At 44.0% G+C, this 128,728-nt stretch overlaps 2 protein-coding genes, 1 long non-coding RNA gene and 1 pseudogene across 11 annotated transcripts; 3 read left to right on the forward strand and 1 right to left on the reverse strand.

Annotated features, from left to right (window-relative positions):
* Positions 1-282: 282 nt before the first annotated feature.
* On the reverse strand, positions 283-73,082 carry LOC133104728 (uncharacterized). 9 transcript variants are annotated; one of them, XR_009703709.1, is made up of 9 exons: positions 72,612-73,082; positions 71,662-71,749; positions 65,912-66,043; positions 53,308-53,331; positions 51,069-51,133; positions 47,692-47,873; positions 4,016-4,139; positions 3,379-3,435; positions 283-2,079 (listed from the first exon to the last, which is right to left on the reverse strand). It is a non-coding gene; the product is annotated as an uncharacterized LOC133104728 (long non-coding RNA). The 9 variants fall into 9 exon arrangements; XR_009703704.1 differs by having other exon boundaries at positions 71,662-71,752; XR_009703708.1 differs by lacking the exon at positions 72,612-73,082 and adding an exon at positions 72,178-72,600 and having other exon boundaries at positions 71,662-71,752.
* On the forward strand, positions 4,609-5,482 carry LOC133074637 (histone deacetylase complex subunit SAP25-like). Its single transcript, XM_061168564.1, is given in 3 exon segments — positions 4,609-4,717; positions 4,720-4,767; positions 4,770-5,482. Coding segments are annotated over 3 exon segments (870 nt in total).
* LOC133074724 (histone H3.3-like) lies at positions 53,984-54,395 on the forward strand (annotated as a pseudogene).
* A 607-nt stretch (positions 73,083-73,689) lies between the features above and the next one.
* Positions 73,690-75,319, forward strand: PCBP1 (poly(rC) binding protein 1). Its single transcript, XM_061210501.1, has one exon. It carries the CDS (start codon positions 73,901-73,903, stop codon positions 74,969-74,971), a length of 1,071 nt encoding a protein of 356 aa, XP_061066484.1. The 5' UTR covers positions 73,690-73,900; the 3' UTR covers positions 74,972-75,319.
* The last annotated feature ends 53,409 nt before the right edge of the window (positions 75,320-128,728 follow it).

Here is a 128,728-nt window from a genome sequence, read left to right on the forward strand (position 1 = left end):
CTTGGCTGTGTTCAGAGTTGTGCTGAGCAGCAATGATCTCACTCTGCATTTTTCACCCTGTGGGTTGTGACCCATTACTGGGTTGTGAAATCAGTTCAATGGGTTATAACCAGCATTTTCCTTTAAAAAATAAATAGAACAGAAAATATCCAAATGCATCACACATAGTGAGTGTTATTTTTACAAAATTTTTGTTTCAGTTTTATATATCTGTATGTAGGTGTGTGCGGTAGTTGGGAAATAAGATATATTTTTCACTGGAAGTTTGAAATGCAGTGACCTAATGCACATCCATCCTGCAGCTACATCTTCCTGAGATCCATCCCTGCCACCTCCACCCTCAACTGGGAAGCCAAATGGAATCTGTTCAGAGCCCTAAAACTGGCCTCATCTGGAAGGGACAGGAGTCGGGGAAGTCTTCTTGGAGGAAGTAGGGTTTACCGTGGCACGAGCAGGAATAGAGAGAGGGGGCGGCAGGGCAGAAGGAAAGGCATGGGCAGTGTCCTATGGCAACGAGTGAGAAAAACTAGGGCTAGGAGAGGCCTGTGGGGGACAGCCGCAGATGTCTGCTTTCTTGGGGAGACACACTGAGGGGTCAAGGCTAGAGGGGTGGGAAAAGAAAGCCCATCTGATTTCAAAGACCCATTTTCTTTCCTTTTTTTAAGATCACGCACATATATATTTTTTTAAGATTTTTTTGATCTGGACCATTTTTTTTTAAGTCTTTATTGAATTTATTACAATATTACTTCTGTTTTATGTTTTGGTTTTTTGTCTGCGAAGCATGTGGGATCTTAGCTCCCTGACCAGGGATCGAAACTGCACCCCCTGCACTGGACTGCCGGGAAGTCCCAAGATCACACACATATTTAATCAAGAAACTAATACTGGAATATTACCCAAATACAAACGTAAGCACATGCTCGATTATCACGTTCCATATTTCAGAGAAGCACTAAGGATTTATATCATGAGTTTATTTACAAAAATAGTTAGTATGTTAAGGTCATAAGTTTGATCCACTTTTCAAAGAAATTGCACCTCTTAAAATGCTGCTCTTGGGACTTCCCTGGCGGTCCAGTGGTTAAGACTCTGTGCTCCCAATGCAGGGGGCATGTGTTCGATCCCTGGTTGGGGAACTAAGATCCCGCATGCTGCCTGACACAGCCAAAAAAAGCTGCTCTTCATACCTGTTTCGTGGATTAACTAAAACATCCTTATTTCTTAAGTAACTGCTTATTATAAACAAAGGTGCAGCAAACCAAGATCCAAAGTACAAAGTCATCATAATTAGTAACTGCCACTTGTTTTCCATTGAAAATGGCAAATTCTTCCCTGGGCCCGCCTCACAGTGCTTCCTCCGAACCACAGAGGTCATGAGCCTCCAGACACTGTCCCAACGCATCGCTGTTGGAAGCTCTGCGGAAGGCACAGAGACCAAAGGCAGAAGTGGTGGCGGCACACCAAGTCCTTTTTCCACGACCTTGGAAAGACCCGTTTTTAAAGTTACCTTTGGGGGGGCGCTTGGATAGTAGGGCAGGCAAGTGGGTTGTCAGGGGTCTCTCACCAATCCAGTGGATGCAACCTAATAATGCCTGCTTTTCTCTTGTCAATTTAAATTTAACTTTAATTAAAATGAAAAACACAGCTCCTCAGTTACACTAGCCACACATGGCTAGCAGCTATCGTATTGCAGAGCACAGAAGAACATTTCCATCGGTGCAGAAAGATCTACTGGACAGGGATGTTCTAGAATGAGCAAATGAATAATTCATTCCAGGATCGCCTTCCCTCAGGAATGCAACGTCTTCCATTATTTCTATTATACCTGTAGTTCTAAATGCAAATGCCTCTGGGAGAGTATTGGAATGGCTTAATCTCTTACCAAAGGGTAACTGGTGGATATCAAGGGCCTGACGAAAGCCAGAGTCTAAGAAACCATCAGTGGCAGAGTATGTGTGAAGCATGAGGGTGAACGGACGTTGGAAGATAAGACACTGCCCTCAACTGAATGCGCTGTCGGAGGATACTGATGGAGGATTAAGCTCTTCCGTCTGCGGATGTGGAAACCCTTGAGACCTGTGAGGAAAGGAAGTGACCCACAGTTATTATTCATCCTCAAGTGAGAAGACTGATTTTATTCCCCAACAGTCCTCAGCAAGGGGGCTATTAATACACGAGAAATAAGTGCTTCTCTGTCTCTAAGGAGGGAGGAAGTAGTGGACGCAGGCCTTCCCAGAGGTGGATGCTTGTGAACTTGGCTCTCTCCTGACTTCTACGCTCACTCTATGACTAGACCCTAGGTAGGTAGGTGGCTTTACCTACCTCCTTCACAGTGATGACTCCCTGAAAAACACCAAAGGCTCAGGCCTAGAGATCCAAACACTAACTTGGTGTTTCCACCAGAAGCCTCCACTCAATAATCCCGAGGAGAATTATAACAATCTCTGGCCCACTCCCCACCCCACCTTCCTGTATTCTCAATTCTGGCTCATCTTCCACCTACTCAAGCCGCCATTCAGGTTAGCACCCTGTGAGTCACCCTAGACTCCTCCCCCTCCCTCCTTGCTCCCCACCCAAGGTCATCATCTTGGCTACCTCTCCACTCTGCCCTGAATCTGCACAGCTCAATCCTCTCCAGCCCTCACTATCGCAGGGGCCACCCACTGATCTTCCTGCAGCCTGCCATGGCCACCTCCAGCCCAGTGGTTCTTAACCAACATAAGCAACAGAATGACTTGGGGAGGTGTTTAAAATCTAGATTCTGACTCAGTACATCTGGCCAGGTTGAGAATGTATATTTTGCAAAAGTGCCCCAGGTGACTCTGATGTGTGCCCTTCATTAAGAACTACTGCCTCCTCCTCCTCATTGATAAAAACAACAATTAACATTTTTTGTGCACTTACATGTACTTCCTTGTGTAATCTTCATGACAACCTTGTGAGGTAAGAGCTATCATCTACTCCCATTTTACAGTTGTTGAACTGAGGCACAAAAGTCCCATGGCTAGGAAGGGGGAGGACCAAAACATGACCCATCACTCCTAACCATTCTGCTCTCCACATACCGTATAGACTTGATATGTGGCTCCCTCCTTAACACTCTTTAAAGGCAGTTCTAGAAAAAGATGGCAACTTGGGGACACACTCATGACTTCCCTCTCTACCCAACCTCCCACCAACAGCTTCTTAACTCTAAAATACCTATCTTGATCAGGGTGGTAGTTCCACAGTGTACACATATATAAAAACTCACTGAGATGTACGCTTAGGATTTGTGACTTTATGGTATGTTCATGACTCCTCAGTAAAAAAGACCCTGAAAAAGTCACTTAAATAAGAAAAAGCCTAGCAAATGTGAAATAGGGGAAAACTTACATGCACAGAAGAAACTAGGAAGAAGCCATCACAATGCTGCCAATTATGAAGAATTCTCTAGAAGAAACACATTTAAGAACAGATTAAGAAAAGATCCCCAGGGACTTCCCCGGTGGTCCAGCGGTTAAGACTCCACGCTCCCGATACAGGGGGCCCGTGTTCGATCCCTGGTCAGGAAACTAGATCCCGCATGCATGCTGCAACTAAGAGCCTGCAGGCTGCAACTAAAGATCCTGTACGCCACAATGAAGATCCTGCATGCCACAACTAAGACCCTGGGCAGCCAAATAAATAAATATTGAAAAAAAAGAAAAGAAAAGAAAAGATCCTCAGAGCTAACCTACAGAAAATCATTAGAGGAGAGCAGGCTTGGAGAGGGCACTGAGGGCACTGGCTAGAGACAAGATTCCCTGCAAGATGGAGAATAAAACCCCAGTCTAGGCTGGCTTGGCTACAGTGGGGAGCATATGGCTGGGCGCTGTAGCAGCCACAGCAGCAAGGACATAGGGGCTCTGAGGGTCCACAGGACTGTCTTCGGGCCAGAGACTGGGCGATGCCCCAAGTCAATGGCAGTGAGGGGCTTCTTCCTAAAGAGGCCCCATGTGATTTCTGTATCAAGAAGAAAGTCCAGGCTCACCAAACCCAGCTCCTGGTATATTTGGTGCTTATGAATACAAAGGGTCCCAATGGGGTCACTCGTGTTTCCAGCTCCCACTGTGCAGTCCAAGGGAGCAGGGCTTACAATGATTTTGCAGTCCATCCTAAAAGAACAAAGAAAATTCTGAGGAAAAAAAGTGTGAAGTACACCTTACCCTAGCACCTATTAGATATATTTAAAGAAAATGTGATCAGAACAGTGCTGGTGCAGGAGCAGACAATTCAGTGGAACACACCAGAGAATCCTAGAGCAGACTCAGGTATATACATGGAAATATACTACTGTAAGACACAGGTGGTATTTCACATCACAAGAGCAAGGATAGATGTTTTAATTATTAGTGACTTAGGGGAAAAAAAGTTAAATCTTTAATTCACAATTCACCAAAATATGACAAATTCCATCCAGATTTAAATGTAAAGCCTGCGAGGTGGGCCGCAACCTGGGCTCGCAGGGGCGCGCAGGGCAGCACGGGCCGCTGACGGAAGCTGGGCCCGAGTGGGAGCCGGGAGGGGCCAGGCAGGCGGGGTGGGCGGCGCAGCGCCCCGCCCTGCCCTCCCCCTGGATGTGGCATGTTGCCCTGGACCCCCCGGCGGTGGGGCGCGGGTGAAGAGCAGGTGCCCGAGGCACAAGGCCCCTTGGCGGGCAGCGACCCTGGAGAGGAAGCCCTGGGGGAGCCAAGAACACCCCACAGGACAGTCTTCAGCACTGGTCCCGAAGGCTTTCCTGGACCGGAAAGAGCAGCTGCTGCCTTGGCCGCCCCCAGGCCTGGCTGCCGAGCAGTCCCCGGGAACCCCAGTTCCCCTCTCCCCACAGACGACCTGGGAGGTGGCCCCGTCAAAGATGACCCTGCTGGCATCCTGGGACCCAAACTATGAGGCTCAAGCGGGACCTCGGCTGGTGTGGGGACCCAGCTGTGGGTCAGGCACCTCCTTCTCAGGCCGGACCGCATGCCATCCCTCCTTCTGGCCTCTGTACAAGGCAGCCTCAGGCAGAGGCCTCAGGCCCAGTCTAACAGGACATCAGAGTGGAGAGCAGGCACCCAGGGATGCAGGGTTCCCAGTGATATGCTGTGAAGACGTCTTTCTTTCTGACCCTCTGCTGCCCTGTGGGTAGCATGTTCCCCTGTACCTGTCTCAGGGCCCTCAGCAGGTGATGGGCTCTCTGAAACTGCTGCTCCCACCCCCAATAATGTCCCCCTGGGTCCTCCCCATCCCATCCTCTGGCTGCTCCACCGCCTGGCTCAGTTGGCCTGAGCCGATCGCCCTCACTGGCCTCCTGCAGATGAGCCAGGGGGAGCCAAGACCCAGCTCCCCGGGGGCTCCCATGCCCCCTGCTGGCCCCCCAGACCCTGCCTCTGACCACCCAGGTGCCAGTGGTGGCCAGAGCTGTTCTCCCTGCACAGACCCATCTCTCCCACGGGCCCCAGACAACCAAGGTCCGTAGCCCCTCCGGGGGCACAATGGGCCTCCTACTTCCCCAGGCAGGTTCTGATGACAATAAAACAGTGTTGGTTTGCAAAAAAAAGTAAAAAAAAAAATCTAAAAAAACAGATGAAACAAAGTATTAAGAGAGAATTTATTTAAATCTATAATTCTGTAGCAGAGAAAGCCTCTCCGAGCTTGACACAAAGACAGAAGCCAGGCCAGGCCTAGAGATTCAAATACCAAAGAGTTCTCTCTACCAGGAGACTCCAACAACAATCCCTAGAGGAATTATAACAGTCTCTGCCCCTGACCCCCAACCCCTTTCTTCCTGTATGCCCGATTCTGGTTCACCCTCCACCTGCTTGCTCTGCTGTACATGTCAGCACCCAGTGAGTCACCCCAGACTCCTCTCCCTCCTTCTTCACTCCCCCACTCAAGATCACCACATCTTGGTCACCTCTACTCTGTCTTGAACTGCACAGCTCCATCCTCTCCAGCCTGGTCCTGACTGTGGGCCTCGTCTTGCCACCCTGGTACCAGTGCAGGGGCCACCAATGGGCCTCCCTGCTCCCAGTCATGGCCATTCCAGCCCAGTGGTTCGGAAAGCCTAGAAAGACTACCTCGATTGCATGGACATTTCAGTTTTACAAATGCTTAAATACTGAACAAAACTAAATGGCAAATGACAATCTAGGATAAAATATTTGTAATATAAAAAAGACAAAGAGTTAATAGACTGAATATTCATCAAGTACCCTTATCAATCAGTAAGACAAAAAGAATAAACCACACTAAATAATAATAATAGAATACTGCACAAATAAAATGAAAAAAAAAGACTATTCCAATTGAAAACTAAGTACATAATCAAACAATTTGTCAAGGGAATTACCAATGACTAATTGGCCTATAAAAAAGTAAAAGTCCAAGTGATAAAATAATAATAATAAAGAAAAATAAAGCAGTAACAACGAAACACTATTTTGCTTATCAAATTTGCAATTAAAAATAATAATAATAATACCTAGTGTTGGGAAGGATGTAGTGAAAGAGACACTTTCATAGGACTGGAGAGCCTAAGTTGATATATCCTTTCTGAAAGGCAATTGGGCAATACGTACCAAAACCGCTGAAAGTGCGCATATTCTTTGATCTAACAATTCTACTTAAAGACTATAACCTAAGCATAAAAATAGGATGTGCACAGAGTCGGTATTATATATCGGCCACCACTGTCAGTAACCTAAAGGGGCAATAACAAGGGATTAGTTAAATCATGGTAGGTACACAGTGAAATACAAGAGATCTTTAGTTTACTGACAAGGAAAACTGTCCACAACTTATCGCTAAGTATAAAAAGCAAGACAAAGAACAGTATGTACCACATGAGCATATGAACCCATTTATGTAATGAAATGTGTGTTTATACCCATATATGTGCACAGAAAAAAGATCTTAAAGGATGTAACCAAAATAGTAACAATGTATATCTCTGACAAGTGTTAATTAATATGATTCATTGTCTTCTTTATTCTTCTTTGTGTTTCCTACTTCTTTTACAAGAAACATGCCAGTGTGATACAGACCTCTCTCCCTTCCATCACCTGGTCCAGAATTCCCATTTGGCTCTGAGGATCCACATCCCTTATATGTAATATACAGTTGGCCCTCCTTACCTGTGAATTCAACAAGCCAAGGACTGAAAATATTCGAGAAAAAAAAATTCCATAAAGTTCCAAAAAGCAAAACTTGAAATTGCCCCCTTGCTAGCAACTACTTACATAGCATTTACACTGTATTTACAACTATTTAAATAGCATTTACATTGTATTAGTTATTATAAGTACTCTAGAGATGATTTAAAGTATACTGGAATTCCCTGGCGGTCCAGTGGTTAGGACTCGGCGCTTTCACTGCCATGGCCCGGGTTCAGTCCCTGGTTGGAGAACTAAGATCCTGCAAGCCTCGTAGCGTGGCCAAAAAATAAAACCGGTATATGGGAGGATGTGCATAACTTATATGCAAATACTACACCATTCTATACGGGAGACTTGAACATCCACGAATTTTGGTATCTCCAGGGGCGAAGGGGGGAAGATCCTGGAACCAATCCCCAGATATGGGGGGACAGTTATATTTCTGTGCTACTGTAACTTTTCAAACTTAACCTTGTCTCCTCAATTCTCTTGACTGTGGGTATGGTCTGTGTCTTACATTTCTTTTGTGTTCCTCTCAGTGCCTAGTACATAGCAAGTTTCCAGCAAATGGCCCAAGAATGAGTATGTCACTTCTGTGCCAGTGCCTCTTGGGCTGCCCAAGCATGGGCCGACTGGCTCCACAGGCGTAGCATCCAAGCCTGGTTCCAGGCCAGGCTTGAGGCTGTGTGTTGTGAGCCACCTGTCAGTCTGGTCCTGTGAAGATGCCTATTGTTGCTGCTAATTACTGCTGAGTGATGGGGCTGTTTGTTTAAAGCACAGCTTACTACTCCCACACTCAGAGGCAAAGCCAATCCTACGGCATCCTATAATTAATAAGTATTTCCTCTGGTGGAAAGTTGGCTTTGATCCAACAGATCCCTTCCCACTTCTTCTGCCATCCTCACCCCATTTACAGCTTCCCATCTGTTGGAGGCCTCCTATGGAGAAGTATCCACTTCATCCAAACTATGGGCCTGGTCAGAACAGCCCTGTGTCCCTGGTGTCCCAAAACTGACTCACCAGCTCCTTCTTGTCCTCCTGGATGAGAAAGTTTGCTCTCATGTCTAAGCAAATCTACTATCCAAGCAGCCCAGACTGCAGGCCCAGAGGCTGAAAGAGTCCTAAGAGACCACTGCAGGAGTGACAGGAGGATTTTTTCGTGTAAACTCAACAAGTAAATTTTCATGGTTGTCCATAATCTCTGCCCTCAGTACTCATTTCAGTTAAACCTTCTGAAGAAAAAAATACAAAAGCCACTGGAAATGTCAGAATCAAAGAGAAGGACCAGTTGACTGCTTTTTTTTTTTTTCTCTTTGTACAGATATAAACAACCCCTGGTGCTTCCAAGGTTCTGGAAGAAGCAGAGAGGGGAGAGAAGTCCTGGAGTACTTGCCATGAGCACTTGTGAGAGGCCAAGCTTAGACTGCTACCATGGGAACCTTGAACTAGTACTTTACAGCCCTGTGCCTCAGCTCCTCATTTGTAAATGGGATGATCATAGTGGAACTTGCCTCATAGACTTGTTGTGAGGATTAAATGAGTTAATGGGTGTAAATCACTTAAAACAGTGGCAAGCTACAGGTGAATAAATCATAAGTGTTTGCCCCTGTTAACAAAAACAGAGAGTGTCATGGTGACAGCCACATGCTGGGCACTGCCTGCCCTCCTGTAGCCCAGGATTTCTCACCTCAACACTACTGACATTTTGGGCTGGATAACTCTTTGTTGTGAGCAGCTGTCCTGTGCATTCATTGTAGGATGTTTAGCAGCATCCTTGGCCTCTCTCTATCCACTAGATGCCAGCAGCACACCCCACCGAACCCCCTCACCAAGCTGTGATGACCAAAAACATCCCCAAACATTGCTAAATATCCCATGCTGGTGCGGATGGGGGCAAAATCACCCGTTTGAGAACCACTGACATAGTGATAAGTTGCGGACGGTTTTGTCTGTAAACTAATGGATCTCTTGTATTTCACTGTGCACCTACCATGATTTAACTAATCCCTTGTTATTGCCTCTTTAGGTTACTGACAGTGCTGGCCAATATATAATTCCGACTCTGCACATCCTTATTTTTATCCTTAGGTTATAGTCTTTAAGTAGAATTGTTAGATCAGGTTGATTCCATTTTCTCCACTGCCATGGAGAAGCCATGCCACATACTCTGACCTCCCACTTCTGTGCAGGTCCAGGGTAGATCCAGGCCTAGAAGCCCCACATTGATGTCCCTTGCAGTTAGGTGTAGGAGCTTCAGGTGGGGAAGTAAAGAGTAGCCAACTGTTTCTCTAGGTGGCTGCCATTTTCTCTTCTTGCAGATAGAATAGGAAACTGGAATCTGGGCAGTCTCCTAGCTGTTAAGTACCCTCGCCCTTGAGAGACCAACAGGGTACAGAGAGAAAAGGAGTCCAGGGGCTGAATTCTCTGGCAGCTTGTGGCTGTGGCCTTAGTAATAGGGCATAAGCATGGTTACCAAGACTCCTGGGAGCGCAGTCCAGCCCAGAGAGGAGAAGGCTAGATAGGATTCAGAGCTGAAGCCCCGGCCACCGCAAAGAAAACATCCTTACCTAGTGAGGTCTCTGGGCACAAGAGGTGTGGCCCTTCCCTTCTCAGGAAACAAGTGGGCTTTGTACTTGATTATGAAAAGAAGCACACTGCTCTCTTCATAAAATAAACTCCTAATCATTTAGCACTATTGAAGTTTAACATGCATTTATTTTGACCCAGCAGCTGCACTGGTACAAACGTATTCTATGGATATCTCAGCACAGGTACACAGCATATACACAGGGACTGTGGTGTACTAATTTAAAGTTTAGGCTTGGGACCTGATGCCTGATTCAAATTCCAGACCTAGTACTACCACATATGTGACCATGGGAAAGTTACTGACCTCTTTGTGGCTTAGTCCCTTTATTTGTGAAGCAGGGGCAATAACAGGGCCTATATCTCATTGGGGTGTTACAAGGGTTATGTGACTTACCATATACTAAGAACTATGTCTGTGATCAATAAATGCTAGCTATTATTATGTTCATTGTTCCCTTAATAAAAATCTGGAAATTCAGGCCAATCAACTGGTTAAACACATGTGGTACATCCATTCTATGGAATACTGGGCATCACTGAAAGAAATAAAGTTAAACTATATCTACTTAAATAATAGAATTTATTTAACAATAAAGGTCAAATTGTTAAATAAAGAATCAAAAGAGTTGCAGATAAGTACCTGTAGTTTGAGATTATTTGTACAGAAAAAGAGCTACACAGAAATAGATACATGTCTTTATCTGCATAGGAAATTTCTAGAACACTCAAGAAGCTGTTAGCAGTAATTATGCCTAGGGAAAGGGAATGGATGACTGGAGAACTTTTGCTTTCTCCTTCAGTATTGTTAGAATTACCTACTATGAGCCTGTATTTTAAAAAAAATAATATTGTTTTTTAAAAAGAATAAATCTATATCTACTTCTATGGAAACATTTTCAAGATATATTGTGAAATCTTTTTCACAAGTGGCAAAATATGAATGGTACAAGCAACAGGAAGAAATCTCAGTTCACAAATTCAGGTGAGCAAGAAACCAAACTTTAGTTTCTATAACTCAACTCAATGTTTATGGTGAGTTTCTATCCTGCCAACAGGCAACTTAATTCTAGGTGTGTCTGAACCCTGAGAAGTGCCAGACATGGGACACAGGAAGGGGCTGTGAAGGTGGCTGAGGCCAGGTCTAGCAGCCTCTGCTGCTCTGTGCCACTGTGGGCGCAAGGAATCTAGGACCAGGCTGCCTGCATCCCTACAGCTTGGTCCCACCATGTGGCCACCGCTCTCTGGGATCTTACTCCTGCCTGCCCAGGTGAGCTGCTTGAAGGCAGGGTGGGACTCCAGAGACCACAGATCTTTCTCCCCTGTGGGCAGGAGTGCCCCCAACCAGTCTGGGCGAGGGGAAGGCTGCAAAGAGTTGGGGGTCTTGCCACTTCAGGTGAAATCCTTCTTCCATCTTGTTTCTAGTCAAAGTATTCAGACTGTGCAAGAGGATCCTTCTCCTTCGATGAGCTATTCTGCAAATCCTGAAGTTTCCCTAAGTGTGTAAGCTTTTGATACACAAAAGCCAGAGACACCTGAAGGTTGATTCCATTTTCTAATCTGGAGAGCTGGTTCAAGACAAAATAAGCTCCATGAATGTGAGAGTGGAAAAGGGGAAAATCCAGGGAGGGAAAAAGAGATAATTTTTCAAACATTATGCAAGCCATACACATGTGTAAAAGCAGAGCAAAAAGTCTGAACATTTCCACCAAATAGTTAACCAACCAGTACCTACCGGTAGTGTAAGCTTTAAGACAGGGGAAGGGGTGGAAGAGGAGCTTTACCTTTTTATTCTATGTATTTCTGAACTGCTTGGATTTTTTAATGATGAAGCTATATTCAGTACTGCTTATATAATCTATTATTTTAAATAGATAAATACCCATACATTGTTTGCCTCCAGGCTGGAGACAGAAGGTGATGAAGGTCACACCAGTCTGGCCCGCTGGTGGGCAGAACCTTGGGAAGCTATCTGCATAAGCGGTTGGGAGACCTGTTGGGAAATAACTCTTTCTAAAGAAAGAAGGAAATAGGTACAATGAGCTGACCCAGAGACAAAAGCTTTGCTCTGTGGAAAGGACGAGGTAATTCTGAGCCAGGGTGGTAACTGTGATTTAGACATACCTGTGGAGCCAAAGCCAATGGCTCTATAAGGCAATGGGGGCACCAGAAGCCCCATAGCCCTGCTCTGATAGTGGAGCTGGCTGACCTCATGCCAAAATGTCAGTGACTCCTAGCAGGGGCGGGGTGCCTGATGGGTGTGGTAATGTCCAGCAGAACTGATAGCTCCATGGGGTGTGGCAGGGGCAAAGTGAGGTTGCAGAGCTGGAGGAGGGGAAAAGATACCTAGGGGTGGGGGTAGGAGGTAGGGGGTTAAACTGCCTAACCTTATCCACCAGCACATGGGAGACACACACCCTGGGGATGCCCAAAATGCTCATGGGGTGAGCGAGTGGGAACTAGGCAGGACCTGGGATCCTGCACTGGCAGGTAGGAGCAAGAGTCAGAGACACACTGGGATGGGCTCTAATGATGTGATAAATGCACACGAGTCCAGCTGTGTGCACAGGTGGGCAGCACAGGAGACGGAGCCACAAAGTCTATGTGGGAGAGGTCAGGGAAGGTCTCCTGAGTCAGCTGACACTGGTAACCCAGAGAGGGTGGGAAGGGTGGAAGACGTGAGGAACTGTGTATGCAAAGGCCAGGAACTGTGAGGGAGTGAGCCGGGATTTGGGGGAACTGAAAGCAACTCGGGCTGAATACAGGGGAATAGCAGATGAAGCCACAAAGGTTGTGTTCCATGGTAAGGAATTTGGACTTTATACTACAGGCAGTGGTGAAGCTCAAAAGGGCGTTTTAAACAGGGAAATGAGATGATCAAATTACCAGGAAAGCTTTCTCACCACCACACTCCCGCCACTTCTAGCTAACTCCCACCCAGTTGTGCAGTCTGAGTGTTGCTTCCTTTAGGAAGTGTTCCCTGGCCACCCCTTGGACTTAGCTAACCCTCAGTTAAGGCTTCTAGGGGTTCCCAAGCACCCCCCCGTTTCTCTCTATCACACTGTGTCATGATTCCCTGTGTCCTGTATTTTTTTTTCTCTCTCATACACTGTGAGTGCTGGAGGCCAGGGACTGTTGTCTGTTGTGTTCTGTGTTGTATCCCCAGCACCCTGCACAGTGCCTGGCATAGTAAGCACACTATATGTATTCACTTAATGCAAAAAAAACCAAAAACCTGTGAGAAGGTATCTTGAGATTTCCAGCCTGAGCTGTAAAGCATAGGTTGGAAAGGGAGGACAGGGGACCAGGGAGAGGGTTCTTGCAATAGTTTGAGTGAGAAATGATGAGGGCCTGGTCCTAGGCAGTGGTGGCGGAACTGGAGAGCAGGGAGTGACTGGGAAAATATTTAGGGGGCAGAACTGATAGGCCTGGGTGATTAGATGATGGAAGTAAGGGGGCCAGATAAGGGGAGTTCCTGGGCTTCTGGCTTAACTAGTTAGGTGGATGAAGGATGAACCAAGACTGGCTATGTGTGGGGGAAGATGACACAATCAGTTTAGACATATTGACTGTGACATGCCTATAGGGCATACAGGTGGAGAGGTACCAGGGGCAGCTTAAATCATAGAACTTGAGCCCAGGACAGATACCTGGACTAAAGATAGAGATTTGGAAGCTGTCAGCCTGCGGGTGATGGTTAAAGACCAGGGAGGGGATAAGATCACCCAAGGAGTGAAGGAGCAGGTGAAACAAGGAGGACATCCACCTATAAGAAGTGGGCTGAGGAGGAGCTTTGGAGAGAAAAGGAGACATGAGAAAGGAAGAGAGAAAAGAGAGCAGTAGCACAGTTGCTGGGGGAAAAGGGGCTTCAAGAACTAGCGAACAGGGTCCAACAGTGTGGAGAAACTGAGAACGCACCCAGGCCCCTCCTTACAGTTGAGAAAACTGAGGCACAGGTAGGCTGACTGAGGTGTTTGAGCCCACAAGCTATCATTGCCCATGATCACATAGATCAGTTATGATCTCTGGACTCCTGGGGGGGTCCCGAAGACCCTTCCAGGGTGGTCAGAGAAGTAAAGACTATTTTTATAATAATACCAAGACTTTCTGTAGTATTCACTTTGTTAACATTTGCACTAATACAAAAGCAACAGTAGATAAAACTGCTGGGGCCTTAACACAAATCAACGAAGTCATATTCTTCACCCCCAAGCACTTATGTTTTAACAAAAAGGCCAACTTCACATAAGAATGTCCATAATGGAGCAATAATCATTAATTTTATTAAAACATGACCCTTGAGTGCATATCTTGTTATTAGCCTTGCACAAAGCACTTCTCCTGCATACTGAAGTACTGGATGCATTTATGTTATTGTTTGCATTGAGACCTAAACTACCTGCTTTTTTTTGTGGAACACCATTTTTATTAGAAAGAACAACTGACAAACTATGATAATTCAGACTCGGGTATTTAGCAGACATGTTCTTGAAAATGAATGAAGTGAACTTGTCAAATCAAGAAAAACTGATAGTATTTTTTGCCAACGATAAAATTTGAGCTGTCAAGTGAAAATCAGGATGAGCTTGACAGCTTCCCAATACCTAGACTTGGTAATGAAATCAGTGATAATATTAACAAACGTGGTATTATGAACTGAACTGTGTCTACATTTGGAAGATCTGCATAAATCACTGAGCCATTATTTTCCAATGACCAATGCATGATGTTACAAAATCAGTCATGAATAAAAGACCCATTCAAAGTGCAAGACAAACCAATGGAATTTAACACAGCTGAGTATGAGAAATTCATTGATATGGTTTCAGATCTCACATTGCAACTAACCTTTCAGAAACTGCCATCTGTCCAGTTTTGGTGACATATCAAAGAAGATATCCACAATTATCTGAAAAGGCTATTAAAGTGCTCCTACTGATCTGGCAAGCCACAACTAAAGGAGCCCTGGAGCCGGAACTAAGGAACCCTGGAGCCGCAACTAAGGAGCCCACGTGCTGCAACTAAGGAGCTGGCGAGCCGCAACTAAGGAGCCCACGAGCCACAACTAAGGAGCCCGCCTGTCGCAACTAAGACCTGGTGCAACCAAATAAATAATAAAATAAAATAAATTTTTAAAAATAAATAAATTACTCTTACTTTTTCCAACTACAAATCTGTATGAAGCCGAATTTTATTTATCTACTCCAACCAAAGCAAGATATCACAACAGACTGAACACAGAAGCAGGTATGAGGAACTTCCCTGGCGGCGCAGTGGTTAAGAATCCACCTGCCAATGCAGGGGACACGGGATTGAGCCCTGGTCCGGGAAGATTCCACTTGCCGCGGAGCAACTAAGCCCATGCGCCACAACTACTGAGCCTGCGCTCTAGAGCCCACGAGCTACAACTACTGAGTCCATGTGCCACAATTACTGAAGCTTGTACGCCTAGAGCCCATGCTCTGCAACAAGAGAAGCCACCGCAATAAGAAGCCCATGCACCACAACAAAGGGCAGCCCCTGTTTGCCACAACTAGAGAATGCCCGAGTGCAGCAACGAAGACTCAACGTAGCCAAAAATAAATAAATAAATAAATTTATTAAAAAAAAAAAAAAAAAAAGAATCTGCCCGCCAATGCAGGGGACACGGGTTCGAGCCCTGGTCTGGGACGATCCCACATGTCGCGGAGCAACTAAGCCCATGTGCCATGACTACTGAGCCTGCACTCTAGAGCCTGCGAGCCACAACTACTGAGCCTGCATGCCACAACTACTGAAGCCCACATGCCTAGAGCCTGTGCTCCGCAACAAGAGAAGCCACCGCAATGAGAAGCCCACGCACTGCAACAACGAGTAGCCCCCGCTCGTTCCAACTAGAGAAAGCCCACGCGCAGCAACAAAGAGCCAACATGCCAAAAAATTTTAAAAATTAAAAAAAAAAAAAAAAGAAGCAGGTATGAGGATCCAACTGTCTTCTATTAAGCCAGTCATAAAAGAGAGTTGCAAAACTATAAAACAATACAGCTATGCTAATTTTTTTCTTTTAGAAAATATATTTTTTATAAAAAGTATGTAAAAGATTTATTACTATTATTTTAAAATAGTTAACAACTACTTTTAAAGCCTCAGTTTCTAATACTTTTTTCCATATTTGTACTATGGTAAATATCTATAGCTACAATCCACATAAATAGAAGTTTCTGAAGTCCTCAATAATTTTTAAGAGCATAAAATGGGTCCCAAAACCAAAACGCTTAAGAACTGCTGATATAGACCACCCATTCCTGACTCCCAGTTCTTGGGGCTTGTTTCCAGCACACCTACCCCTCCCATTCACTTCTCCACAGAATAAGAATTATAAAACCTAAAACTAAAATCAAAAACAAAACTTAGCTGAAGAAGAGACAAGAGAGCAGGCACAGTGAGCTAAAGAGAGAATAAGATCCTTTCCTTCCCTTCAACATAATATTCCTTTAAGGGCCACAGCCTGGTACGCAGCCCTGCCAGGCTAGGCTGAGTTCATCCACAACCCCTCCCTACTGCCACCTGCGGGAGAAGAAAGACTGGGGGCAGAGGGCTGAGTGGGAATTCAGGTGTCTTATCTCCTTCACATTCAGTACCTGATTTGATACAACCAATGAAGTAAGACAGGTGGGGCCATTTTTTTCTTAGTCACGATTTACAGGGGAGGAAACAGAGGTTTGTACCTTGACTAATACCAGCAAATAAAACACAGGCTGGGAGCTGCAGCCTCAGCGTCGGAACCCAGGTTTCCTTCCACGGGGCATTCACTCTAAGATGCCTCTCTTCCCCGCTCAAGCCCAGAGGTCCACCATTAAAGATGCATTATTTTACTTGTAAGTAAGATCTTATGTTTATAAGTCACATAAAATTATTTTTTTAATCCTTTGTCCATTCTTTTGGGTAACTGGTCTTTTTATAAGAGAAAATGACCCTTTGTATTACTTTTCAATTACAAAACTAGTTTAAAACTGATTAAAAAGTAAAACAATGAAATAGAAGACAAAGAAACAATAGAGATGATAACATAAAACCTGGTTATTAGAAAAAGAAAATAGACCTCTAACAAAACTAAAAGGCATGAGGGACTTCCCTGGCAGTCCAGTGGTTAGGACTGCACGCTTCCACTTCAGGGGGCGCGGGTTTGATCCCTGGTTGGGGAACTAAGATCTCACCTGCCGCACGGTGCAGCCAAAAACAAAAAGGCATAAAGCATTAAATAAATGATACTGGGAATGAAGAAGGGAAGATTAAATACAGTGGAGATATGAAAACAAGAGAAGACTGAAAATTTTATGCTAATAGTTTTAAACTTCGACTTTTTAAAAAATTTTTTGAGAAAAAATTTTAAATTACCAAAACTGACTGGAGGAGAAGTAAGTTCTAGTAATACATATAGTAAGAGTAATAGAAGTAATATTCTGAAGGCATCCTTTTAAAATGCAAACCCCTCAGGGCAGGAAGTACTAGTGAGTTGTTCCTCATCTGCCTTTTGTGACAAAAGAGATGGGTTTTTGGAGCCTAGGCCTGTCTGTCTGGTTGGAAGGAAAGAAGGTACTAGAGTACAGAGGACGGGCTGGCACTGCTCCTTGTTTAGCAACCCTGGAGTCAGATTACCCCAAGGCTGAACCAGGCTGCCAAGACATCCCCTGCTAACTTCCCCAAGACTCAGCACCTCAAACATGAGAGTCTGCTTGGCCTGTCAGTCCCAGGTGGAAACAGAGATGTCCCTGTCAATCTGGCTCTGCCCAGCCCCAAGGCTCAGCCTACAGTCCCCTCATCCCTTTCTCCTTCCCTCCTCTCCTTACTTCTTCTCCCTCTCTCCTTCCTCCTCCTCTTCTTCCCTCTCTCTGCCTCCCCTCCCCCATCTTCTGTAAGGTGACAAAGAGTAGCTCCATGTGTGGCTGGAGTCATATCAGGTACTACTTCTTGGTACTTCCAGCCAGAGGAGTTGTAGCAAATAGGTGGAGTCCTGAGGCCTAACCCTCAGCCTGTCTTGGCTCATTTCCCAAACTCATTTCTTTTCGTTTTTTGGGTTTTGTTTTGTTTCGTTTTTTTAATATTTTTTTGGCCATGCCACACAGCATGTGGGATCTTAGTTCCCTGACCAGGGATTGAACCTGCTCCCCCTGCATTGGAAGCTTGGAGTCTTAATCACTGGACTGCCAGGGAAGTCCCCCAAACTCATTTCTGAATCTGATGTCAGAATGGGACAGAGAAGGGGTCTGAGGGACGTGGTAGTGTGTGCAGTAAAGGGAGATAGTTGTCTAGCTCTCTCCCCTGGTAGTGGAGTTAACACAAGAGTTCTACCCGTTTACACCTTGCACTGTCTGTGGCCCAAATGAATATCCCATATACATAAGCACTACTGCGTCTCAAATTTGTCAATGCAGTTGGATGAGTAAAAATTAAATCTATTTAAATGTTACCCTGTCCATACCAGCTTGTGACTACTAGTATTATCTCAAGCAACAGACACTAGAAGCACCACCTCTACGTGTGCACATGTGTGTGTGTGTGTGTGCGTGTGTGTTGAGGGGTGAAAATCCCTTAAATATCTTAATGACAGAAAGGGTGATCTCTTTCAGGAAAAGGATGGGGACGACCAGTGTACCCAACATTGCTGTGGTCAAGTTATGATGTCTCCTTATGGTCTTATCCATGGGGATGGGAATGGGAAGGAGGCCACAGCAGAGAGAGAGCTGAGTTTAGGTAGAAAGGGTTCCTTTGTAGACCTTGCTAATGATTTAGTCCTGGATTGACTCTAGCCCCTGGCAGCCCCTAAGGCAGGTACTGCGGTGGACTCCTTGCCTTGCTAAAGCCTCAGGAGTGGGATGGGATGTGGGAAGGCAGATACTCACTGTGACCTCCAACTTCTGCTGACTACCTGGAGTGGCCAGCCTGTCCAGATAACAGACAACTGATGCTGCAATGACACTGACCACACCTGAGGCCAGGAACTTATCAGGCGTGTTCAAGTGCATTAATGAACATAGTGGGTTGGAAGAGTTAAAATCTGGACCATATCAGATGTTAGACAGTCCTTACCAAAGTCAGCCTCTGGTGAGAATGTAGATAGGAATCCAGTATCAGAGAAAAACCTACAAGAGCGGTGCCACCCCATGGGCATTTCCCGGTCCAGGTTGATATTATGATTTGAAAAGCCCTAAGGAAGGTCCCCAGATTCTCCCTCCTATCTAGTGAAATAATGCCTAAAATTCCTAAATTAGACCTCTCTTCCTTTCACTGCACTTCCACTAGCTTGGGCAGTGCTGGGTGGTGTTGGATGGAGCCGGGACCAGTATTATTCTGAGCTGTTGGCACTCTTTTCCACCCCCAGTACAGATGAAGGCTCTGAGAATGAAGTGTGATTGGGATAGGTACAAGAGTGGACGGAAGTAATGATGAGGAAGTAGCTTTCTAATACTGCCTGCAACTAATTCTATTGATGATCTAGACTTTCAGATCTCTCTCCCTAACCCCACCAAAACTATCTGGGTTCAATCTTTGGAAACAGTGAGCTGCTTCTTCAAAGTGCCCATCACTCCTTGCCACCTGAGACCTACGATGTAGGGTACTTTCAGCACGGGCTCTATGTAGGCTCAAAGGCTGTAAGTGATTAACTCAAAACCTCCCTCTGGGGGTTCCTATGTATAGGTGGTAACACAGTAGAAAACCTGGTGTATTTTGAAGTGATCTGTCAGGCCCTTAGAAATCCTCCTTCCAAAAATATCCTCCCTGGGCTTCCCTGATGGAGCAGTGGTTAAGAATCCACCTGCCAATGCAGGGGACACGGGTTCGAGCACTGGTCTGGGATGATCCCGCATGCCGCCGAGCAACTAAGCCCGTGCGCCACAACTACTGAGCTCACGTGCCGCAATTACTGAAGCCCACGCGCCTAGAGCCCGTGCTCCGCAACGAGACGCCACCGCAATTAGAAGCCTGCGCACCGCAACGAAGAGTAGCCCCCGCTCGCCGCAACTAGAGAAAGCTCGCGCGCAGCAACAAAGACCCAACGCAGCCAAATAAATAAATTAATTAATTAAATAAATTGCAAAAAAACAAAAATATCCTTCCTACTCCAGACACACCTGGCACCTAAAATTTCACCATTAGAGGTCCTTAAAGTAACTCAATAGGTCTCTAGGAAAACAAAAAGGTCTCTTGATTCAGGGTAGGGGTGGGGGATTAGTGAGAAGTCACAAAAGAACAAACCAGTGGTAGGCCTTGAATTCCTAGATGAAAGGCTTAGAGGTAGCAATCCAGTGGGAAGAGGAGTAGGGGTGGGGAAGTGGGAGGGTTGAGAGTATCTAAAGCCATTTTTCATAGTGAATACAGGGTTTTTAATTGCACTGAATATTTATTTGGGGTGGCTTTGGCAAGGGATTGATAGAGATCTGGGATGCTAAAGACTCCCCCGTAAACCACCCCTTGATGGTAACACTGCAACAAGAGAAACAATCAGAGCGCTAAGACCTTAGAAACCAAGACACAAGAGTCCTGGACTTAGGGGGTTGGGGGAGACTACCAAATTCAATTCCTTCCCCTCTTAGTGACTCTGCTTGTCAGAGGCAGGCAAACACCCCAAGGCTGAGCTGAGGAATATCCAAGAGGGTCTTGAGTCCTCAGAATTCTCGGCAGGGTCCCCTCCCTTGTGGAGGCCTTGGATGGAACTGCAGGAGCTGGGGCCAAGAAAGGCAGGAAAAGGGCAGAATAAATTGTGGGCTGATTGTCCAGTCACTTGATGAGATCTCACTGCTTCTTGTCACGTAATTTCTTTTTCCCTCCTCCTCTGGTCTCTCCCTCTCCTCCTTTCCCCTCCCTTTGCTCTTGATTTGGTTAAAATAGATGCAAACTCTGGTCTTTGCTATTTTTAGTACCTAGCCATTACATAATCTACGCTGTAATTGCTGACTTGAAAAACTATTGGCAACAGTAGAAAATCCCCAGAGTTTTAAACAGGAAAAGGATTATTACAGCACAAAAGCCTTTGGCAGTTTTACCGACCGGTAAACCGTCTGTAGTCGTCACTTGCCAGTGGAAGTCACGTGGGCCTTGGGAAACACTCTCCCCATCTCAGGGAAAGCAGGCTGGGGGAAGGGATGAACCACAGCTTCATCTGGGAGGAGGATGCTTTGTGTGGCGAGTCAGGGGGTGGGATGGTGTTCTGGAGCTCCTGCTGGGCCCAGCCCAGAGCGGGAGGGAGGAAGGAGTGAGCTTCAGGATATCCACCCCCTCTCCTCCCAGGGGCCACTTTTTACTGCGTTTGTTTCTTGCTAGAGAGTCAAGTCTCCAGCATCCCCAACCTCTCCTTCATCGACTTCCTGGGCCTTCCTACAGCCTCTGACACATTTCTGGGCAAGCCTGAGTGAGGGTGGATTATCTCAGTTAAATAGATCATTTTATAAAGACAAAGGAGCAAGGAAGACTGCTTGTTAATCACACAGATCTGACCCACTCCTCTGCAAGGCTTTCCACATATTAAGTCAACCACCACACTATTTAATTCCTCAATAAAATGACCTTATAACAATATAGCACTAGAGGTTTGATTTAACTATCTCATTAAGACAAGAATTCTGTTATATGTGTTGGGGGTGTGGGTAGTATAGGAGATACAAAGGGGACAGGGACAGCTTTCCCTGATTTTGCCAATTCTGCCACAATCTTAACCCCAATAATCAAGGAGGGTCAGTCCAATCTCGGTAACTATATGTGACAATTCATTCAATAAATGTTTGCTGAATGCCACACGTTGAACTAGTTGCTGGGGATATAACATTGAGTAAAATCACTGCCCTAGTGGAATTGCCAGGTCAGTGAGGAAGACAGACATTAATCAAAATATTACATAAACATATCATTACTAACTATGATGAAGGGTTAGGGAAAAGTATAGGGCGCTAGGGGCATTTAGAACAGGAAGACCTGATAGGGTCTGAGGGTTCCTAGATACCTACGGACTTCAGGGTTCTTTTAATTCAGCACCCTATCTTCCTTCCCGTTCCCCTTCCTCCCTCCCTCCTTACTTCCTGTAGTTAGTATCTACTTCCAAAAAAAAATTACTTTTTTTCTATGTAGAGAGGATGATACTAGGTTCTTTATGGTCTCATTTGCTTCATAGAGCAAACTTACAATTTAGCGCTTTAGGACAAAACTGTCTGTTAAGAAAAGCCAAACCACACTTTACAGTGAGAACTATATATAATTCATGATGACCTGAATTAGCACTCAACTGGCTGCAGGTGACAAAAATGCAAATCACACTTTCAAAAGGAAAAAAAAAAAGGGAAAGCCTAGACCCATGTGAAAGAGATATCCAGAGCTAGACTAGCTTAAGGTATGGTTAGGTCCTGGTGCTCGAAAGATGTCATTTAGTCTCCATCTCTCTCGACCTTGCAGCTCAGCTTTCATCTGTGTTGGCTTCAGAACTCCCCCTGGGGCAGCAAGGTGGTCACCAGCAGCCTCAGGATTATGTACCTTCTACAGGTTTGGCAATCCAGTTGGAAAAGAAATGAGAATTCACTTCTTAACAGTTCCAGTGAAAGTCCAGAGTCTTGATTGGCCTGAATTTCAGACCATGCCCATGCTAACTGCCATTCTCTGACTGGCACAGTCATGTGTCCTCCATCTAGAACCAAAGGATGGACTTTACTACACCAGAACCTGATCTCAGAGTAGGAAGGAGGTAGTCCCTCAGAGTAAATCAAGGTGCTCTTATCTAAGACGGGAGAATGATGCTGGGCAGTCAAAGCCCACTCATCTCTACTGTCCTCAAAGTTTGGAATTACAGTGGATGTTAAGACTAAACAATAGGTTCTTCCATCAACTGAGTTTTCCTCCCTAAGGAATGAGCAAGAGTGCTTATTTAGTGGCACTGGCTGGATTTGCCCTGTTCCCAATCCAGCTACATGGAGACCTTGGCGTCTTTAGGGCCCTCACTGGAGCCTTAATATTTGTTTAGGTACTTGCTCAGAGCAGTCTTCAAGTCCCAGTACCTAGTGGAAAACTTTCCCAACCTCCCTTCACTCCCTACACAGTGCTGGCGTGGCTGGGGAGGCCACAGCTCTCTGGCTGTGACAAGCGTCCTCAGGGTCTGTGTAAATTACAGGAAAGGAAGAGAATGACAAGCCCTTTGTTGGCAAGTTTTGCTTCCCTTTTGGAGTCTAAACTGAAAATGGCTTCCGTTGGGCAGAAAGGGGAGTATCAGGACAGTTCCTGGAGCATCCAACAAACAGACCATCAGAAAGCTCTTGGGGCGGGGGTGGGGGTGGATCACTGTTAAACGGTCTGTGAGTTACACAGCACTACAGCAATCATATGTTAGCTGCAACCACCCTCACCTTGGGCACGTTACAGAAGTGCCTGGATCCCCCTATCCAATGGCCTCTCGCAATTTCTGCAAATTCCCAGCAGCTAATTCTCTTAGCAGTCCCTTCTGGCTCTGGCTCCAGCTCCTGCTGGACTTTTGATCTCACTCACATCTCACCTCCCAAAGCTGGTCTCTTCCCTCTGCTCTGAGTTGTCCCAGATGTGGGACTTGGTTCCCTTTCTCCATGCTTTACCAAAAAGAAAAATATACACATATACAAACTCCATCAAAACACTATGTGTTCATCAGCCTTTCCTCAAGTTATGAAAAGACAGATGGGTTTTATATTACCATGTTGCTTGGCTCCTTCACCCTCTCCATACACTTCTCTCATTTGGGAGGGGTCTCCCCTTCCCTCAGGAAACTAAATTCCCCTCATATTATTCAGGGCAACTTAGCTCTCCATCCCCCTACCTCTGATATCCAACAACCCACAGCCAGAGTCAGCCCCACTATGAACCACCTACTCCAGGTTCCACTCCGAGCAGCACTATGGAACATAAAGAAGTTTAAGTTTTGAACTTTCACTCTCTCACCACTACCATTCTGTGGTGGAATGCTTTTTTCCCTAAGAATATGAATTGTACTACCCTTTTTAGGACAGAACTGGCTGCAGTCAGTTTTGGTTTTAAATAAGTTTCTATTACATCACTCTATGTGAACTCTCCAGCTCAGAGAAAAGTCTACATTACAAGTCTAAACCAATTCCCATACACCCATATTGGGGTCTACTGACACTGAGAATGTGATTAAGGAACACAGTGCTTCTGTCCCAAAGAAGGACAAAGGGGTTATATGTAGCTTCAAATGCCAGGGAACTAGGCAAAACTAAGGTGTCAGTTTCAAGGATTCCTTTCACCTCGGTTGGTGGGTGCCTAAAACCAGCTGAGAGGCTTCTCCAAAGGAGAGGTTAAGGACAAATGCAAGGAGCAGGTTTCCTCCCAAGACCCAGGGCAGCTCTAATAAGCCTTGCCTTCCTAGGCCACTCAGGTAATTACCTTCCCTTTCTAAGGGGAAGAAGCAAGAAAGGCCTCCCTAAGGAGGCCCCTGTCCCTTCCACTGCATCTGAGGCAGGAGGCTGAGAGGCTCTGCAAGGCTGTGAATACCAAAAAGGAGCAAATCCTAGGCAAGAAGAATTCTGAGCTTTGAATTCCTTTGTTCATCACACCAGAAACTGCAACTGTAGGCACCATGGCCCAGTAGCCTTCCTCAGGAATCCTTTTCGTTCCAGGAAGGGAGGGGTAGTGAGAGGTCCCTAAATTCTTCACAGAAGCTAAAATTTATAATACCAGATTAAACAAAGAGAGGAAGAGGTGAGGATGGGAAATAAATCTTCTATCTTACATGAAGACAAAACTTGATGTTTCATTTGTTAATGTCATAATTATAATAATACAGCCTTAAATATTGTTTAACCTAAAGGAACCCTCTAATAAAATTTAAAACAGGATGAATACATTCCAAATCAAATAAATAAGAATATTTTTTAAAAAAATTAATAGGGGCCTTTCTCACCTTCTGAGATGGCCCACACTCTGTCTGTGGAGTGTGTTTCTCTCTAAATAAATCCACTTCTCACCTATCACTTTGTCTCTCACTGAATTCTTTCTGCGAGGCGACATCAAGACCCTGAGCTTCATTAAGTCCTGAGACCAGCTAGACCAACTCCCGCTCATCGTCAACACCACTGGGGACGTCTCCTATGCTGTTTCTTTGTGACTTTTTGGGCACTAACACCTGGTTGGGAGACTACCTTGGAAGGGACAGCATCTAAAATCATATCAGTACTCTGATGCTGTTACAAAAAGTGCTTCATCATCAAGGAGATTCATAGAAAAGCCATGGAAACAATTACAACCGTTCCACACCAAGATGATGGCTATGTGAGGATTCCAGCCCATACTGACTTAAAACAAGGAGCTGTCCTGCCCCTGGGACCCCTAGATCAGGCATCCAGAGATTTTTACTTCCTGACAGGCAGGGTTGATGCCCCTACTCAGCCTGGAAGCAGTTACATAAGACAGACCATCGCCCTTCTGCTTCCCATAAGAATATGGGAATAAAATCTCTGAGGGGGAGAATGAAACAGGAGGGAAGGAGGCAGGGCACAACCTTTGAAAGAATGACATAGCCCGAGGACATGACTTAAACTGATTAAAACCAAATGGGTCCAAGAAGGCAGACAAGTCAACTTCCACTAGACCTTGAGCCTCAGTATATGCTCACATCAGCAAGCTAAATGACACACCCACAGGCGCCATGACAGTTCCAAGACCAACCATAAGGATCAAAAAGTGGGTGGTGGCCCAATTCCTGGAAATCCCCGCCCCTTCCTAACATAGCTGGAATACTCCTCCCACTCATTAGCCTATGAAATTACCTACTCTATACCTACTTTATACTGACAACCCCATACCCTGCTGCCTTTCTCACCTTCTGAGATGGCCCACACACTGGTCTGTGGAGTGTGTTTCTCTCTAAATAAATCCACTTCTTAACTAAAAAAAAAAAAAAAAAAAAAATTAATAGGAACATTCTATTCATATTGCTCTGTACTTGCTTCTTTTTTTGGGGGGGGTGGATGTGAATTTATTTACATTAAGGCCTTATGAAGGCATAAAAAGGTTACATTTTGTGGCATATCTAACAAAATGTACTGACTGAAAATAAAGCTGGAATTGTCCCCAGAAAACTCAGGACCCCTAGTCTCACTAGGCTCTTTATAGCAGTCCTGTAGGGTATACTTGCTCTTTTCACTGATACAGAACCTACTTCAATGTTTTCATGGCCACATAGCATTTCACAGTCCCTACTCGTGGATATTTACCAATGCAATAAACATTCTTGTCCAGAGAACTCTGTGCTCAAGGATAAGCACTTCTTTAGACAAAATTCTAGTTTGCCCTGCTGTGACTTGCCTATTTGTATCTTTTGCCCATTTTCTATAGGATTTTTTGTCTTTTCCTTATTGATTTTTAGAAACCTTTTATAGATTACAGATAATAATCCATTGGGTTTTTTTTTGTTTTTTTTTTAGGCTACATTGGGTCTTTGTTGCTGCGTGCGGGCTTTCTCTAGTTATGGCGAGTGGGGGCTACTCTTCATTGTGGTGCGCGGGCTTCTCATTGCAGTGGCTTCTCTTGTTGCGGAGCACGGGCTCTAGGTGCGTGGGCTTCAGTAGTTGCAGCACACAGGCTCAGTAGTCGTGGCATGCGGGCTTCAGTAGTTGTGGCACGTGGGCCCTAGATTGCACGGGCTTCAGTAGTTGTGGCATGCGGGCTTCAGTAGTTGTGGCGCATGGGCTTAGTTGCTCCACAGCATGCGGGATCCTCCCGGACCAGGGCTCGAACCCGCATCCCCTGCATTGGCGGATTCTTAACCACTGTACCACCAGGAAAGTCCCTTAATCCATTGTTTATCACATACATTGCAAAAATTTTCTCCCAGCCTGTTGGTTGTCTTCTAACTTTGTTTATGATGACTTTGCCATACAGAAGTTTCTCATTTTTATGTGACAAAACCAATTACAAACAATTTAGAAAGTACTGCCATGGGAGCAATGCATTCCAAGCTCTGAGCCACACAGCCTCTTCTGCTAGGGGCCACATAGCTGTGCTTAGTAGGTTCCTGTGGTGAAATGGCTGGTTAGGCAATCATTTTCTGAGCTGTTCACGTCTGGTTTTACAGCCAAGGTGGTGGTGTAAATTAATCAAGTTAAGAAGGAGCAAAAGAATTGTGAAGATTTTACTTGCTTGCTCGTTTTCATCTATTTGGAGGCTTCTTTCTTAAATGTTTGGAGTCATGTACTAACAATGTCAAAGAAATCCTGAGCCACTGAAAATCCAAAAACATCTTTATAAACAATAATCTGAGTATTTCCAGACCCTTTCAAATGTGGGCTTTAGGGCATTATTTGCTGTCACTGTGGAGGGAAAAATACATTCCAGACCCCACAGGAATAGAAAGGCTCAAGAGTCAAATGACTCCTAAAGTTTCAAGCAAGATACCTTTAAAGTTTCCCTTCAGCCTCTCACAGATGATTAGCACTGGCCCCAATCTGATCCTGAACAGTTCAAAAAACCTTAGTGGCCAAATGGGATTTTGCCTGCAAGAGTACTTAGTCCCTGTTGCTGCAAACTGTGCCTACAGGCCCAATACTTTGTGGAGGCCATCCCACTTGGCCAGAACTACCTGCCGCCCCACTACTGAAACTCCATAGTATTTAGGCCAGCTGTGCAGAAGGCAGGCCTAAAAGATGGTTCTGGCCTCCTTTCCCCTAGCTGAAACCTGACAGTCCTTAAGGAACTTGGTTTCTGAACAATGAAGGTTCTGCCATAAAATCATCCTTCAGTATCCAGTGGTATCAAAAGGAGAAACAGATGGTCTGTCTCAATGCTGCTTTAACGCCATTATTCCTATAACCTTAAAAAAAAAATCCTTCCTTTGCTGAGGCCTATACCAAACAACAACGCTCCTCCTCATTTCTGTAAGCTATTGACCTCCTGGTCATCAAGGACTTGGCCCCTTGATCAGAGTCTGCCTTTCCACTCCAAGTCACACCTTTTGCCTGCTCATGTTCTCCTATATCCTCCTATATTTCTACCTCTCCTTGTCTTGTCTTCTACAGTTTTTCTTCAACTTCATTGAGATTTCCAGCCTCTCGATACCCACCCCCCTCACCGTTCTGCTGCCTATCAGTCCTCTCCTAGATTCACTTCTTTCTCTAGTCAAGTAGACAACCACTCTACTACCAATATCCGAGACTCCCCTTACTCCAAGTCTTCCATTTGCCCCACAAAACACAGCTCCTGTTTGAATACAAATGTCCTCTGCTTTAACCCCCAAGTTGCTGAGCACTGCTAAAGCAATCATGCATCATGAGGGCTACTTCCTCTATAAAATCACTGTCTCCAATATGAGCTGGGTCTTTAGCACGGCTCAGCTATCCTCCTCCCTGTCTCCAGATTACAGCCATTGGCACAACAGATTTTAAAAACCATGCTACTGTCCCCACTATCCCACCTGCTCCCGGCAGATGACCTCAATTTCTTCTGCCCAGAGAAAACAAAGCCCAACAGAAAGAAACTGTCTCCTCAAAATCTTACCAAATCCCTCTGCCCCATCACATCCCTCATCCCTATCAAATGAGAGTTAAAAGTGCTCAAGAGAGTACTAGCAAAAGGTAGGAAAGCAATAAACGGTGTTGTGGTGGTGATGCAGTTAAAATCAGCAATGGCTTTGTCCTTTGTTCAGTTCAAGTTTAATCTCTCTACCGATTCTTAGGATACAGTAGACCCTTCTCCCCTGGAGCCTTGCTCAACAATTTTTATTTCTCTTTTCTGTCTTCAACTTCTCCCTCTCTCCTAGCTCTTTCCCCACAGCACAAGGTCATGCTTGGGTCTCAAAAAACAAATAACCCTCCCTAGATCCTGTGTCCCCCCTTCACCAACTCTCCTCTCTTCACAGACAAGCTTCTTGAAAGAGTGGCCTCCCTGATGGGGTCCACACCCTTGCCTCCATCTGCTAGCTGCAGAGACACTATCTAATAAAAGAGAGTGGACTGCTCTTATTTACCAAAGGTCTGCTCTTCGGAAAACTGCTCTAGAGATTAGCAAAGAAACACGGTGAAAATAAATACACTGTGTTGCGATTAATTCAGAACTTTAATAATATAAATGAGGAGAATAGATTTTCCTTTGTATCAACACTACCTCTGACTAGGGTATAAGCAAGATAGTTTAAAGTGTTAAGACAAAGAAACTTGTTTTCACAAAACCCGGATTCTCTAGATCCAAAGGTAAAAATCATCTCTCCTCTCTGAGCTCCACAGCATTAGTCTTATACCTATCAGTTTATATCAAATTATCATAAAACTCTCTGCAGTTAATAAATAATTGATAAATGAATGATTATTATTATAGATTGGATAATTCTAATAATAGATCTACTCAACCAATTAAATCAGGCCCCCTGAAGATCCTCCACTGACATTTTGCTAACTTAGTATTAGGCTTTTTTTTACACATTGAATTTCACAAAGTTGCATTCAGTCATTCACATCCTGTAATTTAGCTTTTCACTTATTTAAATGTGCCTTAAAAATATCAAATACTAAGGCATTACCATGTCATTTGGTGTTCAGTCTGAAAAGACTAAGGTAGAAGTCAATGAAGCAGGAATTACCCAATCTGAGGGATGTGAGCAGGGCATTCCGGGGGAAGGAGTGCATCTTCCCTGCCTCACCTGAAAAACAGCCCAAGAGACGCTCCTCCAGGAGGGAATGAGACGCCCTCTCACACCGTCTGCCCCTTCTGCCTCAGCCCCTTCACACGATCTGAGTGTTCAGCTCCCTGGCACAGGCACGGCTTTGCCATTCCTGGACCTCCCGAAGTGTGTTCATTTCTGAAACAAGGAAGTCTGCCTAGAAAATCTCAAACGCTTTTTTCTGATACAAATAACTGCACATTATTTAAAGCATGAAAATCAAATTTGATTTTGAAAAGCAGGTTCAGTGCTTAAAGAAACCCAGTGGTAAATCCTTTTGTGGATATGAAGAATCTCCATGTCCTCGTCCCCCAACCAGCCTCAATGTAACTGTTAGATCATCTGTATGAAATCAATAATTCTCCTAAAGCAGAACACGGAGATTGGTGTCAGAAGCTTCTTCCAAAGCACTGATTCCTGCCCCCACAGTCCCGCTGAAGAAGCCAGTCTTTAATCCTCACCCAGGCAGAAATACGGGCTTGGAGGACTGTGTAAGGGTAAAAAGGTGGCCAGGAAAGCATGCCAGGAAACGCAGGGCAGGGCCAGGTGACAGGACCCAGTCCCTCTAGAGCCAGAACCAGAACCTCCCAATTTGCTTTACCCTTGTAGAGGGTGTAATTTCCAGCAGGCCTAAAATAAAATCACCAATGGCACACAGCCAAAGCGCAGGGCCAGGCTGGGTAAGCAAAAGCCAGGGATGGGCCCGAGAGGCTCCTGATTTAGAATCCAAGCAGTGAGGAGGAAAGGTAGTGGAGAGCCTCTACAGAGGACTTATAAAGTAGTTGCCTTCTTTGAGTAAGATCCAGGTTGCCAACAGGAAATCACCTTCCTCCGTGGGCCTCCTTACTTGCTCCAGAGACTTTCTCAGCAGCCTGATCTTTTTAGGAGGAAAGATCATGAGACTGGGACTCAAGTGACACCAGCATACTGGTTTTGGAAATGTCCCCTCTCTATGGAGTCACCAGCTCACAGAGCAGAAACTTCCCATGGTGCCCCCATTTCCTCCCCCCGCCAATACAGAATCTAAGACTTGTCCCCAAACCACCCAGCCAAGCTATAGTGTGAGGCTGTGGAAAGAATGCTTCACACAGTTCAACATGCCTGGGGAGAAAGATTCCTTCAGTCCTTCACTCGTTCACTCACTCATTCATTCACCCACAGTTTCCAAGCACTATTACTGCCCACTGTGCTCCAAGCACTCGGCTGCAAGGATGCCTTGCAAGATTCTTAGCAGACACCAGTCTGGCAATTGCCTAAGAACCTCTTTAAAGTGGACCCTGTTGATTCGAACTTCTGACAGGAAATAACCGCTTTTTGTGTCTATGCTATCAGGATGGGTTAGGTAAATAATTTAATCCCATTAATATGACTGTCAGTTGGAAAACTGCAGTGAGCCTACGTGCCACAACTACTGATTCTGGTTTTCTGGTTTTCTACCCATTAAAGCGGGTCTTCTTAGGATCTCTACAAGCTAATGCATACACAAGTGAGTTAACCATGTGATTCCAAAAGTAAACAAACCTAATGACTTCACACAAAAAATATTTTTTTCATGTAATTAATTCAGACAAGCCCTTCCTTCATGGGTCTAAGTCAATATGCTTTTATTGTACTGCTCTCAAAAGAATGAAGCCAGAATTCAATAAAACACTAAGTTACCACCCTAACTCTGCTGTAACCAAACTAGACAACCTTACTTAAAACACCTCAAGCTATTTATGAATAGATTAGGACTTTTTTTTTCTTTTTGAATTCAATGGAACATCCAACATTCTCTGGTTAGAGGAATGTCAGGGCCTACAAGGGACAGGGGACAGGGCGGTGACTGTGAGTGACTTGATGTCTTCCCTGGCTCTCTTCTTTTTTCCACCTCTTAACTGTGGGTACTGCTAGCTCCAGGCTACAGCTTTTGCTCTAGTCTTTCCCTCCTTGGAAAATTCATCTCTAAGAGATGGAGAGTAGAGAAATGAGAAATGGAATTTGAGCCCTGAATACCTTAGTTTGAGTCCTAATTCTCTAACTGAACTTCAGTTCTAGTAAGGAGTAAAGTAATAAAGCATCGTATACAGGATTGTGTTAAATAAGCTGCTGTATATAATGGCCTTTGTAAATGGCAGATTGACTTTAAAATAATACTGTGGCTGTTGTTTTATTATGATTACTGCCCAATCCTACCTCTCCTCAAGCTCTACTCTCAGGTTCCAACTGAGACCAATGCCACACTCCTCTCCAGAGTCTGCCAAGACTGCCAACAGGAAAGGGAGAACCAAGATATGACCCACCCCTCCTTCAAGAATCTCAAGGGTGTCAAATCTAGAGAGTTCCCACTCCTACCTATTACCTCTATTTTTACAGGTAACTTTTTCTCTAAAAATGGGAATCCCCACCCTAAAGAACATTTCTTTTCAGATATATCTCTAGCCCTTCAAATTCAACTCCAAGAAACAAATTTGTCTCCCCTTCTAGAAGAGTGGTTCTCCTTTCCAGTTACCCCATACCTGTCATGACGAGTAATTTTCCAACTTCACAGGGCAGACAAACACTTTGGCATTATCAGTGACTTGTTATTCTTTCTTCTTTATCCTCTTCCTGCCTGACAGACTACCAGATCGGTGGGTTCTTCTATGAAATGTCCTTCAGATTGGTTCTTTTCCTTATAATCCCATTGCCTACTCCAGCTGACACCTTATTTTCATATTTCAGGCCTGGACTGCCACTATAGATTCCTAACTGGTTTCCCTAACCTCATTTTTCACTTCATTCATTTCATGCATTCACACCATAAAACCTTCCTACTTTTATCACCACTGTTCATTACCTAGCCCATCAAGGTTTTTAAAAAAAATTGTCTGGTTTCAGCCCATCTACCACCCTCAAGTCAGAATCTATTTCCTATTTTTTTTTAAATAAATTTATTTATTTATTTATTTTGGCTGCGTTAGGTCCTCGTTGCTGCGCATGGGCTTTCTCTAGTTGTGGTGAGCGGGGACTATTCTTCATTGTGGTACACGGGCTTCTCACTGAGGTGGCTTCTCTTGTTGGCGGAGCATGGGCTCTAGGTGCACGGGCTTCAGTAGTTGTGGCACGTAGGCTCAGTAGTTGTGGCTCGCAGGCTCTAGAGCACAGGCTTAGTAGTTGTGGTGCACGGGCTTAGTCGCTCTGCGGCATGTGGGATCTTCCCGAACCAGGGCTCGAACCCTTGTGCCCTACATTGGCAGGCGGATTCTTAACCACTGCACCACCAGGGAAGTCCCCTATTTTTTTAAAGTGGCTTTTCTTTTTCTGAATTAGAAAAGATAATTTCTGTTAACAATGTGTTGCATGATTTTTAAAATATATACACATAGCTATGACTATATTTATCTCAACTGAAATAGGTTCATATGCTATATATTTTTTCATGTATATATTGTAGCCATCTTTCTCTGACAATAATTATACATTTATTTCGTGTATCGCTGTATGGACATACCACTATTTATTTGACCAATCCCCTATCAATGGCTATTTTGATTGCTTTATAAACTCTGTAATAAGTATTGTCACACATACATCTCTGTACACTTGCCCTTGGGATAAATACCTAGAAGTTGAATTGCTGGTTTAAGAGCATGTGTACTTTAAATCTGATACATATTGCCAAACTGAACTTCAGAGAGAATGTATTAATATTTATTCCCAGCAACAGAGTATGAGATCCTGTTTCCTCCAGCCCTCAACAGTAATAAGTATTTTCTTCTTTTTAATATTTGTCAGTATAACAGTTGAAAAATGATATCTCATTTCTGTTTGTGTTTTCTGGATTATAAATAACAGCTTTTTTCTATATGCTTTATTGGTCATTTATATTTATTTTTCTATGGCTTTTCCCATTTTCTTTTTGTGTTTTTTTCCTATTGATTTGTAAGAGCTTTGTACACATTAGAGATATGTTGAAAACTCTTTTTAACCAGTTGACACCTACTTTTTATTTTGTTTATGGTACTTGTTGTGATTTTTTTAAAGCTAATCCACCACACTTTTTCCTTTATGGTTTCTGCCTTTGGTACCACACTAAAAAAACTATTTTCTAGTACACTTATCACTTTAGTTTTTATGTAAAAATCTTTAACACAACATTGTAAATCAACTATACTCCAATAAAAAATAATTTTAAAAAGTAAAATAAAATGAAAATAATAATAATTTTAAAAATAAAAATATTTATCTAGAATTTATTTTACTAGAAGGTGACAGAGATTTTCTTTTAAATGGTTAGACATTTGTCCTAAACACTATCCTTTGCCACTGAAACCTAAGTCTGTTTCTGGACTTTCGAATTTATTCTGAGCTCTACTCCCCAACAAGCATTCTTCTTCCCAGTTAGATGAGTTTTTGCATTGCCCACCATAGGTTTTATGTAGGTTGCTGCTTATATTCACATTGCCTCTTACCTTCCCTCCACAGACCCTTCAAAGCAAAACCATTTCTGGGGTAAGAAGAAGTAAATGCTATTTAAAACAAGAAATACTTCCAAAAGACAGAAGATAATATAGAAGAACACATAAGAGGTTCTACAAGTCCTTTGTGTGGCTAAGAAGTAGATGAGCTTTTTATTCAGCAGAGCCCTTCAGTGGACCTTGGATATACAGAGGTGAATCTGGGAGGGGGAGTTGGAGTTCAACTGCTTCGCATAATAGAGTAAGAAGTATTTGGAGTGCTTAGTGGCAATAGAGTAAGGAAGGTTTGCAAAGGAAAGAAAGATAAGATTGTAAGAAACACCAAGGCCACATGTATGGGTGATATTAATGAATCGCTAATGGAAAGGTGGGCAAATTACTTTAAGGGAAAGGGATAGCCAGTATGAGAATTCAAGTTGCTTACTTTGCTGCAATGTAAAATACTCTCCATTACCTCAAACTTTAATAAAGTCCGCTACACACAAAAAGGCTTTGAGCTGGGAGATATTTGAGTTCTACCATCTGGTTCAATGTGGATGGAAACAGGAACAGCATGCTTGAGACAATAAGACTGTCTATAATCTGAACTAATTTAATGGAAGCAAGAGATCAAAATCAGAGTGACCATAAATACATGAGCTCCCAAGAAACTGGTGAATTCCGGGTGAAGGAATCAGAGTTTCCACAAGTTGCAGAATGACACCTTGAGCCAAAAGTTTAAGGGAAAAGATGGTTCCAGCTAACTAATGGGTTACACTACGATACTCAATTCTCAGAACCTTTTAAACAGAATCAAACTGCATGAGGTACAACAGTGATGAACAGAAGTAGCTGGTGGGGGAGGTGCTGATCACTCTGCCTGCACAAGAAACAAGCTGAGGATTGTCCCTTCACCATTGCACATGCTTCCAAAGGGGTCTTGCGGTCCCTACCCCACCTAAGGTGTCCTCAGTCGACTCTCACCTCTTCCACGAAGCTTTCTCCCAAGGTTTTAGCCCTCAGATGTTTCCTTTCCAGAATTTCCAGTTTACTTAAAATCTAAACCTCAGATTAACCTTTATTTTTTCTACCTGTTAATTTCTCTGTGGAATTCAACTATACATGCCATGCAGACAAGAATTACATGAAAGAAAAGGAAAAGGAAAAGAAAAAGAAAAGAAAAGAAACAAACAACCTACACACATCCTAAACATCTTATATTACACTCAGAGCCTATAAATTCTTGGTGGTGGAACAGTGCAAGACAGTGATGCAGAAGCAAGTTTACTAATCAACCTAGATGGTGATGCTCCTAAATCAAGGAACAAAGTAAGAGGAATAAAAATAGGAAGGGATGCAGGAATAGGGAGAAGAGGATGGGTTGATGAAGAACGTAATCTGGCTTAAGACACGTAGAGTTTAAAATGCCTAAGAGCCATCCAGGTTATAATATCAATAGTGTGTGGTCATCATGAGTCAGGAACTAAGAAGAGAGATTTAGGTTGGAGATAGAGATCTGAGAGTTTTTGATAAGCACAGATGATATCACCCAGAGACAGTTTATAGAGGGAGGAGAGAACAGGTCTAAGGAAAGAATCTTAGGAAATGTCTTCATGTAGGGAGCCTGTTAGGAAAGACTAGTTGGGGAAAGTAAGCCTTCTGCAGTTATAGACAAACTAATAATTATAAACACCTATAGAATGACCAAGTAACTGACTGGCTCTATTTAAGATCTCTAAATGCCCATTTCAAGCCCTCTTTCCACCTTCCTGCAAGTGAACTCACTCACTGATCTTCACAGTTAAAACCATGGTCTTTCAGAGGAAGTGGCAGAAATGGACAAGTGTCACAGGCCAGGGCCCCTAAGGTGGGGCTTTGTGGGTGCAGGATGCTATCTGTTGATGTTCAGAGAACACCATACCTAAGGGAACGTTCAACGCTGAGCCTTTCCATCTAGTTTGTTCTAGGATTAGCTCAAGCCAGCTGAGTTAAGATCAGCCAACCAAAGATCTCACTCATGACAGTAAAGATCCATATACCAGGGTCTCAAAAGGTCTTAGTCAAGAGTCTTAGTGACTTCTATCTGCTTCACGTGATCTTTTCCTGTCCTGGTTGAGAATGACATTCAGAGGAAGTGACTGGCTTCCACTTTGGTTACCAGCTATGCCCTTGGCACTTAGTCACCCACCCTGACAGATTTAAATGGCTGCAAGACTGCGCCTCCCAGACATGCGTTTATCTTCACTGAAGGATTGAAAAAAATTATTATAGTCTGGACCGCCCATGAGCTATAAAAGAAGAGGGATTTCATAGGCAAAGTAGAAAATTTATAATGTCACACCCATTCCATAAAAATGACCTCCATACCACTTGGCACTGATGCCCATATGTAAAGTCAAAATCCTGAACCAGCAGTGAGAACTGAGACTAATGCGGAGATGAATAGTCCCAGAGTGGGAGAGATGGGGTGCCCAAAAGTGCTAGAGAAATCCTGGAAGAGGTCAAACCTAGGGAAAGAAGCCTCACAGAAGCCCTCCTTCCTTGGATCCAGAAGCTGATGTATCTGTGGCCATGATGGCATCACCCCATTCACCATTTCCTGTTTCCACTGGAGGAAAGGGGAAGAGGACCTAAACATGGGAGAAAGAAGGTAGCATCCCTACCTCCTTCCCCACCTTGGGCTCCACTCCAGATCAGAGCCGGCCTTATGCAGACACACAGTAAGTACTCAAACACATGGTGTGATTCCAGCAGAGAGACATAAATAGCAGATGCTCAGTGGGCACTTGTTGAATGAGGAGCCCCAGGAGAGATTTCCTATCCCCAAAGAATTTTTTTCACTGACTGTCACATTACCTTTACCTGGAATTCCTCCATTTGATGTCCATTCCTTTAGGATAAAGCCTTGTACTTCCCAAAACTGTGCTCCACCAAACACCATACTCTGTCAGATTTTAACAATTTTCTTCAGCCAGAAAAAAAAAAGGTTCTCTAGTTAAATAAGTCTAGGAAATGTTATATTCTCTATCTCCCTTTTGGAGCTTTATAAATGCATATTAAAAGCTCTTTTTGAGGCAGAGGCAGTTGGAGAGCTAACATGAAATTCAGGACAGGGGCTCAACTAAGCCTAAGAGCCTTGTTCCAGAAGCATAGCTGTACAGACCAGCAAGACATCCAATTAGCCCAAAGAGCAGTAGACAGAGTTCAAGGTGGTCAACACTGGGATATCAGTGCATGTGCAGAACTCTACTTACCAAAGCGTAGCTGTAGGAAAAGTCTCTAGTATCGGAGAAGGGACCTGGCGCAGAAGAGACTGGAAAGCAAAGGCCACAGCCCCTGATAAGGGGCTGACAGCGGGGTTACAGTCCTGGACAGGGCTAGGGGGTCCTCTCAGGGAAAAGCCAAAGAAAAGGTGAGATGGAGGAGAGGCAGAGACTGGTGGGCAGAACTGTCACTCAGGGCACATGCCCAGGAGTTCCTCCCTGCTGGGGGCACTGGCTCCAAAATCCTGGTGATCAGCAGATCCAGCTACATCACTAGATCTTGTGTATGAGGCTAAGGTGGTTGGGAAGAGAGGTAGGGTGTGGTATATCCAGAAATTTCCAAAGAATTGTGCTGATTCCAGTAAGGAAGGAGGTCCATATTATGTCAAACTTTAGGAGGTGAGGGGTAGAGACCATTCTTCAGGTAGTTTTCTAGGGAAATGTGCTGAAAGAAGTGAGAACCTTAGAGGCCTGAATGAAGCCAAAAGTCTGACCCAAAGAAAATGCTCCAGACTTAGGGTAGAAATGTGGACAAAGTAGAAGCTGAAGCCTGAGGGTAAAGGGCATCCATGAACCCAACTGTGAGGAGCTGGGAAAGGCACTGAGATTTGAGCTGTCTCTGTCAAAGACTCCCTGAGGGAGGAAAGATGTGAGAATTCAGATCACAAAGGCAGTTTGAGAGCACTGGTAAATGAAAGATCAACAGTCAACCAGTAGCGAATTCAATCCAAAAAAGTTGAAAATTGAATCACAGGTGCTATGCTGGCACCTCTGGCTTAGTTATTTTGGCTCCACAAAGTTAGTGAACAAGAGGGAACTGCACCTTTGTATGGATACCCCAAGTGCTTTGTCACTGCTTTGGACAAGGCTTATTTTACTTTCTGGTAAAGCCCTATCTCAGCACAGCTCATTGGGAAATCAAGACCAAAAGTTGTCTGTGACCAGCGGCCACTGAGGAAGTACCCTGCCCATGTTGTCATCGGTGGCCTCTTTTGCGCCACCATTTTACATCATTTATGGGAAGCTGCCTCCTGCTTCCTAAGATCCGTGATGGTCTTGTCTGAGGACATCAGAGCAAACCACAGACTCAAAGGTCCTACATTCCTTATTACATTCTGCCTGTCAGCTGTTCTCCAGAAAACACCATGACTGCATATCCAGCACACTGGTGGGGAAATCTCTCTACCCAGCACCCCCGCTGGAGTTCAAGAGCCTCCATTCCCCCCACTCTCAGCTCCTTATCTTTCCTGAGGCAAAACTGTGAAGAAAACTCCTTATCTTTCCTGAGGCAACACTGTGAAGGTGTTTCTTTAGGAACCCAACTTCTCTTTTCAGGGCCATTATCTCAACCTCAGTGGTGTCTCCTTCCCGTCACTATGACTGGGGGCACAATGTTTTCTCCTCTCTGTCCCTGCCTTAGTCTAGTTCTCAAAAATCAGTCTCATAAACTCATTCATACTTCTACTTACATGACCAAGATGCTTCATAATCAAACCCTTTCCTGGAGTTTCTTCATTTTTAATAGGGTCTCAATAGACTTAAGGGAAAGAAATTTCACTTGTGGAATTCCAAGCAACAGCAAGTAGCTGAGGCAAGTCTTTGAGGGGCAAGACGTACTCTTGGTGCCCCCTGAAATTATACCACTTAACAGACCAGCCCTGTCTCTTCTTATTCCATCACCTGACACCCTTAAGCTGTCTCCTCTGCCAGCCAGAGGCCAGGCTCCCCTGGATCTGGGCCAACACTCACCGCCATCTGGTCTCCCTTGAAAAAGCAAAAGGGAGACATCTCTTGTTTACTCAGTAATAATTCACTGTAATAGTCACATAACAGGTGCCACCAGCTCCCAGTTCATGCAGTAAGGCCACACCACACCCTCACCTCTGCCGCCATCATGGCTTATTCCTTGGAACACATCAACAGGTTTTATTTGGATGATAGGACAGGGCCTTAAACAGTACACCAGAGTTACCAGTGGTGTTTTGACAGTGTGAGTTACACTACAGTGAAGACCTAGAGGTAAAGAACAAAGACTTTTTTCAATCCTCCCCTACAGTCAATTGGTTATCTTTCCCACATATGTTGTTGTACCATATCTATATATAGAACCTAGTACTAGTCTATAAACAGGATGCTCTGGCTAAACACGTCTAAACAAGCAAAGCTGTGAGATAAAGAAAGATGGTATCTCCCCATCTTCTCTTCTTTCCCCACCCTCCTTTCTTACATCTTGTCAGAGACAGAAGAGCTCTATGAAAACAGCATGGGCTTTGGAATTGGACAGACCTGAGGAGAAATAAATCATAGCTCAGTCTTTTATTAGCTGTCTGACCTTGGGCAAGTTACATAACTTCTTTTTCAGCTTGCCCATGTGCAAAAATGGAGATGATAACTTATTGATTTGTATTATGATATTAAATAAGAAAATATGCAAAGACATCTAATATATGCCTGGCTCTCCAGGGATGTAAGTTTGTTCTTCCCAATCTAGTTTATCATGTACCTGGTCCCCTCATGTTACGCTCTGGTTGTCCAAGGTGTGTGCCCCACACAAACTTTCCCTTCCTTTTCCTAAACCCTATCAAAGTTCCCATCCCTTACAAAAGCTAATCTAATCACACAGCTAAAAGGAAAGCAATTCTGATAAAATGAAGTCAAGTAAAACGTGGACGATATTGCTGGGTTCCTATATTAACTCTGTGGGAGATATTTCTTCATTTAAAAAAAAAGGGTGGGGGGCGTGGAAATTCAAATGAAAGAAAAGACTTCTAATGATGAGACTCTCCTACAGGACAGGGGATCAGTGTGTTCGCTTCTCTCCCTGCAAGCACAGTCTCTGTGGTAAAGATGAGAAACCATCAGAGATACAGGACACCATCTCAGATTGCTGAATGTCACACCTCAAATCAACAGGTCCAGAATAGAACCTGGGAGCCTTGGCTACCTCTTCTGCTCTGGCCAGCACACACTACTTCCTTAGCCAAGAAGTTACCGTGGTGCTTTTTTCCTAGGAGGTTTCCAACACTATTTTAAACTCTATGGAATCAAGCAGTAATAGGATTTAATTATGGGTCATAGCCTTGGAACAGCCTATTTGAGGCCTGGGCTCACTTCCAGAATCATACCTTACCTCACTGAATGGTCTCAACAAGGCCCATGTTAATACAGGAAGCAAAGTGGGCCTGCATCTTGACTTCTCTCTCAGTGATCTAGGAAGGAGGAACACAAGAAAATTTCTGGACTTTCCACATCCAGGATCACTGAAGCAGATTACTACAACTAAAAACGGCTTAAGTGTAATCACGTGGCACAAAATGCTATGCTGACTATAAATCACAATTCAGCATGGGAGTTCTCATTGTGAGGGACTCTTTAGCAGTGTGCATGTTCTACTTGACTTTCTTGGCAAGGCCCCAGGGAGCCCGGAGCATAGCCCAGGCTGGGCTCTCAGTGGTCTGGACACCACTGGGGGGTGAAAGGGGCTGGCTGGCAGCTTCAGCAGATGGAGTTAAGAGGAAATGAAGGTGAAGTCCAAGGTAAGGAAGGGGCTGGTCCAGGCAGGATTATCTGACAGCACATGCTCAGGGAACTGGCAAAGCAGAAACAATAATAACAAATGTTTTAAATTATTTTATATTTATCCAGGTAGCCACCATGGTAAATATCAAAATTTTGCTGGGTTTTCCTTATACTTTGCTAGATTTCCTTACACTTATTTTGTGTTTAATATTGTTTTTGAAATATATACTGAGGGCTAAAATTATGAGGAACATCATAATCTTCCTATTGCTTAGGCCTCTAAAGTTCTTTTCTGTTTTTTTAATAAATTTATTTATTTATTATTTATTTTTGGCTGCGTTGGGTTTTCGTTGCTGCACGTAGGCTTTCTCTAGTTGTGGCGAGCAGGGGCTACTCTTGGTTGTGGTGCGTGGGCTTCTCATTCCGGTGGCTTCTCTTGTTGTGGAGCACGGGCTCTAGGCGCGCGGGCTTCAGTAGTTGTGGCACACGGGCTCAGTAGCCGTGGCTCGCAGGCTCTAGAGCGCAGGCTCAGTAGTTGTGGCGCACGGGCTTAGGTGCTCCGCGGCATGTGGGATCTTCCCGGATCGAGGTGCGAACCTGTGTCCCCCGCACTGGCAGGTGGACTCTTAACCACTGTGCCACCAGGGAAGTCCCGAGGCCTCTAAAGTTCTTAATCTGGTCCTTGACTTCAGCATGAAGCAAGAAAAACCAGGATTCCAAAGCTTCATGATCAATATTCATTTTTTCATTCAATAAACATTTCTTTAGGGGCCAATAAAGTAAAGTGCCAAGTCTTTACTCAGTCCTGGGATACAGCAGCAAACAAAACAGATATGGGGGCTTCCCTGGTGGTGCAGTGGTTGAGAATCTGCCTGCCAATGCAGGGGACACGGGTTCGAGCCCTGGTCTGGGAAAATCCCACATGCCGCGGAGCAACTAGGCCCGTGAGCCACAATTACTGAGCCTGCGCGTCTGGAGCCTGTGCTCCGCAACAAGAGAGGCCGCGATAGTGAGAGGCCCGCGCACCGCGATGAAGAGCGGCCCCCACTTGCCGCAACTAGAAAAAGCCCTGGCACAGAAACGAAGACCCAACACAGCCATAAATAAATAAATAAAATAAAATTAAAAAAACCACCTCTTTCACCCAGTGTCTCTGGGTCTGCTATTTGGTTTCTTTTAGAGAAAGCACAGTGAAATAGAATGAGTGAGGGCTCTAGACCCTCTGCATCAGGGTTTGAATCCCGTTTCTGCCATTTCCAAGTTAATCCATCTCCCAGAGCCTCTGGCTTGTCATCTGTAAACCAAGGGCAATACCATCTATCTCTTGCATAGGGAAGATCGCCACACAGGGTGAAAAGTCCATTCAAGAGGACCAAAGTGCTATCTCTATTGAACTAGCACTGCCTGGGGAAGTCAAAGAATTGCTTAGAGAAGTGGTAAAGGACAAGAAGGAATCTGACCAGTCAATGAGAGAAAGGGTGCTCTGGCAGAGGAAACACATGCACAAAGGGTGAGAGTTCTGCAGAGCCACAAAGCACCAACACACTTACTGACAAGAAGGTGAAAGGCAATTTAGTCAACAAATCCTTATCGAGTACCTCTATGCACTAGGCACTGAAGACAAAACCATGAGCAAGAAGGTCCCCGCCCTCATGGAGCTTATAATCTAGTAAGAGGGAAAGATAAACCAGTAAAAAGCATTAAGTCGTCTAACGGAAACAAACAGGTGCTAAGATAATAACATGGTGTTGCTTTGTATGGAGAGGCCAGAAAAGACCTCCAAAACAAGATAATGCTCAACTGAAACTTAAAGGCAAGTGATAATTAATGAAGTGAAGAGCAGGGTAGAGAGTATTCTAGGCCAAGTCCCTGAAGCCAGAGAACTGAAAGAACTGCAAGCAGGTGAGGGTGCATGCCGGAGATAAGGAGGAGAGGGGCTTGAAATGAGACTTAAAATACAGGCAGGGGCCAGATCTTGCTAGGCCTTGTAGGCCACAATTTGGGTCAAATTGTGCAAAACTGTTTATTCCAACCTGAGACATTTGGACTTGATTGTATAGGTAACAGGAATACAAGAGAGGATGTGAAAAGGAGAGAGACAAGGCTGGGTTGTTTTATAGAAGGATAGTGGAAGTTGTTTAGAGGACAGCTGCAATAGGGAGTGACGACAGCTTGGAGACCAAAAGACAGCCTACTTTAGGGCAGGGTCACTGTGTACAGAAAAAGAGGCATCCCAGAGGCAAATCTGAAGTGCAATTGGCAGCCTTCAAAGTCTATGTTCTAGCCTGCTTTCTGAGTCCAAAGTCAAAGTCCACAGTATACTCCAGAAGTACTGACCTGCCAGGGGGAATCATTAAGGCCCTCTACCTCATCTGGGATCTTTGCCTACTATGGCAACGAGAAGATGAGGTGTCAGTACATAGGGACAGTTATCCACTGTCCCCACTGGAAGACAGGTGACAGATTAAGGTTCCTGGGACCTTAGGATCCAAGTAAAGGGTTCAAAACCCTTTCCTTGGGGCTTCCCTGGTGGCGCAGTGGTTAAGAATCTGCCTGCCGGGACACGGGTTCGTGCCCCGGTCTGGGAAGATCCCACATGCCAGGGAGTGGCTAGCCCCGTGAGCCACAACTACTGAGCCTGCGCGTCTGCAGCCTGTGCTCCGCAACGGGAGAGGCCGCGACAGTGAGAGGCCCGCGCACCGCGATGAAGAGTGGCCCCCGCTCGCCGCAACTGGAGAAAGCCCTTGCACGGAAACGAAGACCCAACACAGCCAAAAATAATAAATAATAAAAATAAATAAATAAATAAAAATAAATAACAGTGTGTGTAAAAAGAAAAAAGAATCTGCCTGCCAATGCAGGAGACATGGGTTCAAGCCCTGGTCTGGGAAGATCCCACATGCCGCGGAGCAACTAAGCCCCTGTGCCACGACTACTGAGCCCGCGTGCCACAACTACTGAAGCCCGTGAGCCTAGAGCCCGTGCTCCGCAACAGGAGAAGCCACCACAATAAGCATGCGCACCACAACGAAGAGTAGCCCCCGCTCGCCGCAACTAGAGAAAGCCGTGCACAGCAACGAAGACCCAACGCAGCCAACAATAAATAAATTATTAAAAAACAAAAAAAAGGGCTTCCCTGGTGGCGCAGTGGTTGAGAATCTGCCTGCCAATGCAGGGGACACGGGTTCGAGCCCTGGTCTGGGAAGATTCCACATGCCGCGGAGCGGCCGGGCCCGTGAGCCACAATTACTGAGCCTGCGCGTCTGGAGCCTGTGCTCCGCAACAAGAGAGGCCGCGATGGTGAAAGGCCCGCGCAGCGCGATGAGGAGTGGTCCCCGCTTGCCACAACTGGAGAAAGCCCTCGCACAGAAACGAAGACCCAACACAGCAATCAATCAATCAATAAATCAATCAATAAATAAGAACGTGAATTTCTAAAAAAAAAAAAAAAAAGTAACACAGTAAAATACAATAAAAAAGTTTAAAAAAAAAAAAAAAAATCTTTCCTTCCCCTCTAGGGGAGAAGGGGTCAACACAGTCCTCTAAGTCAGAGTTTCTTCAAATATGGTCTGCAGATGATGACTGGTGTGAGAGTCACCTGGAGGCCAATCAAAATGCAGATTCCTGGTTACCAGCCATACCTACTCAGTCAGGAGAGCAGGAGTAAAGACCAGGAATCTGCATTTTAAATAAGCAGCCAGCCCCTCAATACTTGCCCCCATGGATAATTCTGATGTATTAAAGCTTCAAAACCGTAGCTCCAGGAATAGGGCTAATGGAGGAAGGCCCTCACTTGAGGGTGAATGGCAATGTCAAAATTAGGGGACTACATAGAACCAAGAGTCAAGCTGGGCATGAAATAAACTAGAAAAATAAGTCAGAAGGTATTATGAAATTTGAAGGCCCCCAAAGCAGAAAATAGAAGGCAGGACATCAGAGCATGAGGATTAGAGAGCAGAGGAATCAAAGACAGAGAGCACTCCTGGGGAAATCACTAACAATGGCCATGATCTCTGGCTGCCTTAGGTTGGTTTCCCCAGTGGAGCACTAGGAAGGGAGTGCAGATGCTTCACCTCACACATTAGACTGCCTTAGACTGCCCAGTATGTGCACACAATCACTCCGTCCAACAATCAAAAAGAGAATGACACTCCTCCTCAGTAAGTACTGTTTCTATCCCAATGATTCCCCTTCAGCATCCACCGTGCTGCCAGCTACTGGTCAGTCTGTAGAAGAGCGCCAGGCTAAGTAGAAAAACATACAGAACACCTCTAAGGGGTAATGACCGGCCCTACTCACCAAGATTCTCTGCTTGGCACATCAGAGCCCCCTAATGCTGCCATAAACTCTAGGACAATTCCAGGTCAGAAACTTTGAAGCCCACTGCCTTCAACCTTCAGATCCTACCATCCATGCATACCCAGCCAGTCTTCCACTACTCCTTACTACGCCTCACCAAGAGAGTCCCAACCTCTATTCTACACTCCCATGTCCCTCCCCAAAATTCAGAGAGAAATTCCACAAATTCAGGTTAGGCAGGGAGTCCTGAACTTCTGAGGCTAGCTCCTATGCCTAGTTTGGTAGGAGGAGGTAACCTGAAGGAGTGCCTACCCTACCTGAAGGGAATATCCTCAGCCTACCTGAAGGGAGCACCAAGACTGCTACAGGCCTCTGTACAGGAGACTTTTTAAAAATATGAGCAAGCTGAACCTAGTATATTTAAAAGGAGGGAAGGGAGGCTCTTCGGAGCAGAAATTAAATTGGGGTATTGGGGGAGGTAAGGTAGGATTTCTGGGGATTTGACTTTAAATAGCACATAAAATACAAAGCAATACAAAATTTAGCTCAAACCCTTATATGTCAAATACCTGATTGTTCCTATAATCCAAAAGCTGGTTCTACACTAAAGAAATAAGACAGCTAAAAGATGATTTTAGTAATCCCAAAGATTATTTATGGCCTCAATCCTGAACTGCTTGCTCTGTCCCTTCTTACACTCCACCCACTATCCTGGTTCTCTAGGTTTTTGACCTAATGATTTAGCTTCCTGTTTCATCTTTCCCTCACCTTATCCCTAAGGTCTTTTGCTTCCTTCCTTGCTTAGGACTGCACTCCACTCAGTTATTCTGCCATCAGCCACTCGGAATATATAATCTGCCTATCCAGATCCTCAACCTTGATCCTAGGCACTCAGGCCCCCTTCATGGCCAAGTCCCCTGCCAGGCTTACCCTTATTTTATGAAGATGTCCTGGAGAGAGACAAGCATGTTAGATGGTTCATCCCAAGTATGTTAGTTGGTTCATCCAGGCAAACACTGGAATCACCAAAGGTGGAATAAGGAGAATAACAATGAGCCAGGTCAAATGTCTAGACCTCCCCCTGACATTCTAAGGCACACCTTCTTAGCCCTCAGGTGATATCCCTAGTACTCCATCCCTCCTGCCCACCACCTCCACCTCAAGGGATCCTTCTATCCCACAGCAGCTAGGACTAAGAATACATGGTGAGCAAGACATAGGCCTTTGTCTGATAGAACTTACAGTTTAATGAAGGAGAAAGACAATTAAATAATCCCAACATGTATGATAGTTAAAGGCAATGCACGCGGAGCTGTAAGGTTAAGAAGGCTAGTCAGGTGAAGTTACACCTAAGATGAAACTTGAAGGATCAATAGGAGATACCCAAGCAGTGGCAGAGCATTTAAGGAAGCATGTTCTAGGCAGAAGAAACAGCGTATGTAAAGGCCCTGCAGCAAGAAAGCATATCTGAAGAGATGAGATGAGCTGGGGAGGTCAAGGTAGAGAGAATATTGGGGCAGATGATGCTGGAGAGACCAAGAAGGGTCTCATAAGATATGAAACTGTTTTACCATTCACTTAACAAGTATTCACTGAGTGCTTACAATATGCTAGGCATTGTCCTATGTTTTATTTATAACAGTAAATGAAACAGACAATATCCCTGTTCTCAGAGAATTTCCGTTCTAATTGGAGGAGACTATAAACAAGTATGTGACTAAACTAGAAAAATATCACTTATTGATAAGTGCTATGCAAAGAACTAAAATAGGTGATGTGCTAGAAAGTATGTATATGGGTGGCTACTTTATAATCATTAGGTGGTCAGGGGAAAGCCTCTCTGAGGAGATGACATTTAAAAGTAGGTATCTAAATAAAAAGGAACCAGCCATTCAAAGACCAAGGGAAAAAGCATTCTAAGCGGGGTTAACAATACACACATGCAAAAGCCCAATATTAAGATCACTGAAGCTTTTTTAAGCAGAGGAGTTAGATCATGATCATTCTTACATTTTATAAAGATCACTCTGGCTACAATGTAGAGAACAGAATGGAGGTAGGGGAGAATAAGATTAAGACTGGAGACAGAGATGAGAGTGGATTATGTAGACTAAGGGAAAGAAGAGGAAGAAGGGGACAGGAACAAGGATGATGATAATAGCTAATACTCACATAGCACATACTAGCTGCCGATCCACTGTTCTAAGCATTTCTTATATATTAATTCATTTAAACCTCACAAATACTGTATCTTATAAATTAGGAAACTAAGGTAGAGGATAGTGGCAATGAAGAAGAAAGCAACTGGGGACTTCCCTGGTGGCATGGAATCTGCCTACCAATGCAGGGGACATGGTTCGAGCCCTAGTCCGGGAAGATCACACATGCTGCGGGGCAACTAAGCCCGTGCACCACAACTACTGAGCCTGTGCTCTAGAGCCCGAGAGCCATAACTACTGAGCCCACGTGCCACAACTACTGAAGCCCGCGCTCCGCAACAAGAGAAGCCACCGCAATGAGAAGCCCGCGCACCGCAAGAAAGAGTAGCCCCCAGTCGCCGCAACTAGAGAAAGCCCGTGCACAGCAACGAAGACCCAACACAGCCAAAAATAAATAAATAAATTTATAAAAAGAAGAAGAAGAAGAAAAAGGCAACTGGATCCAAGAAATATTGGGGAGGACAAATCCTATGATAGGCTGGTTGTCAGCTGTGGGAAGGGAAGGGGTAGGCCTTAGAATGACTACTAGGCCTTGGGCCCAGCAACTGCGTGGGTGGTGATGCTATTTACCACGTGACAGGACACTGGAGGAGGAGCAAGAGGGGAAGAGCAGAAGGCTGCATTTTGCTGAGTCTTCAAAACATCCCAGTGGAGCTGTCCATGTGAACAGCTGGATATTCTGGTCTGGAGAGAGATTTGGTCATCATCCATGTGTAGATGGTAACTGAAGCTGTCACAGAAGTTGAGATCACCTACGGGGAGTAGGAAGAAAAGAAAAAAAAAAAAAGCCTAGGAACAGATTGCTGACATTTAAAACACAATAAGTTGAATAAACAAATAAATTTTTTAAAAATACATAAGGAAAATTTAAAAAAAAATTTTTAAACACAAAAAGAATCATTAACAACAAAAAACTGGAAATACCTTCATGTCCCTCAATAGGAAAACAGATAAATAAAATACAGTATATCTAGTCTATGAAATATTATACAGCAGCCAAAAAGAATGAGAAGTATCTTTATGTACCAACATGGAATACTGTCAAGGCACATTACTGAATCAAAGAAAGAAATATAAAAATGATACATAAAATGTGACCCCATTTGTGTAAATAAATAAAACACGGCAATAGCATTTTAAATATTTTCTGGGACTTCCCTGGTGGTCCAGTGGTAAGACTCCACGCTTTCACTGCAGGGGGCACAGGTTCAACCCCTCGTCGGGGAAGTTCCACATGCCGCATGGTGTGGCCAAAAAAAAAAAAGAAAATTTCTGGGTTCATACATATGTACGCAAACACACACAGAGTGTGGGAGGTACATTCTAAACCACTAACAGGTTGCCTCTGGAAATACAGAAATAATTGAAACAGGGGAGCGGGGAGCAGGAATATTCAAAATATCTACAATGTTCTGAAATTAACAGTTTTCAGTATGTTCGTATTTTAATTCACAACAGAAAAATGTGTTCCAAAACTGGAAATTCGTAATACTTGTGTAAACCGTGGAAGATTAAATGTGATGTTATTTTGACAAAGTTTTAAATTTTAGAGTCACATTTTATTTTGATCTGAATTTTTATCAAGATGCTGAAACTGGGTTGTTTGAAACTAGTTTGTCATACATACTGCACATAATCATAGTATTTATTTTCTGGGACTATTGTGAATGTGTAGACTTATGTTTATTGCTAAGGGAACAATTATTTATAAAATAATATTAAATCCAGTATTAGCTGCCTATTTCAGACACTTAATACTTGCAGAGACCCATGTTACACTTACTACACTGAAGTTTTGGTTGTTTGCTTTTTTTTTTTTTTTTTTTTTACATTTATTTGGCTGCGTTGGGTCTTTGCTGCTGCGCGCGGGCTTTCTCTAGTTGTGGCAAGCGTGGGCTACTCTTCGTTGCAGTGCGCAGGCTTCTCATTGCGGTGGCTTCTCTTGTTGCGGAGCACAGGCTCTAGGTGCACGGGCTCTAGGTGCACGGGCTCAGTAGTTGTGGCTCGCGGGCTCTAGAGCAAAGGTTCCGTAGCTGTGGCGCACGGGCTTAGTTGCTCCACGGCATGTGGGATCTTCCCGGACGAGGGATCAAACCTGTGTCCCCTGTATTGGCAGGCGGATTCTTAACCACTGCGCCACCAGGGAAGTCCCAAGGGCGAGTCTTTAAAAAAAACAAAAAAAACAAAAATACTTCGGGACTTCCCTGGTGGCGCAGTGGTTAAGACTCCACCTGCCAATGCAGGGGACACGGGTCGAGCCCTGGTCCGGGAAGATCCCACATGCCGCGGAGCAACTAAGCCCGTGCGCCACAGCTACTGACTCTGTGCTCTAAAGCCCGTAAGCCACAACTACTGAGCCCCTGTGCCACAATTACTGAAGCTCGCACGCCTAGAGCCCGTGCTCCACAAGAGAAGCCACCACAACGAGAAGCCCGCGCACCGCAACGAAGAGTAGCCCCCGCTTGCCACAACTAGAGAAAGCCCCCACACAGCAAAGAAGACCCAACGCAGCCAAAAATAAATAAATAAATAAATAAATTTATTTTTTAAAAAAAGAATCACCCTCACTGTTGAAAGTAAATGTACTCTTAGGGTGCAGATACTAGTGTTCCAATAAGCATGTGATTATATTAAGGTAGTGGTAGCAGGAAGATAATCTTGATTCCGTTGGGAATCTTAGGTTTTCTCATACATTTATTGGGAAAATAGTTTTTCCTGTACTGCTGAAGTTTCTTTTTGGTAAACAGTATCTTTCTAAAAGAAAAGTATGAAGGAGAAATTGAGGTGTGTACATTTCCTCAAATGACCAGCATTGTACAAGATACTGTGTATCTTGCAATGAACAGTGTGGAAGCTGTTCATTTTTCAATCTGAAGTAAAATACATTCAAGAATTTAAAAAAAAAACTACAATGTTTTGACTTTTTTAGATTACTATATTCTCTGTAAAATTAAAGATCAATTTTTCAAAAAATAATGGGAATTTCTGTACCTTCTACTCAGTTTTGCTATGAACCTAAAACTGTTCTAAAAAATAACTGAATTTTGAAAAGTGGGAAAAGAGGGAGCCTACAAAGGACATCCTTTACTTCAGATAGTAAATTTTCTCTGTTCCTTCCATCCCCGACTGGTTTGATGTTTAGATCTTCTGGCTTGCCATCTGCCCATGTCTGAGAAGTTAACACCAAGCCCCCCTAATTCCATGCTCTATCCTGAATCCTTGGCCCCAGGCCAATTTTGGCCACAGATCCCCTAGACTGGGCCAGAACCCCAGGAAGGGAGGTCAAATACCAAAGTCCTAAACAAATATGGGAGAATAAGTACAGATGCCAGCTTCAAGGACAGGGATCAGGTGGCCTTACAGGCCAGCAGCAGTCTCAAAGGGGAAAAAGTATTTAAAGATCTGGAAGCAGCTCTGCAGTGCTGGGGGATGAGGCTGAGGGGCAGTCAGGCAAAACTGGGGGAAGTGGTACGGGCAAGTTGAAGAAACAGCCAGTTCCACTTATAAAGATTCCAAGCAAAGTGCCATAACATGGTGGAAACGACATTTACAACAAAAGGAAGAGGGGAAGCTGCATTCTGTGAAGCAGTTGGGGGCATGGTGGGGGGTGGTCTAGGGATATCTAGAGGAATCATCCCACATCAAAGCAGCAATTCCAGGAGGCACAGTGTAAAAGTTTAGAAACTTCCTGGAGCAGCAGAAAGAGGCCAGGGACTTGGCTTCTTCCTGAAAAGAAGGTTCTATAAATGAGGAGAAAAGACACTGAAATAAAGCCTTTCCTTCTTCAGTAAACCAAAGGCAGAGAGATCACGGTAGATCTCTGGTGACTGTGCTCTTAACTTTCAACTTTCTGGGCCTGAAAGACAACATATTTGGTCTACATGTTTTCCTGGTTACCCAAAGAGATGACGCTGCCTAGCTGAGGTCTTACCCAACAGCTGACTCACCATCAATTAGTCTGTATCACAGCCTGCTGCGCCTCATGCCTCACACAGTCACATACTGCACGGCTCTGGAAAGAAAACAATCTGGTGTGAGCTGTCAAAGTCCTCTCGGTACCTGACCTCACCCTCTGGGGTAGGTTTCATTTCAAAACTGAAAGGGACTGAAGGGCTGGGGAAATCCAAAGATCAACAGAGCCAGGAACAGGTGGTTCCCAGCAGAAAAGGGTCCGAAGCTGTAACTCAAAACAGAAACCAGACCACTGATAAGACAGTTTATGATATCTGTCTCCAAGCCTTCAGATGCCATTTACATATTTTCCAATATTTACAACAGGGCATGACCACACTTATCCAACTTCTGACAACTAAATATCGAATTCTCCAAATGTTCAATCAAGTTCCTGGCTTTATTAAGTTTTAGAGCTTTGGGGTATCTCCAATAACTGAGATAATGGGGTTGGGGGGAGAACTTCTGAATTTTGCAGTCCTTCATATGGGCCACATTTTAATCCTAACGAATTCTATCATCTCCTCTTCCTTCTTCATTTCCTCATGACCCCTTGGAAAAATTCCTGTCTCACTAAAAAATTTCTAATTAGTTCATAATGGCTCTCTCACTAGAGCAATATTCAATACAATGAAAGTGTACCTCATCAAAGGAGTCAGGTTATTTGCTTGAGGTTCATTTTAACTACCTGAGTGACCCTTAGGTAAGTCATTTAACCTTTCTGGGCTCAGTTTCCTCATCTATAAAGTAAGGCGGTTGGAAACAGACAGAAGGAAAGCAATAAAACTTCCCTGAACTGAGAAAAGACTTAAGTTTTTTTTGTTTTTTTTTTTTTAATTTATTTATTTATTTTTGGCTGTGTTGGGTCTTCGTTTCTGTGCGAGGGCTTTCTCTAGTTGCGGCAAGTGGGGGCCACTCTTCATCGCGGTGCGCGGGCCTCTCACTATCGCGGCCTCTCTGTTGCAGAGCACAGGCTCCAGACGCGCAGGCTCAGTAGTTGTGGCACATGGGCTTAGTTGCTCCACGGCATGTGGGATCTTCCCAGACCAGGGCTTGAACCTGTGTCCCCTGCACTGGCAGGCAGACTCTCAACCACTGTGCTACCAGGGAAGCCCAAGACTTAAGTTTTTAAGTCTAAAAGGTTTATCAAGTGACAAGCAGGGTTTTGTTTTTTTTTAAATCAAACCTAAGCCTATCATGATGAAACACTAAGCATGAAGAAAAAATTTACAAACTTTCAAAGAGAAATGGTTATTACTTACAAAGGAAAGAGAAACCTATTGGCAGTGGACTTTTCATCTGTATTACTAGAAACTGGACAGTACAAGGCTGCATACTTTGTAGAGACTAGGACTACTATTCAAGAATCCTTGGGAATTCCCTGGCGGTGCAGTGGTTAGGACTCTGTGCTTTCACTGCCGAGGGCCCAGCTTCCAGCCCTGGTTGGGGAACTAAGATCCCACAAGCCGTGTGGCGCAGCCAAAAAGGAGAAAAAAGAAAGAATCCTAAACCCAGCCAAGACATCATTCATACATGAAGATATACACACACACACACAAATAAATAAGTAAATAAATAAATGGACCATCCATGCCCCTTGTCTAAGAAAATCACTCAAAGTATCCTAGTCAAATTAATATTTAAAATTGGAACAAAGCCGAGAAAGACAAAGTATATGCAAGACATGTTTCCCCTCCCCCTAAGAAAACCTTTTCATGAAATTGTACCAAGTGACTTCTAATGGCATTTCCAAGTACAAACAGAAACTGTCCTATACACAACCCTCCCTGGCAGTCTGGGTTTGCGAGTTGTACATCACCTAGTGGCCTGATGAAGTAAATGCAGTTTCATCAAGTGCCCGGATAAACTTCCAGCCATTTTGTGATCTCTGAAAGTGTGTACGGGGCAGCAGCCTGATGTCTTAGAGATTCTGAGTAGGGGACTGCAAACCCACCAGGCTCATATAAAACTGTATAGATTCAGCTCACTAACCATTCATTCTCCAAGGATGTGGGAAGGGCCCACACTTTGTGCTAACTAATCACAAGATGTGAAGCATAATTTGTTGCAAGGCTGCACTTGCAAATAGTGAGAGACAGAGAATGCTTTTATGCAGACCAATCTGAACTGAAAGCAAGTTTAGATGCTATGAGAAAACTGCAAATACTCCTTATAAACAGGAAGAACGTCTCTAAACATTCACAAGATTGGATGTGGAAGATGGATTATACTTACCCTGTATGGTTCCAGGAGACAGGCCTATAAATGATGAGAAGATACCTCAATTAGATTTCAATTCAAAACAAGAAATAATTTTCTATCAGTGAGAGCTGTTCAACAGTATAATGGGAGAAACCATAAACAAAATGAAAAGACAATCTACAGAATGGGAGAAAATATTTGCAAACAATACCATCAACAAGGGCTTAATTGCCGAAATACACAAACAGCTCATACAGTTCGTCGATAACAGAAAAACAAACCACCCAATCAAAAAATGGGCAGAAGACCTAAACAGACATTTCTCCAAAGATGACATACAGAGGGCCAACAGGCACATGAAAAGATGCTCAACATCGCTGATTATTAGAGAAACGCAAATCAAAGCTGCGATGAAGTATCACCTCACACCAGCCAGAATGGCCATCACTAATAAGATCTACAAATAACAAATGCTGGAGAGGGTATGAAGAAGAGGGAACCCTCCTACATTGTTGGTGGGAATGTAAATTGGTGCAGCCACTATGGAAAACAGTATGGAGGTTCCTTAAAAAACTAAATATAGAGTTGCCATATGATTCAGCAATCTCACTCCTGGGTATATATCCGGAGAAAACTCTAATTTGAAAAGATACAGGCAGCCAAGCTCCAGCTGAAGGAGAAGTAGGGCAAGTAAGGAGGTCTCTACACCATGGCTCGTACAAAGCGGGCTGCCTACAAATCGACCGGTGGTAAAGCACCAAGGAAGAAACTGGCTACAAAAGCCGCTCGCAAGAGTGTGCCCTCTACTGGAAGGCTGAAGAAACCTCAGCGTTACAGGCCTGGTACCGTGGCACTCCGTGAAATCAGACGTTGTCAGAAGTGTACTGAACTTCTGATTCACAAACTTCCCTTCCAGCATCTGGCACGGAAAATTGCTCAAGACTTCAAAACAGATCTGCACTTCTGGAGTGCAGCTACTGGTGCTTTGCAGGAGGAAAGTGAGATCTATCTGGCTGGGCTTTTTTGAAGACACCAACCTGTGTGCTATCCATGCCAAACGTGTAACAATTATGCCAAGCGACATCCAGCTACCACGCCGCATACATGGAAAACACCCTTAAGAATCCACTCTGATGGGAAATAGTTCATTCTTGAAAAAAAAATTTCTCTTCTTCCTGTTATTGGTAGTTCTGAACATTAGATTTTTTTTCCCCATGGGGTCAAAAGGTACCTAAGTATACGATTGCAGGTGGAAAAACAGGGGACAGAAATCAGGTATTGGCAATTTTTCCATTTTCATTTGTGTGTGAATTTTTAATATAAATGCGGGGACCTAAAGCATTAATGCAAGTCAAAATGTTTCAGTAAACAAGTTTCAGCAGTTCAATTTTATAACAATTATATATAAACCTGTTAAATTTTTCTGGACAATGAAAAAAAATACAGGCACCCCAAAGTTCATAGCAGCATTATTTACAGTAGCAAAGACACGGAAGCAACCTAAACGTCCATCCACAGATGAATAGATAAAGAAAATGTGGTACATATATACACAATGGAATATTACTCAGCCGTTAAAAAAAAATGAAATAATGCCATTTTTGGCAACATGGATGGACCTAGAGATTATCATACTAAGTGAAGTCAAAAAGAGAAAGACAAATACCACATGATATCATTTACACATGGAATCTAAAATATGATACCAATGAACTTATTTACAAAACAGAAAAAGACTCACAGATATAGAAAACAAATTTTTGGTTACCAAAAGGGAAAGGGGGTGGAGGAGGGATAAATAAGGAGTTTGGGATTAGCAGATACAAACTACTATATATAAAACAGATAAACAGGGTACTTCCCTGGTGGTCCAGTGGTTGAGAATCCGCCTTCCAATGCAGGGGACACGGGTTCGATCCCTGGTTGGGGAACTAATAAGATCCCAGAGGCCACGGGTTAACTAAGCCTGCATGGTGCAACTACTGAGCCCGCGCACTCTGGAGCCCACGCGCCACAACTAGAGAGAAGCCCGCATGCCACAACGAAGAGCCCACTCACCACAACGAAAGATCCTGCGTGCCACAACTAAAACCTGACACAGCCAAATTAAAAAACAAAACAAAACAGATAAACAACACGGTCCTACTGTATAGCACAGGGGACTATACTCAGTATCCTGTAATAAACCATAATGGAAAAGAAAAAAAAACAACTATAATGGGATTCCTCAAGAAGTGATGAGCTTCCCAGCAATGGAAGTATTCAAAAATAATTTAAATCAGCTGTCCCCAACCTTTTTGGCACCAGGGACCAGTTTCATGGAAGACAATTTTTCCACGAAAGGAAGGTGGTGGGGGGAGAGTTCAGGCGGTAATGCGAGCGATGGTGAGCAGCACATGAAGGTTCGCTCGCTCGCTTGCCTGCTGCTCACCTCCTGTTGTGCGGCCCGGTTCCTAACAGGCCGCGGACTGGTACCAGTCCGCGGCCGGGGGGTTGGGGACCCCTGATTTAAATGATCATCTGTCAGGGGACTATATAAAGCAATTCTGTAACTGAACGGAAGTCTGGAGACAAGGCTATTGATTGTATTACCTCAAAGGCCCTTTCCAATTCCAAGTGTCTGTCATTCTATTAAATAAAACAAAAACAAACAAATAAACAAAACAAAACCCACTAATAAATAACTAAAGAGTTTTCCCTCTGCATTTTTTTTCAAGCTCCGACCAAGAAGCCAGTACAACTTAGTGGGTTTGATACCACTTTCCACTTAAGTAAATGTGGACAAATTACTTAACTCTATTTGCCTCACTCTTATTGTCTGTAAATTTAGAACAATAATAGTACCCATCTCATAAGATTACTATGAAGATTAAATAATAAGATACTTTATAAAGTACTTAAAACAGTGCCTAACAAAGAAAGTGTATACAACTAGCAGGTAGCTGTGGTGAATGGGAGTGGGGGGTGGAAAGTGAAACCTAAATGTGCTGCTTGTTTAAGTTATCTGTTCCCAACCCTCAACCAAAGCATTCCTGGCTGCTGCTGGCCAGAGGCTAGGTTCCCTTGGCAACCAGCCTCAAAAAAGAGCCCAGATCAACCTTCTTCAGGAAGGCAGCTCATTCTCTGCCCTGAAATCTATCATCTTCCTTTGCACAAAGCAGGCTCCCTAAAACCTCACAAATACCAATGCTCCAGATCAAGCAGCTGAGCAGGTATTATCCTCCTCACTTCATATGATCAATTACAGAATATCAGAGTTAGAAGGACCATCTCAGAGACCATGTAGAGCAACCCCTTTGTTTAATAAATGAGGACAACAGGCTGAGAAAAGTGAAGTCCTAGATGTGGCAAGTTGGTGGCAGGGTCAAGACAAGATCGCAGGCCTCCTCATTCCTAGCCCAGTAAAGTTGTCCCATTTTTCAGTAGGACTGGCCCTACTAAGTCCCATGCTACTGACCCATACTACGTACTTTACACAGGTAGAAGAGAAATAGAAGCAGTAGAGTGCAGAGGTTAAGAGCATGGACTCTGGAGCCAGACTGCTTATTCAAATCCCAGCTCTAGGGGGACTTCCCTGGTGGTCCAGCAGTTAAGACTCCGTGCTCCCAATGCAGGGGACCCGGGTTCAATCCCTGGTCAGGGAACTAGATCCCACATGCTGCAACTAAGACCCGGCACAGCATGCATGCATGCATACATATGTTAATAAATAAATAAATATTTTTTTTAAAAAAAATCCCAGCTCTACCACTTACTGTGACTTTAAGCAAGTTTCCTAACCTCTCTGTTTCTATAAAATAGGGATAAGAGTTACTACCTTATAGTTATTTTAAGGATATGATGAGATAATCCATGTAAAATGCATGGCACACAGAAAGCGCTCAATGTGTATACTGCTTCCTCTGTTCCTCATCATTACCAGTTGCATTAAGAAGAAAGACAATCATAATAACAAATGAGATGAGACAGGCTCCTACTTCTGGTCCAAAGAGCACTGGGAAGAACAAAGGTATTTGCTTAGCTCCATTTCCTGGTCCTGGCCAGGAACACCCAATCCCTAGCAGGGGAAGACTACAACTAATCCATCACTCATTCATTTCTTTGGATCTAGGAAAGAGTCAACTCAGAGAATAACCAAGTACATGCTATAGTGATAAGATATTTAAGATCACAAATAAAAGTTAGAGAGGTCCAAACCCAAAATGCAATTCTTGTGGGTCCAGTCTCTTCCTCTTAACCCACGATGGGTGGTATAGTGTAAAGGTTAAGAACAAGAGCTCTGGAGTTTGACGGCCTGAAATGCAAATTCCTGTTCCATCATTTATTTGCTGTATCACTTAAGCAAATTACCTTACCTCTCTCTAAGCCTTTATTTCTCCATCTGTTAAATGAGAATAACAGCTATTTTGATCACGATAACACCTGACATCTGGTGAGCACTTTCCATGTGCCAAGCACTACGTTCAGCACTTTACATGGCTTACGTTACTTAATCATCACAAACACGTTACGAGGCTGGTACCTTAGTACCCTCATTTTACAGATGAGGAAAACGAGGCACAGTCTTCTTATTCAAGGCCACATGGCTAGTTACTGGCAAAGTTGAGATGTCAGTACAGGAGGTCTGACCTCAGAGTCTATGCTCCCTCCTCCTACGCTGCTCTACTTCTCATAGCACCAGCTTCATATGGTTGTTATGTTGTTAAAATAAGCCAATGCATATAAGGTGCTTAGTGCAGGGCCTTGTTCATCAAGGTTCACCATTACCATTATTGCTGTTGTTGTCATTATCATCATCATCATCATCAATCCCTTTGAGACTCTCAAATACTACTACCTCCTGAGTTCTAATTTCACCTAAAGGGAAATGGTTGCTTTCCTACCTAGATACCAACCAGCTCACTGGGCAGCCTGCAGTGAAGTTCTAGTATTTCATCTCCCTCATGTAATACAGCAGTAAGTATCTGGGTGGAGAGGCAAGGAAATATTTTCTATAAACCTGCTACTCTATAAAAAACAATATATTAAAGTCTGTTTTTAAAAAATAAAATCTTCACTACTCTCATTAGAAAAGAAACATATGCTTATTATATTTTTCAAAATAAAGCACAGATCGGACTTCCCTGGTGGTCCAGTGATTAAGAATCCGCCTTCCAATGCAGGAGACGCGGGTTCGATCCCTGGTTGGGAAACTAAGATCCCACATGGCGCAGGGCAACTAAGCCCACGCGCCACAACTAGAGAGCCCGCGTGCCCCAACTACAGAGCCCACGTGCTCTGGAACCCACGTGCCACAACTACAGAGCCCACACGCTGCAACAAAGATCCCACATGCTGCAACTAAGACCTGACTCAGCCAAAAAGAAAAATAAATATTTAAAAAAATAAATAAAGCACAGATATACAGTATGTTTTTTTTAATTGTTCTCTACCTCCTTCCCCTTTCCACTCTCCTGTTCTCAAAACCAGTAGATTATTTAGTCACTTAATCCTCACAAGAAGTAAGACTGGTGTCAGTCATCATTATCTCTGTTTGACAAGCACAGAAACTGAGGTTCAGGGAGGTTCACGACCATACAGCTGGTAAGTAGATGGCCAGGGTCTCTGGAAAAGAACTTACAAATATGGAGGAAGGTAAAGATAGTAAACTCCTTCTCTAAGCCTGAGAGGAAGTGGTTATGACAGATGGTTCCTTGAAGGTTAAAAAGAACCAAAACTGATAATGGGATTTTTAAGAAACTCTTGCTCTAACAAGGTAAGAACAGATGTTGTAACCCAAAAAGCCAGTAATGCAGTGAGCTATCATCGATCCTGCCCTCCCAGAAACAGTGCAAATTATTGATAAACCTAACAAAGCAGGACTTCATCTCTGAAGATATCCATACCATACCCCCGCACACCAGTTCTTACCTCCCCAATTCCAAAATGATGTATCACTTTATCCTGCTAGAGAGCACAGTTCAAAATAAGTGTTTTTTAGAGTGAGCAACTTGAGGGCAGGAACAATGTCTTGTTCATACAGATCTATTAACTGGTACACAACCTTCTATCTATTCAATACATTTTTGTTTAAAAATGAATAAATTTGGGACTTCCCTGGTGGTCCACTGGTTAAGAATCCGCCTTCCAATGCAGGGGACGTGGGTTCGATCTCTGGTAGGGGAACTAAGATCCCACACGCCACGGGGCAACTAAGCCCGCATGCTGCAACTACTGAGCCCACGCGCTCTGGAGCCCATGCGCCACAACTAGAGAAAAGCCTGTGCGCCACAATGAAGAGTCCACTCGCCACAAAGAAAGATCCCACATGCTGCCACTAAGACCCAACACAGCCAAAAAAATAAATAAATTTTAAAAAAAAGAATAAATTTATTCATTCAACTCCTATGTGCTAGGTACTGTTCTAGGAGGTGGGGTTATAGCAATGAGCAAAACAAAGTGGATGAAATTTACATTCTAGTCATGGGTGACAAATAATAAACTATAGTAGAGAGTTCCTAGAACAGTGCCTGGTACACAGTAGGCAGCACTCAAAATATCTAAATAATGAATGAATGAATGAATGAATGAATAGTATGTCAAATAGTAATAAGTTCTGTGGAGAAAAATAAAGTAGGGAAGGGAAACAAGGAAGGCACAGAGCAGGAGATGGTTTTTACTTTAAATAGGACGGTCAAGGAATGCTTAGATTAGGTGACAGTTGGGCAGAAACCTGAAGGAGGTAACGGAGGAGGCCACATTGACATCTGGAATAAGTGTTCCAGAAAAAACAACTACAAAGGTCCCAAGGCTTGGCATGTTGGAGCAACTGCAAGGAGACCAGTGTGGCCAGAGCACAAAGGGAAAGTGATAGATGATGAGGTCAGAGCAGCTGGGAGAGGGTTATGTTGCATATCCCATGCAGCCTTGTAGATCACTTGAAGGACTTTAGTTTTTAATCTGGGTGGGACCCAGTGGATAGTTTTCAGCAGAGTGGTATGATTTGATACACACATAACAAGATTATACTGGTCACTGTTAAGATTAGACTGGGGGCCCTGAGAAAACCATAATTCAAAAAGAGTCATGTACCACAATGTTCACTGCAGCTCTATTTACAATAGCCAGGACATGGAAGCAACCTAAGTGTCCAACGACAGATGAATGGATAAAGAAGATGTGGCACATATATACAATGGAATATTACTCAGCCAAAAAGGAAACAAAATTGAGTTATTTGTAGTGAGGTGGATGGACCTAGAGTCTGTCATACAGAGTGAAGTAAGTCAGAAAGAGAAAAACAAATACCGTATGCTAAAACATATATATGGAATCTAAAAAAAAAAAAAAATGTCATGAAGAACCTAGGGGCAGGATGGGAATAAAGACGCAGACCTACTAGAGAAGGGACTTGAGGACACGGGGAGGGGGAAGGGTAAGCTGGGACAAAGTGAGAGAGTGGCATGTACATATATACACTACCAAATGTAAAACCAATAGCTAGTGGAAAGCAGCCGCATAGCACAGGGAGATCAGCTCGGTGCTTTGTGACCACCTAGAGGGGTGGGATAGGGAGGGTGGGAGGGAGGGAGATGCAAGAGGGAAGAGATATGGGGATATATGTATATGTATAGCTGATTCACTTTGATATAAAGCAGAAACTAACACACCATTGTAAAGCAATTACACTCCAATAAAGATGTTAAAAAAAAAAGATTAGACTGGGGGAGACCAAGAGCAAAAGCAGGAAGACCATTTAGAAGGCTATTCCAATAGTAGCAAGGAAGGGGGTGAGAAGTGTTCAAACCCTGGATGCATTTTAAGGTAGAGCTCACAGGACTGGCTGGTGGATTGGATGATGAGAGAAAGAGAAAGAACAGAGTCAAGGGAGAGTCCTCAATATAACTGAAACTGAGATGGGGAGAAACTGCCAGAGGTACAGGTTTGAGAGGAGAAGTTCCAGGATTAATGTTTTGAATATTTTAAGTTCAAGAAGCTATTACAGGACTTCCCTGGTGGCGCAGTGGTTAAGAATGCACCTGCCAATGCAGGGGACACGAGTTTGAGCCCTGGTCCGGGAAGATCCCACATGCCGCGGAGCAACTAAGCCTGTGCGCCACAGCTACCGAGCATGTGCTCTAGAGCTCGCGAGCCACAACTACTGAAGCCCGTGCGCCTAGAGCCCGTGCTCTTCAACAAGAGAAGCCACTGCAATGAGAAGCCCATGCACTGCAACGAAGAGGAGCCCCCACTAGCCACAACTAGAGAAAGCCCGCGTGCAGCAACGAAGACCCAACACAGCCAAAAATAAATTAATTAATTAATTAATTAATTTTTTAAAAAAGGAAGCTATTACATACACAAGTGGAGATATCCCGTAGGCAGCTGGACAGAAGAGTCTTGAGTTCACAGGAAGACATTCAAGCTGGTAATATATACTTGAGAATTCTCAGGGTATAAATGATATTTAAATTCTTAAAAGAGAGCACTTGGTAAATGAGTGTAGACAGAGAAGTGATCCAAGGACTGATTTGAGTACTCCATCATTGGAGGCTGAGGAGATAAGGAAACAGCCAAAAGGGCGGGGCGGTACGTGGGAGTTTGAGAAGAAGGGGCTCCTGAGGTAGAAGGAGAACCAAGGTAGTGGCATCCTGGAAGCCAAGTGAAACTAGTGTGTGAGGAGGAAGTGTCAAATACTACTGAGAGATCAAGAAGATGACTGAGAAATGACCACTGAATCTATGTACTATTTTCTAAGCATTCCTCCCTAATCCACACATAACACATTTTTTTCTTTTAATCTAGGTAAAATCCCAGTATTGTCCAATGAATACACGTAAGGTTTCTGTTTAATGCAGCTATATGTGCATCTCAAAAAACAAAATCAATGTTCTTAATATGGACACAGCAGACTTTACACAGTGAATAATGTTGAGCAAATGCTTTATCTGGTTGAAGTAACTGTCTCTCTGAAACAATGTCCCCGACCAAGTCTTACTTGTGTTCAGCAGATGGGATCAGAGAAATGAGCTATTTAAATGTATTTCTTTTGTTCTGCCATAAAGTAGCAATTATTCTTGAACTCATTTTCCTCCTTCCTAACTCAAACATCCTAAGCAGCTAAACAAAGACCCTAAATTTCCACACACATCCCTTTATAAACAAAGCAGAACACAATAAAATCCAAAAGTTGGATGAGAAAGGGATATGCTGTCTATTGTAGCTGCTTTCTTTTACTGTACAAAGGATTAATAATTATTTGCTAATTCAAAGGCTGTACTTTGTTTACATTTTGTCCTTAAAATCTCTAGATAGGAAGTGCGATTTCTAGTGTCTTCACCTTAAAAGAGAATTATTGCTACAAAATAAGAACTTTAACTTTCTGTGCTCTAGCGCAGGGGTCCCCAACCCCCAGGCCACAGACCAGTACTGGTTAAGAACCAGGCAGCACAGCAGGTGAGTGGCGGGCAAGCGAGCGAAGCTTCACCTGTATCTACAGCCTCTCCCTATCGCTCGCATTACCGCTTGAGCTCCGCCTCCTGTCAGCATTATGGTGAGTTGTATAATTATTTCAATATATATTTCAATATAATAATAATAGAAATAAAGTGCACGATAAATGTAATGCTCTTGAATCATCCCGAAACCATCCCCCCCACCCTGTCCGTAGAAAAACTGTCTTCCACGAAACCGGTCCCTGGTGCCAAAAAGGTTGGGGACCAGTGCTCTAGCGAACAGAGTCAAGTCTCAATAATCTACACTTCTGAAGCAGAACAATATTCACCAAAAACTGGATCATGCAAACATCCTTCATGTCTTCATGAAACAGCTACAACTTCTGAAAGGACTGAGCTCCCTGCCTTTGGGAAGAATACTCTTCCCTGCCCTCCACTGTGCAATTTGCCAACTTGCGACTCAGCCTGAATGACAACTTCTCTAGGCGGCCTTCCCAGATCCCCTCCAAGGCTGAATCAAGGGCCCTCCTCTGAACCCGTAACACCACAGCTTGGTAAGCACCACAGCTTACTCATATCCCAATATTTTAACACATTATACTGTGAATCTGTTTACTTCTCTGTCTACCTCTCCAGACGATAAACATCTTGAGGGCAAAGACAATATCTCATTCATTTTTATAGCCTCAGTGTCTGAAACATATCAAACAATCAAGTGCCTGCTGAATGAACGAATAACATGAAAGTTGACCTAGAATACCTTACGTGATTTTTGTAGCACATTTTCCTTGATAAACCAGGTGAACTGAGGCTAATATTAAAATTACTGGCGTCTATATGATCCAGCAATCCCACTCCTGAGCATATATCCACACAAAACTGTAATTCGAAAAGATACATGCACCCCGATGTTCACGACAGCACTATTCACAATAGCCAAGACGTGGAAACAACCTCAATATCCATCGACAGCTGAATGGATAAATAAGACGTGGTACATATATACAATGGAATACTACACAGCAATAAAAAAAAGAATGAAATAATGCCATTTGCAGCAACATGGATGGACTCAGAGATTATCATACTAAGTGAAGTAAGCCAGAAAGAGAAAGAAAAATACCATATGATATCACTTATATGTGGAATCTAAAATATGACACAAATGAACCTATCTACGAAACAGGAACAGACTCACAGACACAGGAAACAGGCTAGTGGTTGCCAAGTGGGGGGTGGGGGAGGGATGGATTGGGAGTTTGGGGTTAGCAGATGCCAACTATTATATGTAGAATAGATAAACTACAAGGTCCTACTGTATAGCACAGGGAACTATATTCAGTAACCTGTGATAAACCATAATGAAAAAGAATATAAAAAAGAATGTATACATATTTATAACAGTTTCTTACTAACACAACATTGTAAAACTATACGTCAATAAAAATAAAATAAAACAGGGAGTGCCCTGGCGGCCTAGGGGTTAGGATTCAGTGCTTTCACTGCAGAGGCCTGGGTTCGATCCCTGGTCGGGGAACCATCCCGCAATGCCACGCAGCATGGCCAAAATACAAAAAAAAAAAAAAGAAAGAAAATAAAATAAAATTACTGGCATCTATTCACATCCCCATTTGATAGCAGAAACAAAGAAATTTCCCCTACCTGACACTGGAAATAGAGGATAAGAAAAGATATGTGCTGCTCAAAATCAGATCAGGAGGAGTTATCATACTAGCTGCTCTTCCTTGATTTGTCCCACACCATAGGAGAGGCTAATGGACCTCTGGATTGCTCTCTTCACCTCCCTTCCACCGATTCTGTATTCTCCTCTTTGCCCTATTCTTCCTTTGTTTGTTTTGTTTTAATATTTATTTATTTATTTTTGGCTGCTTCGGGTCTTAGTTGTGGCACATGGGATCCTTTGTTGTGGCCCACGGGCTTCTAATTGTGGCACGCAGGTTCCAGAACGTGTGGGTTCTGTAGCTGCGGCACACAGGCTCTCCAGTTATGGCACATGGGCTTAATTGGCCTGCGGTATATAGGCTCTTAGTTCCCTGACCAGGGATCGAACCTGGGTCCCCTGCATTGGAAGGTGGATTCTTAACCATTGGACCACCAGGGAAGTCCCCTCTGCCCTATCCTTTTCTCTCTTTGCTTTACTTACCTTTTCCCACTTCCTCTCATTCTATACTTTGCATTTGCATTCTGTTCTCATTTTCCTTTTAACTTTTCTCTGCACTCTGTTCTCCAGGCCTATTTTAGTTAAAATGACCCTGGGGAATACATGAGCAATGCTTTGCCCAACTGGGAGAACTTAGGCCAAGGATGTTGCTATATATCCTGGTCACTTCTGTAAAGCACACCAACATATTTCTGCTGTTTCTGAGGAAACCAAGTAGCGACCCCCTAACAGCAGCACAGGGTTATCAGCATATGAGGTCAAATTGTTACTATCCCCAGTGGGTAAGACATGTTTCTAAACTGCACCCTGTAGTATCCTGGAAATAGGGTAAAGGTCCTCTTAATTTACAATAATTTTAAATAAAAGAGAAATGGGAAGCTAAATATGAAGGGCAAAGAGGAAAAGAAACCATGTTTTTGGGAAAAATGCTGCGTGTTGACAGGACAAATTTCAAAAGCTACAGGATACTTGCTGGGCCAGGTAGGTTGGGAAAAAAAAAAAGGTGGTTCCTGCCCCCAGGGAACCTAGTCTCATTCCTACCACTTCCCAAACCCATAAATGTAAACATTAAAGAACCAGAGAGAGGAGATTCTCTTGAACCAAAAGAGTCAGTAACCTAACATAAGTAAACTGGATGTTCTGGGACAGAAAAATAAAGACTGGATAGAAAACTCTTTGAATTTAAAAAGTTATTCCATATGTTAAAGTCAGCGCCACAAGCATCAGAAGCCAAGGAAAGGAACAATCCACAACTAGGAGTCAAGAGGCCTACCTAGCTCAGATCCTAACAAGCTGTGTAACCTTGGGCAAGTCATTTTACTACTCTGATCCAAAGACGGTTCTTTCATAAAATGAGCATAATAATATCTCCCTGGCAAAGTTGACTGTAATGATTAAATAACACTTCGAAAAGTTTTATATAACATGCCAATGTGGTAAGAGGAAGCAAAAATCCTGTGGTTCAACTTCTAAAGTGTAAGCCTGACTCACCTTCCCAACCTTGTTAAACCCTTTAACCAACCTGGGAGAAGAGTCATGTGAAGCTCCAGGAGTGGGGTGGTGACTATTTAGTCAGTTGCTCTGTATCTCAGTGGCTTCATCTGTAAAATGGGTGGTGTGGAATTCACTCACATATCCGCAAGGTAACGCAAGTCTGAGGAAGGGAGTGCAGAATTTACCATAAGTGAGTAAAACATTTACCCAATCCTCCCTCCCAGGGATAAATAACCAAGATCATCAAATATCATCACTCCCTGGACAGAATTAGAAACAGCCTTAGAGAGCATCTAATCTCGTTTTACAGATGGGAAAACTAAGGCCCAGATAAATGAACTGAATTGTAGAACTCTCAAAGCTAGTTAGTGGCAGAGCTGGAGCTAGGGGCCAGAGCCACCAATTCTCAAGTCCAGTACCCTCTTTGCCAGATCTCAGGGTCACCCAAGGCACCTGAGGCCCTTACAACACATTAGCAACATCAAGACACATTACAATTTCATCAACAGCTGAATGTGGACTACCCAAGGGAGGGGCTGTAAGACTCTGATGCAGGCGGTGCCGAGAGCTGGGAAAGAGAAGACTTCATTGGGAAAGTGAGTAGAGTCCCAGAGATACTCAGACACAAAGAGATTAAAGAAATATGTCTGCTGCAGAATTACAAAGGATCATGAGAGATTACTACAAGCAACTATATGCCAATAAAATGGACAACCTGGAAGAAATGGACAAATTCTTAGAAAAGCACAACCTTCCGAGACTGAACCAGGAAGAAATTGAAAATATAAACAGACCAATCACAAGCACTGAAATTGAAACTGTGATTAAAAATCTTCCAACAAACAAAAGCCAAGGACCAGATGGCTTCACAGGCAAGTTCTATCAAACATTTAGAGAAGAGCTAACGCCTATCCTTCTCAAACTCTTGCAAAATATAGCAGAGGGAGGAACACTCCCAAACTCATTCTACAAGGCCACCATCACCCTGATACCAAAACCAGATAAAAGATGCCACAAAAAAAGAAAACTACAGGCCAATATCACTGATGAACATAAATGCAAAAATCATCAACAAAATACTAGCAAACAGAATCCAACAGCACATTAAAAGGATCATACACCATGATCAAGTGGGGTTTATCTCAGGGATGCAAGGATTCTTCAATATATGCAAATCAATCAATGTGATACACCATACTAACAGACTGAAGGAGAAAAACCATATGATCATCTCAATAGATGCAGAAAAAGCTTTCGACAAAATTCAACACCCACATACGATAAAAACCCTCCAGAAAGTAGGCATAGAGGGAACTTACCTCAACATAATAAAGGCCATATATGACAAACCCACAGCCAACATTATTCTCAATGGTGAAATACTGAAACCATTTCTACTAAGATCAGGAACAAGACAAGGTTGTCCACTCTCACCACTATTATTCACCATAGTTTTGGAAGTTTTAGCCACAGCAATCAAAGACGAAAAAGAAATAAAAGGAATCCAAATCAGAAAAGACGAAGTAAAACTATCACTGTTTGCAGATGACATACTATACATAGAGAATCCTAAAGATGCTACCAGAAAACTACTAGAACTAATCAATGAATGCGGTAAAGTAGCAGGATACAAAATTAATGCACAGAAATCTCTTGCATTCCTATACACTAATGATGAAAAATCTGGAAGAGCAGTTAAGGAAACACTCCCATTTACCATTGCAACAAAAAGAATAAAATACCTAGGAATAAACCTACCTAAGGAGACAAAAGACCTGTATGCAGAAAACTATAAGGCACTGATGAAAGAAATTAAAGATGATACAAACAGATAGAGAGATATACCATGTTTTTGGATTGGAAGAATCAACATTGTGAAAATGACTATACTACCCAAAGCAATCTACAGATTCAGTGCAATCCCTATCGAACTACCAATGGCATTTTTCACAGAACTAGAACAAAAAAATTTCACAATTTGTATGGAAACACAAAAGACCCCAAATAGCCAAAGCAATCTTGAGAAAGAAAAACGGAGCTGGAGGAATCAGGCTCCCTGACTTCAGAGTATACTACAAAGCTACAGTAATGAAGACAGAATGGTATTGGCAAAAATACAGAAATATAGATCAATGGAACAGGATAGAAAGCCCAGAGATAAACCCACACACATATGGTCACCTCATCTTTGATAAAGGAGGCAAGAATATACAATGGAGAAAAGACAGCCTCTTCAATAAGTGGTGCTAGGGGCTTCCCTGGTGGCGCAGTGGTTGAGAGTCTGCCTGCCAATGCAGGGGACACGGGTTCGAGCCCTGGTCTGGGAAGATCCCACATGCTGCGGAGCAACTGGGCCCGTGAGCCACAATTACTGAGCCTGCACGTCTGGAGCTTGTGCTCCGCAACAAGAGAGGCCATGATAGTGAGAGGCCCGTGCACTGCGATGAAGAGTGGCCCCCGCTTGCCACAACTAGAGAAAGCCCTCACACAGAAACGAGGACCCAACACAGCCATAAATAAATAAAATTAAAAAAAAAAAAAAAAGCTTGCCTTCAATTTAAAAAAAAAAAAAAAAAAAAAAAAATAAGTGGTGCTGGGAAAACTGGACAGCTCCATGTAAAAGAATGAAATTAAAACACTCCCTAACACCATACACAAAAATAAACTCAAAATGGATTAAAGACCTAAATATAAGGCCAGACACTATAAAACTCTTAGAGGAAAACATAGGCAGAACACTCCATGACATAAATCACAGCAAGATCCTTTTTGACCCACCTCCTAGAGAAATGGAAATAAAAACAAAAATAAACAAATGGGACCTAATGAAACTTAAAAGCTTTTGCACAGCAAAGGAAACCATGAACAACACGAAAAGACCCTCCAACCCTCCGAATGGGAGAAATTATTTGCAAACAAAGCAACTGACAAAGGATTAATCTCCAAAATATACAAGCAGCTCATGCAGCTCAATATTAAAGAAACAAGCAACCCAATCCAAAAATGGGCAGAAGACCTAAACAGACATTTATCCATAGAAGATATACGGATTGCCAACAAACACATGAAAGGATGCTCAACATCACTAATCATTAGAGAAATGCAAATCAAAACTACAATGAGGTACCACCTCACACCAGTCAGAATGGCCGTCATCAAATAATCTACAGAGACTTCCCTGGTGGCACAGTGGTTAAGAATCCATCTGCCAACGCAGGGGACACAGGTTCGAGCCTTGGTCTGGGAAGATCCCACATGCCGTGGAGCAATTATGCCCATGTGCCACAACTACTGGGCCTGCGCTCTAGAGCCTGTGAGCCACAACTACTGAGCCCATGTGCCACAACTACTGAAGCCCGCAAGCCTAGAGCCCGTGCTCTGCAACAAGAGAAGCCACCGCAATGAGAAGCCCGTGCACCAAAACCAAGAGTAGCCCCCGCTCGCTGCAACTAGAGAAGGCCCGCGCACAGCAACAAAGATCCAACACAGCCAAAACTAAAATAAATAAATAAATAAAAATTAAAAAACAAACTACAAACAATAAATGCTGGAGAGGGTGTGGAGAAAAGGGAACCCTCCTGCACTGTTGGTGGGAATGTAAATTGATACAGCCACTATGGAGAACAGTATGGAGGTTCCTCAAAGAACTAAAAATAGAACTACCATATGACCCAGCAATCCCACTACTGGGCATATACCCTGAGAAAACCATAATTCAAAAAGAGTCATGTACCACAATGTTCACTGCAGCTCTATTTACAATAGCCAGGACATGGAAGCAACCTAAGTGTCCATCGACAGATGAATGGATAAAGAAGATGTGGCACATATATACAATGGAATATTACTCAGCCATAAAAAGAAACAAAACTAAGTTATTTGTAGTGAGGTGCATGGACCTAAAGACTGTCATACAGAGTGAAGTAAGTCAGAAAGAGAAAAACAAATAATGTATGCTAACACATATATATGGAATCTAAAAAAAAAAAAAAAAGGTTCTGAAAAACCTAGGGGCAGGACAGGAATGAAAACGCAGACATAGAGAATAGACTTGAGGACATGGGGAGGGGGAAGGGCAGGCTGAGATGAAGTGACAGAGTGGTGTGGACATATATACACTACCAAATGTAAAATAGATAGCTACTGGGAAGCAGTTGCATAGCACAGGGAGATCAGCTCGGTGCTCTGTGTCCAACTAGAGGGGTGGGATAGGGAGGGTGGGAGGGAGACGCAAGAGGGAGGAGATATGAGGATATATATATATGTATGGCTGATACACTTTGTTGTAAAGCAGAAACTAACACACCACTGCAAAGCAATTATACTCCAATAAAGATGTTAAAACAAAAAAAAAAGAAAGCCAACAAAGGCTTAAAATTGCAGTCTTGGGAAGACATACCCAGTGGGTAAAATTTTCTTTAGGGAAAAGAAACAGGTGGCAGATTTAGAGGACCAGAATGCTTTGAATCAGGATAATTCTTGATTATATGCAATTTAGTCCTTTTGTTGTCTCCTAAGTTTTTAACATTTACTAAGATCAACTGTCTCTCTACAAGATAAGGCCCTCTGCAGAGACCACAGACGGTCTACCTTAGTGGTTAAGTATATAGGCTCTGGGCTCAAATTGCCTCGATTCAAATCTTCGTTTTACCACTTAACAGCTGTGTGATCTTAGATAAATCCTTCTCTTTGTACCTCTGTTAAAATGGAAATAACATCACCCCCATCTCAGGAGGTTTTGTGAGGTTTAAATGTGTAGATTCATCATATTGGTCACAACCTAATAATGGGTTTTTCATCCTTTAGTGTGATGTGTGCCTCTTTTTTTTTAATGTAAAGAAGACAACAGAAATTACCAGAGTACACTGCATGTAGTATGAATAAGTACTGTTTTGCAAAAATTTTGTTTCCTTTATCTATATGTGTGCATATATGTTTCAATTACGTAAAATATACTTCTCATGGTGGTTTGCTTTTAAAACTGTGAGAACCACTGAATTAATGCACAAAATAAAGGTTCAAACAGTGCCTGGCACACAGTAAGCACTTAGTGCTATGACTGTCATTGTTGCTGTTATGTACCTACCTGTTAAAATTGTTTGTAGGATTATCTAAGGTAATATGAAAGCACTTTGGAAAGTCTAATATACAATATTAGTGTAAGTTAAAGGAAGCAACAAGCCCTTCTCTCCACCTCTTAATACCCATACAAGCATAGCCCTGTTTCAGCACATATTTGTTGCTTGGTCCACAAGTTATTTGTTACATTGAACTAAAAAGTCCACAGACCATGACTTATCTACCACTCTGTCATGCTCTGTCAATATCTGCAGAGAAATAGAGGTTTGGTGCCAGAGTAAATTTATTTATTTTTACCTGGGTGGAGGTTGGGATGGGGAAGGCGGAAGTCATGCCCATGGGTAGCTGAAGGAAGCAAGTGAGTCAGAGAAATTGCTTGCTCCCACAGAGCCAGGTAGACTCAAATGCGCCACAAACCAGGCTGGATTGACAGATACTTGAGCCTTTATGCAGGGCTGAATCACTTCCTTCTCTCTATCCTCACCCAGACAACTCATAAAAAAAAATAGCCTCTGAGATCCTCACAGGCATAGCTCACACCAGGAAAAACTGGGAATCCCCAAACAGATACAAATAGGGGGTGACTATGCAACAAAAAGTTACCTGAGGGGTTCCTTGAAATAACAAGCCCACCTAAACGTCCAAATAGCATTTAAATTCAAAACCCTGACTTAGAGAAAAATTTGGAAATGTGCTCACCAATAACTGTATCAGGTCTGGATTCCATCCTCGACACTGTGTGACCTTGAATTAGTCACTGCATCTCTCTGGGCCTAAGTGATTTCATCTGCTAAAAAAAAAAAAGAGAGAGAGAACACGTACCTCACAGGGTCATTGTAAAAATTAAAGACAGTATGCAGTAAAACGGCTAGCACAGGATCTGACACTGGTAAATACACAATAAATGTCTGTCTCCTCTAGCCTACAAGTCAACAACTACAGCAAACTGAGGTTCACTGGCCAGCTCTTAGGTATCCTAGTCGCTTCATGGAAATTGCCTTTTTTAAAAAAGAAACTTTATAATACCATTTCTTTATCTCTCTAGCACAATAGCCTATGCTAGAAGTCTAGGAAAGCAATAATTTCCCATCTCATTCTTTACAAGTAGTGATTCCTAAATGTTTTGGTACTGAAGGCCCAAATTATGCATTGGTACTGCCCCCCCCTTTATCCATTATTAAACGAAATGAGCGAGAGACTCGGTATGATGCCTACATTTTACAGTTATTTGCGTCCCCGTTTCAAATTAATGAGAAATGTATTAAAATTCGCCCGCTGAGGCTGGGACCAGCCTGCGGGGTTTCATCCCAATCTGGTCAGAGCACTCGCTGCGCGGGGAAGGCCCCGGCTCACGGGCGGGACGGGGGGATGGGGGGCGGCCGCGTTCTAGAGCTTTCGGCCCGACCCCAATTTCTCGTTGGCGACGAATATAAGCCACGTGTCGCCATTTTGTGTTCAGGAAACATGGCGGCCACCCCCACGGGAAAGAAAGGGAGGGGAGAGGGAAGGACCGCCACGTTAGCCGCTTTCCCTGGGGGATCCTGAAGCACCCCGCGCACTCGGCCTTTTCTGTCTGGCTCAGCCGAGGAAAAGGGGAAGGGGCAGAAATCACAACTGGCGCACCAAGGGCCCCAGCGACCTTTCTTTACCGGGAGGAACGCGCGGCTCCACACACGGCAAGAAAGGCCCTCCAAGATGGCGGGCCCTGTTGGGGGCCGCCCCCGGAGAGCGTGGGTGCCGTGGCTGCACCGAGCGGGGAAAGGGCCGAAAGGCAGCAGCGGGAGCGTAAGCCGCGCGGGGAAAACCGCAGGAACTCCCCAGAGCAGGAGTAAATGCGGTCCCCAAGATGCACGCCATTGTCTTAAATGTCTGACGAGGCGGCAGCGACTAAACGACACCAGCGCAGGAGGTGGGGGTTCTGCGGGTAAACGAAAGAGAGTTGCAAAATGCAGACAAAGCATTATGTAAATGGACGCCATTCTCTTTATGGCCACGTTTCTAGCCCTTCCCAGAAACCATGAGCAGAGCCGTGAATTTGACGGCGGCGCGTGGTGGGTTTTGGTCTTTCTCCCCACCGACCGCCGCCACGGGGCCGAGGCGGGGGTGTGGGCTGGCGCTGGGCGCCCCGACGCCGAAAATGAAGGGGCCCCACGTGCCCGCCCGGGCGGGCGCCCGCCCCGCAAGCCTCGCCTCGCCGCCCCTCCCCCCCGGAAGACCGCGGCTGCCCCTCCCGTGTGCCCCACACCCTCACGCATGCGCTCTGGCCGCCTCAAGCGCATGTTTTAAACCCGCGGCGTCCTAGCAGCCGCCTGCAGTTATCGCCGGGGCTGCCCGTGTCGCTGCGCGCTTAAACCGCTTTTGTAGGGCGGGAAAATAATGTGTCGCCTCCGCGCACAACACTACCGTTTCCAAACATCTGCCGGCGCCTCTGGGGTTAATAAAATACATGTTCGTTTTAAAACTTTGCCGGACTCACAGCTTCTGCGTACCGGGGCTTTCTTTTCAATGCTAGGCTGTTAAAAGTGTATTTTAAAAACTACTGTATGGGGGTTGGCGCAATCTTGTGACCTAAAAAGGACGGGTCCTCATTTTTTTTCAAGGGGTCCTGCGCAGCAAGCACTTCCGGGGTCAGAGGGTACGCGGGGTTGAAAGCGGGCTTCCCGCCCCGCCCAGACCGCCGAGGCTGCCGCCGGAGTCGCCACCGCCGCGCCCTCGCCCACCCGCCCGCCCGCCGCTCCCGGCCCCGCTCGCCCCCTCCGCCGCCGCTGCCCGCCCCTGCGACGACGCCGCGGCCTCCCGCCCGCGCCCGCTCGCTCCCGCGGCCCTCGCTCGCCTCGCGCCGGCAGTTTTGGGCCTACACCGCCCCTCCCCCAGCCAGCCACCAAAGACTTGACCACGTAACGAGCCCAACTCCCCCGAACGCCGCCCGCCGCTCGCCATGGATGCCGGTGTGACTGAAAGTGGACTAAATGTGACTCTCACCATTCGGCTGCTTATGCACGGAAAGGAAGTAGGAAGCATCATTGGGAAGAAAGGGGAGTCGGTTAAGAGGATCCGCGAGGAGAGTGGTGCGCGGATCAACATCTCGGAGGGGAATTGCCCGGAGAGAATCATCACTCTGACCGGCCCCACCAATGCCATCTTTAAGGCCTTCGCTATGATCATCGACAAGCTGGAAGAAGATATCAACAGCTCCATGACCAACAGCACGGCGGCCAGCAGGCCCCCGGTCACCCTGAGGCTCGTGGTGCCGGCCACCCAGTGCGGCTCCCTGATTGGGAAAGGCGGTTGTAAGATCAAAGAGATCCGCGAGAGTACGGGGGCCCAGGTCCAGGTGGCGGGGGATATGCTGCCCAACTCCACCGAGCGGGCCATCACCATTGCTGGCGTGCCGCAGTCTGTCACCGAGTGTGTCAAGCAGATCTGCCTGGTCATGCTGGAGACGCTCTCCCAGTCTCCGCAAGGGAGAGTCATGACCATTCCGTACCAGCCCATGCCGGCCAGCTCTCCAGTGATCTGCGCGGGCGGCCAAGATCGGTGCAGCGACGCTGCTGGCTACCCTCACGCCACCCATGACCTGGAGGGACCACCTCTAGATGCCTACTCGATTCAAGGACAACACACCATTTCTCCGCTCGATCTGGCCAAGCTGAACCAGGTGGCAAGACAGCAGTCTCACTTTGCCATGATGCACGGCGGGACCGGATTCGCCGGAATTGACTCCAGCTCTCCAGAGGTGAAAGGCTATTGGGCAAGTTTGGATGCATCTACTCAAACTACCCATGAACTCACCATTCCAAATAACTTAATTGGCTGTATAATCGGGCGCCAAGGCGCCAACATTAATGAGATCCGCCAGATGTCCGGGGCCCAGATCAAAATTGCTAACCCAGTGGAAGGCTCTTCTGGTAGGCAGGTTACTATCACTGGTTCTGCTGCCAGTATTAGTCTGGCCCAATATCTAATCAATGCCAGGCTTTCCTCTGAGAAGGGCATGGGGTGCAGCTAGAACAGTGTAGGTTCCCTCATAACCCCTTTCTGCTGTTTTCCCATGATCCAACTGTGTAATTTCTGGTCAGTGATTCCAGGTTTTAAATAATTTGTAAGTGTTCAGTTTCTACACAACTTTATCATCCGCTAAGAATTTAAAAATCACATTCTCTGTTCAGCTGTTAATGCTGGGATCCATATTTAGTTTTATAAGCTTTTCCCTGTTTTTAGTTTTGTTTTGGGTTTTTGGGTCATGAATTTTATTTCTGTTTGTCGATAAGAAATGTAAGAGTGGAATGTTAATAAATTTCAGTTTAGTTCTGTAATGTCAAGAATTTAAAAATTAAAAAATGGATTGGTTAAAAAATGCTTCATATTTGAAAAAGCTGGGAACTACTATCTTAAACTCTTTGTTGGTGCATTTCTTTTCTTCCCTTCTAGTGTTAGGCTTTTGTAGGGAGAAGGGTGGGCCCGTCCCTGGTTTTTTCTCCAGCCCTTTTCACCTTACTGGTAAGATTCCATTCCCTTTCCATCCCAACAAAGGAACACGGCAGGCTGGGCCTGCTTTGGGACGTTTGCAGAGACAGTGGGGGTCTCTTGGAGAGTGACATCCCTCCAGCCAGGTTCCAGAGAGAGGCCTCTGCCCATTTCTCTGGTAGAAAACATAAGGGATTCTCAGATGGGAAGAGTATGCCCACTCGGTAGGACCTCTGATGAATGGCAGTGTGTCCTCTAGTCCCACCAGCCCCGCCCTCAATCTCACGTGCAAAACTCTTAGCCAGGAACAAAAAAACGTTCTGAGGTGGGAGGAGCCTGGGGGACCCAGAAAAGAGGTGGGGGAGGGAACGGCTGGGCTGGGGGGGAAGGGAGGGGCTGAAGTGGGGGAAGGGAAAGGGGCTGGGTGGGTCTAAGGGCTTGGGAGAGGGTAGCTGCTACAGGGTGGTGGTGGGGATAGTGGGCTTGGTTGGGCAGCAAGACTGAATGGGGGATGGTAGCAGCGGGGCGCATGTGTCGCGCATGCACCTGTGGCAAGCGGCCTGTCAAGAGGATGTTATTACACCTGCCAAGTGGCTACCCAGAAACAAAGGAGGCCAGCTTCTAATTCTCCTGCTGTGTGCAATGTTTAGAGAAATCATTGTACCAGGAAATAATTCTGCCTAAATGGGGCAGTCCACACAGGCAGGAATGTAGGCTGATCCATTGACAACCGCCTAAGAATGACCTCAGTGTTAAAAAATGCAGATTCCTGGGTCCCACCCCAAATCTAATCAGAAGACTGCATTTTCAGCAAAACTCCAAAAGGTCCTTAGATGTGAGTGCCACTGATTCTCTTCACCAGTGGAGTAGGAAGATCTTGCTGTAAAGGCCTAGCAGCCTCATGTCAGCCAGTGGGTCTAGGCTGAAACTGATGAGAGAAGAAAATTTTTCCACCATTAGGCAAAAACACTAGAAACAGCAGATTAGGACAATAGACGATTAGGTGCCAGAGTGTGTTGTTCAAACCAGGCACTGTGGGAGATCACCAACAACAGAAATTCCTGTGGGAGGGGAGTATTAGCCACCATAAATATTTGTTGAGGTTTCTTCTCCACAGGACATCTGCTCCTGTTTTTGGAGGTACAGACCTAGTTCCGAGGGTCCCTGGAGGTAAGATTGGCGTCTACCATGTACTTTATACCCACTGCGGAGTCAGGCAGTTAGTCCCTGAAAGGAGCCCAAGTCCTGGAGTTAAACCTGAATTTAAATTTGAATTCTGCCACTGTGGCCTTGGGCAAATTACTTAAGTTCTGTATAAAATGGAGGTGTTGAAGTACACATCTGGGCTTGTGAAAGAAAAGAAAAGCGTGTGTAAAACAGAACAGTGCTTATAACACAGTAAACTTCAGTATACTTTAGATTGCAAAAAGCCAAAGGCCCATTTCTGCCCCCAATGTCTTTGGGCAGAGAAATATTGAAAGAAAGCAATGTGTACTAAATGATAAGCTGAGAGAAGACAGTTGTCTTGAGGGACCAGGATAGGTAAGGGAGACACTAGTGAAGACCCAGCGATGGGTTTGATGTCTTCTGGAAATAATGAGCACAAATCAAGTTTGTGTAGAGTAGAGCAGGAGGGGATAATTAGGTTGTACCCTCAAACACCACGTTGAATGGTTTGTGAGATATCCTTGAAACTTGCTGGGGGAAGTGGTTCCAATACCCTATAAAAAGTAGGCCTCAAATTTTCCTCAAACCCCATCCCCACCCCTTAAAAGGCAAAGCCGGCAATACTATGTAAAATAATGATTTAGGCAGCAAGGATGGATAGGATAGGATGGGAAGAATGGCAACTTGGAGAGAATAAAGGCAGGAACAGCAGTTAGAAAACTACCTCAGGTAAGTAGGTTCTAATATTGGTTGGGAAGCAGTATCAATAGAAATGCATATAGAAAGGGACCAATGCAAGAGAGATTGAAACTGCATGAGGAGGCCAGAGAAAGAGCTGTAAGGAAGGGGAGCAGTGAATTCAGACATGGTGACTGGAGTATTTGCAGGCAGAAATATTCAAGTAGCTTGAAATAGGAGACAAACTCTGAAGGGAAATCAGAGCTACAGGGAGACAGGTAACAAGAGGAGAGGGCTAGAGATTGAGCTTTGGGGTATAAGCTGGGGGTAAAGGGACCTAGTCAAATTGTTCACCACTGTATCTCTAGTGCCTGTCACCATACCTGGCATACAGCAGGGGCTCAATAAGTATTTGTGGAATAAATATGGAGGAAGCAGCCAATGAAGAAGGAATAGTCAAAGCAGCAGAAGAAAAACCGGGATAGCACCCTTGAGAGTAGTCAAGGAGGAAAGTTTCAAGGCCAATGGAATGACAGTAATGCAGCAATTGTGAGGTTTAACAGGTTTGATTGAACATCTATGTGCAAACATAGATTTGAACTAAAACTTGAAGTTTTGGTACAGTTGGGAGATGTGTAATAGTCCATTGTAGTTAGAGCATGTTACTTGGTAAAGGGAGGGAAGGGGAGGTGGAGGAAGCCGCAGAATCATTTGAGGCTAAATTATAAACAGCTTTGAATGCCAAAATAAGGGTTTGAGCTTTATCTTGAAAACCAGTCGTCTCCAAACATTTTCTTAAAGTGTACCCTTTCTGTAAAAAGTCTTCAGTGTATTACATGCTCATTTATTTATAAATTATGTATGTGTCTATACTCATGCTTTTTTATAAACTATATACAAGCATAATTCTAAATATTATGTATATTAGAAAATACAAAAAACTTAAATGTTAACAGTTAAGATAAAAACAAACAAATCTAATTTCTAATAGGGTTTTTTTACTCCCTTTCCCCCCATTCATTTTAGAGATTAAAGGGGATACTGGAGAAGGCAATTTCAATGTCATGAGTATCCTTAGGGAGCAGAATTTCAGAAATATGGGGAGAAGCTGGACTGCAGCAGGGGGGGAGGGCCTGGGGGTTGAGGAATGGAGACAGGAGTATAGATGGCTCAAATACGTGATACAAAGGAGAGAAAGAAATAGCACAGTGACTTGAGGGGGGAGACTGGGGGAAAGGTTTTCTGTTGTTTTGTTGTTTTTGAAAGGAATCTCACTAAAGGCAGAGTAATAAGGAAGCAACGGAAAGCTAAAAATAAAAGCTACAGGTTTAAGAAGACTGTAAATAGAAGAGGGCATTGGAGCAGTGACTATCAGGTGCCAGGCCAGTTTGACTACTAGAGTTAAATTCACTTTGTCCCCTCTCTTATGGGGACTTGCACTTCAAGACTCCTCCCCTTTCTCTTTGGGGCAGCTTGAGCAGGTCTCATCCTCTAATGGATGGAGGACTGGAAATGGATGAGCCCCCCCTGCGTTGCTTGTCATAGCCCTATCATTCCTGCCACCAGCTGTTAGGCCACTGCCACTGCCACAGTCTGGAGGAGACTTAAACAGGTTGACAAACACCTGTGGTGTCATAGGCCCTGGAGTTGTCCCCCATATTTAGAAGGCTGGTCTCCCCCCAACCCCCAGTCCCCTCCCTTGCCCCACTCAACAGACACACACACATCACCACCACATGCCCCACTCCAGCCAGCAGTTTGGGCAATGGGTCACCATTCTTGGTTCACCCGTAGAGCAGTTACTTATTCTCTGTCACCTGTTTGCCAAAAGCTTGAGGTTTGTGAGCTGAATCCACCTCACACAGGTGGATTCAGACATACACACACACACACACACACACACACACACACACACACACACACACACCCTGCCCCCGGCTACCCCAAGTAGTGAACCACATATGGTCCAGCATCGCTGGGCCTGTCATCTCCTGCGAAAAGGCAGCACCCAGCCAAACATATAAATAGGCAGTCACCACCGGAGAAGCTGTCCACTGCCAAGTCCTCTGGCCACCTTGCTTGGCCTGGCCACCTGAGGATTCCAATCTGACCACATCACTCCCCTGCTTAAAGGCCATCAAGTCTCACCTCTACCCGTGGTCTACAAAAGAAAATCCAAACTTCTCAGCAGAGTTTCCAGACCCTTCAGGATCTGTTCCCACCAGCCTCACCAGTGCAAAGACTGCTAGTCTCTTGCAGTTCCCCAAAGTCATTCTGTTTGGGCATCCTTGCATTTGGGAAATCATTGTTTCTTCGTAACTCTGACCCTGGCTGTCCTCTTCTTCATTACCTGCCTGGGGTTCTGGGGTTCCTGCTCTGGAGCATCAAAATTCTGCAAGGAAAATTATACTCTGCTGGGCTCTAGGTTCAGAGACCTGAGTTCTAGTCTTGGCTCTAAGTGATCTGGGACAAATTGCTCCCCCTTCCCGGGTCGCAGTCCTCCCTCTGAGCTAACTGGGTAAGATAATATCCATGGCTGCTTGGGAAATACTGCCTTCGTGGGCACCCAACCCTGCTTCTGCCTCCTGCCACAGGGCTGACTTTTGACACACAGGCCTTCTGTAAACACTCTAAGAGAGAAAAACGGAAGTTAACAAAAAACTGGCAGCAGCAAGCCCCAGCTTGGCATTTTGGGTAACTATTCAACCAGGGCTTGATTGAAGAGGAAGCAGAAAGGAACTACCAGAGAGATTTGCTCTGAATATCCCTGAAAGTGCTGTCCTCTTTAGACTTTCTGGGGAAGAGGAGAGGGCAGTAGAGGGAAAGGCAAAGGGGGCATGCCAGAGAAGGTTACATGCAGGCAGGCAGAGATAGGCTGCCAAGCAGACCCAGGCCCCCTCCCCCTCCTTCCCCTGCTCTCAGGCCCTAACAGTGAGGGCTCTGTGAGATGGCTCTGGCCCCCCTGAGTGCCCCCTGGACCCATGTCCACTAAAGTAGGGAGAGGGTAACTATAGCTGCCCCCTTCTCCTCCCAGCAGCCAATTAAGACTCCAGACATCTGCCACGAGGCTGAGTCCACCGTGGTGGGGAGTTGAGGCAACTAACTCTTCTTCAGTGATAGCATACACATTCCCCAATTAGTCACTCAGGTGGTGGAAGACCCCAAATTGCTTACTCCCTGAGCCATTCGACCATAACAAGGAGACGGATGCACTTTCTTAAACCTGCCTCCATGTAGATGAAAACCCGTGCCTTCATTTGTTAGTTTACCTCTATTTCAGAAAACATTTTAAGGGCTTGCTCAGTGAGCCCTTAAGAGAACCTTCTCCCACTGGCTCCTGATGGGACGTCAGTGAGGTCAGATGTGGTCATTCCCCAGCCTGCAACCTGAGCCACTCAAGCAACATCTCCAGGACTGGCTAACATTTATCAAAAGCTTGCTATGTGCAAAGCACTGTTCCAAGCACTTTAAATGAATTAACTCCTTGAATCCACAGGGCCCTATGAGGTACAGTTATTCTGATGCCACTTTACAGGTGAGAAAACTGAGGCACACTGCAGTGAGGTGACTTGTCCGAGCTTACAGAACCAGTGGGAGGCAGAGACAGTATTTGAACACGAGCAATGTAGCTCCCAAGCTGCTTTCTAACCACCATTCTGGACTGTCCCACTAGGCCAGAAAAACTGCCCTGCGAGAGCCTAAATGGACAGATAGTCTGCACATTGTTTCATTTTGTCTTTAATAACTTTTATTGCCCAATTTTTCAGTTAACACAGCAATACATATTTTTGTAGAACATACATAAATATATAATACATATGAAAATCCATATCGTTACATATTGCTAACCAGAGGTTAACATCCTCTAGTCTTTTGTTTTACATACTGCTCTTTTAAAGTAGCATATACAGGGCTTCCCTGGTGGCTCAGTGGTTAAGAGTCCGCCTGCCAATGCAGGGGACACGGGTTAAAGCCCTGGTCCAGGAAGATCCCACGTGCCGCGGAGCAACTAAGCCCATGTGCCACAACTACTGAGCCTGCGTTCTAGAGCCCGCGAGCCACAGCTACTGAGCCCATGTGCCACAACTCCTGAAGCCTGTGCACCTAGAGCCTGTGCTCTGCAACAAGAGAAGCCACCCCAATGAGAAGCCCACGCACCGCAACAAAGAGTAGCCCCCGCTCACCTCAATTAGAGAAAGCCCGCGCACAGCAATGAAGACCCAACGCAGCCAAAAAATAAATAAATAAATTTATTAAAAAAATAAAAATAAAAAAATAAAGTAGCATATATATACTACCCTTTTAAAAATGGATATACTCTACACCCTAACTTGTATGCTATTTTCCTTTTTATTAAATTGAGATATCATTCGTATACCATAAAATTCACCATTTTAATGTGTACAGTTTAGTGGGTTTTAGTATATTCACAAGGCTGTGCATTCATCACCACTATCTTATGCCAGACGTTTCACCACCTCAAAAAGAAACCCATACCTGTTACCAGTCACTCCTCATTCCTCACACACCCCGTCTACCCCATTCCTTGGCAACCAGTAATCTACTTTCTGACTCTATGGATTTGCTTATTCTGGACATTTCATATAAATAGAATTATATAATATGTGACCTTTTGTGTCTAGCTTCTTTCACTTAGCATAATGATTTCAAGGTTCGTCCATGTTGTCACACATATCAATACTTTGTTCCTTTTTATGACTGAATATATTCCACTGTATGGCTATAGCACAAGTTGTTTATCCATTCATCAGTTGATAGACATTTGAGTTGTTTCCACTTTTTGGCTATTATGAATAATGCTGTCATGAACATTCCTGTATAAGTTTTTGTGTGGCCATAGGTTTTCATTCCTCTTGAGTATATACCTAGGAGTAGAACTGCTGGGTTATGTGGTAAATCTGTTTAACTTTTTGAGGAACTGCCAAATAGTTTTCCATGGGGGCTGCACCATTTTACATTCCCACCAGCAGTGTATGAGGGTTCCAGTTTTTCTACCTTCTTGCTAATGTTTGTTAGTTTCTTTTTTTTTTTTTTGGAGTCATCCTAGTGGACATGAAGTGATACCTCATTGTGATTTTGGTTTGCATTTCCCTAATGATTTGCATTTCCTTCACTGAGAATTTTTTCTTGTGCTTATCAGTCATTTGAATATCTTCTTTGGAGAAATGTTTATTCAAATACTTTGCGCATTTAAAAATTTAGGTTATCTTCTTGTTGAGTTTTAAGAGTTCTTTTTTTTTTTTGGCTGTGTTGGGTCTTTGTTGCTGTGCGCGGGCTTTTCTCTAGTTGCGGAGAGCGGGGGCTACTCTTCATTGTGGTGCGCGGGCTTCTCATTGCGGTGGCTTCTCTTGTTGTGGAGCACGGGCTCTAGGCGCTCCGGCTTCAGTAGTTGCGGCGCACGGGCTTAGTTGTTCCGCAGCATGTGGGATCTTCCCGGACCAGGGATCGAACCCGTGTCCCCTGCATTGGCAGGCGGATTCTTAACCACTGCACCACCAGGGAAGTCCCGTAAGAGTTCTTTATATATTCTGTATACTAGAATCTTATCTCATAGATGACCACAAATATTTTCTCCCATTCTGTGGGTTGTCTCTTAACTTTCTTGATAGTGTCCTTTGAAGCATAAAAGTTTTTAATTTTGTTTAATTTTTTTTTTTTTAGGCTGCACCTCACACGGCTTGTGGGATCTTAGTTCCAGGGCTCGAACCCAGGCCCTAGCAGTGAAAGCTCTGAGTCCTAACCACTGGACCTCCAGGGAATTCCCCAAAAGTTTTCAATTTTGATGAAGTCCAGTTTATTTTTTTCTTTGTTGTGCTTTTGGGTGTCATATCTAAGAAACCATTGCTTAATCTAAGGTCATAAAGAATTATACTAATGTTTTCTTCTAAGAATTTTATAGTTCTACCTCTTACACTATAAAACTCTTAGAACATAAGTATAAATCTTCATGACCTTAGATTTAAGCCTTTGACCCGTTTTTTGAACTAATTCTTATTTATGGTCTGAGTAGGGATCCAAATTCATTCTTTTGCATGTGAATATCCAGTTGTCCCAGCACCACTGGTTGAAAAACTTTTGCATTATATCCTATTTTTTAACTTAATAAACTGTGACTATTTTCCACTGTGATAAATCAATAAATACTATTTTGTAGTAGTATTTTTTATTAGCCATATGTGCTCCATTACACTCATGTAATTTATTTAACGAATCTCCTATTTACAGACATTTAAATTGTTTTTACATTTTACTGTCTTAAATAATAAAGTGGTGAATATACTTAGAAAAATATCTTGAGATACATCTCTGATTATTTTCTTAGGACAAATTATTCAAAAGAGTAAAGGCTGGATTAAAGGGCAGCTTTATTTTCAAGGCTTTAGATGCATACCATCACCTTACTTTAGAGCAGCAGTTCTCAAACTTTTTGGTCTGGGGATCCCTTTACACTCAAAAATTATTGTGCTTCCCAACAGGCTTTTGTTTGTGTGGGTTATTCTATTCGTATGAACTGTCTTAGAAATTAAAACATTAAACAAATTTAAACATTTATATATTCATTTCAAAATAACTATCATGAACCCATTAAGTGCTAACATAAATGATACTTTTTTTATTAAAAATAGTATTTTCCACAACAAAAAATATTTAGTGAGAAAAGTGGCTGTTTGACATTTGTGCAAACCCTTTTAGTATCTGGTTTAATAGAATATGCTGGAGTCTCATTATCTGTTTCTGCATCAGGCTGGCTGAGATATCACACATCATCTAGCCTCTGGAAAACTGCACTTCACACTAATGAGAGAATGAGAATGAAAAGCGCAAATAACCTCTCAGTATTATCATAAAAATAGTTTTGACCTCTTAGATCCCTAAAGAGTCTCAAGGAGCCCTAGGTGTCCCTGACCACTCTTTGAGAAATGCTGCTCTGTGGAAAGATTTTACCAAAGTATATTCTTATGACTGTACCCTTTTCCCTGCACCTCCACCAACAGTGGGCATCATCATTTTTTTTTTAATTTTTATTTATTCTTTTTTTAATTTTTATTTTTGTGTTAGTTTCAGGTATACAGGAGAGTGATGCAGTTATGCATATACATGTATCTATTCTTTTTCAAATCCTTTTCCCATTTAGGTTATTACAGAATATTGAGTAGAGTTCCTTGTGCTATACAGTAGATCCTTGTTAGTTATCTATTTTACATCATTTTTAAAAATATCTTTATTGGAGTATAATTGCTTTACACATTTTTTTTTAACATTTGCTAATTTGTTAAGCAAAAAGCCTGCTCTCTTTATGATTTGAATTTGCATTCTGTAATTTCTCATAATGTTGAAACTTTTTTCATGATTTTTGTAATTTATATTTTTCTTTTATAGATTGCCTTTTCATATCCTTTTCACGTTTTCTTCCTGAGATGAACATCTTCTATCTCAATGATTGTAAGAGCATTCTATATATTTAGGATATTAGCCCCTTGTCATGAAAGTTGTAAGTGTTTTTGATGTGCATGAGTTTTGTTTTGTTTTGTTTTGTTTTATATAGGCAAACCTACCAGTATTTTTCATGGTTTTGTCCTCTCCTTTTGCCCTACCTAAAGTCAAATAAATTGTCCTCTAATTTAATTTCCCACCAGCAGTGTGAATGTGCCTGTTTGGCCTAGGAAGGCATCCGGAAGTACCAGATTAGCACTTTTATAGTATTAATAACATCTTCTTATTTTTATTCTATTGATTATGTGGGTATTACACAATGAAAGTGAAATCACATTTGAGCCAGAATGAAGATGACCTTTGATGTCATCATGTCAGGACATCTCCCAACCAAGTGTCCTTGGGGAGAAAATTCCTGCTTACCCAGAACAAGGTGACAGAAGTAAGGTTTATTGCTTGCGTGTCTGATGAGGTGGGTCTCACCTGCTCAGAAGTCTGGAGACTTGTGAGTCTCCTGCTCCTCCCAGGGGAGGAGGTGGCCCATCCTGGTGGGCTCCTGGCCTCATGCCAACGCTGTGGTGCCCAGCAGGGGGCTGTCTCAATGTACCTGAGATGGGGCCAATTTATACCCAAAAATTTAGCAAGGGATTCGGGTCTCCAGAAGTTAAAGCTTTATTAGGGGACAATAGCCAAAGCACTCATGACCCATATCTTAGGAAGAGCCATTTGAAAATAAGAAAAGGAAACTAGAACTTAACAGTCTGACAGGATATTCTAGCTAACCACAAATTTACAGAGTTATAGCTTAGCTACAGAGACCTCCTTTCGCAACTTTTTGCAAATCTCTCCAGTACATGCTACCTTCTAGAGCTTGACTGCTCTCTGAAAAAGGTAATCAGAAACCATTACGAAGTGGATTTTTGCATCCAAGATGACTAAGCCCCGTGAGCAGGGATTTTCCCAGGATTGTTTCCCATGTTCTTAAGCACACTAGAGATTTTTCTTTGCCAATCTGGCAGGTGAAAACAAATGTCATGGCATTGTGTTAATTTTCATTCCTTAGATTACTGGTGAGTAAAAAAAAAAAAATTATATGTTTCTCAGCTGTTTGCATTTCTCCTTTGGTGAATTACCTATTAACACTTTTTTCACCTTTTTCTGTTGGGGTGTTCCTATTTTTCTTATTGACTGAGGAGCTCATTATATAGTAAAATATTAACACTTCATCATATATACTGCATTTTTCCCCTCAATTTGTCAGTTTCCTTTCAGCTTCTGCTCTGCAGAAGTTTCTAATGACTAAGAAGCTAAATCTATCAATCTTTAACTTTATGGTTTCTGTCTTTAGCGTAACGCTTGGGAAGTCCTTTCCTCACCACAATTATAAAAAAAAAAAAAAATCCTCTTTTTTCTTCTAGTATTTTATGTTTTCATTTTTTACATTGAAATCTAATCCATCTGAAATTTATTTTGGTATATATGGTAGGAAAAGCTAATAATTTTTTCCCCCAAAATTGCTGGCTAGTTGTCCCAATGATATTTCTTGAATAATCCAGGAATGACAAATATGTGGCCTGAGTGTAGTCTTCTGTTCCTGGGCCCCTGGAAGACATTTCTAATCAAACTCAGAACTCCTGGCTAAGCCTAGACTAGGCCTCACAGCCCTCCTAGAACTTCAGGCAGCCACCTCCTACTCCTACCTGTGACCTTTGGTATCAAGATGAAACTCTTTATCATTCTCTAGACTAATCCTCCCCATTGATGTGAGAGGCCTTTATTAGAAAATACATTCTTTTTTATTCTAGACTTTCCTTTCTGCCTTATCGATATGCCTGTCTTTTCCTGTGCCCTCTCCACCCTCTTTGGTTATTACTTCTATGCACTAAACCGTCATAACTGGTAGCACAAGGCTTACACCCTTTGCAACACATTCTTGAGTATTTTCTCTCATTTAAACTTGTAAGTTTATTGAATCAAAGTACTCCAAAATAAATTAATTAAAACTTAAAATTCATGTTAGATTTTCCAATCTAGGTACATAGTATTTCTTTCCATTTTTAAAGACTCCCTTTATGTTTCTGAATAGTTTTATTCTAAGTCCTACACATTACTGATTAAGTTTATTCCTAGATATTTTATATTTGTGGTGAGACCTTTTTTCTAATACAATATGTAACTTCTTATTACCAGAATGAAAGCTTCATGGGAGCAGAGACTACATATCTTTTGTTCATAACTGTAGCCCTACAGCTTAAGAAACAGTGGCTCCACATTGTAGGCTCTGTACGTTTCTAAGTAAGTGAACATAAAGCAATGCTATTGTCTTAGTGTGTCATTAATTTGTAACAGGCAACTTTGCTGAATTATTGATTAGCTTTGTTTTCCAAGTGATTCTCTGGAATTTTCCACATTTGCAAATATTGATAATTGTCTTCTTTCCAACCTGTATTGTTCTTATTGACTTTTCTTCTAAGACTTATTTAATTGAATAGATCTTTCTATTCAGGTTTCTATTGTTCTTTCAGAACAATCCTAAATAATAGTGATGGCAGTGGGCATCTTTTTTGTGTTCCTAACTTTTATGGTAATACTTCTAGTGTTTCACTGTTAAGTATGATGACTAGAGTAAAAGCAAATTTGATGGAAAAAATATAATGGGTCCCATTCTGGACGTGTTCAGAAGTGTATTAGTGTGGAGATGTCCAGTAGACAGCTGGACATATAAGAAATCTGGGCTAGGGACTTCCCTGGAGGTGCAGTGGTTAAGAATCTGTCTGCCAATGCAGGGGACACAGGTTCGATCCCTGGTCTGGGAATATCCCACATGCTGCAGAGCAACTAAGCCCGTGTGCCACAACTACTGAAGCCCACGTGCCTTAGAGCCCGCGCACCGCAACTACTGAGCCCACGTGCCACAACTATGGAAGCCTGCACATTCTATGGCCCATGCTCTGCAAAGAGAGAAGCCACTGCAATGAGAAGCCCACATACCACAACAAAGAGTAGCCCCTGCTCACTGCAACTAGAGGAAGCCCGCATGCAGCAACAAAGATCCAACGCAGCCAAAAAAAATTAAAAATTAAAAAAAAAAAAAAAAAGAAATCTGGGTTAGAGGGACTTCCCTGGCCATCCAGTGGTTAAGACTCTGCTCTTCCAATGCAGGGGGCACGGGTTCGATCCCTGGTCAGGGAACTAAGATCCCACATGCTGTGCGGCACGGCCAAAAAATAAATAAAGAGTTTAAAAAAAAAAAAGAAAGAAATCTGGGCTAGCGACAAAGATTTGGGGGTTAACATCATATAGATAGGAGCTGAAGCCTTGGGATAGATAAATTCACATAGAGAGAAGGTCAAGAATAGAACTGGGGAACACCAATCTCAAGGCTGAGTGGAGGAACAGGAAACCATCAAAGAGATGAGAGGAAATCAGTAAAGGAGTCACAGGAGACCAAAGATGAATTTCAAGGGAGAGGAGGTGATCAACACAGCCAAAGAGTGAGGAGGGGAAGACGGAAAATAGGCCAAGGATTTAGTGTCTAGGAGGTCACCTATGACCTTAGTGAGTGTCAGCATTGTGATGGAGCTGAGCTCACCTGTGGGGGGTTGGGGAGAAGTGAGAAAGTGCAGACCACCATGAGGATGAGGACTCCTTCAAGAAGCTTAGCAAGGAAGAGGAACAAAGAGATAGAGTACTAAATTGAAAGGGAGACAGAATTGAGGAAGGGATTCCAATTTTTCAGGTGGTAGTGACACGAGGATGTTTATAAGCTGAAAATGAAAAGACAGTGAAGCAAACTAAAAGTCTGAGAAAGAGACAGAGGAAAAATATAGGTGAGCAAAACACAGAGGGTGTGGAAGGGATGGACTCCCGTGGTGGGGACCCTGTTAGCCTCGGTCTCTGCTTTCTCTGAAGTGGGAAGGACATAAGATGGGTGAGGATTGGCGCCTCCCGAGAAAGTAACTTCCCACCTCTGTCCTTTCCCACCTAGACTGGCAGAGGAAGGAGAATGGGAGTCCAGAGGGCAGTGGAGGTGTGGAATCATAGCCTGGGCCTGCTGACTAGGGAGGCTTGAGGGGCTGCTGGGCAGAACTTAGGGTTCCAGCTCAAACTGGAAATCATAAACCCACCTGGTCACAGAGTAAAAACTTCAAGAAATTCCAGTTTAATTGGTCTGGTTTTGGGCCTGGGCATCAGAATTTAAAAAGCTGCCCCGGTTAAACAACAAGGTCCTACTGTACAGCACAGGGAGCTATATTCAATATCCTGAGATAAACCATAATGGAAAACAATATAAAAAAGAAAGTATAGGGACTTCCCTGGTGGTGCAGTGGTTAAGAATCTGCCTGCCAGTTCAGGGGACATGGGTTCGATCCCTGGTCCGGGAAGATCCCACATGCCACGGAGCAACTAAACCCGTGCACCACAGCTACTGAGCCTGTGCTCTAGAGCCCGTGAACCACAACTACTGAGCCCATGTGCCACAACTACTGAGCCTGCCCTCTACAGCCCGCGAGCCGCAACTACTGAGCCCGAGCACCACAACTACTGAAGCCTGCGCGCCTAGAGCCTGTGCTCCGCAACAAGAGAAGCCACCGCAATGAGAAGCCTGCACACCGCAGCAAAGAGTAGCCCCCGCTCGCTGCAACTAGAGGAAGCCCATGCGCAGCAACAAAGACCCAACACAGCCAAAAATAAATTTAAAAAAATTTTTAAAGTATATATATATAATTGAGTCACTTGGCTGAACAGCAGAAATTAGCGCATTGTAAATCAACTATACTTCAATAGAATAAAAATTAAAAATAAATATTTATAAATAAAAGAAAAATAATAACTTAAAAATAAAAAGCTGCTCCAGTGATTCTAACATGCAACCATGGTTGAGAAATGCTGGGGTCAAAAAGTACATTTGTGGGAATTCCCTGTTAGTCCAGTGGTTAGGAGTCTGCACTTCCATTGCAGGGGGCAAGCATTCAATCCCTAGTTGGGGAACTAAGATCCTGCAAGCCACGTGGCATGGCAAAAAAAAAAAAAAGTACATTTGTGCATATAGAGACTCCAAGCCTAGCGGGGAGGACAAGGAGAGGCTCAGCTACCCTGGCTGAAGCCTCAATGTCCTGTGGGGCTGTGGGCATCTCCCCAGTCACAAGAGGACAGATTCCTGACTTGTTCTGCCCTTTGGTCAGGATCTGAATTCCTCTCCAACCTCTTGCCTTGAGTTAAACCACAGAAAGTTTCCCTGACAGAGAGACCCAGGGAGCCCTGGAATGGCAGTAGAGGGCCAGGTTGAGGAATATGACAGTAATTATGGCGAACAATACGCTTTCCCACTTAAGAACCAAGCCCTCCGCCTGGCTCACTGCTAGTGTGTGTGCCTGTATGTGTGTGTGTGTTTCAGGCGTCCTATTCAACTGAAATACAAAAGCGGCTCTGAGACTGGAGGGGAGGTTGAACAAGTGACCAGGATGAGTCATGCTGCTTGGCTGCAAAGACCAGGAGGCTGCCACTCCCAGTGGGGTGGGGCCTGGGTGGCAAGAGCAGCAGGTACAGCAGTTCCTGTGAACTTTCCACCCTGCCCCTGGGCAGGCTGCCTTTTGGGTCAAGCAAATATTTTTGTAAAAATTAAGACAGAAAATGTAACTTTCCGCTTATGGCCACAAATTTCTGGTGCAAGCAGACAAGCTGAAGCAAGGATGAGGCCAGTGGATCTTGCAAAGCCCTGGGATGTTCGCACAAGGATCGGGTTTACAATATTAGGCCGAAAACTATGACCTTTTTCAAAACAGGCTCCGGATGGAACAAGAGAAGGGCTGCAGGGCATGGATGCCCCTGTGAGGAGGGGTCAGGAGGCAGAAACGGCCCAGAGGAGCACTTTTTTTTTTTTTTAATAAATTTATTTATTTATTTATTTATTTTTGGCTGCATTGGGTCTTCATTGCTGTGCACGGGCTTTCTCTGGTTGCAGAGAGCGGGAGCTACTCTTCGTTGCGGTGCACGGGCTTCTCATTGCGGTGGCTTTTCTTGTTGTGGAGCATGGGCTCGAGGCGCGCAGGCTTCAGTAGTTGTGGCTCGCGGGCTCTAGAGCACAGGCTCAGTAGTTGTGGAGCACGGGCTTAGTTGCTCCGCGGCGTGTGGTATCTTCCCAGTCCATGGATCAAACCCGTGTCCCCTGCATTGACAGGCGGATTCTTAACCACTGCGCCACCAGGGAAGTCCCTAGAGGAGCACATTTAATGGACATTTTCAATGTGCAGGTTTTGGGACATGAAGGAAACTGCCCAACACATAGCCCCTTGCTACGTGTGGCTGGTGAGCACGTGAAATGTGACTGGTCTGAATTAGATGTAAAAAGCACAACAGATTTCAAAGATATAATACAGGGGGAGAAAAAAGTGTAAAATAGCTCATTAATAACTTATTGATACTATTTTTTATACTGACTACACATTGAAATTATAATACTTGAACATATGAAGTAACCTGTTTTATTAAAATTAATTTCACCTGTTTCATTTTACTTTTTAAAATGTTGCTATTAGAAAAGTTGAAATCACATCTATGGCTTCCATGATATTTCTGTTGGACAGTGTTGCCATATGCCCTTCACCCAGTGAACTTTTATTGGACACCCACTTTGCCCAAGGAAGCCATATAATATTAATAATGGCTCCAGTTTTTATAAGGCTGACTACTTGCCAGGCACTTTGCACTGATTTAGTAACTTGCCCTAGTTAAGAAAGTACACTGGCTTCCCAAACCCGCATTATTAACCAATTGGCCAAACTGCCTTCCTGGCGGCAAAGACCTTGGGGTATAGTTGGGGTGCATCACAGATGCCTGCCCCGACATAATAAAAGGGCTGTGTGAAGCCGAGAACACCCAAGTTAAAAACCCACCCTCAGGAACACATACACTTTAAATGTTTTTTTAACATGATTGAAACACACAACCATCTATCTGCATTCTCTTTCCCAATATTTTTTACAAAGATTGCCAGACTTTTTTGACATACTGGTCAGTTCCTCTGAGGTTCAGGATGTGACCTGGGGAGAGAACAGTGGTCCTCCACCTCGGCTGCACAGTGTAATCAGCTGGGGAGCTTGGGGAAATGCTGATGCCTGGGCCCCATCCTTAGAGATTCTGAAGTAATTAGTTTGGGGCCTGGGTTTGGGGACTTTTAAACCAGGGAGGGGGTGGTTCTAATGTGCAGTCGTGGATGAGAATCACTGGAATAAAAAGTTAACTGGTCCATATGGAGATTGGATCCCACAACCCCAGTCTCCCTCATTTGCTCTCTTCTGATTCATTCTGCCCACCTGACCAGCTGAAGGTGTGCTCATGTCCCGAACTCATTATGAGGGGCTGCTGGGGTGAACAGAGCTCAGTACAAGGAAGGGGACACGACCATAGAGCTTCTTAAAGGCTGAGCATTTTGACTTGGGCTCTTTCTAAATGTGTGCATTTTAAAAATATAGCTACTCTAGGGCACAGTCTGTTCAGTCTGTTAATAAACTTAATTTATCTCTTAAGTTTTATTTATTTAAAAATCTATACCCGGACTTCCCTGGTGGTGCAGTGGTTAAGAATCCGCCTGCCAATGCAGGGGACACAGGTTCGCGCCCTGATCCGGGAAGATCCCACATGCCGCGGAGCAACTAAGCCTGTGCGCCACAACTACTGAGCCTGTGCTCTAGAGCCCGTGCGCCACAACTACTGAGCCCACGTGCCACAACTACTGAAGCCCATGCGCCTAGAGCCTGTGCTCTGCAACAAGAGAAGCCACCGCAATGAGAAGCCCGCGCACCGCAATGAAGAGTAGCCCCCGCTTGCCACAACTAGAGAAAGCTCGCGCACAGCAACAAAGACCCAACACAGCCAAAAATAAATAAATAAATTTATAAATAAAATTCAATTAAATTAAAGAATATGAAATGTTTTTAAAAAAATCTATACCCACATACACACATGCTAGTAGATGAAATCAACAGGAGGTTGTGGAAAGTACGATGGACATTAAGCCAAGAGCACTTGCAAAGAGTAGTAAATAAGCCCTAGAGATTTAATGCACAGCGTAGTGAATATAGACAGCAATATTGTATTATAATCATCAAATCTACTGACAGACTAGAATTTAATGGTCCAACCATTAAGAAGAAAGGATAATTATGTATCATGACAAAGGTGCTAATTATTGCTACAATGGCAATCATATTACAATATATAAAGGTATCAAATTAACGTTGTGTATCTTTTTTTTTAACTTCTTTTATTCTTCTTTTAAAATATTTATTTATTTATTTATTATTTTTATTTATTTTGGCTGTGCCAGGTCTTAGTTGCGGCATATGGGATCTTCGTTGCCCCATGTGGGCCTCTTAGTTGCAGCATGTGAACTCTTAGTTGTGGCATGCGGAATCTATTTCCCCCGACCAGGGATCGAACCTGGGCCCCCTGCGTTGGGAGCGTGGAGTCTTAACCACTGGACCACCAGGGAAGTCCCAACATGTTGCGTATCTTAAATTTACACAATTACACAGTGTTGTATGTCAAATATATTTCAATTGGAAAAAAAAAAAGCCAAGAGCACTTGTCAACAGGTCCAGTCTGCCACTTCAGAGATCTCAAAGTCCCCATCTGTAAAATGGTAGGTTGGCCTAGACAGGCCTAAGGCCCCTTCCAACGTAGACACTGCAGAATTCTAGATTGAGGTCAGACTCTGCCTTAAATTTTGTGTCTGATTCCCCAGCTAGAGAACAGGGCTGGTTCCCTCGCTAGTGCAGATCCAATGCTGTTGGCCATGACGGAGACTTAACTTTTGAAAAAGAAATTTCCTTCTGCATCCTATCTTGCTTATCCCCACCCTCCCCACTCCCACCCTCCTCATGTAAATCAGCCTGGGGAATCAGATCTTGGAGAAACTTTGATCTCTTTATCTGAAGGCACAAAGATAGCATTGCAAAGCCTGATGCTGGTGTGGAGGTGGCATGGTTCGGAATGCTTCACATTCTTCTAGCAAGTTTCACTGCTACTGTATTCTCAGAGGAGGGACCTTCCTGCAGCAAGGCCCTGGGGAAACTGGTGATGGAATGTAGGGAAGAACAAGGACAGGGTAGGAGGGAGTCTTCTTTGAAAGGAAACATCAGCAAGTTCTGATATGCAAAGATTTGAAAAATCCTTCACATCAGTCACTCAGAAAGAACCTGGGACTGGGCTACGGACTTGGCTCTCTCACTGTATCATTAAAAAAAGACGTTTCATGTTTCCAGGCTACTAAGTGCAACAGGCCTCTCACTGAGCCCCTGAGTCCCTCCAGCCCACCATCTGTCTGCACGGCTGCCAGCGCTCGCTCTGAAATGCACATCTGACCATGTTCCTCCCTAGTTTAGGATCAGTCTCCAGCTCGACTCCTACCCCACAGCCTCCATGACCAGTAGGAAAAAAAAATCTGAACTCTTCTCTATGTCCTTTGAGGCCCTTCAAAATCTGGTCCCAGGATGCATTTTTTATCTCATCTGCAGATCTGCGCCTTTCTCCTGCTCTCCAGACCACTGAACCTGTTGCCCTACCATCCTGTGTGTCATATCCGCCTCTGGACAGCCATGAGCTCCACCAGGAAGGGCAGTGGCTGGGCCCCTCTGGCCGTGTCCATCCTCCAGCACCCATCCCAGTTCCTGGGACACGGGCTCAGTTAAGGTTTGATGCCTGAATGACCAACTAAATGAGCAACCATGTAAATTAAGGCCCTTGTACTGGACAATTTCTAAATTCTCTTCTGGCACTAGCTTCTGAGAACTGTTCCCCAGGGCCGAGCTCAAAACTGCTTAGAACTTGACCCAGTTCATACTAACAGTCACTGCACTTTCCAATCCAGAAAAATAGAGACAAGTGGTCTGACAAAGGGTTTAAAAGTTTTTGTTTATTTTTAGTAAATCATAAAAATTTTTAGTAAGTCCTATGGCTGCATAACAACGTGAAAGTACTTAATGCCACTGAACTGTACACTTAAAAATGGTTAAGACAGTAAACTTTATGCTATGTGTTTTTCACCACCACTTTTTAAAAAAGACCTCTCTGAGTGTTCAGTTGCTACCACAATGCCCCTGGCCCTTCTGTCTAGTGAGATTTCAAGGTGATCAAACAAAAACCCCTTTGAGTAGGAAAGGTATCAAAACCTTTATTCTTAAAGAAAATGGAGAAAGAGAGGATTCCTGGTTTAATAAAATGTTCAAATGCAGTGATACTCAAAGTACCCTAATATCACACATTTCCAGAAGCTTCAACTATCTATCACGGAGCCCAGGACTAAGAAATAAGCAAAAATAGCCTCTGAGTGACCACAGTAAATGTCACTAGACTAATTAAAGAACCGATTTTATGAGGTAGGCGATCATCTCCACTTCATGATCAAGGAACTTGGGGCTTAGAAAGGGTAACTTGCCTACATTTATATAGCTGGCCAGTTAAAGAACCAAGATTCAAGACTATTCTGGATGTGGAAAGATTTTAAAAAGAAAAAAACCCCAAGTTCATGCTCTTTCTACTTCACCATGCCTCTAGTTCTTGGATACTATAATATTTATAATGTCTTTCTTGTTTCGCTTGGTTTGGTTTTTGTTTTGTTTTGTGTCGTTTTTATTGAGGTATAGTTGATTTACAATATTATATTAGTTTCACGTGTACAACATAGTGATTCAAAATGTTTACAGATTATATTCCATTTAAAGTTATCATAAGGACTTCCCTGGTGGCGCAGTGGTTAAGAATCCACCTGCCAATTCAGGGGACATGGGTTCGATCCCTGGTCCGGGAAGAAGAGAAGCCACGGAAATGAGAAGCTCGCGCACCGCAACGAAGAGCAGCCCCCATTCGCGGCAACTAGAGAAAGCCCGTGTGCAGCAACGAAGACCCAACGCAGCCAAAAATAAAATAAATAACTAAAGTTATTATAAAATATTGGCTACATTCCCTGTACAATATATCCTTGTAGCTTATTTATTTTATACATAGTAGTTTGTGTGGTTTTTATTTTTTGTTTTGAGTCCTCCCAAAACAACTTTGACTACCTGCTCCAAATGGGACTTTATTGGAAGGAGACTGTGGGCTCAGAGAACTGAAGAAACAGTTAGCAAACGGGGCCAGACTGGCAGGAACCGGGCAGCTGGGGGACCTTCTCTCTAGAATGTGGCAGTTCATGTGACGTACACCTGAGCTTGCCGGGCTCAGAGACTCTCTGTTCAGGTTTCAAAGTCCCAGGAGGGAGAATCGGTTTGCCTGCCTGGGTTAGGTGTCTACAGCCCTATTAATCAGCTCTGCCCAGGGAAGTGGAGGACTGGACACCAGTCTTGGCCACTGGGGCTCATCCTGGGTGCTGGCTCTTCTCGGAGAAGTTGGGGAGTCCCTGTGGGCCAGGCAGACCCCCAGGTGTGTCTTCAGAAGGAAATTTCCTGGGGGAGGGAAGAAGGCAACAGGAGTACCCTGGCACCCCGAGAGGCCCCTGTGGAAATGCTCTGAGCTATAAATTCAGCCTAAGCTTTGCATATTGTTCCATTCACAGTTTCATCATTATCCGGAGTTACAAACTTTGGCAGCATTATCTGCAATTTTGACCTCAGCGGACTTAAAGTGTTAAAATTCATCTTACCTGTGCCAAGGTGGCTGCTCTGGAGCTTGCCTTCCAAAGTAACCCTAGGGGGTTTAGTGGGTCAGAGGGCCGCTCAGGGCAGGAAGAAATGAAGGCCTACAATCCAGAAAGCTCAGAGCTGCCTGGGTGGCAGGCTGTGCTCACTCTCCAGGAACCCCTGAGGGCTCTCTAAAAAAGACAATTAATATGTATGTCATGCATTTGACTCCATTTAACTGTGTGTTTGGGCTCATTGCATAGAAACCTGCCCCACACAGCCAGTCTCATCAAGCAATAACCAAGCCTGGCCTAAATTCTAAAACTCATTTAAGGCTATTAAAACCATTAGCTCTAACTGAAGTTCAGCTTATAGGCACAAACCACTAACCACATTAAATGGCCAGTAGTTCAGCCAACCTTTCAAAGTCAGGAAGGCCTGTATGTGAATACACAGCAGCAGCAACTACCATTGCACAGCACCTTACTGCTAATTCAATTTCATGTCTCTACAATCCTGAGAAGGCTGCTATTATTACAACTATTTATGGATGAGAAAAATGAGAGGCACAGAGGAGTTTTGACTTGGCCCTAGAACAGCATATTGGGAAACCCCAGATAGAATGAGGACTTGAATTCAGGTCTTCTAACACCAGAGTATGTTACCTAATGATTCTTCACCTTTACACAGAGGGACTGGCTTCTCCATGCCAGTGTACCTTTAAAGAATGCATCCGATTAGTTTCTCTGCCCAAGAAAATAGTGTCACCCTTTTCTTGGGCTCTAATTGCAAGAACAGCTGAGCTGGAGCAGATCCTGTTGACCATTTGTTGCCAAATCCCGGATTACCCAGTAGACAAGAGGAGTTTTCTAGGACTACATTAAAGTGAGTATAGTTAGGGTGAGGATTTCAGGACCATGGAACTAGAAAGAACTTTATTCTAAACCTCAGGATTGAAATCCAAAACCAGTTTTTGCTTTTGCCTGTTAGATGTCAATCAAAGCTTAGTTCAGCTTCAGTGCTTAAACACAAGGTCTTCAGTGTTCTCTATGGATTGATGATTGTCTGGCCTCTCCATCACCCCTGGGTGTGGGAGATGAGTGAAAGTGGCATGGAAGTTGGTAAGATTTGGGGAGAGTGAAAATCAGCCTCTTCATGGTTCTGATCTGTGTTTTGCAAACTCTAGGTCAGGCTCCACTGATGGGTTAAGTCAATTTACTGAGTCAAGACTGACACCTTTTTTAAATGAAATAGAATAGAATTAGTCAAACAGGAAATAGACTATATCACATGTAGTCAGGGTAAGTAATGTTTCATGAAACATTTTAAAATACATACTTTTTTTAAAAACCAATTTTTTTTTTAATTAATTAATTTTTTTTTTGGCTGTGGCTTGCGGCTTGCGGCTTGTGGGATCTTAGTTCCCCGACCAGGGATCCAACCTGGGCCCCAGCAGTGAAAGCACCAAGTCCTAACAACTGGACTGTCAGGGAATTCACTAAAATAATTTTTTAAAATAAACATTTTTGTGGGTAGTGGCTTGTAATGTAAAATTTATTTTTTACGAGTCACAGTTAAACAAAAAAGTTTGAAAGCCACTGGCTAGGTGGACTGAGCTGGAATGACTAGGTTTATAATCCTCTCTACTTAATACTAGGTCTCAGCTGTCAGGGAATATCATGGGGGCTATTTAAAACCTGCCACCTAGAAGCATGAAACCAAAACCAAAAGCTGCAAAGAAAAGATTTAGAAACTTGGTTTTGAAAATATTTCTAAATTTTCTACATTAAAAGGTGTAAAACAGAATTGAAAGGTAAAAAACAAACTGAAAAAAAAATACTTGCACACAAATTTCAGAGTAAATGTTCTTAATATAAAAATGACTATACTAACAACATTGCAAATCAACTATACTGCAATAAAATAAATGTTTAAAAATGATTATAAATCAAAAAAAAAGTCTAAATACCCAATAGAAGGAAAAAGGGCAGAGGCAAATCATTTAAAAAAGGGAAATAAATGAAAATATGTACAACTTCACCAATAATGTTAATTAAAACAAAATATCATTTTCTCACCTCCCAGTGTTTTTTAAATACCCAGTTTTGTCAAAGCTGTAAGAATATAAAAGGCATCACAAACAGCTGGTGAGACTATAATTAGATAAACTGGAGGAAAAATTGGCAATCCACACCAGAAGCCTTCAAAATCGTGTACCCTTTGACTCAATAATTCCTCTTCAAATAATTTATCTCAAGGAAACAATCATGGGTGTGTTCAAGGTTACCGACAATAGTAAAAACTGGGAAAACACCCTAACTGTCCAATAATAGGAATGTTATGATCTCCTTTGTGTAAAAATTGAAATAAATAAATAAATAAATAAATAAATAAATAAATAAATAAATACACACATAGCAGAGACTCCTAGCTAAGCCCAGCCTGGGCTTAGAGTTTGGGCCATCTGTGGGGCTGGAAGGCTGGTAACTCCTTTGGGAGTTCATTTTCCTGAGCTGACAGGTGAAGGGAGGAGGAAGGAGGAGTTTGGGGAACACAGGATTGGGGGCCGGGAAAGGCAGACAATGGGACTGTTGAATATCAATGGAAAGAGAGATTTGAGACAGAAGCAGAAAAGCTGTTTTCATGAGGGACTTTGTGAGACTTTAAACAGTTGCCTGGGATGAACGAAAAAGATATCATAGGTGTGGTGGTGAAAACTCTTCTGGAGAAAAGTAAAGCAGATAAGAGAGTATAGGGAGTATGGGCGATGGGGGACTTTGCAGGTTTATTTAGGGTGGTCAGGGAAGACCCCTCTAATGGATTGACATTTATCAGAGACCTGAAGGAAAGGTGAGAACTACCAAAGGAGTCTAGGCAGAGGGAACAGCAAATGCAAAGTCCCTGAGGCAGCAACACACTTGCTGTGTTTGAGGACCAGCAAAGAGGCAGTATGGCTGGAGTGCAGTGAGCCAAGGGGAGAGTGAGGGAAGACAGGTCAGTGAAGTAGCCAGGTCAGGTCATGTAGGACATTGTAGCCATTCTAAGGATTTGCCTTTTACTCTGAGTGAGTCAGGGAGCTACGGTGGGATTTTGGGTAGAGAAGGGACATGACCTGACTTAACGCTTTTAAAGGATCGCTCTGGAGAATGCAATGTAGATAATAGACTTAGGGGTCAGGTGTGAGGGCTAAAGATAGAAGTTGAAGACTAGTTAGGAGGCTACAGCAATAACCCAGGCAGAAGGCAGTGGCTTGGACCAGGGTGATGGCAGAGGAGGTGTTAAGAAGTATTCATATCCTAGATATATTTTGAAGGTAGACTGGCAGGATTTGCTAATGGATGGGGTGAGACGTGTGGGCTTATGTGTGTTTGTGTGTGCGTGTGTGTGTCTACATTGGGACCCCCCCCCCATCTCAAGTGAATCAGATCGTCTGCATGCAGATAGTTCATGATATTTCTTGAAAGTTCCCCAGGAGATTCTAACCAGGGTTGAAAACTAATGCTCTAAGTTGGTATAGGTTATAGGAGACTTTTGTTCTTTTTTAATCTTTATTTTCTACAATAAAAGTTGTAATAAGGGGGAAAGATATTTTAAACAAAACATCTCTCTTCCCCCACTCTGGGATATAAAATGTGGGTAAAATAACAACCATAGGGCTTTATTTTAATGATACCTCCATTTGCCAAATTCCTACCACCCTTCCAGGACCAACATAAATGCTACCTTCTCTCTGGAGTCCCTTGAGCTTCCCCAACCCCCTGTGATGGCTAATTTTTGCCCATTCCTGTGGCCCGTGGCCCTTCCTCTTGGAGCTTAGTTCTCTAGTGTTTGTGCGCAGAGTCTGCGTTTTGGCTAGAGGGAGTGGTCTTGTAAACCCAGTCTGGAAGCTGTGAAAGCAGGCCCTGAGGGGTTCTATTTGTCTGGATGCCACAATCCAACTGGAAGAAGTGGTGGAGAGATGACCTGGAATATCAGCAGGGGGAAACAGGCAGGCCGAAGGCCAGCCCCGGATCTGGGACAGGCTGTGGCCTCCCCTTAGGCACTTGGCTCCTGGTTCATCTGTCCTGAATCCCTGACTCTGGGGAGGCAGGGAGTGAGCTATTTGTGTAAGACTCTGGCCCTGGAATGTATCCCAAGTTCTCCGGCACCAGGCGCCCAATTTGGAGGCCTAGTAAAAAGCTAAGAAAAGAGGTGGGGAAAGCTTCTTACCCTCTTACACCTCTTCTCCACACGCACTATTTAGTATCCTGCTTTTTAAACTTTCATGTCAAATTATGACTAGTTTCCCATGTCATTAAACATTCTTCAGAAATATAATTTTGATGACCACATATTATTCCCACTACCTAACCATCCTTTAGTCATTCCCCCATTGTTTAAAATTTAGATTATTCTGGGAGGGGGGGAAATAAAAAATAAATGAAAAAGAAATAAATAAAATTTAGATTATTTCTAGCTTTTACTACTATATTTAATACCATATATTTGATCTAAAAGGAAGAATTAGAATGCCGTCCCCAAATTTTGAGACTGCAACCAAGAGGAAATGCTCTCTCATTTTCCAAAGATTTCCCCACTATTTTTTTTCTGCTTTGGAAAGGCAATCACTCTTGCCAGCATCTGAGTAATATTATCTTTACTATTATTATTTAGATCTGTATATAGCTTTACGGTTCACAAAGCACTTTTTCACATGTCATCTAATTGACGCACCAACACTATGAAACAGGTTGTTATTCCCACTTTACATTTGGAGAAATTGACGCTCGGAAAGGCTATGTGACGTGTTCAAGATAACAATTATTGAGTGTCAGAGCTGAGACTTGGGTCCAGGTCTTGGGACTCCTAAAACCATATCCTCTACGATGTACAAAGTATTATGCTGGGGGTCGTGGGGGAGAGGTAGACAGCAGTAGAAGAAGGACAGGTATGGAACAACTGTACAAAGCAGAGTGGTCAGTGCCATTGATGAGATACAGATAAAGTGCTACCAACAGCGGCCTTGCAAGGACAAAGCGGTTCCTCTCACTGGGGGACATTGTAGAGACTTTTAGAGAAAAACGACTAAAAGTCAGGTCTTCAAGGATGATTAGGATCTGGATATTTAGAATAAGAAGGGGGCTTTCCAGGGGCGCAGTGAGAGGGAAAGGAAAGTGTGGCTGATTGGGGAAAGGACCAGCACAGGGAGTGGGAGATGGGGTGGGGCTGGAAGGAATGGAATGGTAATTGTAGCCTCACAGAGGCTAGAGCCAGAAAGGCCTTGGAGCTCATCTGGTGAGGAAATCAGAGATGGGGAGGAATTTGCTGAAGGCAGTAACAGGCAAGGAAAGGGCAGGGTCTCGATTCTACCCTGGTCTCTGGTCACCCAGGCCAGTGCTCCTTCCATGCAAGAGACTTTTATCAATCTCCAGAAACCAAGGGGCCATTTCCTTGGCATAGTCTTTGCGATGGATCAACGGCCCGCAGCAGGATGAGGGATCAGCACCAGAGCTTGGGAGGAGATGGCCAGGAGGCTACTGCCGTGGCCTGGCAGGGTGACCGATGAGGCCCGAAGAAGGAGGAGTTGGAGGAACAAAGAGGAGGGATCAGAGAAATAAATATTGCAAAGGTCACACTGCCAGGACCCAGCACCTAATCTGATAAGGGAGGCAATCCAGAGGAAGGGACTAGACCTGAGTTTCCAGCCCCTCAGAGAAGGCAGCTTCGGTGGTGTGAGGAGACCAGAAGCGGAGAGGGGGTGAGAAGTCAGGTGAGGAGCCAGAGAGAATAGGTAGACTGCCAAGAAATCCTGCAGCATTGTAGAGCAGTCTGCACCTCCGGCTACTGTTTGTGAAAGATATATATGTTGCTATAATTCTCCTGGAAAAATACGCAAGGAAGTGGTATCACTCGGGGCCTTGGGAGAAAAATGGGTGGTTAGACAGGGGTCTGTTGTCTCTCCCTTTTAGATTATACCGTTGGACAATGAGCCATGGGCATGTAATATCTAACTGCAAAATAATTAGAAAAAGGTTTTCAAGTTGTGTAGAAAATGGAAGGAAAGAAGTAGGACAATAACGCAAAGGAGTAACAGCTTCTTTTTTCCTTAGGAAAGGGAGACTTGAGCACCTTTGGAAGATGAAATTGAAAAGGGGAGAGGGAGGGAGAGGGGGGAGGTGAAAAAGGGCCCGGGAGTGGAGTGGGAGGAGAGAGCTCCGAGGCCCAGGAGGAAGTCAGTCTTGCCAGGGAGAAGAAAAGGCCTTCAGGAGGAGCAGGGTGGAAGGGAGGGAAATGGAGGGAACGTTGCCGGCGGATTCCATCTCAGAAAGCAGGCGTGATGAAGTAACACTGACACCCGGCGGGCCGGCAAAACGCTCGTGGGCCTGGGGAGAACGACCTCTCAGACCTCACTGGTGAAAACGGGAATTGTTCCGGCTCTGGGGGCTGGATATTCAAGACAGCACCGTTTATGGTGGTAAAACACAGGAAACAAAGGGAAGAGCATAAACAACAGAATTATTAAGTAAACCGAGGTGCTTTCATGCCGTGGATTAATATTCAGCCATTATTAGAGTGAATCCCAACTGGGATTCGGGGTTTCCATGATGTACTAGAAAAGCAAGACGCAGAGTAGTGTAGATTATATGAAGCCATTTTGGAAAACAAAAGGAAGTATTGTGTGTGTGTGCGTGTGTGTGTGTGTGTGTGTGTGCGCGCGCGCGTGCGTGTGTCTGATTTCACGTGGTCATGGGGAAAATCACGTAAGTATATAGGTTAAAATTGGGATAGTGGAAGATGAGGAAGGGAGAGGGGGAAAATCCTTCCAACTTACACAGTAAAAGGAGCAAGTGCAAAACAAAAGCAGAAACTACCCAGGACCCGAGATCGGCGATAAAGACCCTGAGGCCAAGGGTCGGGGCGCAGTCAGAGGAGCACCAGAGCAGTGGAAGCGCCCGGCAGCGTCGTTTCCAATTCGTGGGCGTCGGTGCCGGCTTCCTCCCTGCTCTTTGTTAAGGAGGACGTGAAGAGGGGAGGGCGTGCGGCGCCGCCAGCGCCCGGCGAAGGGCAGGGGAGGGTGCGCGGGCGGGGTCCGGGACCCTGCCGGGCCTCGCCCCGCCGTCCGTCGGCCGGGCCCTGTGCCCGGGCTAGCGTTTCCCCGCGGGCGGCGTTCCCCTGCCTGGGCCGCCCCGCGCCCCGCCTTCGCCGGGCAGCTGCCGCCTTCTGCTCAAAGATGCCTGCGCCGGGCGCGGAGCGCCGGGGCCCCGCATGCACCTCCGCCGGCCCTCTTCCTGCCGCCGCCCGCCGCCCCGCTCCCCTCCGAGCGGCCCTTTGCTCCGCACCCACTTTTTTTTTTTTTTTTTTTTAATCTCTCCCTTCCGCCCCTCAGCTCCCGGTAACCTCTTATCTACTCTCTCCATCTCTACAGATTTGCCCGTTCTAGGTATCTCATGTAAGGAATCACACAATATTCCCCCTTTGCGTCAGGTTTATTTTGCTTAGCATAATGTTTTCAAGATTCACTCATGTTGTAACGTACATGAGGATTTCATTCCTTTTATTTTTATTTTTTTAAATTTATTTATTTATTTTTGGCTGTGTTGGGTCTTCGTAGCTGTGCCGGGGCTTTCTCTAGTTGCGGCGAGCAGGGGCTACTCTTCCATGGGGTGCGCGGGTTTTTCATTGCGGTGGCTTCTCTCGTGGAGCACGCGCTCTAGGCGCACAGTCTTAAGTAGTTGCGGCGCGCGGGCTCAGTAGTTGTGGCTCACGGGCTCTAGAGCACAGGCTCAGTAGTTGTGGCGCACGGGCTTAGTTGCTCCGTGGCATGTGGGATCTTCCCAGACCAGGACTCGAACCCATGTCCCCAGCATTGGCAGGCGGGTTCTTAACCACTGCGCCACCATGGAAGCCCCTCATTCCTTTTATTTTTTATTTTATTTTTTGCGGTAAAATGTACATAACCTGAAATTTACCATTTTAACCAAATTTAAGTGTACGGTTCAGTGACACTAAGTACATTCACATGGATGCGCAACCGTCGCCACTGTCCATCTCCAGTACTCTTCCATCATCCCAAACTGAAACTATGTACCCATTAAACAGTAAGTCCTCCAACCCCTGGCAACCACCGTTCTAATTAGTCTCTGTGAATTTAGGGCATCCATCACCTTTGTGGGGTATCTGCAATTGCCTGTATTCCGTCTTTGGGGGTTTGAGGGGGACAAAGCCATACACTGGAGAATATCCAGATGTGGATAACGAGGATGAAAAACCTGGTCATAGGAGAAATCATATATAAGAAAGAGTAGAGGAAACTAAGAATATTCAAGAAAGTGAGGTCCTAGGATGATTTTAATTCATGTTTTAAAAATAAATAAATAAAAGGAAGGCAGACATTTTAAAAAAACCCTCAAAACCCTGGAGGTTTTAAGTTAACAACAAATTTTTTAAAAGCCAACAACAGGCTCCCTTTCCTTCACCTGAGGACATAGCAAGAAGATGGTTCGCCATCTGCAAGCCAGGAAGAGGGTTGTCACTAGACAGTAAATCTGCTAGCACCTTGATCTTGGATTTCTCAGTCTCCAAAACTGTGAGAAATAAGTTTGTTGTTTACACCATCGAAAAAAAAAAAAGCCAACAATGTGATGTGACTGGAAAAGACTCAAGGGACCACAAAGACTCTTCACCCAAGTGAAGGATGGCAGCAGAGGAAAATGGTTAGAACTGTCCTGTCAATAAAAATATAAAGTGATTCATATTTAAAATTTTCTAAAAATAGAAAAAAGAGGAAAACAATAAAAAAATAAAATAAAATAGGGAATTCCCTGGCAGTCCAGTGGTTAGGACTCTGCGCTTTCGCTGCCGAGGGTGCGGGTTTGATCCCTGGTCAGGAAACTAAGATCCTGCAAGCCATGTGGCATGGCCAAAAAAAAATAAAATAAAATAAAATAAAAATTTCTAGTAGCCACATCAAAAAAATTTTTAAGCAGTAAAACATTTTACTTAGCCCAATGTATTAAAAATTATTATTTCAACATATAATCAATTTAAAAATTAATCACGAGATCTCTCCCATTCTTTCATACTTGGGCTTCAAAATTAGGCTGGCCACATTTCAAGTGCTCAGTAGCCACATATGGCTACTGTACTGGACAGTGCACGGTTGGAACCTGGGATGGGTGTCAGACAGATATCAAGACCCATATTCCATGCCTTACTAAGGCTGTGTAATCACAAATTACTTGTTCTCTCTTACCTGTTTCTTCATCTATAAAATGGAACTAACAACAGTACCCACCCTATAGGGTAATTGTGAGGATTAATGGCACATGAAGCACTTAGTACGTGCTCAGTAAATGTTGATTATTATTAGTGGTAAATTAGGTGATTATTAATTTGAATTAATGAGATTTTGGTACTACTGTTAGTGTGACCTCATTCATTCCCATCAGATGGTGTGCTTCGGAGAGAGTCCAGAGGGACAAAGTTAAAAGAAATGGACAAACTGGGAAAACTTATTTGCAACATATATGATAAGCAATATGTTATTTTCGATATGTAGGAAGTGCTTGCAACTAAATAAAATGAGGAATATGACTGGGGAATTCAAAAAAGGACACAAACATCTGAAGTTTTTTTTTTTTTTTTTTTTAAAGGAAGACACATTTGAAGTTAAGTTCAACTATCCTAGGGACTGGATGAAAATAAACACATAATACCATTGTTCAGTAACAAATTGGCAACAACCAGAATTTGGTGGCACCTAATATTGAAGACGGTGTGAGGAGATCAACTCTCTATTCAAATCAAGATTTTCTGAAGTTTCCATCCTCAGATCTGATCCTAGATTATCAGGGTAAACAAGCTGAGTTCTGGCTTCAAGGGGGCGCTAGCCAGACACCCTTTTCTACCCACCTTTTCCCTCTTCCAGGTGAAACTGAACAACCACAAACACTTTCTAGCAAGTTTGATTTATGTTTCTTTATCACATGTGCAGTCACTTCATATTTGCTTCGCTAATAGTCCTTTACCACTGTTGTTGACATTTCACGTGGCTTGAAATAGCCCCAACATTGTTCCAAATTTGGGCAGGGCTAACTGACATTCTTACTTAAGCCACAAAACCCCCAGAATGTTCTTAGGCTTTGGCTAACTCCTTCAGGAATGCTTTATCTGCCAGCAGGTTCAGCTACATATTTGCGGGGCCCAGTCTGAAATGAAAATGTGGGACCTCTTTTTCATAAAAGAAGGAAAAAATGCTTTTCCCTTTCTTCTGCAGTCTCTCTCTCAACCTGTTATGGTGTTTTTTATTTGCTATTTTTTTGTTGCACTCTCAGGCATGGAAATACTCAGGGGGCAAGTGCAGACCCTCACAGGTGCCTGGGGCCCTGCATTCTCAGTCTGGGAAAACTTGATCTTCTGGTAGGGGAAGAAACTAACTCAGACTGATCTAAGTCGGTCTTCTGCTCTCTGCGTTCTGCTCTACAGCCGTACATTGAGGTGAAAGATGCCTCATGGTGCAGTCATCTCAAAGGGAGGGAGGGTTACAGGGTAACAGGAAACAGAGAAAAAAATATGTTGGTTAGGAGGTCAAAATATTATCCCTGCGCATCCATCAGTGTCTGAGAGTTGGGTTAATGAGTCAGCCCCCAGAGAGCTGATCCACTCTTAGTGTGTTAATAAATCAGGTCTTGAGCCAGGCAAGGCTGAGGGCCAGTCAGACTAAGCTCTGAGGTGAGTTGACACCACGGGGAATCTCTGTGGATGGCCGGCCGGTCTTACGGTGGTGACCCCATTCTGTCTCCTTTCACACACTTCTAGGAAGTTCCTAGACTGTTCAGGGGCCCAAATAGGAGAGAGGACGGTTAGCTAAAATCCTGTTTTATTGCATCACAAGATGCCTCTCTTCAGGCACTTCCAGGCCCCTACTTTGGGGGGAAAAGCCTTCTGTACATTCAGTAAAAGATAGTTATGTAGGAAGACAGGGCTGAGGATGCCTTCAGTTACAGTTTAGGGACCACCGTGTCCCACTTCATGTAAAGCCAGTTTCTACACGTGTGTGTTCCCTGCCTCCCCCACTCCCTGGAAGTCCAGCATTAAAAGAAACCAATGCAGGTCCCTCACTTTAGTCAGCCAAAGGATGAGAAATGATTCTTTCCTGACTCAGAGGGATGGGCTTAACACCCAAACACTGGCAACTACATGAACCAAAGAGGAAGGCAGGAGGGGGGGCGGGAAAGCACCAAGCTGGCCTCATTTGGTGTCCTTTCTGACATCTCCCCCGCCCCTGCAGTGTCCTTAGGGTTCAACTCTTCCCTGGGAGAGTTCCCTTCTGTCTGGTCATTATGGTCACCCTCTGCCCCACCTGGACCATGTTCCTGTGACCACTTGAGCTTTGAGAAAAAGAGTGAGAAAGTTGAGGGCTTCTTATTAGTCAACATCACTCTTTTCCTGTCGGCAGCATTTATATTATTAACCATCTTCTTCTGAAAAGCCTTTTTCCTCTTTTTCAGGGGGTGGGGTGAGGATATATTATCTCTATTCTGGTTCATTCATTTGTTTATTCACTCAATCATGCCTGTTGTATGCCAGGCATAGTAATGGATATGGGGACAAAAGGTAAGACTCCTGGTGTCTGTCTTCAGGTTCATCATTCACAAAGAATCTCCCCTTTCCCTGGCTACTTTTCCACCTCCCCACTTCCTCCTCTTCTTCCTCTCAGTGCTTAAAGATGACATCTCCTGAGGCTTTTGCCTTTGGTCCTCTTCTTTTCTCCTGCATGCCTTCCTTCACTCCCATAAGTCCAATGCCACCACAGTGCAAAAGTCTCTGAAATCCTACCCCCAGTGTAAAACTCTCTCCTGGCTTACGTAATTGATTTTCCAACAACTGACCAGTTATCCTGGATGTCCCACAGTAACTCAATTAATATGGTCCAAGAAAACAATTCTCTAACTTTCCATCACTCCCACCCCGTCCTGCCTCATGCCTCCTGACCACCTTATCCTCCTGACTTGAATGCTTATGTGAGCACAAACACTCTTTCCCAGGATAAAAAGTATGGTTTGTTTGACTCATTACCCATGGCCCTGCCCTTCCATAGCCAATCAGTGGTCAGTTTCTATAGATTCTACAGCCAGGCTGTGTCCCACAGATGCCTCTTTATTTTCATTCCCACCTCCACCCTGGCTGAGTCTCTCCTGGACTGCTAAAAAGCCTTCTATCTGGTTTCCATGCTTCTGGCTTTTCCTCTTTTTTTTTTTTTTTGACTTTATTTATTTATTTATTTTTGGCTGTGTTGGGTCTTCGTTTCTGTGCGAGGGCTTTCTCTAGTTGCGGCAAGCGGGGGCCACTCTTCATCGCGGTGCGCGGGGCTCTCACTCTCGCGGCCTCTCTTGTTGCGGAGCACAGGCTCCAGACGCGCAGGCTCAGTAATTGTGGCTCACAGGCCTAGTTGCTCCGCGGCATGTGGGATCTTCCCAGACCAGGGCTCGAACCCGTGTCCCCTGCATTGGCACGCAGATTCTCAACCACTGCGCCACCAGGGAAGCCCCCTGGCTTTTCCTCTTTTTAATGCAGAGCTCCCAGCATGCCTTTTTCTTATCTGCAAAGTCTTCAGGGGTTCACCACTATCACCAGAATAAAATGCAGAATCCCAAACCTGACATCCAAGGCCTCATCAAAACAGCCCTGTCCTTTCCCACATATTCTACTTTTCCTCAACACAGGCCCTGAGCTTCAGCCAAACTGAACCACTATTTTCTCTTTTTTTGCTCATACTGTTTGTTCCACTTAACGTGCTTTCCTAACTCCTATTTCTCCCAGTCCAAATCAAAGCCCAACTCAGATCTTTCCTATTCCATGAAGACTTTCTTTTCTCCCAGATAATTGAATTTTTTTTTTTTCTTCTCTACAGAATCACAGCCCTCAATGTGTACCTGAGAGCCACTCATCTTGTTTTGTCTTACCTCTTCTAATGAAGCATAATCTTGAGGCAAGAAGAGTTGATTTCCCATGGCTGCATCTTCCAGGGCCTAGCACAGAGCCTTATATAGAGTAGCAAAAAGATGAAGTAGAAAGAGCAAGAACTTAGAATGAGAAGGCCTGGTTACTAACTGTTAAACTTAGGTCACGTCACCTAATCTTCCTCAGCCTGTTTCCTTATCTGCTATTTCCTACCTCATGGGGTTTACTGTACATCAAGTAGATATATATGTGAAAGGCTTTATAGATAGCAAAAATAACCTACATGAATTTATTTAGTCAATAATATCAATATTTATTTCATTGAAAGGGAAAAGGTTAAGGAGAATCATAAAGGGAACATGGGAAGATATTCAGGAATAAGAAAGCACAGTGGTAAGCACTATCATAGAGGGCTTCTACTAAGTTGCCTAAAGATTCTCCCCTCCGATTGCACCTGGTCACACGGTGGAGACAAAGTCATCAGGCCCACTCCTAGCATGTGTGGGGCTTGGGACAAGCATGTAAATGGAGGCCCATATACCATATGCCACATACCTTCATGACAACAAAATTGCAAAATATGAGTGAAACTATGGTTTTATACAATGGAAAGTCTCACCAAAGTCGACTGAATTTAATTACTTTTACATATATTGGAGTATACTTTGATAGACTGGTAATATAAAGTAATAAACAGAAAGTTAATTCTTAAATTATCATACGTTCCATAAAATTATTTTTCTTGTACTCATTTTGGCAAAACCTCTAAAGATGTGTTATAAGTGTAAAATACACATGGATTTTGAAGACTCATTATGAAAAAAAAAGAAATGCAAAATATCTCATTGATAATTTTTATATTGATTACATATTGAAATGATAATATTTTGGATACATTGGGTTAAATAAAATATATTATTAAAATTAATTTCACCTATATCTTTTACTTTTTAAGATGTGCTACAGAAAATTTAAAGTTATGTTTTTAGCTTGTGTTATATTTCTGTTGCATAGTGCTGACCTAAGGATTAAAAATTAAAATGTATTTGAAGTGTACAAAATTTGAATAATTAATAAAATTTTAAACTAATGTAAAATATTTAAAAATTATTTTTCATGTTTTCACAAATATTTCTTCTAAGATATTGAAAAATATTAAAATTAAAAGGAAAAATATAAATTATAATTAATGAATATCAAACATTTAAGTCAAAATTATTTAAATGAATTCAAAATTTTATTTAATTTTTTAAAAGTTTAAACATAATGACATATTTCTATAAAACCAGAACTATTTATAATTCTAGGAATATATATATTGACTTTACAAAGAATTATGCATGTTACAAATACATTTATGTAAATTTAAGAGTAATATGAGTCCTTTAATATTGCAAAAGTTCATTTCCTAAGGTGTCATATGCAATGCTGTGAATATTTGGTAAGTCATGACTATGTCTGTAACCATGAACTAGAACACAAAGAAAGAAAATTGATAATCTGCACTACTGGGAAACCATACTTTATTTTGCAAGAATCTGTTTTATCTCTGCTATGGTACGTTGATGGTAGAGAAGGCCTTATCCTATTCCCCAGAACTTGTGAATATGTTGCCTTTTATAGCAAGAGAAACTTTACAAGTGTGGCTAAGGAAAGGATCCTGAGTGGGGGGATTATCTTTGTGGGCCCAATGTAATCACAAGGGTCCTTATGAGGAGAAGGCAGGAAGGTCAGAGAGAGAAAGATAGATTGGAAGATTCTACATCACTGGCTTTGAATATGGAGGATGGGGCCATAAGCCAAGAAATACAAGTGGCCTTTAGAAGCTAGAAAAGGCATGGAACCAGATTCTCCTCTAGAGCTTCCAGAAGGAACCGAGACCTGCTGACACCTCTGTTTTAGGACTTCTGATCTCCAGAACTGTAGGATAATAAACTTGTATTGTTTTAAGCCATTAAATTTGTGGTAATTTGTTACAGCTGCAATAGGAAACTAATACTCCTGCTATCTGAGAAGGATCCAACAATTAATTTGTTTTTTCTCGTAATAAAGTGGTCTGTTCCTCATATCTTCCCTGAACCCCAAAGCAATCTTCCAACACAGAGGCACACAACCCACAACCTTCATAGCATCTGGATGCAGTCCCCTTTTGTGTTGAGGACACAGGTTAACAGATGGAGAAGAGTGTTTCCAAAGGCCTGAATACAGTTAGTCATAAGAGTAGGTGTTTAGGGTTATGAGAGGGACTGGACTGGAATTGAATACAAGATCCTGAGTGACAAAGATTCCTGTGAGTTCTTTAAATAATTTATTATTTTATGTGTTTGTGATATATGGGGCCCTCTAAAGTATAGGTTACAGAGTAGGCACTTCTTGCTTTAGTCTAAGCTCTAAAAGTAACAATTTGTTACAATTCAGTAACAAAGCAGGAAAGAGTGAATTAGTTGGGTTTGTTTGTTTGTTTAGCACTGATCTAATTAATTTCAAATCTAGAAGCAAAGGCATTGACAGAAGACCTCTTTTTTTATGACTAAAAGATCACAGAATTGTCTTGTAAAAGTTTGCAAACCAATAGTTTGATTATACTCAATGGAGTAATTCTAGAGTTATTCCTTTAAAGGCTAGAACAAGGAAAGAATGCTCACTATTTTAAAACATTGTTCTAGAAATTCTAGCCACTGCAGTAAGACAAGAAAAAGAAATAAGATATTTGAAAGAAGACAAAAGTGTCAATATTTGCAGATGATATGCTACTTTACCTGAAAATATTAGAAAAATTTCTGAAAAACCACTAGCATTAATAGGCAAAGTCTTGATTATGTATATCCCACTTACAAAATATCTACAAAATAAACATACACAAAAGTGACAGATTTTCTATATGCCAATAATATAGTTAGAAAATATAATGGTAAAAAAAAAACAAACCCTCAGAAACACGCAGAGCCTATGTGAAGAAAACTATCAAACATTACCTAAAGACTTAAAAGAATAACTAGAGAAACATTCTGATTTGCATGGAAAAACTAAATATTATTCCAATGTGTGTGTTTCCAACACCACCAAATACTTCTCTAATTCTTAGTGGACACTGACTACAATTTAACTCAATTCTGACACTATCTTCCTAGAGGAGGTGTCAGATCCCACAGGTTAAGGGCTCAGTCCCACAAGGCTGCTCCCACTTCAGACACCAATTGCAAGTCCAGGTTGTTACCTGTGCTTCTGAGTGACCAGCTATAAATTGGGAGGCTCTCATGACCCCCTCCTTGGGTTCAATTAGTTTGCTACAGTGGGTCACAGAATGCAGGAAAACAATTTACTTACTAGATTACTAGTTTATTACAAAGGATATTAAAGGATAGGAATGAACAGTCAGATGAAGAGATGCATGGGGCAAGGTTTGGAAGGGTCCAGAACACAGAAACTTCTGTGCCCGTGAAGTTTGGCATATGCCACCCTCTCGGCAAATAGATACATTCTGATTAAGCAGACTGGAAGCTCTCTAAATCTCATCCTTTTGGACTTTTTATGGAAGTTTCATTACATAGGTATGACTGATTAAATCATTGGCCATTGGTGATTGACTCAACCTCCAGCCCCTCTCCCCTTCCTGGTGGGTGGGACTGAAAATTCCAGCCTTCTAATAACGTGGTTGGTTCCCCTGGCAACCAGCCCTCATCCTTAGATGCTTTCCAAAAGTCACCTCATTAACATAAACTCCAGGGGACTTCCCTAGTAGTCCAGTGGTTAAGACTTCGCCTTCCAATGCAGGGGGTGTGGGTTCGATCCCTGGTCGGGGAGCTAAGATCCCGCATGCCTCACAGCCAAAAAAAAAAAAAAAAAACCAAAACATAAAACAGAAGCAATATTGTAACAAATTCAATAAAGACTTTAAAAATGGTCCACATCAAAAAAATCTTAAAAAAAAAAAACCATATACACATAAACTCCAGTGTGGTTCAAAGGGGATTGTTATGAATAACAAGACACTTTTTTGCTCTTATCATTTACAAAAAAATTCCAAGGGTTTTAGAAATGGGATGAAGACAAATATATTTTTTTATTATAAATCACAATAACCCAATTATAAAGATGTCAATTTTTCTCTGTGGTAAACTGAGAAATGTTGCCCTCAAAGGATATACACGTCCTAATCTCTGGAACTTGTAAATGTTACCTTATTTGGAAAAACAGTCCTTGCAGATGTGATTAAATTAAGGATTTTGAGGTGAGGGGACTGTCCTGGATTATCCAAGTGAGCCCCAAATGCCATCGCAGGTGCCCTTATGACATAGAGGCAGAGGGAGATTTGACACACACTGAGGCGGGGATGATGTGACCACGGAGATCAGGGTGATGCAGAATTTTATGTTATATGCACATTTGGTTAGAGAAATAACTTGAAAGATCAAAAGTTAGCAGTAATTTTTTGCAGGTGGTACGAGTATGGGCTATCTATATTTTCTTCTTTTTACTTACCTGGATTTTTTTTAAAGCAATAACCATGCATTGGTTCTAAAAAAAAAGTATTTAAATTTATGTGATTACTCTATTTAATTAGGAGCAATCAAAGTATCTTCAAAGTCAAGGAAGGCCAATAGCCACCAGAAACAAGAGGCGATGAATGGATTCTCCCCTAGAGCCTCCAGATGGAGTGTGGCATTGTTGACACCTTCAGTTCTACTCAGTGACACTGATTTCAGACTTCTGGCCTCCAGAACGATGAGGATTAATTTCTCATCGTTGTTGTTAAGCCATAAAGTCTGTGGTAATTTGTTACAGCAGCCATAGGAAACAAATACATCCTCAAATGGATGTATAAATTAAATATAATTCAATTTTTCATCCAATTCCACTTTTCTAGAATCTGGAAAAATTATTCTAACATTCTGAGAGAATAAGAAAATTAAAATGGCCAATACATTCTTGAAAAAAAGAACTGTAATGAAGAAGGACTTATACCAGGAGATATTTAAGCGTACGTTAATGAAATTGTGATTACTACATGAGAATAGAGAAGCCAATCCGCAGAATAGAATAAAGTCTAAAGTCAAATCCATCTATACATATATAAGGATTCAGAATATGATTAAGATAGCATTTCAAACTGGTGGGGTAAGTGTGGCTTGTTCAGTAAAGGATGTGATGTTGGGCAATTTGCTAACTACCCATTTGTAAAAAACAAATAATAATTTAGATTACTTACCTCATACCATGTATCACCGTTAATTCCAGAAAGACTAAATATTTATGTGTAAAAATATCTACCCAGAGAGAATTTTTAATAAATTATTGTAAATCCAAAGGATGACATACTAGGCAGTCATTTAAAACAAAGAGAAAAATATTTTATGACACGGAGAGATGATTGCAACAAAAAAGCATGTAAAGCACCATTCCATTCAGAATTTTATATTATATGCACATTTGGTTAGAGAAGTAACTTGAAAGACAGATCAAAAGTTAGCAGTAATTTTTTTCAATGGTACAATTATAGGCTATCTATATTTTCTTCTTTTTACTCATCTGGATTTTTTTTAAATAAACGTGCATTGGTTCTGAAAAAAAGTATTTAAATTTATGTGATTATTTAATTAGGAACAATCAAAGTATCTTCTTTTTCAAGATTAAATTCTAATATGCCCAGTTGCAAGGTATATTTTTTCACTGAGCACCTACTATCTCTCAAGTTCTTTGTATATTATTTAATCTTTCACAATAATGTTATGGGACAGGTAATAAAAATATAAAATAATCCCCATTTTATGGATGAGGCATTGAAGGCCTAAAATCAAGCATCAGACTAGGATTTGAAGGCACATTTGTTTTTTTTGCTTTTTAAAAATTTATTTATTTATTTATTTATTTTTGCCTGCGTTGGGTCTTCGTTGCTGCTCGCAGGCTTTCTCTAGTTGCGGAGAGCAGGGGCTACTCTTCGTTGTGGTGCGTGGCTTCTTATTGCGATGGCTTCTCTTGTTGCGGAGCACAGGCTCTAGGTGCGCAGGCTTCAGTAGTTGTGGCATGCGAGCTCAGTAGTTGTGGCTCGTGCGCTCTAGAGCGCAGGCTCAGTAGCTGTGGCGCACTGGCTTAGTTGCTTCGCGGCATGTGGGATCTTTCCGGACTAGGGCTCAATCCCGTGTCCCCTGAATTGGCAGGCTGATCCTTAACCACTGCACCACCAGGGAAGCCCGGCACGTCTGTTTTTAAGGTCCATGCCGTCATTTGTAATACCAAAAGACTGGAAATAACCTAACTGTCCATCAGGTGAACCAGTTAAATTACAGTACATTCATACAATGTAAAACTCTGCAACCATAAAAATAAAAATGAGAATGCTCTCTATACACTTATAAGGAAATGTTTCCAAGACATAGTGTTAAGTCAGGGGGAAACCCGACAAGGTGCAGGAGGTATGCATAGCATGGCACCATTTATGTTAGAATGGAGTAAAGAAGAGTATATGCCTGTTTTAGATTGTCTATGCATAAAAACATCATTAGAGGGATAAACAAAAACCTAGCAACAGAGTTATCTATTTGGGATGGGGGAAATGGACAGATGGGGCACAGGAACAGGAGAGAGACTTTTCACTATATACCTTTTTATACTATTCTAGTTTTGAGCCATGTATATGAATTACCAATCGAAAAAAGTAAATACGTATAAACATTTTAAAAGCAGAATAAAATTTTAAAAAACTCCTGTCCTTTCTGCTCTTCCACATGCCTTAGACATCTTTGGAAGGCAGTCTGCATCCGCTTTTCAATGAGACACGCAGGGCAGCAGGCCTCTGGACTCCTCCGGTGGCTGGAACAACAGCGTCAGCACACAGACCAGGAAGACTGCCTGGCCAGCAAGCAGCGCCAAGCCAAGCACAGCCTCTTTCCTTATCCCTGACTTAGAAAAACAAAACCAATACACAAATCCACTCATCAGCATTTCTGTAGCCAGCTGTTAACCAATCCTCTTCCTGCCCTTTACTCTTTCTTTTCTTCCTTTTTCCAGAAAAACCTGGAAAGCTCTGCAAAACTTTGTAAAAGGACTTACTAGCTCTGGCTGCCTTGTTGTTTTCCTTCTCTCCTTTGGCCTGTGTCATCCTCTCAGGCAAGGACTGCAGTCTGACTTCCTGCCAGTTCGCCTGCTGGGTTCATTTCAGTGTCTTAAACAAAAACAAAAACAAAAAAAAAAACCCAACCATATTTTCCTAAACCTACAAACCTCAAGTTAGAGGTCATTTTGTCCAACTTCATCCAAAGTAGAACATCCCAGTCGTAAAATTTAGCAGAGTAAATGTATTTGGTTTTAAAAACACAATCCCTTGGTTTCACTTTGTCTACCCAATCAACTCGGAGTGACAGCTCTCATAAAATATCTGCTCTTGCTAAGAATCCCACGGGGCAGGTCTATTTGTGTGTGGAGTTTAGCAGAGCAGAGGGCCCCAGTAAATTTCCATTTAGTAATTCAGTGACTGTCAATCGACACCTAATATGTATCCGTGGCTGTCTGAGGCCCTGGGCTGGGGACAAAAACAAACATGACACTCAGCTCCAGCCCTCAATCTCTAATAACCCTGTTAGGGCACCTTCAGTTCATTAATGTGTCTGGACTCATTCCTTTTGTTCTTTAAATCCATTTGCAAGGTAACAAGTATATCACTAAGTTGTGGACATTTTCATGGTTAGCTGTGTGTCAGAAATATGATGTACAAGAATGGCTTTCTCCAGCCTCTCCCTTTTTTAAGATTTTGGGGAAATAGCTTTTGCATTACAAAGATCATCGTCAGAGTTCAAACTCTAGGTAATGTAATCCACACAAGATTCTCTAACCTTTTAGGGTGTTAATTAGTTGTAACAGTGTCAGAGTGTTCAGCTTTCATTAGCTATAATTCCTTGGCTCATATGCAGGAAATTTGAGACATATGTCAGGTGCATTCAATGAAAGGTTCTGCTCAAATCAAATGTGAGTCTAAAAGCAAGTCATTCTCAGTGACACTGAGCTTGGCAGGGATTCAGGTGTCCAGAACCATACCATATACCTCCCCTGAGGGTGCTGGGCCAGAACACTGCCATCGAGCGAGTGCTGCTAAATTTGCTGGGAACATGGGGCAGAAGGCCCCACGGAGACTGCAGGCCTGCTCCCTGTTACACAGTGTACAGCATCACCACGAATGATACCATGAGATCCATTCTGTACTGGCTTATTCTCAGAGGAAAACCCCAACCAGATTGAGAATAAGGAACACCACAGACTGAAAGAAGCAGCCAGAAGCTACTGCACCACTGTGGCTTCCACAGATACATACAAAACACACTGGCAGGAAGGAGTGTTGTGTTTCTCAGGTTTCCTGTCAGGACATCCTGGCTTGAAACACAGTTTGTCACTGAAAAATATAAGCTAATTGACAGATGGGAAACTGCCAGATTGTGTCCTTGAGAATCTCAGAAATCTGTCAGCTTGCAGAAGAGAGCTCAAAAGCAGGTATGAAAATCACCCATTTCCATTAATAACAGGTAGATTTTCTTCCAGGTAAAGAAGAACACGGGAACATGGGGGGTATGAATTGATTCAAGGAATGTGGCTTGGGGAAGGTTCCATGTACGGATCCTGAGCAGCAGGGCCCTGTCGGTTTTTTCTTTTTGGCTGTGCCTCAAGGTTTCTGGGATCTTAGTTCCCTGACCAGGGATCGAACCTGCGCCCCCTGCAGTGGAAGCGCAGAGTCCCAACCACTGAACCACCAGGGAATTCCCAGGGCCCTGACTTAAACAGCCTTGGACCAAATTTACAATAAGAGTTGACAAACTCGGGGACTTCCCTGGTGGTCCAGTGGTAAAGAATCCTCCTTCCAATGCAGGGGATGCGGGTTCAATCCCTGGTCGGGGAACTAAGATCCCACATGCCGCGGGGCAACCAAGCCCAAGTGCCACAACTACTGAGCCCACGGGCCCTGAAGCCCACATGCCACAACTAGAGAGAAGCCTTTGTGCCACAACGAAAGATCCCACATGCCTCAACAAAGATCCCGCGTGCTGCAACTAAGACCCGATGCAGCCAAAAAAGTAAAAAGAAAAGAAATTGTTAAAAAAAAAAAAATAAGATTTGACAAACTCAGCGTACAAGCATTACAGCATAAGGTGGTAGGCCCCATTTTGTTTGTGATTCTGAAGATCACCTGTGAATTCCCCATTGCCCCATGGACTCTGCCACCTGCATTGACCAGTTCAGTTCAGCATAACAGTATAATGCTATATATTGAACACTATAAGCCATCTCCCTGGGAGAACTGCAAGATAAAAGAGGACCCATTAAAAGGAGAGTGTAGGCCAGGGCCCTGTTCTCCAGGTTTGTCATGGCAAGCTCCAGATTACACAGAGCACTCATACATTAATTAATTTATTCATTTACTCATTCAACAAACATTTATAGAACACCTCTGAGGTTGCAAGCACTATGCTAGGTACTGGGAATGCAAAGGTGCATAAGAGCCAGATCCCTGTCTTTGAGAAGTTTACGGTCAAATGGTGGAGAGCCAAGAACACCAACACTTAACAGTAAGGCAGCATGTGGATGTTTGCACAGAGTGTGCCTGCCTTGTTCCAAACGTGGTGGCACAAAGAGAGTTAGGGAAGAGTGATCAGAGACTGTGATGCTTGAGCTGAACACCTGAAGAGTAAATATGAGCCAGCCACGGGAAGCAGGGGAAGGAAAGAATGTTCAGGCAGTGAGACCAACATGTGCAAAGGTAGAAGAGAGAGAGTAGACATGGCTGTGTGGATGGAGAATAGAGGGTGGGGTGGAAGAGATGAGGGTGGATGAGGAAATTAGAACCAGGTGACCAAGGCTCTTGTTGTCATGCTTAGGCAGGGGCTGGGTCTCATGTTCGTTTTGTCCCCCATGGGGCTCAGAGACACTGGTAGATACGTATTAATTGCCAATAAATATCTGAAGACAATGAGGGGCCACTGATGGGTTTTAAGCAGGGGAGTAACATGACCAGGTCTGCATAGGAGACAGGCATATCTGGGGAAGACCTGAAGAGGCTTAGAGTGGAGGCAGGAAGACCATGGAGGCACCTGCAGTGATTGAGGTAAGAGATGAAAATGGGCTGAACTAAGGTAGTACCAGTGGGAGTGGAAAGAAGTGGGTGGACACAGGATGGGTACATCATATAGGAGAGAGGGGGCTGCCATTTTTAGATCAAAGGGTATGGATATATCTATCATGTCTCATGGGCACTGCCAGACCACATGCAGAAATTATTGGTCAACCTGAAGATTCTTCAAAACCAGAGACTGAGACTATAAAGCTGGTGGTCTCCACTGCCCATTACTGTGTCTGGGTGAGATGCCACTTCTCAGGTCCCCACAGAACTTCTCTTGTGCTGATACCCATTGCCTCTTCTGTGCAGAGGAAGCAAAAAGGGAAAACACTGTTCAGAAAAGAAGGACACCTGATTATCTTTAAGTGACCAACCTCTGTCCACATGAACAGGTTGGGTTATAAATGAAGAGGCCCCCATCTCTTTACAGAATGTCTAAGGGAACGACAGGGATCAATTCAAGTCCTTCTTGCACAGAAGAGGAAGCCAGAACTCCAAGAGGGAGAGAGACTTGCCCAAGGCCAGAGCTAGAGAGGAAGAGAGATAGCCAAGAACACCCCCCCACCAATAGAGAAAGTCCTTTAACTCTCCCCCAACCTTATCATTAACAGAGGGGGGAGGAGGAGGCGGGAGGTGAAGCCAGGAATGTACGCTGAGCCAAGTTCAGTTACGGGCCACACCCACTTCCCCAGCTTCAAAGAGAACAGAGATGACTACTGACTTTGACACTTGCAGGTCAGTGCAGACTTTTGAGGCCCTGTTGTACATCCCTCAGCCTTGTTCCAGTGGGTACTGTTAACACTCGTAGTCACACTATCCACCTTTAATCTCTCCCTCCTCCACCACAAGCTTCTACCTCCTTGACTATTCTGTCTTATCATGCTCATAAGCCATCAAAACATCTTCAGAATGCCAATATTTTCATCCCAATTTCACATCTGGCACGAAGGAGTATGATAAACTTTATAGCTCTGAAAGCCTTGGTCAGAAAACAGTGCTGTGACACACAAGGTGGGCAGGCTGAGATCCCTCCTCAACTTCGTATCTCCAGCCTCACAGCCCCATCTGTGAACAGGGAACCTCCTGAGGAAACACATGTGGTCTCTGCAGATTCCACAGCCACCCTGTCTCAAGACCTGACTTCCTCCCCTCCCCTCCCCCACCCCCTGAGCAGGAAAAAGAGCATAGAAGGTGCTTCTTTAGCTCTTTCCTCTTCCCCGCTTAGCTCTATCACATCTCACGAGGTCAACATCTATTTTCTTAGAACCATGATGTTTATATTTAGGGGTTTAGGGTACAAGTCTGTTTTCCTCTATCATTGCACCTGGTTTTTCTGGCTTTCAGAAGAAGTGCTCCATTCAGAGAGCGTGGCTTACTTTTCCCCAGGCAGTGAGTCATATTCACAGACAAATTTTATCTCCTCGGTCACAACTTGGTCAGCTCCCCCAACTCACAGAAAATGATCAAAGACTATGTGTACTTTTACCTTTATATTAGCTTGCACATAATTCATTAAAAATTTAGAAGAAAAACACCTCAGCACATCCTCCAACCTCCCCACCCCTTGCTTTAATTTTCTCCACAGCACATCTGATATACTGTATAGCCCTTCATCTAACCCTCCTTCTTTCCCTCCCTCCTTCAGTCTCTTCTTTCCTTCCTTCCTTTTTTTTTTTAATACATTTAAAAAAAAATTTATTTGTTTATTTATTTAGTTTTGGTTGTGTTGGGTCTTCGTTTCTGTGTGAGGGCTTTCTCTAGTTGTGGCAAGCGGGGGACACTCTTCATCGCGGTGCGCAGGCCTATCACTATCACGGCCTCTCTTGTTGCGGAGCACACGCTTCAGACGCGCAGGCTCAGTAGTTGTGGCTCACGGGCCTAGTTGCTCCGCGGCATGTGGGATCTTCCCAGACCAGGGCTCGAACCCGTGTCCCCTGCATTAGCAGGCAGATTCTCAACCACTGCGCCACCAGGGAAGCCCCCCTTCCTTCCTTTCATAGTCTTTCTTTCTCCTCACTAGAATGTAAACTTTTTGAGGGTAGGGCTTTTGTCTGTTTTGTTCATTTCTATATCCCTAGGACACAGCTCAGTGCCTGGCACATAGTAGAAACTCGATAAATGTTAAACGAACAAACTGTCGAATGAACAGTTGATTTCCCTTCCTTTTCTCTGGAGCCTACCACTCCCTCTTCTGCCACAACAGTGTTTTTTCTTTGGCTAACAGCTAAGAGATCAGATGACCATGTATTTTACATCAGCTCTAGAGGGGAACTTCACTGAAACGGCAGTGGGTATTTCTTCTCCACCTCCAACATCTCCACCTATTGAAATCGTATCCATTTGTCAAGTCCTACCGAACTCTTCTGTGGCACCATCCTTTAACCTCCTACAGTAATCTCCCCTACCTCTGAAACCACAGCACTCAATGCCTGCATCACTCATCTAGAATTTAGCACCTCCTGCCTTATGCTGATAATATAATTTTCCTGAATGTGACTGCAACAGGAAGGTCAACAATAAGACAAGGGTAGTATTTCCTTGGCAAAGCTGGCTTCCTGCCCCTGCTCCCCTTCCTTCTACCCTCTTTCCCACAGATCCCCACTTAGCAGTGCTTATCTTGCTGAATTGAACAAGGACCCAGATCTGGGCCTTACACTTTCAGGCTGGCCCATGTGAAGGGACCCACCTCTCAAACACCTATTACCAAGTTCACACAGAGGTCGCAGGGCATATAAACCAAATGCCAATGTACTGATGCATACCAAGGAGCAGTGGACATTCTATGGACATAGAATGCTTGAATTGGCCTGACTAGCTGATCTTTTCCTCATGGGCTAAAGAGTGCTTGGTAAACAGGGACTCAGAACAAAAGTAACCGACCTAAAGTCACCTCTCTCCTTTATGGCAGGGCCCCCCTTCCCTGCTACAGGAGCAGTCAGACCAAGGCAATCACAGCGCTCAAGTCCATTCAGTCAAGACCTGCCCTTCCTCAGGCAGTACCAGGCCCACTTCTTTACTTCAGAGGATGGCCAAGTCCCTTCTGCTCAGCTCTCCAAACTGCTTTATAACTTAACCTAAACGACAACCACTTTCCAGCCCTTCCTTCCTGAGATTGCTCCCAGACATCTGATTAGTGTTCAGTGTGTCCTCAAACACTTGGGCAACAAATTTACAGACACTTTCTAGGTTTACTTTCATGGAGAGCTAATCATCCATTACATGTGGGTTTTACTGGTCTGAAAGCAAACTTATTTCCTGTCACTTAGGTATACAAGCTACACTGACAAAATAGAAGACATTTCTCCAAATAAGCACCTGAGGGCTCATGCCTTGTAGATTTCAGTAAGTTCCTATGACAGTATAGAAAGGACTGCTTTGGCAGCAAAGAGGAAGAAAAAAAAACTCACCCTCCATTTAAAGTGGCCCAGGGTCAACTAATGAGGCTTATCTGCTCTCTTGATCTAAAACACAAAAGCTATCTGCCTTGCTCAAAACCAAGGAGTATTTACCTACAAAGCCCTGGGTTTTGAGGAATGACTCCAAAATACCTGGGCCCTTATTAGTTTACCTCATCTTGGGAATTTCTCTACCTTTTGCTCTAGCCAAGTTCAAGAATTTACAAAAAGAAAGAAAGAAAAGAAAATGGAGAGGGGACTTTTGCGTTTGTTGCCTTTCTTTTGTCTCTTGCAGTTCCACATACAACTTAGCAGTGAGTATGGGCTGCCAGTCTCAGGACATAATACAGAGAACACAGACCCCCCCCCCCCCGGAGGTAACAGTGAATCTAACTTACACAGGCACATTTCTGCCCTTCGCACCGTTGACTGGCAAATGAGCAATGGTTTGCAGATAGAGCAGGTGCAGGAGAGGTGGCTCCTGCCAGATGGTGCTAAAAAAAGGCCCAAGTGTGATACACAAGAGTCCTTCCATTAACCCATCCATGACCAAGGCAAAGTGTGTGGGTGGGGTTGATCTTTCTCTGACGTTTGGGGCTTCTAGAGTCTCAAAGGGTACCCTTAAGTGATCCATCGCTTAACCTGGTTTTGCCTTGACACAAATGGCAGGGGTGGCCAAGAGACAGGGGATATGGAGGGGAAGGCTTTAGTGTAATATGCCTTCACTCATACCTTCTAGATGGTCCTGAGCTTCTCATACCCTAGAAAAGGGCTGACTAGGTACTGCCGCTTTCTTGCCAGAGTCCTGCAGTGGAACTTTAGTATGGCCTCTGAGAGCACTTCGTCTACCATATTCTTGCTGTAAGATGTGATGCATGCCATTTACCCTGCTGAACCACAGTTTCCTCCTCTATATAAAGGGAGAATTCCACCTAGCTCACACGACCAGCTGTGGGAATCTAATGAGATAACTTGTGTGAAAAGGCAAATACAGTCTCCGATGCATGCTAAATAAGCACTCCAAGATACATCAGTTTTCTTCTTTCCAGGAGATAGTCTTGCATTCTGTTTACTCAGACCAACTTCCTATAAACTACTGGAGGCTAGCTTGTCCCCAGGGCTCGGGCCATTCCAGGAAAGATGTCTTGACCATAGCAGTGTAACATGAGATGAAAAATTCCAGGAAGGGGCAGCTAGAGGAGAAAGACAACTGAAGGGTGCCACAAGGCAGAGTGTGCCCTAGACAGGGCTCCCAGCAGGAAATCCTGCGGCTTCTCACTTCAGCAGTATCACAGATGCTTGGGCCCAGAGAATATCCCCCTAACCACCCTTCCCTAAATTCTGACCAGACCCCAGGTTCAACTCATCAGATCACGGATGAACCCTCTGCCTTTTCCGCCAAACCCACTGGGCAGGCTGTGGAGCTCATGCTAGGAAAAGGGAAGCTTCTGTCCATTAAAAATCAGTACAGGGAACCACACAAAGCCTTTTGTTTTAAGGACTACCCTGGGATTAATGCCCCTGCAAAGTGGCTCTAAGGACCCGGTGAGAAAAAGTGGAAAAGCAATTTTTATATTTTGACTGACCGACTACCACGTGCTAGACACAGACTAGTGAGTCTGTGGAGTGGATATTTTGCAAAGGAGAAAACCGACAGAGATATGAACGACTCGCTCAGGGCAAACAGGCTGGCCAGAGCCCACGCTCCCTCTCGTTCCGCACCTGGCAGGACAGCCAGGGCGAGGCTCGGCCAATACCGGGAAGACGGGAGGGGCCCGCGTCCCCGGGCGCAGCTGCTCCTTCCCCGCAGAGCCGCGCGGTCTGCAGCTCAGGGTGCGGCCCGGCCCCACGTGCCCCACCGCCCCGGCGGACCCGTGGGCAGGAGTCCAGGATCGGCCCCGCCCGCGCGAGGGTGCCAGGAAGTCGGCGCCCAGCCTCAGAGCGTATCTGAAGGCACCTGGGGCACGCCTGGGGGCCCGGCCGACTAACGACCTCGGGAAGGCCGCGCGCCGGGCCCCGGCACCCCTCCCCTCCCAGCTCGCCTCGTCAGCACCTTTCCCGCAGCCCGGCCCGCCGCCCTGGCCCACCCCGGCCCCACAGTGGGTCACGAGGCAGCGCCGGAGCATCATCGACGGGTGCGGCCCGGTCAGTCCCGGCGGGGCCAGCGCTCGGCGCCACCCCCCGTCCCCGCCCGGCGCGCGCCACGTCCCCGGCCCCGCCCCCGCGAGCCACGCGGGGAACCCCGGTGACGTCACCGTCCTCCAGCTCTCGCCTTCCCGCGCTCTCCAGAAAAGACGCGAAGGTGGTGACGTGTCCGGGGGTTTAATGCGGCTGCGCAAGAGACGTCCGCAACAGAACGTCCTGCGGCGCCGCCTGGTGGAAGAAAAGCACCAAACCCGCCGGAAGCGGCGGAGCGGGCGAGAGGAGAACGTGACTGACATCAGCTCGCCGAGCCGAGGGGGCGGCAGCCGCGTGACCAGCCCCCGCCCTTGGCGCCGGGAGCCTTTCTCTTCCTCTTTTTTTCAGTATAGTGTGGAAGCTTGATTATTATGCCCCTTCTTTTAAGGTTAAAACCTTGCCTTTTCTCTAACTTATCAACAGAAGTTATATTGCTATAGAAAATTTGGGGGGGAAAATAAAGGAAAAGATATGAAGATAAGGAATAGCAGTACCCCTTTTCATATTTACTTCCAGACTTTCTTTTACTTTAATCTTGCTGTATAGCAGTGTAAGTACAAAAGCTCTTAAGAAGGGACAAAAAGCAGAGCTAAGTTAGAAAAACACCGTAGAGACTTCCCTGGTGGCTCAGTGGTTAAGAATCCGCCTGCCAGTGCAGGGCACACGGGTTTGAGCCCTGATCCGGGAAGATCCCACATGCCGCGGAGCAACTAAGCCCGTGCGCCACAGCTACTGAGCCTGCGCTCTACAGCCTGCGAACCACAACTACTGAGCCTGCCTTACCTAGAGTCTGTGCTCCGCAACAAGAGAAGCCACTGCAGTGAGAAGCCCGCACGGCTACAGAGAGGAGCCCCCGCTCACCACAACTAGAGAAAACCTGCGCACAGCAATGGAGACCCAACGCAGCCAAAAGTAAATAAATAAGTAAGAAAATACGGTAGAAGAGAGAAGTGCAGAACAATAGGCGAGACGAAAGGGTAATAGTATTTAATAAGCGTTTAACAGACTATCTTATTTACTCTGCACATCATCCAGACGAGGAAACTGGGGCTCAGAGAGTTAAACAATTTGCCCAAGGTTGTACTGTTAATAAGCGGGTAGCAGAGTGGGGGTTTGAACCCAGGGGTTAAAATCTGAACCTTAAGATGGTGGTCTGGGGAGAAGGGCGAAAAACGGCAGGGAACATATATGGGAGCAGACTGGCTTTGTACTTCTGTAACTGTCGGATGGGAACTAGTTCCTAGGAACATGGCTACTGCCTCCATCAGTTGGATCAGGTTTGCAGGAGCGTGCCATAAAGCAGCCCAGACTAATATGCTGCCTTGAAACACCTGGCTATATGCAAGGGCCACTAGTTGCGGAGTGTCACCGACCCCAGCACTGCCAGTGAAAGGTGGGGGTCAGCGCCTGCTCAGGTATTAGGTCCTGCAACTCAAAGTGAGGCTTGCAGTCCGGCAGCGTTTCTTCAGTCCATCAACTTTCTTCATTCAGCTTGATGTTACAAATGCGGAGTCTTGGACCCTACCCTGGAACTTCTGAATGAGAATATGCTTTCTAACTAGATCCCTGGGTGATTCCTATGCACACTAAAGAACTGTTGTTAACATGTCACCCTGCTCCCTTGGTGATACAGGTGGGATGGTAGAAAGATGTGAAGGGAGCTTGTGGAGCTGGATGGTGGGAGGGCAGGGACAGGAAGGAGGTTTTGGTTTTTTGTTTTGGCTGCGCCACGTGCCCTTTGGGATCTCAGTTCCCCGACCAGGGATTGAACCCAAGGCACGGCAGTGAAAGCCTGGAATCCTAACCACTAGGCCACCAGGGAACTCCCTGTAAGGAGGTCTAAAAAGAGTATCAAATAAGGAGTATCAGCAAATATCACAAGATGTGAAGGAAGAAAACTAGGAAATCAGAATCTGGGAGATTAAAAAAAAAAAAAGGAGTATGTTGAGGGGGGAAGCAGGTCCATCTTGGGAAAATTCACCAAAAAAATAGACACAAGGGCTGTTCTCTGTGACTGACTTTTCTGTGTTGTCTGTGACTTATGCCTGAGAGGGTCCATTCACTCGAAGGGCTGGAGGAGGGCAGCCCCTGCCCATTCCCTCACCTTCAGCACATAGAGTGGGATTTCTCTGAATTCTAGTGGAGGGCAAATTTTGGCCTGTTTCTGACACGGGACACCAGGCAGTGACAGCAGAGTGCTTCTTGGATGACATATACAGATTGCACTCTGTAAGTGGCCAGGCCTGGGGGCTGGTGTGGGTGCATGTGTATGCACATGTGGGCTGGAGGGAAGGGAAGTGATTGAAAGATGGAGTGGACATATGTGACCGGAAATTGCTAGGCCCAGAAAGTCACAGAGCTGATGACATCGGGTACCTTGAGAGAGCCAGGTGGCAGGCCTACAGAACTTCACTTAGGTGGGTGCTTCTTGGAGTCAGATTTTCTGGAGGTCTCTGAGTGGCCTATCACTCCTCTAGAAATAGTAGCAAGCTGTTGAGATGATAGCAGTTCTGGTAGAGGCAGGTGTGAACCAAAGTGTTCTAGGTGTAGGAATAGCAAGCTGTTCTCATGATGCCCATCATGTTAGGGCCCCCCCCCCCATGTTGCCTGGAGGAGGAGTTAAGATGCCATCCATCTCAGACCCATCAGTACACTCAGTCTGAGGATGGTCCGTCTGTCTGTGCAGTAGACAGGACGCTGTGTGGACCTGGAGGGTCTTGCGCTGCTCACTCCAGAACACAAATGGTGGCTGCAGCATGGGAAAGCAGCAGGTGGGCAGCCCTCAGAGCTGGGAGATTCCAACAACTAATGGGGGTGTGCAGTGGATGGTACAGATGGGAGTATGTGTGGGTGGGTGCAGGGTTTGAAGAGCACTGGACTGATGGGAGTAGCTAGGACCACTCTACTCTTCTGGCATGGGGCAAGTCTGAAATGAGGTCAATACTGATGGTGTCCCAAAGGTGTCTGGATGCTGGGAGTGGGTGCAGCAACCCTACTGGTACTCCTAGGACCATGCTTGACCTGGTAGAGAGGGTATCAATGTAGAAAAGGTCAATGTAACTCTGAACCCCATTTCAGATTTTGATGAACTGTGTTGGTGGGCTGGGGTGGTCCTGGGTGGAAGACCTTAGCACTTGAGTGGGGGCCTCTTTGGGTGAATTATTTGCCCCAGCCATGTGTTTTATGGCTCCTGTGGTTCTTCTGGCCCCTGTGGTTGGAGTCAAGTACTGCTAGACCCAGCCAGGATTTGCTTGTCACTCACAGGTTTGGCTTGATCAAAAAGCTGTGACTGATGTCCTCAAAGTACTCAGGTTGAAGGACTTCTCAGAATAGGCCAACCACTGTATTTCCTTGGGTGTTTTTGCTTTTCAGGCAGACACTCTGCCTCACCTAGTTTTAATTTCTCCTCTTCTCTATACCTATCCAAGCCCTTCCTCTCCTTTATTTTATTTTATTTTGTCCGTGCGGCACGGTTTGTGGGATCTTAGTTCCCCGACCAGGGATCAAACCCATGCCCCCTGCAATGGAAGCGTGGAGTCCTAACCACTGGACCGCCAGGGAATCCCCACCTTCCTCTCCTTTAAAGCCCAGCACAAGGTCTAATTCTCCATGGACCTCTGGATTCTCCTCAAGGATTTTCCCCATTGTCAGAAGCACTTGGGAGCTCTCCACACAAGCTAGCTCCTCAGTTGTAGATAGACAACCCTTAATTTGCCTACCCATCCCCCTCTTGTAGGGGCACAGCTCCCCCTTGTACCTAAAATGCT

Source organism: Eubalaena glacialis, chromosome 14 (genome assembly GCF_028564815.1).
Source record: "Eubalaena glacialis isolate mEubGla1 chromosome 14, mEubGla1.1.hap2.+ XY, whole genome shotgun sequence".
In the NCBI taxonomy this organism is placed as follows: Eukaryota; Metazoa; Chordata; class Mammalia; order Artiodactyla; family Balaenidae; genus Eubalaena; species Eubalaena glacialis.

Excerpts from the sequence above, each read along its gene's own strand:
- PCBP1 (XM_061210501.1), top strand. The coding sequence starts at position 73,901 with ATGGATGCCGGTGTGACTGAAAGTGGACTAAATGTGACTCTCACCATT.